Source organism: Tachysurus fulvidraco, chromosome 16, assembly GCF_022655615.1.
Source record: "Tachysurus fulvidraco isolate hzauxx_2018 chromosome 16, HZAU_PFXX_2.0, whole genome shotgun sequence".
NCBI lineage: Eukaryota > Metazoa > Chordata > Actinopteri > Siluriformes > Bagridae > Tachysurus > Tachysurus fulvidraco.
In genome coordinates, this window is record NC_062533.1 from 14875583 (window position 1) to 15019761 (window position 144179).

The 144179-nt window shown below is 36.8% G+C and overlaps 7 protein-coding genes across 10 annotated transcripts; 1 reads left to right on the plus strand and 6 right to left on the minus strand.

Annotated features, from left to right (window-relative positions):
* Positions 1-7180: 7180 nt before the first annotated feature.
* On the minus strand, positions 7181-28545 carry clvs2 (clavesin 2). The gene is made up of 5 exons (XM_027155348.2): positions 27360-28545; positions 25146-25320; positions 13302-13412; positions 12935-13155; positions 7181-7367 (listed from the first exon to the last, which is right to left on the minus strand). Exons 1-5 carry the CDS (start codon positions 27746-27748, stop codon positions 7274-7276), a joined length of 990 nt encoding a protein of 329 aa, XP_027011149.1. The 5' UTR covers positions 27749-28545; the 3' UTR covers positions 7181-7273.
* A 9142-nt stretch (positions 28546-37687) lies between these two features.
* Positions 37688-45742, minus strand: smpdl3a (sphingomyelin phosphodiesterase acid like 3A). Its single transcript, XM_027155476.2, has 8 exons — positions 45562-45742; positions 43975-44188; positions 43576-43720; positions 42038-42134; positions 41614-41777; positions 41212-41392; positions 39639-39763; positions 37688-38894 (listed from the first exon to the last, which is right to left on the minus strand). Exons 1-8 carry the CDS (start codon positions 45662-45664, stop codon positions 38586-38588), a joined length of 1338 nt encoding a protein of 445 aa, XP_027011277.2. The 5' UTR covers positions 45665-45742; the 3' UTR covers positions 37688-38585.
* A 4453-nt stretch (positions 45743-50195) lies between these two features.
* Positions 50196-51401, minus strand: LOC113648217 (fatty acid-binding protein, heart-like). The gene is made up of 4 exons (XM_027155324.1): positions 51332-51401; positions 51053-51225; positions 50348-50449; positions 50196-50246 (listed from the first exon to the last, which is right to left on the minus strand). The coding sequence occupies exons 1-4, from the start codon at positions 51399-51401 to the stop codon at positions 50196-50198; spliced, it is 396 nt and encodes a 131-aa protein (XP_027011125.1).
* An 11095-nt stretch (positions 51402-62496) lies between these two features.
* LOC113648249 (fatty acid-binding protein, brain-like) lies at positions 62497-63946 on the minus strand. Its single transcript, XM_047801318.1, has 4 exons — positions 63664-63946; positions 63373-63545; positions 62641-62742; positions 62497-62547 (listed from the first exon to the last, which is right to left on the minus strand). The coding sequence occupies exons 1-4, from the start codon at positions 63731-63733 to the stop codon at positions 62497-62499; spliced, it is 396 nt and encodes a 131-aa protein (XP_047657274.1). The 5' UTR covers positions 63734-63946.
* Positions 63947-64626: 680 nt separating this feature from the next.
* On the minus strand, positions 64627-89626 carry pkib (protein kinase (cAMP-dependent, catalytic) inhibitor beta). Its single transcript, XM_027155330.2, has 3 exons — positions 89410-89626; positions 67003-67174; positions 64627-65478 (listed from the first exon to the last, which is right to left on the minus strand). The coding sequence occupies exons 2-3, from the start codon at positions 67145-67147 to the stop codon at positions 65390-65392; spliced, it is 234 nt and encodes a 77-aa protein (XP_027011131.1). The 5' UTR covers positions 67148-67174; positions 89410-89626; the 3' UTR covers positions 64627-65389.
* A 6246-nt stretch (positions 89627-95872) lies between these two features.
* serinc1 (serine incorporator 1) lies at positions 95873-102385 on the plus strand. Of its 2 annotated transcripts, none has more exons than XM_027155454.2 (10): positions 95873-96035; positions 98347-98508; positions 98645-98838; positions 98931-99010; positions 99111-99248; positions 99597-99766; positions 100370-100460; positions 100555-100696; positions 100782-101006; positions 101370-102385. In XM_027155454.2, exons 1-10 carry the CDS (start codon positions 95997-95999, stop codon positions 101506-101508), a joined length of 1380 nt encoding a protein of 459 aa, XP_027011255.1. In that variant the 5' UTR covers positions 95873-95996; the 3' UTR covers positions 101509-102385. The 2 variants fall into 2 exon arrangements, with proteins under 2 accessions (XP_027011255.1, XP_027011256.1); XM_027155455.2 differs by having other exon boundaries at positions 95903-96026.
* Positions 102386-105197: 2812 nt separating this feature from the next.
* hsf2 (heat shock transcription factor 2) lies at positions 105198-113998 on the minus strand. 3 transcript variants are annotated; one of them, XM_027155460.2, is made up of 12 exons: positions 113756-113995; positions 111243-111351; positions 111007-111134; positions 110378-110502; positions 110124-110199; positions 109955-110016; positions 109758-109836; positions 109479-109591; positions 108687-108944; positions 107011-107113; positions 106763-106829; positions 105198-105923 (listed from the first exon to the last, which is right to left on the minus strand). In XM_027155460.2, exons 1-12 carry the CDS (start codon positions 113846-113848, stop codon positions 105625-105627), a joined length of 1512 nt encoding a protein of 503 aa, XP_027011261.2. In that variant the 5' UTR covers positions 113849-113995; the 3' UTR covers positions 105198-105624. The 3 variants fall into 3 exon arrangements, with proteins under 3 accessions (XP_027011261.2, XP_027011262.2, XP_047657808.1); XM_027155461.2 differs by lacking the exon at positions 108687-108944 and having other exon boundaries at positions 113756-113996; XM_047801852.1 differs by lacking the exons at positions 105198-105923; positions 106763-106829; positions 107011-107113 and adding an exon at positions 108470-108542 and having other exon boundaries at positions 113756-113998.
* Between the last annotated feature and the right edge of the window lie 30181 nt (positions 113999-144179).

The following is a 144179-nucleotide window of genomic DNA, read 5'->3' on the forward strand; positions in this document are numbered from 1 at the left end:
TTCAGTGACATAAAACACGATGATATGAATATAAAATGACTGTATTGAGTAACTGTTCATCTGTTCAAGTGCATATGCATTAACATTCGTTTAATAGTTTATGAAGGCATTATCATCGCTGCTATGAACTTATTGAAACAAATTCTATAATGACTTATTATTTATATATGATGCCATATTTGAGCCACACATCAGATCTATTGTTAAAAATACCTCCACAATATAGCTTGTTCACACTTTTGTTTTTGTCCAATGCACTGTTTATTGGAATATGATCCAAGGTCAGAACCAGACTACAATACATGCAAAACAGCTTCTTTATATAAAGAACAGGTTCTTTATTTCTACAGTACTTTTTTCCAAATAATTGATATAATTATATCATTCTGGTTTTGATTGTTTTGTTTAATGTCTGTTGTTTATTTATTTATAATTTTTTTATTTATTCAAAATTAATCTGTATTATTATTATTATTATTATTATTATTATTATTATTATTATTGTTGTTGTTGTTGTTGTTGTTGTTGTTGTAATAATACATATTAATTTATAATAAAGAAACAATAATAAATAAATAAACAACAGACATTAAACAAAGCAGAAACTAAAACAGATCAGCTAATCAATAACAAAAAATGTAATCCTTTATAGAGACTATTATTAAACCTTTATAATAATAATAATGTTTTATTCTAAAAGCAGTAAATTTCACTAAAGCTTCTTGCTATTATGAAAGCTAAAAAAATGTAAAAAAAAAAATAATAAAAACCTCAGTATTCTTTTTGAGAAAATTATTCCGTTATACAAATATTATTTGTTACAACTTGCTCATAAAAAAAGCAAGAACAGCAAAAAAAATGTGTCAAAGCCAATAGTAAAGAAAGGTTCAGCATTCTGTCTTGCAGGATGAGCTCTGTGTGAAATACAGAAAATCTACATGCTAATGGTCATTATTTGAGTTTGTTATGAGTTTATTGGTTATCGGTATTTTAAGTGACGTGACGTGACGTGACGTGACGTGACGTGACGTGACGTGACGTGACGTGACATACGGCTAAGTACGGTGACCCGTACTCAGAATTTGTTCTCTGCATTTTAACCCATCCGAAGTGCACACACACACAGCAGTGAACACACACACACCGTGAACACACACCCGGAGCAGTGGGCAGCCATTTATTCTGTGGCGCCCGGGGAGCAGTTGGGGGGTTTGGTGCTTTGCTCAAGGGCACCTCATCTTCACATGATGTCAATATTGGTGTTCAGAAGCTGTTCATGAGAGATAGTTGGACATTTGGCATCTCCACTCTCCAAAAACTCATTAAAGATGGTTAATATTCACAAACCAGGGCAACCATTACTGCCCTGTGTACAGTCGATAGTTCAAACCCCAAACCTTCGTCTGATTAGTGTGTAGTATAGAAAAGGCATTAGAAAACTCGGATTCCAGATAACTTCTGGCCAAATATGGTAGTTTAGGCATAGAGTTTAGTTATGGCAAGTGTATTGTGGGCCGAAAGTGCACCATTTGAGAGAGTGATGTTTATAGCTTTAAATGGCATTTGGAATCCCAAAAATGGCCAAATGCGTCCAGTGTTTGTGCAGTGTTTCAGTATCACGGCATTCAGAGTACACATCAGATTGCCATATGTGGGCTAGATGACATAGTAAGTAGGTCATTTCCCATGTAGGAGCGGACAAATACTGAGAAGTAAGAGTATAGGTAGTATCTAAATGTTAATTAAAAGTTATTGTCTGTTGTCCCTTGGCTGCTCCCTGTTTGGGGTCGTGCCAACAGATTATCCAATCTGGATATTTTATTTTGGCACAGGTTTTACACTGAATGCCCTTCCTAACACAACCCTCACATTTTATCTGGGCTTGGGACCAACACTAAGTGATAACCCTTCGGTAGCTGGGTTGGATTCCGTTCCAGAAACTGAGCCCTTACCATGGTGTTGAGAGTGTGGGATCCTGCCGCTGGACCATCAGGAACTTTAATTAACTATGAAGTCTATCTTCTTGTCTTTAAGTCAGAAGGTATCAATACATAAAATCCTTATTGGAAACCCTCTAATATTCTGGACACATCTTCATTTTGGTTAAGACAGATTAGATAAAAAAAATCTTTCTATTGTGAGTATTTGAATACAAATATATGTATGGTATGAATATATATATAATAATATGAGTTTTTGGTAAACAGTGTGAAGGTGTGAGGATTACCAGAAATCTTTTTAAAAAGAGAATAAAAACAAAAACCAAAGAATGACGTGTCATGGCATTTGAGATTTGAAATACACTGGTACTTCACAATGTCAAAAGGTAAGGGAATGTTATTTCTTGTAAATTTATGTTGAGAAAAAGCTTTCTTCAACTGCTCTGCTCGAGAGACACCGCAGCAGATGACGTGATCAGCATATTTAATTTAGAAGTTTTTACCCCAGATGCCCTTACTGATGCAACCCTTACTGATAAGACTGGTACTGAGAGTTAAACCCCACACCCACCCACCCCTAGGTTGGCTCCCTGTCTATGATTCGAACCCAAGCCATAAAGTCCCAATCTACCAAGATGTTAACGTACATTAATGAAGAACAGTTAACAGAATTTCAAAAACTGTTATTTCATGGTTTATAACTACTAAAAAAAACCATCAAGCATCACATACAGATCTATGAATAAAAAAACATGAGTTTAAATAAGATGTGTCAATATTTATTGGTTGTTCTGTTCGTACTTCTGTTTCAGTTACATAACTTATTTCAGCATTTTGTTTGTAACAACATGTACACTTATTTAACAACCTGTTTTACACTTCCCTTTAAAACACAAGTGGTTTCCTTTCTAATACCATCCACACACTCTATGGGGTCTTTTATTAATACTAATAATAATAATAATAATAATAATAATAATAATAATAATAATATATATATATATATATATATATATATATATATATATATATATATATATATATATATATATATATATATATAAACATTCAAGGAGTTATGCAAGTTAAATTGGCAATTTAAAAAAAAAAAAAAAGCTGAGTACACAAGAAATACTGAAATATTCCTACAGCAAAGTGTGTTTAGAAAAGCAGGGAACTATTCTTTGTCTCGGTGAGTGGGTTAGCTTTGGTTGTAGTGATAATACATTTTACTCACGTGAGTGCTTATAAAAAACAAGGCTCGAAATGGAGAAGATTTAAGAAACATTCCCAGTGCTTAAAAATATTTATATAAAAAAAAAAGAACCCAGACAAGCCAGGTGCACGAGTTAATGAATAAATAACAATTTTGTTAAACCACTGGTTCTGACAGGTATCAACTGAACCTGGATCACTTCAGCATATGAGAAGCTATATCAAGTTTACTTTCTGGGCACAAATATTCCGCATTTTAACAGAAAATAAAACAGGAAATAATACTGCCTGGTTAGAGATTAGTATACAAAAGAGCAACAATACATTTATCAGGTACAATTTTATGTCAGTTTTCCAGGATATGCCGTGTAATATTCTAGTCAACAAAAATGACATGCAAATTTATAAACCTTCCTACATTTACTTAAAATGAACTCAAATTTTTTTTCTTTGTCAAATCTGCTGCATTTAACCCGAGTCAAAGTCTTACCTCTGACTTATCGTTTTTATCTAGAAAGGGAATAAAAATACAATGAATTTACAGCATTTAAAAAAAAAAAAAGACTAACCATTCAAACTATTGACTGGGGTTATTTCTATAATTTTTATGTGATACTGCTGTAAATGTAGCCATCTCTCTATGCAAAATTTGCCAGCCAAACAAACCCCAGCTTAATACATCATAACACCCAAAGTCTACAACTGCCAAGAAATGTTGAGGTCTTAATGAACATTTTGCAATCTTTTCAATTTACAAATGTTGGAGGGATTAACAACTGAAAGCAAACAACAATACAACAAGCTGTTTTTCAGAAGATAACAGAATCTGGTTTTACAAATTGATCACATTTTGAAAATGCATGAAACACGCAGGTAAAGCCAAAACTCTCTCAAGCTATCGTTCTTCATTGTTTTTCTTATTGTATCGTATGCAGTATTAAATACTTTACAATTCTGTACCTGGATTCCTCCTACGCCACAAAGTTTAATGTTTTCCTTGATGTGTCTTAATGAAATTCCTAGACCTAATTTTCATTTCTGAGTTTCAATGTACAACATCTATAAAGACTCATCTAAGAAACACAGCCTTAAACCATCTTCAATGGAAATACTGAACTCCGTGGTCAGGACTATTCTACATAAAGATACAGTGCATAAATTCAAATTTAATTAACACCAAATTCAATTAGAAGTGGAGAAAGCCAAAATGAGAACTATGTTGACGAAAGCAAAGGCTAAGACTGCTCAAAGCAAATGTACTGCCAAAGAACTTACTCGATTATGTGTGTCCAAACCAAGAGACTTCTGCAAAAATGGGAACGTATTTAGTATCCATGTCCAATCTTATCTGGAAAGTTCCGGTATGGGCACAGGTTTTCATTCCAACCAAACAGAAGCCACACCTGAGTCTAATGAAAGCCAAGATCAACTGATTAATCTGGTTGGAATTAAATGTATTGACTGGAAGGAAAACCTTCATCCACGCCGGCCCTTTGCAAATAGGATAGAGACACCACTATGTTACATGGACAGTCCAAACATATCACATATCATTATGGTGAAATGTAAAACCTATCAAAAATTATGCAAAATTTATTTCACATGCTTGAGAAGAGTGCACTTAAGCCTACAGACTGACAAAATAAGATCTCCTTTATGGTTCTTTAAAAGTGTAATGACAAGAGCGTGCTTAAAAGGTTCTACGTAGAACCTTTCCATAAAAAGGAACCCATTAACTGGAGAGTTTTATGAAGAAGAAGACAAAACCAAAGAACCATTTAATAATGTGGTTCTCCAAGTAGAATCAAAGAAGCATAGGCAGGGTCTATAATTTAGTAGCAGTGATAGAAATCATAACAAACCATTTTTATGATAATAATATTTATAATTGACTTTTTTTTATTAGATATTTGCCTGTGTTGTATCAACATAAAGCTCTGTAGCTCCAGTAAATAATGGAACTAATACTGTACATCGTTAAATAATGTTCCTGAAACAAATTTGTACTTAGGAGGGTCTGTGGAAATATTTTTAGAGTTAAAAAATTAATCTTTCTAAAGCTGTTAGAAACTAGGTTTCCTCAAGGTATCGTTAGATGATTGAATGTAGCTACTTACTTATAACCTACTCTGATAGAGAAACCCTTTGTTGTTGACTTTAGATTTGTTTCCCCAAAGGGACAAATCAAAGAACCCTTTAGTGCATTCAAATGATTTTTTTTGCTCAGTTTGTTTTTTCTTAAAAGCCCTAATTGGATTTGATTAGATTAACAGGGGACATACATTGTCTTTACATGTCTCCTCGGTGTAAAAAATCACATTCAGGCAATAAATAAAGACCTCAGAAGAAGCAAGACATGGTCATATGATCACAATCCTTTCACAACATGGCCTCCAAGCCCTCAGAGAGCCACTGGTGTAGAGAAAAGATGCTCTTAATTCAGTTTGGGGTAAACCAAAATTCTAGCAACAATTTAAAAAAACAATAATCACAAAGTCTTTTTTAATTCTATTTTAAGTGTTTAAAATATTGTAAGTTACTGAGACATGCTACTATTCTGAATACAGCAAAAAGCAATAGTCAAATTGTTTTTTCACCAATGGTCTATATAGAAAATTATATATATAGAAGACTACTGTATATAGAAAAAAAAAAGAAAAAAAAAAGGAAGAAACGAAAAAATGGTGTTATAATTTGTGCCTGCAATTTCTGTTTAGGATAGAGAAAAACATGGACATGGCTGATCACAGAGGACTTTACCCAGGACAAGACTTTACACTTCAGGGTTCACGATAGAGTTCTTCTAGAGGCCTTTTGAAAAGAGTTCTATTCATAATAGAAAAATCCATTTGGCACTGCAAATGATAAAGTTAGACACTTTGTTATATGATTTTATATAGAGCTTTCAACAGGATTAGACAGAACTAGCATCTTGAATGCATTTCTCAGTCTAACTTGAGAGAAATAGCGACGAATCGAATAATGCGATGAAAGAACCTAAACGATAGTAAGACCGTGCTGAAAATCCAGTATCCATCAGTATCCTGTCCTTGGTTTGAGAATTCGCTTCTTAAGTGTCACATTAATATTTTTGTTTAATCTAATTTTAACAAATCTAATCAACAGAAACGATGATTCATCGCTGTCAGGTGAACACAATACACTACATACTGTATAATAAAGCTGGCGTATTACAACGGTGCCATTACTTATCTTTTTCATTTATTTATATAGTTCCGGAAAAAACATGAACTAGCCATTATTATATCTAGCTAAAAATGAAGGTTTTGTAGGCATATGAGTCTTTAATTAAGCATCCTGTCTGGAATAAAGATATGAAAAATATCTTTAATATTTTATCACTATAAGTAAATAATAAAAAAAAGATATCACCAAACCTTCTAAACTATATGCAGACTCCGCTTACTCTAATGGCAAAAGTCAGGCTGTGCTGAACTAATGTTTCTGGAAAAAAAAAAAAAAACATTCTGCCTTGCTGCAGTGTAAAGGGGTATTTGCAAAGTCAAAAGACTAAAACCTGAACACCGGATGTTTAATTCTAATGAAAGCGCTATGTATTTGTATGACACGGTGAATAGCCACAGGCCGTTCTTTTTTTTTCCCCGTTCCATTCATGACCATAAATCCTGAGCTTTGCACTTGTTGATTTGGAAAACCGAAATATGAAAAGCCATCAGTGCCCTACAACACCGCTCTCACTACATAAAGCACATACAGAATATTCACAGCTGTCTTTACATTTGTATTCATGTCACAATTAATTCCCGATTTCCTACTCTAACAGCTGAAGTGTATTTACAGGTTTAAATTGGCACTTAACAATTACATATGGATCTTCCATTAGCTGTTTGTTTCAAAAATATCCCTTAAAACGCTGTCTCAGGTGTTGCGTCTTACATCTCTTACAACATTTCTTGGACATACTATACTATATATATATATATATATATATATATATATATATATATATATATATATATATATATATATATATATACACACACACACACACACACTCCAGTTGTGGGAACTGGGTGATATTTCTCCCCAGTGTTCAGGCCTTGATGTTTGCTCATTGCTAAGAAAAAAAAAGCATTTTAGTCCAGCGAAAGAAGTGGCTGCATGTTCTCCTCTTCGCTTTTGATCTTTTCTGGCCGTTTAAGAACTCCAGGCTCCACAACAGACTGGGACCTGCAAATATGAATAAAACATGATCATTATCAGAATGACAAGTTTCATGGCTTACATGTTTTTTTGTTGTTGATGGTAGTGGTGGTTTTGATTATTGCCTGAGGTTATGAGTAGCACTGAATTCCAAGTTATGAAAGAAATGTTAAATTCATTCATTCATTCATCCATTCATTCATTCATTCATTCATTCATTTTCTACCGATTATCCAAACTTCTCAGGTCATGAGGAGCCTGTGCCTATCTCGGGCGTCATTGGGCATCAAGGCAGGATACACCCTGGACGGAGTGCCAACCCATCGCAGGGCACACACACTCTCATTCACTCACGCAATCACACACTACGGACAATTTTCCAGAGATGCCAATCAACCTACCATGCATGTCTTTGGACCGGGAGAGGAAACCAGAGTACCCGGAGGAAACCTCTGAGGCACAGGGAGAACATGCAAACTCCACACACACAAGGTGGAGGCGAGAACCAAACCCCCAACCCTGGAGGTGTGAGGCAAACGTGCTAACCAATAAGCCACCGTGTCCCCTTGAAATGTTAAATTGTAATGCCATTATTTTTGACCTGTATCAGAGCACTGTTCAAATCAGAAGGCGGTCATTAATTTTCCTTAGAAGCACAGCTTTCACAATAAATGACAGATTTATATTACATTTGTATCTGTCTGTTGTATCTGCTGCAATCTAAGACTTCTTATAAATAGATTAAAAATACGTGTAATTAATTTCCATAAACAACAAAAAAGTAGGGTATACTGTAGGTTTTCTTCCATCAGAGTCTTTGAACTTTTCTTTTTTCCATTTTTAGCATGACATTTTTAACTATCACTTCACCAATCACTGGGGTATAAAATACTCAGCATGCGATATTGTGTCAACATCAATAATCATGTAGCTTGAAAGATTGAGATAATACCTAGAAATAAATATAATTTCAAGTAAATATGTAGAAAAAATTAATTTAGAGAAAGTTTTGAAAATGAGATATGCCAAAATAGTAGCATATTTAAAAAAAAAAATGACACTGTTTTCCCTAAAAGATATAAACTCTATTTAAATTAATAAAATACTATCTTGAAATAATGAGATAACAACTAGAAATAAATATAATTGCAAGTTAATATGTCAAATTAATGAGTTAAAACGAGATATTTATAGAATATCTTGAAAATAAATAAAATAGTGGCATACTCAAAAATACTGAAATATTTAAACATTATATATATTATATAAAGATAAATATATTGTTCAAATAAAGAAAATAAAATTGTGAGATACTAAGACAAACTTTTATATTTTATATGTTTGTAATACAGTATATGAAATATAATGCTAATAGATATCAGTTATATTTTATACATAAGATTTATACGTGAGTTTTTACCTGGAAAGTTCATTTTAAATAATGTCTCCACTGGCCATAACCCTGCCCTAGTTGGATTTATTCTTCTAAAGCAGAAACATAAGCAGCTTTCGAGACACAATATGAACAATCATCACGCACAAATCTGGGGCAGGTCACTGGGAAAAATGCAGTTAAATGTGATTCTGGCTGCTACACATAATGATGATAATCTAAGCAAAGCACAGATGCACATTATTTTAGGGGCTTGATGAAGTTTCTAGTGTAGTATATGTTTGGCTCTGTCTTTAACTACACCTGAAACAAGGAATAAAATACTAGAAATGTTTATATACATATATATATATTTTTTCTTTATTTTTTTTTTGTCAAAATAGTCACATAATTTTAAAATAATGAGAAATTCTATATTGTTTTATTCCATTATTTTATTCTTTTCTCTACTATTGGCTTTTTTTATTTAAATCAAGGACAGTCGTACAAATCATTTCACTAAATGTCATACAATGTGTGATTGTGAATGTGACAAATAAAGTTTTAATCTGAATTCAAATTTGAATTAAGAAACCTTTTTCTCACTACTGAGACAAATGCTTTAAAAATATTGTGTTTCTGTATTTTTTTTTGCTCAGTAGATACAATAGGAAAGCACAGAGTCTTCTAATCATAGTCATGTTGGAGAAGCAACACCAAAAATTAAAAAGGTAAACTTCTACTGTTAAGCTTTAATGGACGCAAGCTGTTGTTTTCTAAGACTTGAGATCTCACTGAGCCTCCGGCTGTAGGCTTCTCTTTCAGACGGATTACGCTCACCAAGCAACAGCAGAGTCAGAAGTCAGATCAGTTCTAAAGGGAAAGCTTCATCGCATGTATTCATGCTCCAGAGAGCAGCTTGCAGCAGCAGTGTATCACTCACTGAAGGAGGCACACAACAGCGTCTTTTTGTCTTAACCTGTTTTCATGGACCAGAAACTCGAAAAACCCCTGAAGGCAATCGGTAAGAGAGTGAACTGGAACTCCTAGACTTGTAAATGTGTCCTAATCTAGCAGTTTATTACAACATAATGGAAAAGACAGACATATAATGTATGATATTAGGATTGCAGGAAACAAGTGCCCTCGTTCAATCTTCCAAATGCAAATAAATCGTGCGTTTCTCCACTCAGATATCAAATGAGCCGATTTAATTAGCGTTTTGCCTTAATGTCGATCAAATAGATTTTAGATTCAGTTAATTTAAGTCTTTTTTTAAGGCAAAATGCTGCCTCTGTTATAACTTGTATTTCTTTAGATAACCTCACTATACACACACATACACACACACATCAAATGATCTCATCTCTATTTAACTCACTGTAATTCAATTGGAGAAACACTAAAGAAATTACATAACAACCTGGAAAATATAATAATGTTACTCTTAGTCCAATCCTTGTGTATAGCTGTAGGTCTATGGAATAAGCAGGTCATTGGCATAGGCAGCCTGGACATCGTCTAAAAGTAGGACACTACTTTATCATCCTTCAGTTGCATCTCCGAGCCATCTGGTAAAACAGTGTCATTAAATTGCTTTACATATCCATTAATACAATGACCCATAAGAGTAATACACTAATCCTGTGTCCGTGCCAGATTTGTGCTGATTTTTTTTTTATGTTGAATTCCTTTTCACTCTCATTCTGATTCTGAGTTGGATTAAAAAAATCAGCCTTAAATGTGTTGACACATTTTTCAAAAATTATAATTAAATGATCAGATAATAATCAGATTAGAAATACAATACATTTCAGAATGACTGGAATTACCACCAGGAGATTACGACCATACCCATGGAGTGTGTAGCAAAATAACAAACCCAAACGTACACCGGAAATGTGTAAAGGGGCACAAAATCAATTGGTACAGACTTAAACCTGTGTCTGAATTGAAAAGGAACTTAGCATACCCAAAAATGACGATTGTACACTGTTCTGTAAGTGTTTCTAAGCATGCTGGACATTACAGGAGAGGTTTCACCAGGGCAAGGTTCATCACCTGTTAAATTTAAAGGTGCCAAAATTTTTGAAAGCAGTTAAGACTGTTACAAATTTAACTGCACACTGTTTTTATTTTTTTTTTCTGCCCCATTTGCATGCAGTGTACCAATAATCCTGGAGGTCAATATGATTTATTAATAATTGCTAAAATTGCAAATTGCTAAAATAAAAAAATTAAAAAATCATAAATGCGATCCATTTTTAAACTACTATTGATTGCACTATGAAAATAATGTACCTATATGTTTATTGAACAGCAAAAAGGAGTTCGAAGCACTTTGAAACAAGAAGAAATATCTGAATAGAATAAGAAAAAATGAATGTTCTATGTGAGCTCGCTGTTGATCGGCTCAAAAACAGCGCCTGGGGTAAAGCTACATATTGATTAGTGTCTGTTCTTCCTACAGCTACCCTGCTCCTCCACACATAACTTAGTTTTATTTCACTTATCTTTTAACCTATCTATGCATGGATTGTATTTTTTGCCTCACTTCTAAATCTTTTGTGATAGCAAATTAATAAATGTAGTGGTTTACAGTAAGGTTTAACTATTATTTACTAAAATCTTTAAAAAGCCAAAAAAATTATTGCCATAATAACCATAAAAATATTAATTAATGTTTAAATACCACATATTTATTATTGCTTTATAATTATGCTGTCTTAATTTAAGCTCTCCATAATTAACATTAGTGATTTAATTAACAAACCATGAGAAGCATTAAGTAAGTGATTAACATCTAGAATTATTTGTTTATAGGAAAATAATCAACAACTGGGTGATGTGTTAAGTCTGAAAACAGCCTGAAGTGTTTTCTTCTTCTTTTTCCATACTAATTTCCAAAATAATTCTATTTTTTATTCGTTTAAAAAAGACATCACATGTTTATTGGATTATAGTAACATTTAATGTTGGGAAACATCTGCAAAACAAGTACATCCCTGTCATTACCTGTAAAGTAGGAGCTATAAACAGTCCAAAAAATAGCAGTTAATCTATTTCTGTCATTTGAAAAAGAAAAAAACAGCTTTAACTCTGACCGATATCCATGAAGACTCTTTCCATAATTTTTAAACATCTCTACCCAGAAAATGTCATTATATTAACGATTACAGACTTTTTATATACAAACTGTTCACGTGTTCTATCCAGCATACAAGCCTTGGTGAATGATCCGTTGCTATAGAAACTATAACATATCTCAATGACTGCATGAACATAAACCTGTGATTCGTTTGCTGTAATAGAAAATTAACCACTTTCTGAAAGTCAGAATTTATCATGCAACAACGTGTTGCAACTGTTAACATTTAACAGAATAAACCATTCATTCTTCACTCGAATAATTACATTTCATTGTAGCTACTGAATGTAATGCTCTAAGATGAATAAATGAACAATAAATAAAGGGTTTAAATGGGCCAGTAAATAATTGTGGTTTTTAATGATCGTCTCTCTAAAACTCAAGAAATTATTATAAGGCAATATCTCAGACATTCAAAGAGAAGTTGCCAACTCCATGTGGTCTTTAAGGACAACAGCCTCCTAATCAATACACAACTATCGGACTTTATCTGACTGTAAAAAGAACATTATTCATAATAACACTCTGAGGTGTTTATAACAGTTTATAATCACACCCTCCAGTGTCACCAAAATGAGGATGAGGTTGACTTTTGAGTCTGGTTCCTCTTAAAGTTTCTTCCTCTTCCATCTAAGGGAGTTTTTCCTCACCTCAGTCACCTCGGTCACCTCAGGCTTGTTCATTAGGGATAAATACAAACACATTTAAATAGAAGTCTAACATTAATCTTGAACATTTTTTACTATATTTCTTATGTTCTTAAAAGCTGCTTGAGACAATGTCCATTGTTAAAAAATGCTCTACAAATAAATTGAATTGAAAGCACCATTTTAAGGTCACACTCTGTCTATATACTGTACAATCCTGGTTGATGACCGCAAATATGTCAATAAAAACGTTAACACAGGGTTCAGTAATGTACAATGTGATATTTGAGATCATGAATAGTCCAAGATTAATTGTTAACCCCAGATAAAGTATGAGTGAAATGTGTAATGTAAACCTAACCCAGGGTTTATTATTTCAAGCCCTAAGGAGTGTTAAATGAACGTGTTACCAGAGGAACACACTGACCGTTTCATGCTTTTCGGGGACAGATCTTTCTCCAGGTCTTTAACAGAAAGGGTATAGGACTCAGGGCAGTAGTCAGTCTCCTCATCATAAGCGTGGTCAAGCAGAGTCCTGGCCCATGTGCCCATGTCATAGGGGGGCATCATGCCACCCAACTCAGAGGGCAGAATCTCTGGCACGATCAGTTGGTGCAGACTATTCAGATTGTTCCCATGCATAAAGATCTGGAAAGTCAATACAATCAGGAAAACAAAGAGTTAATACCAATCTGCTTATCTTAGCCAATTCTAGCCTCCTATTGATGTGTGCTAATCTGATTGGCTAATCTTTTCCTCTCCATTATATCCTTTTCACTCACCCTTTCACTCACCCTTTTTCTTGTTTTGTCCTTCAGGAAGGGTCGAATGACCGTGTACAGAGCGTGGATGTACCATGGCTGGTTGACAAAATGGATGCCTCCGAACCTGGCTGGGAAGCTGTCCTGTACAGAGCAGAATATAGAAATAATTCTTTAATTTTGCCATCCAAAGCAGATTTAAAACACACAATGAAAGAAAGACACGAATAGTTTAAAGATATAAATCACAAATGAGGATTTGCACGTGTACCATGAGCACAACAGTTGTTATGTAAAGCACTGGGCTACTATACACTTGCCTAGTTCATTTCAGATTATTCCAACAGAAGGAAATCAACAACACAGGACAGAAATCAATTCATTCATTCATCATTAATCCACTCATCTTCACTAAACGTTTATTTACCGCATTTATATGACAGTGCTGTTGAATTCTCACAGTTGATTGGTCTGAAGGTTGTAAATTTATTTTCAGCAGCTTTTTCGATTCTGGTAACAATTGTTACCAGCTTGTTAACCCTTTTTTTAACCACTACACAGGCGTATTTATTTTTTTGCTAACTAAATTCTAAAAAAAGACGTTATTAAGGTAACTCTCTTGTTTCATGTACATCCTACAATATTAAAAGCACCATATCGCAAATGTACCCCTCCTTCAAAACTATTGGTACAGCAAAGCTAAAATTTTGTTTGTGCTATGTACTGAAGGTGTTTGGGCTTAAGTTCGACATGAATCTAAACAATAGAACAGATTTGTAAAAATGAAGTTTAACAAATAAGTTTCATTTTAAAAACAATTAAAAATGTGACTTTTGTTTGAACCAACCTATTCAAAAATATTGGAACACATCAGTTTCTTGTTGCCCAATAGACCTTTGTTGTTTAAATAAAATTCAGACCAGAAAGCTGGCTATGTAGAAATAGAAGCTGAGAAAGATGGAATGACCTGTTATGGGTAAATAACCCTAATTCGGATTCATTCCAGGTCACATCACACCTCTTTGTCACTGATTATTTTCCTATAACAGCAGACACCAAATATATTTATTTCTTGATTCTACATTTGCTTCTATACTAAGTACTAATACTAGTTCTTTCTAGTCTCACATTTCAGTTGATTGATGTTTTGCACAATACTTTACAATGCATTATGTAACTGCTGCTATAACACTAATGTGTTCATTCCAGTATTTCTGCACATGCAATATTGATTGGACATACACTGTTTACACTGCACTGTCTTTTTGTCTTGTCCTGCACTGTTTGCACCAAGTTGCACAGATGCACTTCATGTGGCTAGGACTAACTTACTTAAGTCCTTAGCTCTGTCTACGTATGTTTTATGTAGCACCATGGTCCTGGAGAAACGTTGTCTCATTTCACTGTGTACTGCAACAGCTATGTATGGTTGAAATGACAATAAAAGCTTCTTGACTTGACTTCGTGACTTGACTACTAAATTATCTCTCTTTTCATTTTCACCCAAGGAGCAACATGTAATAGAATTTCTCTTGTTGAAATATCATAGAACCTAAATAAATACAAATTAATGTTGAATCTGGAGTTCTGAAGGTTTCCTTTGTTTGTCCCTTAAGGTTTCCCATTATAGAGAATGGGATTCTTTTTTTAAATGTTTTAAGCACTACCTTTCTGAGACCTAGGAAACTTTTTAAGACCCAGTTCAGTACTGGGTTCAGTACTTCAGTACTAAATGTGACACAGCACTTATTTTTTACATTTTTAATTTACAACCCAATAAACCCACTGTGAAATATATTATGTCATAAAACTCCCCTTTTAAGTCGTTTTAGTCTTAAACAATTATGTGGTCATGTGCAATATTAGGAAAATATCTGCTGCCATGATCTGTTGCTGTTTGGTGACTGTTGTGTTAATCTTTGTGTTTCTTGCTTCCTTGACAACTGTTCTCTATATAACTATACACAAAACTGAGTAACCTGATTACTGGACTGAAAGCCAGATATCTTAAAATCTAATAATAGATTTAATCCAATCTGAGATATCGAAAGTATGACCATATGAAAAATTTTGTAAGTTGTGATGCAGGAATCGTATAATTATTACTGCACGTGTAAAATGTAGCTTCTTGCATTCATATTCCTTGTTTTGATTTAACTTAAAATAAAATCAACTGCCTATTTTAATTTTAGTAAAATAAAGGAAAGGTTTTATTCTCTGTGAAAGACAAGTTGTTTATTTTAAGGTTTTTGTGACCTGTGAGCTTTATGAGCATTGTGAGCATTGTGTTGCTGTTGCTGGAGAACAGATGTGCGGATTAGGATTTGACGCTGAAGGCTGAAAATCCCTTTGGCACCAACTTCCACATGAGAGAGAACAGAAAGTCCAGACAGAACTCCAGAGGACAGCCACAAAGCATTACCCAACACATTTCCAGCCCTACTAGATTTCCCTTCTGAGGCACAGAAGTGCTTTTAGAGCTGAAGATAAATATTGCTGAAATACATCATGTGTCTCTGTTCCTCAGAGAAGTGATTGAGTATATTACAAAAATATTAAATGGAAAAAGAAAGGACTGAATTGCAAGAGTTCATAACAACCACTGGAGTTAAACTTGGAAATAAACCTGTTAATATGTAAAAGTAATTAAATAAAACGGTTCAAATGTCTACAATTAAACATGTGCGGATGCTTGTTTTCCTTTACACGTGAAAGGAATAAAAATGAAAATTTTTGATGTGCTCATCAAACTTGACCATTATTTTCAATAACAACTTATAATAAGCTACATTTAATAATACAGAATGCCCAAGAGTAAAGTTAGTTCCTGTTATCTGTTATTTTAAAGCAGCTGTAAACTGTAAACTGGTGTTACCTCTCTTTTATTCTTTCCTCACTCTCTTGAAGTTAATAAGACAAATGCTGACTTGCAAATACTATAAATCACAAAGCCCTCTGCCCTAAAGCCTTTCACACTGTAAAAAAAACATTGACGATGTTAAATTATTAATTTGTTACAGAAATCTTCTGATTAAATAAAAATGCATTTTTAATTTTCTGATTTGCCTTGTAGACAACACTGTGTCATTTTCCAGAATGCTGCTGATGAACAATGAACAAATGAACAATAGCATTCTGACCAATCAGATTCAAGAACAGTATTGTAAATAAATTAAAAAAAACTCACCATATACTGTATGGTAAAATTGATGTTTCTCTTATGTTCAGGCATATAGACAATTAATTTAATTATTACCACATTTATATAACAACATTTATAGCCATTAATATATACTTTCTCGAGTTGTTTGAGTTAAAATCATTGTGTTGAATTTTTATATAGTAGACTTATTTAGCACATATTCATCCCAGTTTCCTATTTTGCTAACAGTTCCAGGGTTTTCTGTTATTAGAAAGATTTAAACTATATCCTGCTACTATGGAACAACAACTATATCCTTGCAAAATTAAATTTTTCATGAACCCTAAATGAACTAAATAATTATATGAGGCACACATTCAACTGAACTACTTGTTGGTAAATACTAACATTCAATCAAGTAGTGATTTGAAGATGAAACGGATTTAAATGGTAAATATATCGAATGTATATTTGTTAGATGCGCTTATAATACACGCATTCATGCCACTTTAAGAGAACCAATCACGATTAACAATATGACACACTGTTCCTAGTCAGATTTACTATCGTTTATATCTCATGAGTACAACTTTTAGGAGTGAAACGCTTCTTTTTAGCCTTATGGGATTTTTATGAGGCATAAGTAAATTTCTAAAGAACTGACCTCTTTTTTTATTAATAGCAACAACCACACAATAGAGTATGAGGCTAGAGGGCAACTTCCATAGATCAGTGAATGAACTGAATTTGGCCAAATGGAAAGATGATGGATAGAAAGTGCTTTCACAAAAAGAACATATCAAAGCCAAGAAACACTAATTTACCCTGTTTTACTTTCTACAATGGCTCCACTATTTATTTTACCATTTTGTATGTATAAGTGACTATATGTCTGAAAATGATCAAAATGATGATAGGGGGATATAATCCATTCATTCATCTCTAAGTATGCACTGTACAGTATCATGGTTAGAATGGAGGTAGATCTGGAGCCATTTCCTGAAACACAGAATGTGAAGCAGGAATACACCCTGGAAGGTGTTTTTCTAACACACACGCTTATACAGACCCAGTAACAATTTATAGAGGAAAGTTTCAATGTACCAAGTAGGAAGAAATGTACATCAACATAGGGCACACATGCAAAACTCTACACAGACAGTTACCCAATTCTGATGAGTCACCAAGCTGATAGAAACCCAAACGAAAGTGAAGAGAATATGCAAAGCTTTACACAGAAAGTAACCCGAGCTCAGGATAAAGCCCCTTGAGATATAATAGAGCTATCAGCCTGGGGATCTAATGTTTTACCCAAAGCAGACATGCTAATAGGAACATCAGAACACCAACACAAGCAGTATTTCATGAAAATAACTGAAGCACTGCAGGTGTTTTAGGTGCACTTGGCAGATTCGGCCCGTTAAGATAAACGGAGCTGCACAGCAAAGCGAAAGACAAACATAACCTGAATTTAGCACCTCCATTTTCACCCAGTAAAATAATTACTTTACCTCCAGCCTCTTAGTCCCAGTTATGTCATGTGCCATTTCTTCTGCATTCTGCTGTTCTGGTGGCAGACTGAACATTGTCATGTCATTACTGAGACAGTCTTGAGTCAAAAAAACTGCTGCAAGTTTTAAAACATCTCTGTCTTCTTTACTGTCTCCTTTTGTGTTTGCTAGAAGAAAATGACCACTGACCCAGTAAATACTGCGTATAACCCGTTCCCATTCCCCCTGCAAAGATATGCAAAGAAATGTTATGAACTTAATTGACTTGTTTGATGCCAGTCGCTTTGTAGGGCTCAATTAGACAGCACCAGAGTTATTACGCCTTTATTCCTTTGAAAATAAATACAAACGATTACCAGATCATGGACCACAATGTAACAGCGTGGCTGAGGATTAAACTCGGTCTTTTATATACTGTAACTTCAAATGATAAAATCAATAAGTAATGCTTTTTGCATATTTACACATACTAACAGTCTCTTTCTAGACGTCTCTTTCCACTCATAAAGTTACGTGTGAAGTTTAGATCTCAAAGGCTTGCATGTTTGTTTCTACTTGTGTTATGTCTAGATCCTTTCACAGTTGTGTCTAGAGCAACATTTTAAAATCAATCATGTGCAGTTAAAGCCAAAACGACTTACTAATAGGTAATAAATCAAATAAAGCAGATCAGTTGAGATATGCAGTCAGTTGTCCAACAACAAGGTGGAATAAAGGCAAGAAATCATTTTAAATACAGATGACAAAAATTCAAATACATTTTTAATTGTAGAATATTGTAATATAGCTGTGATCTTTGGAAATCAATCATAAGTTAATAATCTAACTCTAGGTTCTAGGTTTTAACCACAGCCATTATAATAGCACCACAATGTCAATAATAATAATAATAATAATAATAATAATAATAATAATAATAATAATAATAATAATAATAATAATAAATAAACCTACTGTAGGAAACCTGAAGATCATTATATTTTCCTCAATTCACAAGAGGAAAAACTATTACAACAAAACTGAGGAAGATCCATTTGATGACATATTTCAAAATGCTATTTATGTATGTGACATTGCCTTTATAAGGTGCATATAAGGTACCATTATATAGACATGTAATACCAATAACACTAAACAATAAAAGGCTGAAATATTGTGTTTACACTTAGCACTGAACTTACTGACTATTACCAATGATATTATGAAGTATGGAGAATTATTAGGATTAATGAATCTATTTTTTAAGGAAATTAATCTGTTGTAGATGTACATGACCAAAATGCAATATTACATTGATGTCTTTGAAAGGCAGGATTATCCTGGCTTCTGCATTAATAATCGCTACCCTTTCTATAAGCAGAAGTCAGTAGAAGTTAGTAGATAATTAAGATCTACTCACTCAATCACTTATCAGTAATCGCTTCATCCTGATCAGAGTAAGATCTGAATATTGATGTGCAATTTTGCCATTAGCAAAATAACACTAGCTGCAACTCTGAACAAAGCTCTTTGTTGCTCTCATCTCTTAATGGTGCACAGATTAGATAATCACCATAATGCAGGAGGCTGGATGAGATATTTTTGGAATCACCATCAAAAGCCTGGTCCATCTGTCCATCTGAGTTGATCTATAAGATCATACAGATTTTTGATGGATTATAATAGTCGTAGTCAAAGCTAAAACCCTGTTTGATGCTATTCATTTATTATTTATTCTTTATGAAGAACCTTACTTCAAAACTACACCATTTGTTGCTTTGCCGCAGCCATTTTCTACACCTTTAGGGTCGAAACTCGGAGGCAGTTTCTTTTAGATGTCCTTTTAACATCTGAACATTTGCATTCTGTCCTTTTCACTAGTTGAACATCTAAAAATTCATTAAAAAAAGAATCAATGATTTGTTTCATCTGGGTACTCAGGTAGTAGATTCTAATATAGTCCTGTTAGACATATGACATTCTCTAAACACACACACACACACACACACACACACACACACACACACACACACACACACACACACACACACACACACACACACACACACAAAATCCAGACCTTATCAGTCTTTGGTGGTTGAGTGACATGACTGTGTTTCTTTCACCGAACACAGCCCATCTGGAGGGTGCATAGCATGGCGGTTAGACAGGTTGCCAGGGAAACTCGGCATGGGGTGGGATGAGGAAGATCGGTCAGCTCTGATTGGCTGCCAAACATGGTTTATTTCTCAGGACTAAGAGAGACAAAAGGCAAGTCCAAGACAGTGAAAGACACAACAGAAGCCTGTAGGAACAAAAGAGGTGCTCTATGAGAAACAGCCTCATGCTCTCTCTTTACTCCATTCGTCTGACGAGGATTCGTCGGCTTATTGCTTTTGCTAAAAACAACCATTTTCTCCACCTGGAGCGTATGCTCCTTTTAGTATCTCATTTGGCAATACACTGTAAACTTCAGCAGTTTTCCCATGGGCTCCTTTTGAAACATCATTCTTGGTTTATTTTGCCAATTTAAACTATTTTCTTTCCAGATTTATACATTTTCATCATGGATGTAAATACATAGCTCAAAAGCATTCAAAATAATTTCAGCATTCATTTCATTCATAATGCAGATGTCATTTCTTTACATAGCCTACGTATTTCCAACAGCCCTGCTCTCTCTGAGGTAAATTTAGACTGGAAAAAAAGCACAGAAAGCCCAAGCGCAAAGCCGTGCTGTGGTTGGTGGATGATTGATCATGCGTTAGATTCAGACGTGGGCGTGCTCCTGGAAGAGCCCTGTGACTGAAATCACGTATGTGCTCCAGCTTCCAAACAAATCTAAAACTATGACATAATTCAATGACACAAACATGTCTACTTCAACATAACATGTGAAGGAAAGCAGCTTTATTTTGAAATGCTTTGCAAAGAGATATAATAGATAAAGTCCATCTGCTTGTAGACGGCTGGAAAGACGACATGTGATTGGGGAAAATTATGAAATATCGTCTTGTGATAAAACTATTTCAACTGCTTAATAATTTACGAAAATAAAAGATATAATGCAATATATTTGTATCCATTATATCAGTGATTCCACTATCAGATTTTTGATATTATGCTGATTTACAAATATGTACAATAAAACATTTAAAGCAGTCCAGCCTTCAGCCAGTTTTACACTTTACCTTGAAATATAATCATTAATATACTTCATAAATCCTAATATTTTTGCTTAAATGTGTGAATCCATTTAATATCTCTTGCTTAAAGCATTCTTTCCCACGAGATATTCAATATTCACTAGACTGACCCAAACCTGTTACATGAACACATTCACGTTCAACAGGAGGTTGCATAATCCGAATTAACTAAAGATCATTTGAAGAAGAAAAGTAAGTTCTCTCCATATTTTTTCTTTATTTTCATGATATTGTGGTAATAGCTGATCTTTATCGATCTATAAGCACAGATCGAAGCTTATTACAAAATTTACAGCTTGAGAGAAAACTTTTGACTTTTAAAAAATCATTCAAATATCCTACTTCTAAAATACTTTGCACAGTATATTGAATATTTGCTAATTCCATGGTAAATAAATAAATAAATAAATAAATAAACCTCTTTACTTGTTAAATGGCAAAATCCAGCCAAGTAGGCTTGTAAAAAAATAAATATAGTTGTCTAAGTTTGATAAATAACAATAACAACAACAACAACAACAACAACAACAATAATAATAATAATAATAATAATAATAATAATAATAATAATGCTTCATTTTTGAGAATTGCTGCCGCTAAATGTCACCCCTGTCATGGAGTCAGTCCGGTATTAAAGCTAACAGGAAGTACATACGCCTTTTATCTTGTTCCTCCCTATTCAGTAATACTAACATATATAAACACAGACATGCATGTTTTTGTTCACAGCAGGAACGCCACATGACACATGACAGAGCTGACATTGTTACTTAAGGCTGATCTGTGTAATGCGTATATGCTAGAAATGAGCACAACCAGATTTGTCGCATTTCATCAAATCGTATCAAACCCAGCAAAATACTTGCTTTTGTGTGCTGTACCAGTGTCACATGACCTTCCATCTTCTTCCAAACTAACAAAATCTGACAAACTTAATAGAGCATTACAGATGCTGACATGTACAGGAGAACTTCACCATCATTTCTGCGCATTGCCTTTGTTTTCCTTTCAAATGACTACAAAAGCACCGTCCCACTCATTGGGTGAATGACGCATTCTGGAGGCAAGATGCTAATGGCAACGATCAATTATTCACCAGCTAATCTGTCTGAAGAGGCGCTGGAATGTGGAATGGGCTCATCATGGGCCGGCATTAAAATTCAGTCAACAAGCTTCACTTGAGGCTGTCTGCATGGCAAGTCAGATCTCAGTCTCTTTGAGGGGGAAAAAACAATATGCTTACAAAAATAATCAACAATATAATTATTGTGTAAACAAAGTGTGATAAAAAATCGATGAAAAATCACCTGAAAATCATGTATGAACAACAAAACTACATGCCAAACATCCTTAAATCACGTATGAAAATCAGAATTTCTAAGATACAGATATCCGTATCAGGTCCAATACTCAAAATAAAGTACTACGGCATCTTCGTACAACATCTCAAACATGTAGCTAAAGCTGGCTAGGTAAGAAGAAAATGTCCATACAAGGTCAAAACAAGGGCAATTTTAAAAAAAAATCACACAAGCAGATTTCTAAAGTTGAACAAAACTCTTTTCTTCGACAACCCTACTCGATCTGATGTAACGGATATAGCTTGCTAATGAACTTCCTTTAAAATTGCCTAACTTACAATATAAAGAATGAGACTAGCAGTGTATGTGTGAGTCTCTGACATGTAAGTATTCACTACACTCACAAAGCTGCTGGGAATGATATACAATATAAAAAAAAGAAAGCTTAACCTCAGCCTTAAGGCTTTTAACCGTTTCCCGTGTTATTGCTTTTTTTTAATTAATTTAAGCTTTTAAAAATGTAAAAGATGCTATAACATGCCAAATTGTGGGATGGCAATGTGAATGGAGCATTATTACTTTATTCCAGCCTGTTTTAGATACTGTTTCTTTATATCAGCTCCAGTGCAACAAGTAATCATATGGGTTTCCTCTGGGTTCTTTGGTTTCCTCCCACACACTACATGACTGGATGTATGGTGCCCTGTGATGGATCCAACCAGTTTGTACTCTCATCTCACACTCAGTGTTCTCAAGGTAGACTTTGGATACTCCATGACATGACCATACCGCCTTAAACTACTTCCTGAAGCCTCCTGAAAACACCTTAATGCAAAATATTTTTACAGTGATGAGTAATTCGTCTGAAAAACGCTGCTTCCTTTGCCGAGTTTGTGCTAATATTTACAGCATGCAAAGCTGACATGATAAAAATACTCTTGATTAAAAAATAAAGAATCATTAAGGCTTATTTTTCCTCTCACTATAAACATCCATGTCTGTTTTCTCTCACAATCAGCAATGAACGTGTGAATATAAAATGAACCCCTCTCTTTGATGATTGGAAATAAAGCTTTGTTTCTGTTGCGTGTTAACTTTTGTTTTGAGCTAATCAGTACCATCAAAACTTTGATTATTATTATTATTATTATTATTATTATTATTATTATTATTATTATTATACAGTATAAAACTCTTGTATAAATTTAATTTACACACAAGGCTTTGCACCATTTACAAGTGCAGCCTATGAACTCTGCACTCTAGTCTAGTCCAAAAAAAATACCACAGTTGTACCAAGTGTGTGCACTAATTTCGAACCCTTTTAACTTTGTAATAATAGCAACTGTAACAGGTGTAAGATTGTGCCAGAAGCCAAAATGCTACCCTGCTATGATAAGTAACCACAACGGCACAATTGACGTCCCTAATTGCTATGCAGACAACGTTTGCAAGCCTCAGAACATAAGGCCAACTCCTGTTCGTGTACCTCACACAGAGAATAGCTAATGCCCTTTACCAGACTGACTTCCTCCGACTCAAGCGCCTGCTTGAGACACAACATTACTCTGCGATTCAAAGGCTGATTAGGATTATGCAATTCATTAGGTTGTTAGCTATTCAGAACGGCCAAGAAAAGACGTACAGGTGATCTCTCATGATTGATGGAAATATCCAACTTGAGCGACGGGCAGAGAAAGAGAAAGTTTATGCAGTACAAAGCTGAGGTGTTTACATTTTATCGCATAATCATTATCAATACATTGGGATTAAATCAATTAATAATAGAAAAGAAGGCTTTATTTTGTCACATTGCAGCATACTGTAGTGAACTTCTTTCTTTGCATATTCCAACTTTCAAGGTTGGTATCAGAGCACAGGATCAGCCGTAATACAATGCCCCTGGAGCAGAGAGGGCTTACTTAACCCCTTTAGCCCTTGTCATCTTGTCTATTGTTGCATTCTCAAATCAGATCAGAATTTACAAAGAATTTATAGAAATATCAAGAACATATATACAGAATAATATTTGCACAGGGCTTGATCCACAATCCTCCAATCAACAACACAAAGCCTTAACCACATGAGCCATCACTGCTTCGCAAAGACGTCTTAGGAATACCATAAGTTCTCTTATAATAAATCTAACATCTTGTCCTTTGTTACATTCTCAAATGAGATCATAATATATGAAGAATTTGTAGATATGTCAAGAATATATATACGAAGAATCACATATGCATGATAAATAAATGTATTTGTATTACATCACAGCTCTGGTGCGTCATTGTGTCCATTGTGTGATTTCATGTTTTTTCCTAACTACTTAAAGGGTCCACAGTGGCAGGTGGGATAAATAATCCTTGATGCTACAGCAACATATAAAAGTTGATTATTTTCATGGACTTATTTGTACAAATCCACTATAACAGCTTGAATCTTTCTAAACATAAGCACAAACAAACCCCAGGATGAGGCTAGGAGTACAACAGATAGTAATAATAACAAAGGGAACAAGTTACTTTATAAAGTATTATCCAATAACAATCCATGATAAAGTTTTACAGCAAACAGACAAAGTCAAAACTGCTGTACTAGAAATTGAATCAAAATCATCTGACCAAACCGACTTGATATTTCAACAGCACTGTATTATAAGCTGAACTTTCCTGTCCCATTAAATGTTGAAAATCGAATTATCTTCATGAATGGTGCAAATGAGATGTCTGTACTGTTACCTGTAATCCCTCGATGGCCAATCTCAGCATGCTTGGAGTGAGTTTAGAAGCTTGCTTAAATGTGAAATTACTCCAGTCGATGATCAACACAAATCCATTCACTTGGAGCTCTGGGTCTTCAATCATGGCCTCCAGCGACAACAAAATGGCTCGCAGTATATCCACAAAGGTGTACCTGAGGTGTAACATATCAGATTTTAGATTTAAAAAGCAAAAACATTATTACTTCATGTGAAAAACAAAGAAAGGCATATTTTTGTAGATTTTTTCCACCAAACTTTTTGATTACATTGTCCAGAACCTATCGTCTTTGTTCAGCATCCTGAGGCACGACAACATATCAGTAAAATATGCTGTATTTGTCTGGCAAAGAAAATAAACAAGAATGAAAAGGAAAGAATGAAGACAATATCACTTTTTAGCGGCACTCAAACCAGTTAGGCTAATTGAGGCCCATCTGAACCCACTTTGTACTTGTTTTTGAAAAGGATGCAGACTTCGCTACTCTCTGAAGCAATGTTGTGACAAGTTTGGATTCAAAAGCCCTTTAAGCTCAAGTGAGGCACTGTGTGCACTTCTGAGTCTAATGAGCCAGGATTCATTAGATTCTTTTATATCCTTTCGCTACAAAAGTCCACTTTTTTATTCAAGTCAACAGAGTAGACATTGGTAATTAAGTTAATAAAATATAAATGCTAATTAGGACTTTTATGATTGTCCTTTTTTTGTGTGCTATTTTTAGACAGGGTTTTATGGCACGCCGATATTGACTTGGAAATGGACTAAAAACAGGCTTGCATTTAACTTTTTTCATTTCTCTAATTAAACCATGATTTACCAAAGAACAAATAAAAACTTACTTGGAAACTCTAAATGTTCAATCTCTTCCTATCCCTCTGGCCAGGATGTTTACAGAACATAATAAAGCTTATTGGTGTGGCTTATATTACTGTATAAAGTGCTCATTTATACAGTGAACTGCAGGGTTCTGTAATACCAACAATGCAAACACAAATGTTGCAATAATAATTAAAGTTATGCAATTTTACTGGCCAGCTCCAGTAAGTGAAAGCCAATTCCCTGTACAGTTTACATTTTTTTTTCTGCTCATGATAAACCTGAACCAGATCATAAACAACGATCAAATCTGTTCAGTTAAATTAGAAGGGTTATTGCAGGTAAAACTAGATATTGTACAGAACAAGATGGAATGTGAGAACATCTGTACCATCACAAATAAAATGAAAACTATAGAATAATAATATGTCTTGCTGAAGGAAAACTGTCAAGCACATTCATGGTAACAATTTTTAAATATGTGTGTCTCTACAGTCTACTTAATAAACTTACATAATTTATATTTTCTTATATTATATTTGTATATACTGTATATATATATATATACTGTATATATATATATATATATATATATATATATATATATATATATATATATATATATATATATTTTTTTTTTTTTTTAACCATAATACCCAGTCCTAATGTACATAATAATAACATGTACATTTATGTTAGGTTAAATTAAACATTTTAGACCCACAGAACATTTTACTTCACTTACTACAGCAGATCTTTGTTCTCAGTGCTGAAAAGTGTGTAGTGTAATGTAGTAGTGCTGAAGGACAGCTCAAATGCTTCAGGCCTTTCCACACCATTAGCCTCATTATGGTTTACAGATTCCAAGTGACTGCTACAGTTAACACGGTGTAAAACTTGCAAATTGGTAGCCATCCACACAACTGAATTTACAGTAAATTAAAGATTAGGGTCAGTGTTTATGTTGTTTCTTGTCAGTTCACTTGTATATAAATCAAATAAAACAATCCGGTTATTTTCTCCTGAGATTACAAGCTTTTTTCTTTTTTTATTAATCTTGAGAAATATAGTTTGTCAGTTTGTCAGCTGCCAAAACACAACCCAAGCTGGTCAAACCTCAAGACCTTGTCTTTAACAGCTAGAAAATTGTTTAATTCATGTTTGTGATTTTCTTATTCACTTATTGTTGGGATGTTTTGTATTTAAACCTAGCTATGTGTGTAATTGTGTATAATATATGGTAGAAGATAGCAGCTGATAAAGATGGTCGACCAGCTTGACAAGCTCAGCCTGTGCTTTGGTAGCTTTGGTCAGACCAGCTGGATTTTTCAGCACATTGGAAATAATCTGGCAACCCGCCCCAAATCCCAGCATCACCTGCTCTGATCCCAGTTGGCAGCGAAGAGGACCAGAATCTTCCTGCCGTGTCGATCCAGGTTAGACAGCACCCCAGGGAAACCGTCCTTGAGGGCCTGTTTGATACCAGGCTCTGTGGCCTTCAGGTTTTTGAACATGTCCAGGTTCTGCTGCCGGTATTCGAAGTACTGGGCGAGCAGACGGAACGCCTCGAAGTGGTTGAACTTGCGAGCGCGCAGGAAACGCAGAATAAAGGCGTCGTCCGTGCGCAAGAAGCCGATGTCGGGCCGCGTAATGATCATGTCCCGCACCTCCTGGATGTCCTGGTGCAAGGTGTCAGGGTTCTCCTTCAGCTCCGCCTTGGCCTTCTCCAGCGTCTCGGCGGATAAACCCGCCTGTAAATGAGTCATCACGCCAGCACACTTACCGACAAGAAGGGGGGAAAAAGTGATATCCTACAATTTGTGGCTGCGTCCTAAATAAAACACCACTTTAGTGACGAACCCGTCCTGAGATCCCACACACACACGCACACACACACACACACACACACACACACACACACACACACACGCACTCTCTTCGTGTAGGTTACTTCTCCCAAACCTCACTGTCACTGGTAAAGAGGATGCCTTTGTGGTTTAAGAAAGAAAAAAGAAGAAAAAGAAAAAGCACGAATTTGCTGTACGTTCATCCGGTCATTTTTATCGATCGTGGTCCAAAACGCATACTGTATCTACCCTAAAGGATCTGTATTCGTATCCGACTTCAGACAAAAAGCCCTTCGCTCTTGGACAGCCACTTAAAAGATAGGGGGGAAAAGATCAGCGATCACCATTAAAACGCGACATTAATCTACACTACACTGTCGTACCGCTAAAGAAGCGGCCAGGCAATGCGGCACCCTGCAGCATTAACTCCGCTCCCAAGTCTCCGTTTGCTGTGCATCTCAGATACAACATGTGAAGATGGAAGTCATCGGGAATCAGCGCCCATGGAGCATCCCGGTGTTTTCCGCCTCCACTCACAGATTTCCACCATGTGTTTAGAGTCAGGAAGATGGTTTGCGTCAGCGTTAATCTGGCTGCTTTTGTTGCCGCTGCTGATGCTGCTGCTGCTGGTGCTGCTGGTGATGATGATGATGTTGGTGACGATGACGATGATGATGATTGTGAGTGTGAGACTGAGAACGAAAAAAAAATACCCATACGGCTCCGGTCACACAGTCCATCTATCCATCCATCCAACCATCCAGCACATGGGGGCGGGGCAGGAGGTGTGAGGAGAAGAAGAAGAGGAGGAGGAACAGGAGGAGGAGAGGAAGAATTGTCTTCTTATCCATAATCCATAGCATGAAGCTTTTAAAGCGTCTACTCAGAGGCAGTGCTTTTACACTGTAATATATTGCTTACCTTTTTTCTCACCGTTACCGATATTTACTTTTAAGTGAAGCCTGTGTGTGCGTGTGTGTGTGTGTGTGTGTGTGTGTGTGTGTGTGTGTGTGTGTGTGTGTGTGTGTGTGTGTCAGAAAGAGAGAGAGAGAGGGAGACAGAGACAGAGACAGAGAGAGCTGAGCTGCTGCTGGTTTTTTGACCAGTCCATAATGACTCAAACATGCTTTGTCGTTAAACCCCTAAGCAGAAACCCAAACTGGAGCTACACATACAGTATCATCAGATATGTGAATGAACACAGAATAAGGTTGTCATATTCTAAAAGACAGCAAGTATTCACATCATTCAGAGCGGTGCACTGTTTTGTTCCATCATGGACATATGATCTGTCAAAATGTCTGTCAAAAGAAATATTTACAATAACAAATGCAAAAGGTAGGGGGAATCCACCATTATTAATTACAGTCTGAAAAAAAGTTATTTCTAAGGGTTCTTTTAAGGTTTGTAATATTGCAATATTCAAATAGTAACAGTGGCATTAAGTCTGATAGTAATGGATATTATGTGCTGGTGAACTACTACTGCTACTACTACCACTACTACTACTACTGCTACTACTACTACTACTACTACTACTACTACTACTACTACTACTACTACTACTAATAATAATAATAATAATAATAATAATAATAATAATAATAATAATAATAATAATAATAATAATAATAATAATAATAATGGGGGGCACGGTGGCTTAGTAGGTAGCACGTTCGCCTCACACCTCCAGGGTCGGGGTTCGATTCCCGCCTCCGCCTTGTGTGTGCGGAGTTTGCATGTTCTCCCCGTGCCTCGGGGGTTTCCTCCGGGTACTCCGGTTTCCTCCCCCAGTCCAAAGACATGCATGGTAGGTTAATTGGCATCTCTGGAAAATTGTCCGTAGTGTGTGAATGCGTGAGTGAATGAGAGTGTGTGTGTGCCCTGCGATGGGTTGGCACTCCGTCCAGGGTGTATCCTGCCTTGATGCCCGATGACGCCTGAGATAGGCACAGGCTCCCCGTGACCCGAGAAGTTCGGATAAAGCGGTAGAAAATGAATGAATGAATGAATGAATGAATAATAATAATAATAATAATAATAATAGCTTTTGTTACTGTTATATCCTTGGTCAGATGATTAGGATAGTGATGGAGCTGGAGCCTATCCTGGGAGCAGATGGAAATGCCAGTCACCATGTACACACCTACTGTAGGGGTACATTAGTAAAGCCAGTCAACCTATCTGTTTTTAGGTGCCTAGAGGAAACTGAATAAAAGTAGGCTCAAGTTGATATCTTACCTTCTATTTTTTTATTCTATCATCATCATTATTTTTTTTATTATTGTTATTATTATTATTATTATTATTAGTAGTAGTAGTAGTAGTAGTAGTAGTAGTAGTAGTAGTGTTAGTAGTAGTAGTTCAGCAGCAGCTGTCTTTTACCGTCAGATTTAATGTTACTCTTACGATTTGAATATTGAGGTTGAAGTTTACAGGTTCTCCCTGTGTCTCGGCTTAGTGGATTCCTCTGGGTGCTCTGGTTTCCTTCCTCTAGTCCAAAGAATATTGCCCGTAGTGTGTGTGCGTGTGTGTGTGTGTGTGTGTTTGTGTGTGTATCTTTGTGTGTATTTATGTGTGCCCTTCAATAATCTGGCATCCTGTCCAGAGTATGCACTGCCTTGTGCCTTGAGTAGCCTGGGATCTCAAGGGCCCAGCAGTGGCAGCTTGGTGGACCTGGGATTCGAACTGGTCAGGAGTTCGAATCCCAGGTCCACCAAGCTGCCACTGCTGGGCCCCTGAGAAAGGCCCTTAATCCTCAATTGCTGTGGTATAAACTGAAATAAATTGTAAGTCACTCTGGATAAGGGTGTATGTAAAATGTTGTAAATTTAGTTAATAAATGTACCTTAAAACCACTAGTTTTTTTTTTTTATATATAAAGTTACACCACTTGTAGCTTAGAGAGAAATAAATACATCAAACTTATATTCTCAAAGGGGTGCAAGCAAAGCAACTTTGATAACTAGACTAACCTTTTTCCAGACCAGTTCACTCCATGCAGGGTATTGTGTATTCCTTTGTATCCACTTCAACAGGACCTGCTCAGAATTTGAGGCAATGTTGCTTTCTTTCTTTAGGGAATGCAAATGTGATTATTGTGTACTGTTTAACTCAAGCTGGACAATATGGAGACTGAAAGGAAAAGGTTTGCTTTATTATTATATATGTCTCTATGTGTAAGGTTTGGAACACACATACACACACCTACAAACTGGTGATTATAAACTACCATGCATTAAACATATGTGCACACACACAAACACACAAAACACACACACACACGCACGTTGAGACACACACATACACATACACCAGGGCCCTGAAAACACACAGAGGCACTTGACAAAATGCAGTCATTGCTCTGAAGCACCATCTGTGATGAGGAAGCTGCTCTCAGTATTCAGTAGCCATGGTTTCATATCCATAATGAACCTGGTGGCATTGCACTCTGATGATGATTTCAGGGAAAGGCCTGCAATGACCATTTGTTAATATCTCTCTCTCTCTCTCTCTCTCTCTCTCTCTCTCTCTCTCTCTCTCTCTCTCTCTCTCTCTCTCTCTCTCTTTTCTCTCTCTCTCTGTCTCTCTCTCACTCTGTGTGTGTCTCTCTCTCTCTCTGTCTCCCTCTCTCTCTTTCTTATAATAATAATAATAATAATAATAATAATAATAATAATAATAATAATAATAATAATAATAATAATAATTTTCATCACACCTCCAAGGTTGAGGGTTCGATTCCCTTCCTTTGCCCTTTGTGTGCAATTTTCATGTGCTGGAGGCTGACTGCCATCTCACAATTGTCCATTTGGGTTTGTGTGTTTGATGTCTTGGGTGTTTCCTGATTTGTGCCCCATTTTACCCCATGCTACAGCTTCCCTGGGTAGGATAAGCAATACAGAAAATGTGTGGCTGGATGATGATGATGATGATGATAATAATAATAATAATAATAATAATAATAATAATAATAATAATAATAAGAAGAAGAAGAAGAAGAAGAAGAAGAAGAAGAAGAAGATGAAGAAGAGAGAAGAAAAAATCTATATACATTTTAATTCTCCATATGTTATATTCTGTGGTGTCCTGTAAGTCTAGCATTAGAGGAGGCTGACGGTGCTTCCTGAGATTGTATAAACCATACAGCTGACTTAAACAAGTGTTAGGATGTGGGGGCTGATATGTGGGGCATTAAGGATAAGGCCAAATGTAAATGGGGAGGTGCAGAGGGCACGAGGACACACAGCTGAATCGTTTGGAAGAGAAGGGAGGGGCTCCCCTGGGATAGCGGGATGGAGGAACGATAATTATATTCGCTAAGGCTACTCAGGGAGATGCAAAGGAAATCCAATAAGTGGTGCTTTGTGCATTCAGAATTGCCTTTGTTGCAGAAGAGCAGCTGTCACTTTAAACTGGGTCAGTCAACCATTTTGGCTTCTATTTTGAAGGTTTTGGTCCTTGGGCTTTTAAGGAAAGATAAGGTTGATAACTTGGCAGGCAAGTCACTTAAGGGTTTTCATTTCAGTACAGTGATCGGGCTGATAGCGTGAAAGGAAATGTCAATCATCAAATGCCAACTCATTATACTATGCACATTATTATTATTATTATTATTATTATTATTATTATTCCTGATTTCTTTTTCCTTTACAGTATATTTAAAGATATTTTTTTTACAAGTTTTTATATATATTTATTTATTTATCATTATGAGGCTATTATATAACAAATGTTAACAAAGACTATTTAACTCAAATAGTGAAACTCGTGTATTATATAAATTCAGTCCACACAGTCTGAAGTAGTTTAAGTCTTTGGTACTTTTAATTGTGATGATTTTGGCTCACATTTAACAAAAACCTACCAATTCATTAGCTCAAAAAATTAGAATATGATGACATGTCAATCAGCTAATCAACTCAAAACACCTGCAAAGATTTCCTGAGCTCTAAAAATGGTTTCAGAATTTGGTTCACTAGGCTACACAATCATGGGGAAGACTGCTGATCGGACAGTTGTCCAGAAGACAATCGTCGGCACCCTTCACAAGGAGAGTAAGCCACACATATTCATTTCCAAAGAAGCTGGCTGTTCAGAGTGCTGTATCCAAGCATGTTAACAGAAAGTTGAGTAGAAGGAAACAAGTGTGAAAGAAAAAGATGCACAATCAACCGAAAAAAATGCAGCCTTGAGAGGTTTTTCAAGCAAAATCAATTCAAGAATTTGAGTGATCTTTCCTGAGGCTGAGGCTTTGGTCAAGGCATCAAGAGCTACCACACACAGACGTGTCAAGGAATTTAGCTAAAGTTATAGTATTCCTCTTGTTAAGTCACTACTGAACCACAAACAATGTCAGAGGCGTCTTAGCTGGGCTAAGGAGAAGAAGAACTGGATTGTTGCCCAGTGGTCCAAAGTCCTATTTTCAGATGAGAGCAAGTTTTGCATTTCATTTGGAAACCAATGTAATAGAGTCTGGAGGAAGGGTGAAGTAGCTCATAGTCCAGTGTTTAGTTTCCATAGTCTGTGATGATTTGGGGTGCAATGTCATCTGCTGTTGTTGGTCCACTGCGTATTTTGAAAGCAAAGTCACTGCACCTGTTTACCAAGAAATTTTAGAGCACTTCATACTTCCTTCTGCTGAAAGGCTTTTTAAAGATGCTGATTTCACATTCCAGCAGGATTTGGCATCTGCCCACATTGTTTGTGAGAAATGAGAAAAAAAGAGACCAAAAAATGCAGATAAATACCTGAAGGCCACTGTCAAAGAAACCTGGGCTTCCATGCCACCTCAGCAGTGCCACAGACTGATCACCTTTATGCCACACAGTAATTAAAGCAAAAGGAGCCCCTACCAAGTACATATACAGTAAATGAACATACTTTCCAGAAGGCCAACAATTCACTAAAAATGTACTGAATTTATATAATACAAGGGTTTCACGATTTGGCTTTTCCACAACATTCTAATTTATTGAGATGCAATAAATTGTTTGTATCTTTAAAGTAAATGATGATATCAAACGAATTTCTGCTCTCTGAGACGAAGTGTTTGTTCATAAACATCTAAAATTAAAATGAGGTAATTATATTAATAAAAAGCATTAGATTCAACTGGCTAAATTCTGTGTAAGGTTATCTAACAGAGAGAAAGTGACACCTGTGTACTAGCCTACAGTAAAACACTGTAGAGCTGAAACCATAATGATTAATTGATTGATTGATTGATTGATTGATTGATTGATTGATGAATTAATTAATTAATGGACCATTAAGCAATTTCATGACATACTTGAAACTGTGTGTTAGTGCACTTATCATCATAACTGATGTGCACCAACACCAACTTAACAAATTACACAAAAGCCTCAAAGGTCCAAATCTCAATTCAAACATAGCTGATTCTGATTTTAATGTGTTAAAACAACTGCCGGGGGGCACGGTGGCCTAGTGGTCGCTTCACACCTCCAGGGTTGGGGGTTCGATTCTCGCCTCCGCCTTGTGTGTGTGGAGTTTGCATGTTCTCCCCGTGCCTCAGGGGTTTCCTCCCTCGGTCCAAAGACATGCATGGTAGGTTGATTGGCATCTCTGGAAAATTGTCTGTAGTGTGTGAGTGAATGAGAGTGTGTGTGTGCCCTGTGATGGGTTGGCACTCCGTCCAGGGTGTATCCTGTCTTGATGCCCGATGACGCCTGAGATCCCCGTGTTCCACCAAGAATCCTCTAAAGAACATGATGGTAAGAGCAGCCTCCTTCCAATGGGCACAAAAACACTTTGCTGTTTTTCTCTCTAGTCTGGTCATGGACAATTCCTGAAATGCAAGATCAATCGGTACATAACTCAGTGGTTTTGGTTTATTGGCTTGTCGAACATGGTCACTTTATATGTACACAGGCAGTGAGTTAATCAATGCCTCAACCTGTCATTCAGATTGATTCAGTATTGCTTTTTATTTTGCCACAAGGTGTCGCTCTGAAACAGGTTTGAGTTCCAATGAGCTATTTGCACTGCCATAAACTATATACGTCTTAGGACGTCTCCCCTAACATGCACATACATTTTAATGACATTCCATTCTAGGGACTGATGTTGGATGAGAAGGCATGGCTCACAGTCTAATTCATCCAAAAGGTGTTCTATCAGGCTGAGGAAAGGACTCAGGACTCAGTCAAGTTCCTCCACACCAAACGTGCTCATCCATGTCTCTATAGACCTTGCTTTGTACACTAACATGTTGGAACAGGAAGGCGACATCAACAAATTGATGAAATTGTCCAAAATGTCTTGGTATGCTAAAGCATTAAGGTGAACCTATCACAGTACCATGCTTGAATTCACTGAGCTCTTGAGAACAACCCATTATTTTACACATGTTTGTAGAAGTCTGTATGCCTAGGTGCTTGGTTTTATACACCTATGGCCATGGAGGTGATTACAACTCTTAATCTCACTGATTTGGCTGGGTTTCCCAAGAATTTTGGCAATATAGTGTATATATTCAGTTCAATTAATTTCAAATTTATTTGTATAGTACTTTTAACAATGGACATTGTCTCAAAGCAGCTTCACAGAACATAAGAAGTACAATACAAAAAGTTTAATGCTATACAAACAAATATACGAATATTATATATACATGTATGTGACATGACAGGATCGTGACATGAATCAAATTTAAATGTACATTTTATTTTATTTGTCACAATTATACACAGTATGACATTTAGTGCTTTTATATATCGTTATGGAGGTACATGAAGTACACTCCTTCGTGGAAACAGTATTCCCTAACAGCAGTGGCTTATTTCAGCAGAATAAATTTCTATGCAACGCTGTTGAAATTTTTAGGACTAGTTGGAGGAAACTGGAGATCAAGGTGTTGACCTGACAAACAAGTCTTAACCATGGAGGCTCAACCTTACAACTTACAGGAGTTAAAGGATCAACTGCAAAAATCTATGAAATGCACTTTCCTGGAGCTTTTTGCTGGAGCTCAGCATAAGATCTCAGATATGAAGAAGACATTGAAAGCTGAACATTCACAATTACTGTCTGATCTCACATTTAAGCTGAAGCCATCATCCATTTCTTCCCCCTGCCCAGGTGTGGATTCTGCTCCCCCTATTGAATTTGCCCTGCCGTAGTCATACTTTCCATAGTGTACCAGGCTCTTTTGGCACTTCAGGAGCCACGAGTGTCCAGTCAAGATTCTGGACTTGTTATTTTATTATATTGTTCACTCATGTTGTTTTTTTATCCATCTGCATCTCTTATTGCTGTCACCTGTGTTTCATTTAAAATTTCGTTCCAATTCCCGTGTTCAGTTGTCCTGTTTTTTCTTCCACTTTAGATTAAAAATCTGTTTCTTTTGACATTTTTAAAGAGAATCTACACATTTAGACAAGTTTGTATTTTTATTTTATTTTTTTATTTTTTTAGTTATTTTTTATTAACTTAAAACTTAAAAATATATCGTTATTCAGGGGCGTTTCTACAGTTGAATCACTACAAGAGCACAGGCCCAAAGAATTTTAGAAATTGTCAAGTGAAAATTTACTTTTACGTTAGTGGCAAGATGCCAAATAAGAAGAGAAAAGCAAGCATTCTTTACCAAACCATACGAACTAAGATGGGTGTAATTTAACAAACTACACATTGACACTGGGATAAGCTTCACCTTAGTAGTTATCGCTTTTCTCAGTTCCAATTTCCTAGGTAAAAAAAAATAGAAGGGGGCGTGGAACAGCGAGGGGGCGTGGCACAGCGAGGGCCGACACCATCTTTATCCACCATCACTGTGGGTCCTGCATCTGTGACATAATTAAATATTACAGTAATCCACATGTCCATTGCCTACATATATACAGTAAGATTTGCTTGTCTGTAGTGTTTCACTGCACTTCAGTGTCCACTCACCCGATGACATTTCTTTTCCTAAAGAAATGCCTAAAAACATTCTCTTTCCTGGAGTCATTAATGTCCTGTCCAATTCAATTCAATTCAATTCAAGTTTATTTGTATAGCGCTTTTTACAATAGACATTGTCTCAAAGCAGCTTTACAGAACATAAACTTAGAGCAGAAGGAAGACATAATTAATGATAAAGGAAATAACGAATAATAAAAGAAATAAGAATTTACAGAATAAAAATTCTAGGTTATTATTAGATATATATAGTTCACAGTGTGTATGTATTTATTCCCCTATGAGCAAGTCTGAGGTGACTCAGGCAGCAGTGGCAAGGAAAAACTCCCTTAAATTGGTAAAGGAAGAAACCTTGAGAGGAACCGGACTCAAGGGGGAACCCATCCTCATATGCAGACACATCTGTAGGAAGACTCCTGTTCCTCTGAGTGCTCAGAAATATTGTCCAAATAGCAACACAAATAAAATCGCATTTTTGGCTCTTTCAGCATCTTGAGACAGAATAACCAGAACTTTCTGTCTTTCAGTATTTATACGCTGGCCTGTTAGAGTCATTCTAGAATTCTGCATTATGTTCGTTCTACTTTGGGTTCTGTTCCCAGAAGGAAAACAAACCAACCCTTTCATCAAATAGTGTGTTCAAAGGACAAAAATATTGGCACCCCCCGCTTTTGGTAGTTTGCACAGGCTTTGTACTGTACTGTTTTACACTCCTTCATACAAGTGACAGACAAAAATTACAGATGAAACTTTTTCTCTGTTTTCTGTGCACAGTGAGCATGTATAATATATAGCTTTTTTTCTGAAACTATTCCATCTCTTATCCGAACTACTCAGATAAGCGGTAGAAAATGAATGAATAAATATTCCATCTCTGTTCATCTTGGACAATATTTTAAAAACCTAATACATCTTTTTAGACTTTGATTCTCCTTATGCTTTACATCGTATTTTATTTTAAACGTCTTAACACATTTTAAAACAGTGGTACATTGGGGTTTTTTTCACTCTTATGCACAGGCACAAATTAACTTACAATTCAGGTACACAAGAAAGCAAAACAGAACAAACCCAGCAAGGTTATCTTTAACAGTCATTTCCTATTGAACAGTGAGGAACTTTTTATACAGAAAAATCCCCATAAAATTAATCAATTGTTTCACTAATGTCCACAAAATAATGCCTTGAAAAAATAAAAGCAGCCTCAATATACGGTAAGTTATGTAAAAATATTATGCAATTTTTAACTTTAAACAATGCAAATCCCTTTACAAAATAATCAAAAGATATGTTTTTGTATCATTTTTGGTTTCAAATATTTGATTTGTAACATTAACATTGCAGATAGTACAGTACAATTTTATGTTCTGGGATGATTTTGTGTTCCAGCTGTGTTGACAATCATACAGATTTAGGTACATCAAGTACATCATACAAGAAATGAAAAGTATATTTGTTAATGCAATGATAAGTGATGACATTTTTTTTGGATGATGCTAATTATTTAAAAAAAAAAAAAAACAACCAACAACAAAAATAAATAAATAAATCAGACTATGCACTTATTCCCAGAGTAATTAAAAAAAGTAAATATTTAAAAGAACATATCCAGTCATATATGGTTTGGTTCAAGTCATTTTCATTCGAAGGTCATCATAATAACATAACATGTAGTACATGTGGAACACTTGGAAATTGTGTATATTCTCTTTGTCTTAAAAGAATAACTGTAAACTAAAAGATCATCAGAAAGGCTAAGATTTATTCCCTTTATTGCAAATTAATCAAGATGGCTAAATAATTATACTAATAAGGCTTTTGGTATTAAAATTCACAGCCTTTGCCCTTTTCCCACACACTCTGAATATGTATCATGGTCCAAAAAGTGTATAGAACACACCTGTACTGTTTTACACTCCTCTGTACAAGTCACAGTGTCATTGAAACTGACCATGAAATGAGTGAAGTACTTCTGGAATTCTTTGCTGTCTGGTTCCTCGAACTTCAGTGCGAGTTCATGTAGGCTTTCTGGCTGAATGTCCTTGATACCAAAAGCTTTGGTCATGATGTATTCAAGTCTCCAATTGGGCTTTTCTTCTTGATTTGCTTTGGTAAGATTCAAGTAGAACTGCCAAAGATCCTGTAGACAAAAGGCGAGAAAATGTTTAAAAAGAACAAAAGGGGAAAATAGTGCGATGTAAGATTTGATTGTTAAAAATGAAGACAGAGTGCTTCACCTTAACATTCACACGAGTACTCGTTTTTTTTCTTATGAGAAATGGACGTATTGACATATAACTTCTAAAGCAAACAAATTAAAGATACAGCACAAATCTGCATGAAAATGAATTGCTTGTTACATGCTAGGTTTATGTCCGGTTTTATAGAATAAGATAGAAACCTTTATTTTGTCACGTATACATTACAGAACAGTAAAATTATTACTTCACATATCCCATCTTTGGAAGTTGGGGTCAGAGCACAGGGTCAGCTATGATACAGCACCACTGGAGCAGATAGGGTTCAGGGCCTTGCTCAAGGGCCCAACAGTGGCAGATTGGGAGTGCTTTTGGGGCTTGAATCCTGATTCTCAGATCAACAACCCAGAGCCGTAACTGCTTGAGCTACCACCGCCCATTATAAAGAACTTTGCTGTATTCGTTACATGCATTCAGTGGCAACAATAACCTCTGTTCAAAGTTTCACTTTTCTTCCTAACAGAAAACAGGAAGTAATTGCAAGCAGGAATTAAAGCTGCAAGTAGGAACCATACTGTAGGTGTAGATTTAGCTCATTTAACTCGTCATGCCTACTGTATGCTATATGCTGCTGCTGAAATCGCAGCCCCGTAGTGTGAAAAAAAAAAGAGAAAAGAATGTAATACCTGTAAGCCATAGTCCTGGGAGTTGTACAGATACATACGGACGCCAGGGTTATTCGAATATTGCTCTAGAAAGCTTCTGTATGGCGTCACAGCCGGAGTCACAAAGATGGAGTTAACAGGCTTCCCTGTAAATGATGGAAGAAAGAAAAACATTCAGACATAATTAACAATTCTAATACTATGAGGAGATGGGACTTATGATATGATTTGGTAGACAGCTACGCTTTCTGATATTAGACAAATATTCTGATATTAAGCAAAACCCTTTATAGTCCAATAAAGACAACACTATTTTATGGCAGGTTTTTTGTTACAGTGATAAAAATTACAACCCACTAAGTTGTTAATGAGTCCTTATTGTTATAATTATAATTATTTTTTTTTTATAATTTATTCAGTCGTATGATTATTATCCATGTCCATGAAAGTTTCTTTCCCCTAACAGATAAAAGGGTCCATAGTGCAAAAGAAAAAAGTTAAGGGTTTTTTTTTTAAATTGTGCAATTATTTAAATAATGTGTAAATTTATATATAAGATCTTCAAGTGTCCATTTTCTGTGAGCCTGTTCACACTATAGCCTCAAATTCCTCACTTCTAATCCCTGAATAACATTAAAACCAATTAATTTATCACTAATCACATTCCAGTATATTCATTTATCTTTTTTGTTTGTTTGTTTGTTTTCTGATAGCTATGGATCCAAGTATCATCTCTGGTGTAGATGATAAAGGTTTTCTTTTGTTCGGTGCTACATTATGATATTTTTGTTCAATTACAGAGCCGAAGCCAATTCATAGTGCTAATAAAGACACATTGGAAAAATGTTTCATTTCATTTTTCAAGTGCAATAAAGTTTGTCAGCTTTACAGAAAAGTGGATGTAAATTTTGACCCATATTGTACAAGCCAGAGGCAACTCCCATGTGACCGCACGAGGAAGAAACCTCGACTTAAAAGGGAACTCGGGTTCTTCCGAGTGAAATCGTGTCAGCCGGCAATCAAGAAAAACCGTGTACGCTGTGCTGTGCTGTGCACAAATGTATTTATACTACATACAAATGTATGTAGACTCTGCAATACTAAAGAGGAGATGTGAACTCCATCTTTTGTATCTATACAACATTTGTTTGACTGTATATTTATAATCACACACTCCAGTGTCACCCTTATGAGGATGAGGTTCCCCTCTGAGTCTGGTTCCTCTCAAGGTTTCGTCCTTTACCATATAAGGGAGTAAGTTTTTCCTCGCCACTGCTGCCTGAGTCACCTCAGACTTGCTCATAGGGGATTAATACATACACATTGTGAACTAAATCTATCTAATATTAATCCTGAATTTTGTATTCTATTAATCTTTATATTACTCTTCATAATAACATTTTGTTCTATGTTTATGTTCTGTAAAGCTGCTTTGAGACAATGTCAGTTGTAAAAAGCGCTATACAAATAAACGTAAATTGAACTGAATTGAATTTTATCTCTCTCTGCTTTGAATGTTCCTGATAGAGTGATCATGGGACTATATTTTTTTTTAATAAACTGAACAGTCTTCTATTTAGAGGAAACATGTTACCTTTACGATCCAGAAGAACCATCATACTGTCTCGATGAGTGTGACCGTAAAATTGTCCCTGAATAACGTCGCTGTAGTTGCGAAATATATTCACGAGTTTTTCGTTGTCACCTTCCCTCATAGCTGTGGTGCTTTTAGCGTAGGGCAGGTAACCAATCGGGACATGAGCAATCACGTAGACCTGCGAATATACAGAAAGTGATCAACGTTTTAAAAGCATGCGAGCCTGTATTAGCACAAAAAAGAAATATCACCGAAGATTCTAGAGCTATTTTAACAAGTCTACAGTAGTTTAACTGGGGAAATAATTACATAGGACTAAAAGGAATATCAAAAATACAAAGTATTTCAGTTCATCTTAATAACAACAGTATTAAATAGAAATAAATGAACTGTTTTTACCCTCTCCATGTTCTGTTTGGAAAGCTCCAGCGTGTCCTGCAGCCACTGGAACTGGCCAGCTGGATCAGACATGTTCACCGTTACCTTATTGGGGCTGTAGTAAAGGTTTGTGTTCAGACTCACCAGCCGAAGTCCAGGCCTAATCAGCTGAGAGTAAAATCCCCCTGTTGTGGAAGATAAGAGAGACATATGTTTGTTTGTTTTTGTATACTTAAGGAGCTGCTACTCAAAGAGTATCTCAAGCCTAATTAATTGTGTTTGTAATCAGACACCCGATGTCATACTATCTATCATCGCCTCAGTCAGAATAAAATGCAATTTTATTGCTTTTCACTTTTGGAGGTATCCAGATTTTTTATACAGTCAAAAAAAAATTCCATTTGAGGAAAGCTCAGGAAAACTTTCAGTATCATTCAGAATGTACCTTTACGTAGAGTAACAAGGGCTTCTGGTTGTAGCCATGGGGACCAAAGTTTAGCTGCAGCCTGATAAATGTCATTTTCATTCTCTGGAAGTTGATCCTGAAAGATATAGAGATGAAAATCAGTCTACAGCTAACATACGTGTTTATTTTATTTTTTTGGGGGGGGATCAGTGTCATTCCATGGCCCAATGATAAACCTTCTGTCTTTTCCCAGTTAACTTTGGCTGAGGAAGTTTTTTTGTACTGTTGTATGCATTCTCAATTGTAACATCATTCTGCTCTGAAATAAATATTGTCACATCAGCATATGCCGAAAGGTAAAGCACTGTTTCTAGCACCTTGCATTAGAACCTTCCTCAACTTGCTCAGAAAAGGTTTTATAGCTCGACTGTACAGCTGCCCTGACAGAGGACATCCCGGCCTGATCCCTCTTGAGGCCTGTATGGGGACACGTAGCCTTCCACCCACTTTGACCATCACTGAAATATTATTATACAGCAACTGACAAGAGAAATAAAAGAATCACCAAAGCCAAAGCTTTAAAAACATTAAAAAGGTAGCTATGGTCTACCCTGTCAAACGCTTTCTCTTGGTCTAATGAGAAAACATCCAAGTTAGAATCATTCATTCATTCATTCATCTTCTACCGCTTATCCAAACTTCTCGGGTCACGGAGAGCCTGTGCCTATCTCAGGCGTCATCGGGCATCGAGGCAGGATACACCATGGACGGAGTGCCAACCCATCGCAGGGCACACACACACTCTCTCATTCACTCACACACTCACACACTACGGACAATTTTCCAGAGATGCCAATCAACCTACCATGCATGTCTTTGGACCGGGGGAGGAAAGCGAAGTACCCGGAGGAAACCCCCAAGGCACGGGGAGAACATGCAAACTCCACACACACAAGGCAGAGGCGGGAATCGAACCCCCAACACTGAAGGTGTGAGGCGCACGTGCTGACCACTAAGCCACCGTGCCCAGTTAGAATCATTTGTATGGCTAAACTCTATGACATCACATTAAAAAAAGGATTGTCCATAATTGACCTTTGTTTGGTCTTTCTGAATAAGTAAAGTTAAATGGTCTTTTAATATGTACAGAGAGAGAGAGAGAGAGAGAGAGAGAGAGAGAGAGAGAGAGAGAGAGAGAGAGAGAGAGAGAGAGAGAGAGATGGATACAGATAGTTAGAAAGAGAAAATGAGAGAGACAGAGAGTAAGAAAGTAAGGGAGGGAGATAGAGAGAGAGAGAGAGAGAGAGAGAGAAAGAGAGAGATGGATACAGATAGTTAGAAAGAGAAAATGAGAAAGAGAGTAAGAAAGTAAGGGATGGAGAGATAAAGAAAGAGAGAGAGAGGGAGGGAGAGAGAGGGAGAGAGAGAGAGAGAGAGAGAGAGATGGATACAGATAGTTAGAAAGAGAAAATGAGAAAGAGAGTAAGAAAGTAAGGGAGGGAGAGAGGGGGGGGTGAGTGTGTGAGAGAGAAAAGGAGAGAGGGACAGATACCGGTCTGGGCTCAGAGGTGAAATACCTGTGGCCAGTAGTCGTGGTTGCCCAGGGCAGGATACACCGGCAGCTGAGGGAAGAACTGGCGTATGGTTTGTGTCATATTGCTGATCATATTTATCACAATGTCTGTGGACAGCTTATCTGCTGGAACATGAGGAGGGCTGTCTCTACACAGAAGAGATAGAATTTAACACAAGTTCTGCCCTGAACTCAGGTGTATATGTTTGTTATCATCATCACACTCGTCATTTATATGAATATAAAGGAAAAAGTACTCAAATGAGAACTACACGCAACATTTAAGGACGTATTGAGAAAATACACATTTAAAAATAAAACGTATAGAAATATGTAGAAATGAAATGACCTCATATGTGTGATCTTTTGTCTGTTATTTGGCAAAAGGAAAGAAATTTCTTACCCAGTCCAGATCATAAATTCAGGCTCAAGGTCCACGTTTTTCATATAACTGAAGGCAGACAGAATGAGCTGGTAAGGAGAGTCGCACATGAAATCGCCAAAGATTCCTGGGTCGGATGCAGGGAAGCCCTTCGAGGAGTAACACACTTTGGTGCGATCTTCTGTGACGTGGTAGGTGGGATCGATGTGCAGGTCAGAGATATGCCAGAATTTACCTGGAATTAGAAAGAATATGAACATAAATAACTACAATTTTCTTCATTCTCACTCTTAAACATTTTTAAAAAGGCCGCAGATTTTCTATAGATTTTTTTCTGCAAAAAAGGCACACAATTTTTTTGGCTGCAACCATTTAAAATGTATTGTTGATATTACACCAGGAGTAATCAGGCTAAATTCTGGAAACTGAGAAAAAAGCATTTCAGTTTAATGCAAAAGAACTACCTTAAGAAATGAATTTCAATGGCATGCCACGATAGGAAAAAACAGAACATTTTTCTCTATAAACAGAAATCACGTTAATGTCAGAAACTGACTCACACTTTCTGACTCACTCATTGAATCATTTACTCACTCACTGACTCACAATGTGGTAGCCTAGGGGTTAAAGCATTGGCCTACTGTTTGAATCCCAGGTCCACTAGGGAGCCACTGCTGGGCCCCTGAGCAAGGCCCTTAATCCATAATTTCTCAGTTGTATAAATTGAAATAAAATGGTAGAAAAAATATAATGATATAAAACACTCTCTCTCAAATGAACACCATTTTAATCCTTTTGAATTTATTTTACACATTTCTTTATTAAACTGTTGCACTTTGCACAAACATTTCAGCCATTACGCACATACTATACAATATTTCAGTCGTTTGCTGTTTTTTTGCACAATTCTATATATTATCTCAAGGACCTGCTGCTAAGAAACTGTGTTTATTCTAATGTTACTGCACGAAATATTGTTTGAACATTCAGTATTCACATACAGTATTTATACTGGTCGGTCGGCACTGTTTCTGTTTACTGTTTATTGTCTTTTTTGTCTTTTGTCCTGCACTGTTTGCACCAGGTTGCACAGTTGCACTTTATGTGGCTAAGACTACTTACAAGTCCTTAGCCCTGTCTTTGTTTTATGTAACACCATGATCCTGGAGAAACGTTGTCTCACTTCACTGTGTACTGCAACAGCTAAATATGGTTGAAATGACAATAAAAGCTTTATGACTTGACTTGACTTGGACTGCAGATGATACAAAAATATTTTGCAATGATGACTACGAACAGTTTTTCACACGAGTGATTTGTCGGGCAAACAGTTACAAAAGGGAAATGATTTCATAATCACACATTGCAGTGTCACCCAGATGAGTTCCCTTTTAAATCTGGTTAAATGCTTCCTCATATTTTCCCAGGGCAATATTCCTATAATAATATTTTCTGAATCTGCCTTGTTTTTAATGTCAATTATTGAAAGTGTTCAACAAATAAAACTGCATTTAATTGGTACATGATATTCTAAGGATTTGTATTGTTTGTAAACTATAAAACAAAACTAGACTGGGCATTAGGTGAAGCAGAAAATGTTATACTTACTGATATCCAGCAGGGGTCTCTCTTTAAAGCCCTCATTTGTTGGAGCAGCACAAATCTGTTGGTACAAAAGAAAAGCAACCCAGCAAAACAAAATCAGCGCCATTACTTGTCTTAATACCGCTCAGTTCTGTCCCTACTGCTACAAACGACAAAGTCGAAAACCCCAACCGGAAGTAAACAGAGATCACGTGCTTTCACAGAATCCCTGGAAGAGACCGGTTTTTTTTTTACAGGACAAACGAGTTTTGTTTTCATTCAGCCGCTAGAGGGCAGTGTACATTATAATTTATCTTCGATTAGATTAGATAAATGATTAGACTTTTGCCAGGAATTGCTTTGTATAATTACAGAAACAAATCTGGAAACGAAATAAGATAGAAATAGAATAGAAACAAAATAGTGCTGGTTAATATTATGTACAGCAGCTATGTTAATTTCACTCCACTTGCTTCAGTGAGAAGATACAAACTCCATGTGGTCTTAACAATCTCAACAACCTCCTAATCGATACACAATTATGGGATCATATCTGACTGTAGAAAGGACATTAGTCATAACAACTCTCTGGTGTTTAGAACAGTTTATAATCACACCCTTTTGTGTCACCCAAATGAGGATGAGGTTCCCTTTTGAGTCTGGTTCCTCTTAAGGTTTCTTCCTCTTCCATCTAAGGGAGTTTTTCCTCACCACCTTCACCTCAGTCACCTCAGGCTTGTTCATTAGGGATAAATACAAACACATTTAAATAGAAGTCTAATATTAATCTAGATCCTTTGTATGATATCAATATTTGTTTATAAAAGTTTTTGTGTAATATTTCTTATGTTCTGCTTTGAGACAATGTCCACTGTAAAACGTGCTATACAAAGAAAATTGAATTTAAAATTAATTAATATATATACAGGAGGACACGGTGGCTTAGTGGTTAGCACGTTTGCCTCACACCTGTTCTCCCTGTGCCCCGGGGGTTCCTCCAGGTACTCCGGTTTCCTCCCCGGTCCAAAGACATGCATGGTAGGTTGATTGGCACCTCTGGAAAATTGTCCATAGTGTGTGAGTGTGTGCGTGAATGAGAGTGTGTGTGTGCCCTGCGATGGGTTGGCACTCCGTCCAGGGTGTATCCTGCCTTGATGCCCGATGAAGCCTGAGATAGGCACAGGCTCCCCGTGACCCGAGAAGTTCGGATAAGCGGTAGAAAATGAATGAATGAATGAATGAATGAATGAATGAATGAATGAATAATATATATACTCATAATACACTCATCACAGAACATAATCTCACATATATTCACACACCATGCATGTCAATAGACTGGTAGAGGAGCACTAGAAAGAACCTAGAGCACTGAAAGAACACTGAAGAGCACTGAAAGAACATCCAGACTCCACACACACATTGTGGTGGTGGGAATCCAACCCCCAACCCTGAAGCTGTGAGGCAAATAAAGTGCACATGGCACGATTTAGAATTCTTCTTTCTTCCGATACATCTGATTCAACAAATGAGCTAATTAATGTTGTTCTGCCTCATCAAATTGTATAGTCAAAAGCTATTGATGCTATAGTTTTTAGTATATTCTATGTAGGACAATTACACCTGCACTTCTGTTCTAATGTGTGAGAATCATGGTCATCAATGTCTGTGCACTTTTCCCCAACTTCCAACCGTAATAACTATGGATCTAAGCACAGAGGTCATTTTAATCATTGTTGATATTGAAACACAGCCTTGCGAAGTGTGTTTGTGACTGAAGCTACTGCCATGTTTGCACCAATAACAAACTCAAGGGTTAAAATCAAGGGTATCCTTTACTTTATTTAGTTTACTAACTACAAAAATATATTCACATAATTTAATGTTTGCTAAATACTGATTCATATCAGTTCTCCAGGTATATGTACTATTCAGGCTTGCTTAGAAATGTAGCTTAGAAATGTAGCTACTACATCACCATGAATGTATTATTTCTGGTATTGGAAAAATATCTGGAGCTATTTTTACACACAGATGGAAAACAAATGTGTAGCTGTAGCATATGTTGCTTATTTGGTCACATATTGCTTGATTTACTTGTAGTTATTAGTTATTAATTCTTAAGACAATCGTTTTAGATGATTAAGGAAAAAGTTTTGTTTTCTAATACTAAGGTTCAAACCTGATGTGGGTCAGAACCACAGAGTCAAACCCTGTCCTGATTTTGTATGTAGTTTGTAGCTTTAGATCGCAGTACTTCTTGGATTTTACACCATGCAATGTTTTTATACATCCATTGGTCTGTTTTAACCCTGAAGCAAAGTCATGAGAGAACCAGAAGCCGATGCATTTTTATTTGCAGTGTCTTATTAATAACCTGATTCTTGCTTATTAAGAACAGATCTAAAAGGCTCTCTTAACATGTTCTGAGCATCAGTCACAGTGGAGACCAAAAATGTGTTTTAAATGTAGTCTGTTTTTTTTGTTATTTTTGTTTTTATTAAGGCTACAAAACAATCAATAAAAAATACACCATGATAATATATATACTGTATGTACTTTGTAAATGTTATGTCACAGACTTTAACTCACGGCATCCTCCAGCACTCCCATGATCATGGTCACAATTCTTTTGATTACATTCACCTAAGTTTAATTGTGTATGTTTGATCCCCACTCCTTCTAAGCAGCCTGGATTCAGTTCCTGTGGTCTGAGAAGTCTGTTTATAAATGGTGCTGAATTTCTGATTTTTGACTTTGCTTAGCATATACAGTGCTCAGCGTAAATGAGTACACCCCCTTTAAAAAGTAGGGTGCATGGTGCCTACAGTGAAACATGGTGGTGGCAGTATCCTTATGTGGGGCTGCATGAGTGCTGCTGGTGTCGGGGAGCTGCATTTCATTGATGGCATCATGAATTCTCAGATGTACTGCTCTATACTGAAAGAGAAGCTGCTACCATCACTCCGTTCCCTTGGTCATCGTGCACTTTTCCAACATGACAATGATCCTTAACACACATCTAAGGCCACTGTTGGATTTCTGAAGAAGAACAGGGTAAAAGTGATTCAGTATGTCTCCTGATCTGAACCCAATTGAACACCGACGGGGAATTCTAAAGAGAAAAGTTGAGGATCACTCTCCATCCAGCATACAATCTCTAAAAGAGGTCATTCTTGAAGAATGGAAAAAAGATAGATGTTGCAAAATGTCACCAGCTTGTCCATTCCATGCCTAGAAGACTCGGTGCTGTCATTAACAATAATGGAGGCCATACAAAATACTAGATGTAGTCTACTTGTTGAGGGGTGTACTCATTTTTGCATCACCCTAATCGAGTTAAACTGAAAAATGTGTATTTTAAATTAAATGATTAACTTTACTTTCATGTTATAAGTTCATTCAGCCGCTAGAGGGCAGTGTACATTAAATTTATCTTCGATTAGATTAGATAAATGATTAGACTTTTGCCAGGAATTGCTTTGTCCATTCCATGCACCCTAATTGAGTTAAACTGAAAAATGTGTATTTTAAATTAAATGATTAACTTTACTTTCATGTTATAAGTTAAACAGATGTTACATTAAACTTAGTCTTGTCAACATTTTGGACAGCTGTTTTATGTTCATTGAGATATTGTTTAAAATGTTACTTTTTAAAGGGGGTGTACTAATTTACACTGAGCACTGTATGTATTTGTTCACGTCTGCTGACCTGTGCCTCTTCTGACCTGAGTATTGCCTGGTGATTGAATGGTATTCTGTCCCGTTCGGATATGGTATTTTCCTAATTTTTGCCTGTTCTGAATACTTTTTGTGAATAAACACCCTTCACTTGCTGCCTGCCTTCTGTGTCTACATCATGACGATAAACCATATACACCAGAGCAGCTTAATTAGCATCGGGATCATGTCTGGTATGAGTCAAGTCAAGTCAAGTCACTTTTTTTTGTCACATCACCACAGCACAATGTACCTTGGTGAGTGAAATTCTTAGGAGCAAACTCCAGAAATTGCAGAACAGTTATAAAGATAAAGATATAGATAAAAGATATAATCAAGAATCAACTGATTAGTTATTGTCTCAGGTGGTATAAGAATTTCTATAGTTACCAGACATGGTTGGGTAAAACTATTTAAACATGCTGTTTAGAAGCTATAATTTAAACTGTTTGCATGGAATTGATTTTTGCTAGAACATCTGAGTTAAAAAAAAAACTTTAAAGCTGAGACCACTTTAAAACCCTTAGACAATGTCTTCCAGAAATAGTGTTATAAAGATGAGACTAAATAACATCAATGTTTCGATGTTGACCACTAAGACCTTGTGCTTAAAACTTTAACCCATATTTTACACACTTCCATTTTAAGTATTAGGTTTCCCAGCATCAGTGAGAGGGCCAGGGTGGAGAAAACAATATCAGAGAGCATAAGCAATGAAACAAAAGAACTGATAAAACAAATGTGATTTAATTATGATTTCAGAGTGAATTGTAGTCATTTGTTATTACATAGAATCAGCCACACATTTTAACAATCTGATTTGGCATTTATTTCTAAATTCTTTTGGGGGGGCCTGAAATAGAATGAAGTTTAATTCTAATACCTCTCAGATATTTGCATTAAAACATGCTTTTAGACTGGAATGTGGTCCATCTTTTATACCTTCTTATAACTTTGGGTGGAAACCGTGTTCTCATAGGTCAATGTCTGCAAAAATAAAAAAAAACAATATATTAAAAAATGTCATTGAACAGCTTATTACACTACACAAAGACAGTTTCACAAACGTGAATTTGACCCATTCTTACCGTGATCATGTTTTCACCGTTGACCTCCCGAACAATCGTGGTTTGTTTATCATCCCACTTCTGCACCTGTACAAGTTTGTTTCCATCCAGGGTTACGACGTTCTAGAAAATAGACTTGTGTGAGTGATTTAAAGCAATGATTATTTTACTATACAATGCCTTGGTTATGTATTGATCTCTTTTGTCATGTATTAAACCACATTTTGTGTAGTTAGAACAAGGCTTAACCTAAAATCAGCTTATTTGAGTGTCATTAATCTAAAGCTACTTTTCTGCTTTTCTGATTAATAACCTCTTTACTCATTTACTGACTTTTGATAGACAATTTTTTTGCTTTCTTTATAACTGATACCCAGACTTGCTTTGGTGAGCCAGTGAACCAGGATTTAAACTTGCAACCTTTCGGTCAGTTACGGTAGCTTTGACTGCCCAAGTCAAGGGAAGTATTTCTAAAGTTACATCTATTACATTTACTTTTTTTTTAATAATTAGGCTAATAATTATGCCAATTTATTTTGACAATGCATGATGGAAATTCCAGGAGAACACCAAACTAGAAAATAAAACACTAGAAAATCTGGAAAAGAATATATACTGTATGCATGACAATGTTCAACGATTTAATAAAAGATCAATGACGTTTAAAGTTTAAATTTAAACTCTCCCAAATTCTCTTATGAATACCAAATGAATTGAATGTTTTACCATGCATCGTCTGCCATCCTTGGTTACTTCAAAATACTCTTCACCCAACCTAAACCAGACTTCTCCAGTAAGAATGCTGGTCTCTGTTTTAACAACTATGAATTCCGCATCTTCGTAAAAGGTTACAATTGGTTGAACTATTAGAGCAATGTTTATCTGTTCCTCTCCAACACCTGTGAAATCATGAAGAAATATTTTACAAAAAGGAATTTGCATAAATATCATAGATGCAAAAAACATTTGAGAAGTTAAAAAATATTGCAATTTAAAGATGCTTACCGATGGCTGCCAAGTATTCACTGTAATTCTCTTTCTTGACAAGTTTCCAACTTCCAAAGAACGCATCCATATTTCTAATAAATGGTTTTCCTGTTTTTATTTAGTCTTTGTTATAAAAGCGGCTCAGAAATTGTGTGATTCTCTCAGTCACAGCCTTCAGTAATAGTGTATTTATACAGTATGCAGTGGGCGGAAACGGTTCCTTTAATGGCTGTTAGATTATTCCCAGACACTTTATTTGCTTATGAAATTGCGTTAATTCTGTCGGTAGTTACAGTTTGGTAAAAAATAAAGGGTGTGAACACACACTGCTGACCAATGGAAAAAATAATTTAGAGTTTTAAAAAAATGAACGCAAAATGATAGTATCAACATGCTACTATCTTCCGTGCTCTTGACTTCTGGAAGTTTCTGGAAGAATATCAACGTCCACTAAAGTCAGTAGAGCGTTTTTGTATTTAGCTCCCGAACATTGGAATAGTTTTTCTGACAGTGCTCGGGACTCAGACACACTATCTCAGTTTAAATGTAGAGTAAAGACATCTCTTTATTCAGGCGTACAAATAACCTTGTGCTCCAGTATATCTGATCAAATGCACATTATTATCAAGTGCTGGTTAATATTATGAACAACTGCTATGCTCATTTATCTCGAATTGCTTCTCTTTTTCTACTACAGAGCTTGTTCCAGCTTCAGTTGTGTTCCGCATCATGAAGATTTCAGACCTTCCTTGAGAAGAGGCCAACCGTGCAAGGATCCTGAGGCATCTAGAGATGTACCAGCTCCAGTTGTGTTTCACTTCATGTGTATTCGGACAGTCAAAGAGAAGATGCCAACTCTATGTGGTCCTTGGGGACAACAACCTCCTGATCGATATACAATTGTCAGACTGTATCTGACTGTAGAAAGGACATTAGTCATAATAACACTCTCCGGTGTTTCTAACAGTTTATAATCACACCATCCAGTGTCACCTAAACGAGGATGAGGATTACTTTTGAGTCTGGTTCCTCTCAAGGTTTCCTCACCTCAGTCACCTCAGGTTTGTATATTAGGGATAACTACAAACACATGAACATTTTGTACTATATTTATTATGTTCTGTAAAAATGCTTTGAGACAAAGTCCATTGTTTAAAACTGTATAGAAATTTTACTTGATTTTACTTGAATATTTGCTTAAGATGGTATACAGCACAACTGTACATTCACAGATTATATTACACATGGATCTAATATGGCATAATGCTATTGTTGTAAGCAAGCAATGCTATCAAATGTGTTGAAACCAAGCAATGCCATCACCTCTGTTTTAGATAAGTTGCAGATTCTACAGTAAAAATGAATCAAATTCACATCAACCTTTAAGATAATCATTAAGTGAATCATTAAGTTTTCTTTAGTCTTGTTAAACTTTCCAATCAGAAAAAAAAGAATGGATGATGTTTGAAATCCCTAGCAAAGAATGCTGATACTGGTTCATGAGATCACAAGTAAAGAATATAATACATAATATAGTAAGACAAGCACACAGACAACAGATTTATTTATTTGTTTGTTTGTTTGTTTGTTTGTTTGTGTATTTATTTATGTATGTATGTATGTATGTATGTATGTATGTATGTATGTATGTATGTATGTATGTATGTATGTATGTATGTATGTATGTATTTATGTGCTAATTTAAGTATTTCAAAAAGATGTAGGTCTTTGGATGTCCTTTGAAGACAGCCAGAGACTCAACATTTTGGACATCTGTGAGAAATTCATTTCACCACATACAGTAGATGCCAAGAAGAGTCTTGATGCATACTGTCCTTGTACCCTGCATGGTGGTGGGACCTGTCAGGCAGTGTTGAAGGATTGGACGGAGCACAGTACAGAACACGGGGGTGTGATTTTTGCTTTTCATTATTTATATTAATAAATACTTTGCAAATAGCAGGTTGTGGTTTCTACAAAAAGCTAAATTAGAAACCCATGGCCCCAGACACCACTTTGAGATTGTGGGATTAAATAAGCGATGACAAATTTTTGTTTGAAATGGCAAAATCTTCTCAGCTGACTGGATTTCTAATCCTTTCCAAATCCAAAAACAGGTTGAAAAATTCCATAATAAAAAATAATAGCTTCATGGTCAACACTCTGAACATTTCACCGCTATTATCTTAATACAGGCAGCATTTTACAGATACTGACTGTTAGGAAATACTGAGAAAATAGACAGTAGGAAAGTGCTGTAAGTTGTGGAATGATTTAGCATGGATTTGCAGATGTTTGATGGACCACTTGGACAAGCGGAGTCTGCTTTATGGCCGTATTACATTATTCATATTCAAGTAGCTCACAAGTCAGACTCGTCATGGTGTTTTTTTTTCTTCCTGTGGTGCTTATGGCCTTGGCATAATCAGACAGTTAAGTATAATGTTTTGCAAACCAAATATCCGTGGCGCTTTCTATGTGAATTACTTCTTCTTTGTAAAGATGTCTCAAAGCTGTCAATGCCAACCATAGATTTACAACAAATAATACTGAAAATGCTGCTAATTCGTGAAGTTTAAATACCTTTGTTGTGTTTTTCTTTATGTGCTACTAATAGCATTACAAGCTTTATATATATTTTTTTGTATCTTTGCCCATATCAGATTTGAACCTTAACTTTTTCAGGACTGAACAACAGAAAATAAAAATTAAAAACAGAAAAATGGAATTTATATATATATATATATATATATATATATATATATATATATATATATATATATATATATATATATATATATATATATATATATATTACAGACATATAAACATATATTAAATTATGGTAGTCTATGAGGAATGTTATGAGTATAAATGAAATGCAGTAGATGCAGTGTGCAAACTGCTTTGTGTATATGTATGAAGTAAGTAGCTACCTAAAGCTAGTCTAGTCAATAATAAAAAATATATAAAATATATAGCTTTCAATAATTCTTATTTTAACATCATATATATCTTCTTATTACATTAATTGCTTAGGTGCCTTTACAGTGTGGTCATTCTGATAAGTTTGTACATGATATGCGGGTCTATGTATATTTGAAAAATAGGGACCTCTGGTGTTCACTTAAAGCACTAAATAATGAATTATTCCATCTGATCAGCTGATAAGCACACTGATTAATAAAATGTATGATATTGCTATATTTCATAACTTTTTTATTTACCATATAAAACCAAGTATATCATATTTCATGTATTTTGGGTATTTCGGCCCTTTATCATCATCCTTGTCATCATCATCATCATCATCAAATACTTTTCTGAAAAACCTGTTGTAATTAATTACGCCTTCATTTTCTGACACCTAGTGGATTATCTGCGTTCTGTAAGAAGTAGAAGGTCTTAAATCTGCTCTCCATTCTGGACAACTCCCACTACCATACACACACAGCATATTCACCAGGTAGAGGAGTGTTCAGTTCAGTCATTCTCCACTGCCAGACTGAGGAGCTCTTTTGTAACCCTGGACATTAGACTGTACAACATCTCTCATGGTGAAAACATACCAACTGTAACCAAAATTACAAATTTTTTCATCTGTATTTACTTGTCATTTGTAATTACTTACTAGACTTACTTATGTGTGTGTGTGTGTGTGTGTGTGTGTGTGTGTGTGTGTGTGTGTGTGTGTGTGTGTGTGTGTGTGTGTGTGTGTGTGTGTGTGTGTGTGTGTGTGTGTGTGTGTTACTGTGATTGTGACCATTTTATTTATCTGTATGTTGCTTACTGTGATTGTGACCATTTTATTTATCTGTATGTTGCTACTGGATGCTTGAATTTCTTCAATAAAGTATCTATCTATCTATCTATCTATCTATCTATCTATCTATCTATCTATCTATCTATCTATCTATCTATCTATCTGTCTATCTGTCTGTCTGTCTGTCTGTCTGTCTGTCTGTCTGTCTGTCTGTCTGTCTGTTGTGATGGAAATTTTACTAAGAAGATGTTTGTAATGGTCTGACCTTCCATGTGTGTGACTAGAAGTTGTTTGTGACTAGATATTGTTATTACCAGAGACTGTTTGTGTGAAATATTAGAGGGTCAGAAGGAGCTGGAGACGAGCTGGTGAGACTCATGCTCATAAACAACTTAGGCAGACCTTGGTAAGGGTAATATTAGACTGATGAGGTGTTGTGCATCTAGACAGTTTTTAAGGATATTTCCCTTTCTTCTGCTTCTGTGTTTGAATCATGCTTATAAAATCTCAGTGTAATGAATGGTCGATGCCCTTTAACTCTCATGCTATATGAGGAGCGTTGGGTCCTGTTGGGCAGCAGCCTATCTCCAATACCTTTATGTTGATGTGATGCACCATTTGTAACTCCATTTGCTAATTTTAAAAAAGTAACAGTAGGAATTATATTTTTATTGTCGCTCATATTTCAAAAAGAATAATTAATTGATTGATGGTGTATCTTTATAAAGCACCAAGGTACTGGAGGAACATTGTTTTATGTCACTGTGTACTGCATCAGCAACATATGGTCAAAATAACAATTAAAGCCTCTTGAATATTAACTATTGACTACTGTTGTTTATTTTGTTAGTTTTGGTTGTATTTGTGTTTAAATGTTAAGTCTAAATTGATATCCAGCAGTTATAATTCAACAACTTAGTTGACATAGCATTATAGTGAAAGCATTACGAGTCTTTGTTAAGTTAAATTAATTCTGTAGTTGTAACATAATAGATCATCTTAGCATTTATATGCATCACATTTTTTAATGAGTTTTCAGTTTCCATTATGTTCTGATAATAAGTCCTGTACTTTGTTTTTATGGTACGTGTAAATACTCACCATGCCATAATGCAGACATATTGTCATGGCACAGATACTGAGATCGATGCAAAAGCAAGTAAATCAGCAATATATCATGTGTATAGACTTTTGTATAGCACTCAATATTGTGTAGTACAAAACATTACTTTTACTTTCAACAATGTGGCTATACACAGCTGAACTTTTGCCATATATTACAATCTCTACTTTCACCACACTGGAAGTATTTCAGTTTTATTTTCCGTCAATAATACTGTAAAATATAAAATAATAAACTGTAAAATACTTTAATTATTAACAAGTAAAAATTCAAGTAAAAATTCATACAAGCACTCTTGGAAAACTCTTTTTTTTCCACCTTTTATTGCAAAAGCTATGATTTTAATACAATTGCTTATGTGAGAATTTCATGCTGCTATGGAGATTATGCTAAATGAAGAGAATTGTAGGTACTATTTTGCGTGTTTTGTGGTATTTTTAAGTGTGGTTTATAATTACACAATGAGTGAGAAACAGGAGCTTTAGCTTACAGGTTTTGTTCATGGTAGGGTTTCTACCTTCAATACAAAAAAATAAGGGACGCCTCCTGCAGCGGGGGCCAAACCCTTCGGGCCCACGATGACCACAGTCCCGATGGTGTGCCAGTGGTGATATATTATAACTTGACACATGTATTCATAAAAATATTAAGATTGATACCAATGGACATTGAAATCAGTGTGAACAGATGCACTCAGTCTCTCACTATCACAACTTAAGTGGTCATATTGAATACACAGCTATGACAATAATAAATCTACACCAACAAAGTGTGACTGAGAACACAAAAAATAAGCTTTTGGAGGAACTTGTGAGATGTGAACCATATTTTATTAACTTATTATTAAATTAACAGATCCATAACTTAGTAATTATAACTTGCAAAAGATCTTCCATGAACATCATGAACATAATAACATCAGTGGATGTATATCAGTGTATCAGATGCTATCGTTTCATATGGATTTTCTGTCACTCTGACTGTCAAAAGAACCGGCGAGGCGACGTCCCGCCCTCCTCTGACTCTGAATGGCCGTGATTCACGGCCCGTAACTCTAAAACAAACCAATCAAACCAACGATGGCAACGAGTATTACCCAATGAGGGGAAGAATAGGACGCGTCTCCACACAATGCGGGTGGGGTGATTTGCATGGGATGCTGTATAATGTGGACCTATGTAAAATACTGGACAAATCGTGTCACTCTGTGGTGTAACTTTAAAAGAGTAAAAAAAAAAAACTATCTAAGTGTAAGTTTTACCTTGATCAGTTGCCCATCCTTGATCTGGTAGACACAGCATGACTCCGACTCATCTGACTTTGACACCTCGATAAGGCTGTCTCCATCTAAAATCAGTCACCTAGCAAACGGGCTTCTGGTTATCTCATGATATTATTTAATGCCAAAAGATTTCTTCAGATAAATGGCTGGGTAAATGGCATATAATTTGTTATTATCCAGTTACTAAATGTGCTGAACATTTTCATCACACCAGGATTTGTAAGGGTACAAATTGTACACTTAGGCACATAAGGTTAGCTAATTAATAACCCTCTTTGTAATGAATTCTAGGTACTTACTTTGCAGTCTGTGCCAGCCGTTGTCTTTGCTTGGAACTCCTCACCCAGTTTGAAAGAGTATTTCTGTTTACTAGCAAGGCTAGTGATCAAAGACCACTGTGTCACCTTCTTGGAAAATGGTCAGTTTTGGTTTAATAACACGTGCAACCTCTCTCAATTCATCAGCAATTCCTGTGATAGTATAAACATTTGTCAGGAGAAATCAATTTGAATCATATGCATACTGTAAGTGCCATCACTTGGTAGAACTTACCGAAAGCCTGCATGTACTCATCAAAATTCTCTGTAGAAACAAGCTTCCAAGTGCCAATAAAATTATTTATTTTTATGATTATTTCTATATGCAAGTCACAAAAATGTACTTGATCCTGAAGTCTTCTTGTCTCTTATGTGGACCTTGAATAAGGTTATTTATACACTATGTGAGGGGAGTTGATTTGCTATGAAGCAAGATCCAAGAAAAACTTAATTTGTTTGTTAGATTTGTAAATATTACTATATAAAGTTACTGTAGTAATTTTAGTAATAAAATCCTAAATGAATGCCTAAAAATGCCTAAATTGCACTTTTATGATTTTGGCCCTTTACAAGCTTTAATTCATGAATTTATTGTCGGTAGAAATGTTTCTGTTTAACACAACGAGAGAAACTTTCTTGATTTTTTTCACTCACCTGGATGTATTTTTTTTGTGTGTTTCATGCTTACTCCATCCTTTTTTGATTTGAACAGGCTAAATATAATTAAGATTAAATGTAATTTTACAGAATATATAATCTTACCACAATATAAGATTTATTACCTGTTTGTTCATAAAAAAGTGAGTTGCAGCCGTGGATTGAGGTGATTTTTATTATTTTTAATTGCTTAAATTAAACCAAAATGCATCAACCCTCACTGGATAGACAATAATATAAAGCATAATGGTCAAAGGCCAGAAAAGAAGAATACTTTTGACTGTCCTCTTGAGTCATGTCTAGTGAGCTATACTAAGTTACAACATAGAATTTTAAGACCGTGTTTTAATCACAATGGGTGGAAGAAGCTGTTTGCTAGACTGTTGTCCTTTATAATATTTGCCATCCTTAGACCACTTCTCTATCAAATTTTTTTTTTTATTAGATTGAAAATTAGATTGAATATTGAAAATCAATAGCTGTAGTATCAGTGATGGCTCTCGAAGGTTTTAATCACCCACAAAAGATTGAGTGAGTGTCGTTTGAAGTCACGACACATGGAAATTTGATTTTTCCTAAGCTTATAATTTTGTATTCTTACCCATTTCTTCTCATCTGTAACTGCTGAGGCTAATACAAGTTGGCATTATATCACATGCAGTGACTAATGGCACCCAAATGCTCTTGGAACCAGGGGAAACTAAACTTACTTGGGGCAAGTGTTGATTGCCAAACTAAATGTAATTTAGCTTTACTGATGGGGTTTAGTTACCAGTCTCAGGTACAATTTAGGCTAGATTTGCACACACCCCTATAGGGTTGATTCAGACAAACATGACCAGCTGTTGTACCACACAAAGAACAATGATTTTACAATTTACCTTTTTTTGGGGGTTAGGGTTAATGTAGGGTTAGGATTGGCGTTGGAGTAGGAGTTAGGTTTTTGGAATGTACAATGACTCCCCCATCAAAAACCGAAGCCTGTGTGGTTGTATAAGGAGACAAGAATAGGGCATTGGCCAATGTATGTTATTGCACTGCCATCACGCTTGGGTTCCCAAAGCGTAAGTTCTGGGTTAGGATTTTGGTTAACGATTATGATTGTAAATTAATAAGTTTATTCACCTTTTATACATTTATCTTGTATAAACCCTTATTTTATATGTAATACATCTAAATCTACTAGATATCGAATATCATATTACGGTGGCTGATCTGATGATAGTTAATAAAAATGCACTAATAATAAAAATATATACATCAGCACACTCAAAAAACTGTGTTGGAAAAAATCTGTCTGTTTTGGATGTAGCAGTTGGGTGGTGCCCATTTTGTGATATTAGTGCACTTCACTTTGATATTACATCCTTGAATTTGGTCTTGACACATTTATATTTTAAACATATTCTGTGTTGTCTGTTTGATTTGCTACTGTATTGCACTACTGTGTTATTAATCAACAGCATGTTACAGAACTGCTTAGATACGAACTGTATTTAAACCCTAATATTAAACACACAAGGCAGTCATTGCTTGCATAAAATATAGCCCCAAGTGGCTATCATTGGTGTCCAAGCATCACTGATTCATGTTGAGAAAGGCAGCACCATTTGTAATGTACACTGATTACGATTAAATACATACAGCTACTGATTTCAAAACCAAAAAAAAAAATCTGTTATAAATCAATGCATTTTATTTGGCACAGTTATCATAATTTCCTTTAATGCTCCTCATCTCATGCTAATTTTTTTTTTTTGGCAGGTTTTAGCAATACTACAGTCTAACTAACAGCATCCCATGTTTGGGTTGTAATGTTCATAAATGTACATTATTTTATTATTGCCTTGAAAAAAAGGAATGTTTAAAGTTTTTTTTTTTTCTTAATGTGTGTGTAAAGACTCGGAGGCGGAAGGCATATAATGCATGTATGGATTTATTAAAGAATCAACACAATCCAAAACGCAGGGCAAGAGAAGCATTGTGAAACAAAGGCGGAGCTCATACACAGTGTAGGTAATCTGACAGGCAACAAATCCAATAGAAGGTAATCCAAAAAGCAAAAAACAAAGCAAAGGGTCAAATACACACTGGCAAACACAGGTATTACAGGTAACCTGATGATTCTTTGCATACACAATAGTGTGAAAATGGCTTTTAAAGTCTGTAAACCGAGAAGTGACTGTGGCAGAGCGTGTGGTTCAATACACGAAAGATGGTTCCTTCTGGCGGTTTGGAGATGGAGGTTAAGATGGCACCATTACAGGATGCTTGCATATGTCTGATGTTTCAAATTCAGAAATCTGAATTTATTCACTGATTACCGAAGGTTTTACTTGTTCCTTCTAGCTTTTTGAATGTGGCTTTGTAAGAAATGTGAAGCATTAGAACATAGTAGGTACGAACTGTAAAAACTTTATAACGGATTAAGCGTAGTGCGGGACAACACGCGTGATACACAAAAACAAAAGCACATGGCACACCTGCCAGAATCTCCCCCTAGTGTCCAGGAAGGGAATAGTCTAAGCCATTCCCAACACTTCCTGATACTCTGCATGATATCTTTGGTGTTGTGCCGTTAAAGCTGGCTTATTGCCTCTCTGTATTGATTTCACATAAAAAGATTTCACTACATTTCCTGAATCCGTTGATTCTGAACTTTCTATACAAGTTTGGTGACAATTCAAACAAGCCACATATCATACAACTCACGGTCTCAACCAAGAAATCCGTAGGTGGCAATGCCTATAAAAATGTAAATTTACTGAAGCTGTTGCCATTTATGATTAGTTCACTAGTGTCAGATGATGAACCTGCTTGGTTGTTGATCTTGAAAATGGTAGCTACGGTGCATTCAGCCGTTTTGCACATACTATACAATATTTCAGTCATTTGCTGTTTTTGCACAATTCTATATATTATCTTAAGGACTTAGCTAAGAAACAGTTTATTCTGATGTTACTGCCCGAAATATTGTTTGAACATTCAGTATTCACATACAGTATTTATACTGGTTGGTCGGCGCTGTTGTTGTTTACTGTTTATTGTCCTTTGTGTATTGTATTTTTTGTACTTTTTGTATTTTCTTGTAACTTTTTGTCTGCACTGTCCTTGTCTTGCACTGTCTTTTGTCCTGCACTGTCTTGTCTGTATTGTTGTCTTTTGTCCTGCACTGTTTGCACCAGGTTGCACAGTTGCACTTTATTTGGCTAAGACTACTTACAAGTCCTTAGCCCTTTCTTTGTTTTATGTAACACCATGATCCTGGAGAAACGTTGTCTCATTTCACTGTGTACTGCAACAGCTATATGTGGTTGAAATGACAATAAAAGCTTCTTGACTTGACTTGACTTGTCGTAGTTGGTCCTGGAAATATAATGTTGGATCTTATTCTAAGGTCTTATTCCAAGACTGGGGTGTGAAATTGCAGTGCAATGTGATGCACAAACTAGTGTTTTGTTTTTCCCCTCTTGAAATTGATTTGTCAATTCTGCACTGACACTGACATTTTATGCCATTGTATATGTCAGTATACTCAATAATGGTTTTTGAATGATTGTTTATTTGTTTGCTTTTGGTTTTCCCAGAAGTGAATGGTCTTCATAAATAAAGCAATAAAGCAAGACTTCAGACATTCACTTTGAGAGTGTCATTTATTTCTCTTAAATAAATGACACTCTCAAGTGAATGTGTGTCATAATTATATTAATTTTGACCAATGATGTGTTATTTTTGTTATTTTCTTTGTTTTGTATTATTCTTTAGATTTTCAATTATAATGTACAATCCAACTCCATCACAGTGTACTGGTAGGTGGATGTTTTTATAGCATTTGCTCTGTAACTCTGTAACATTGTGAACTATTGAATACCACGAGACAAACATATTTTACATAATTCTTTATTAAGTATGGTTTCCAGTGGACACATAAAGTGCAAGATATTGATGGTGTTTCCTCTATGGTGTTTTCCTCTATTCCTCTAGCCAGTTGGCAGGTGATTAAAGAAAATAAAGTAAAATTGATGGCAGGATGTCCAACATCTACACCCTCTCAAAGGTTTGCACTGCTGTGATGTCTTTAAATGTTATTGTCTGTAAGGTTTAACGGAAATATATATTATCATCATTCAAATATCTGATCATGTACAACTTTTATTTACAAAATAAAATTCAGCCAGCTCTCACCTTGATCATTTTCCCATCCTTGATCTCAATGACAGATACAGCTTCTTTACTATCCCACTTTTCCACCTGTATGAGTTGGTCTTCTTTGAGATCTACTTCAACCTAGCAAACAAACTTGTGGTTAATCTTTAAAAAGATTTGAAAAACACGAGTTCCATATTTACAGCGGAAAAAAATCTAAATAAGGATCAAAACATTTAGCGGTTATAGAAAATGATTAATTTCTACCAATGAATAATAGATATTTTTATCCATTTATAGTTATCTTTGTCATGAAACGCTCATGGAATATTTCAGTTCTTGTTATCACTTACATTATAGCAACAGTAAAGAGTTGACACCCTTTCCGATCTTTTTTTTTTTCTGACTTAATATCAGAGGAAAGCTTAAAGGTTTAATGTAAACTTTGGTTTTGTTTTTTTTTTGTTTGTTTGTTTGACAAAGAGCTCACACTGGAGACTCCTCAAAAATGTTGAAAAACGTACATCGCAACATAGAAACCTTCACGCATTAGTGATTATATTTATAATTAATAATAAAAGAAAATTCATACAATAATACCAAGTGAGATGAATGCCTTTTGGTTTTGAATATGCTTCATATCATATTCTATCATTCATTCATATATTTATTCATCTATACTAACTGCTTTATCCTAGTCGGGGTTATGATGGAACTGAGGCATAGTAAAATAAAAGAAGTTAAAAAATTTATCGATTTATAGTTTCTTACTTTGCAATGTCTCCCATCCTTTTTGTTCAGATGAAACTCTTTACCCAGTCTGAAGGAGCTTTCTTCAGTTCCGAGGCCGCTCTTTACTGTAATGCTCACAATGTCATCGTCTTGGGAAATTGTGACAACTGGTTTGAGTACTTTTGAAATAGCAATCACTTCCTCCACAGCACCTGTGACAGTATACAATCGGTGTATTAAAAGTATTTGTAAAGAATTAAAAAATACAATTATTTCAAATGACACGAATATGTGACGACAGGGTAAAGGAAACAAACAAAAATAACGTACCAGTTGCTCTCAGGTACTGATCATAGCCTTCACCTTCGATAAATTTCCAAGTGCCGATAAAAGCCTCCATATTTTTTTTTTAATTATTAAGCTATTTTCTTCTAAAGGGAACAGAAATGGGAAAGCAGACTTAATTTGTTTGACCTGTGCAGCTGTGCACCATTATTTATACGCTGTCTTGAGGGAGGAGATTTTTACAGACAATTCTCAGATATCTGATTTGTTTGTATGATTGTGTGGTTAGCTTTAAATAAAAAAAAACTGAAAATTTGAATCACAATGTGAGTACACCAATAACTCTAGGACAGGGGTTGGCAACCCGCGGCTCCAGAGCCGAAGGTGCCTGTTCATCCCTCTGCTGCGGCTCCAAGTAGTTTTGGAAAATAAACATTTAATTTAAATTTATTTTATTTTAGTTAGTTAGTTTTGTTAAAAATGAAATTCTAAGATCATGATGCTCTTGTAACATTAAAATAAACCAGTTTGATTTTTTTTGTCGCTCAAAATATGCGTCATAACTGCGAAATCCGACACACAGAAGCAGACGCACTTTTAGTTTGCTGCAGCCAGCAAATTAAAATGTTGCTGTCATGAATACGAAGAGCACTCATTTAGACATTGGACATTTTATTTGAAAGTAACCTTCAACCCAGCATCTTTTTTGTTAAGGTTAGTTCAAACTGTTCAAAATATTTTTGTTTGCCTGCAGAAATAAAATTTTGTTTACTCGGTAATAGTTCATTGAATTCATACAACTCACTAGTTTTTTCTATACTTTCCATAAAGGTAAAAAACAATATATGCAGTGTTCTCTTCATTTTAGATGTCAAATGGGTTTTGTGGCTCCCTGTTTTTTTTTTTGTTTTTTTTTCTGTTGGAAACAGGTCCAAATGGCTCTTTGAGTGTTTAAGGTTGCTGATCCCTGGTCTAGGATGAATGAAGCAAAAGCTTTTCGAGAAACAATCACAAAAACTAAGTACAGAGTTTATTTTACAGAATACCAGCATTTGGTACATTAGTGCAACAGACAACAATAGGGTTGAAATCATACACTTGATTTTGCAAAGAATAATCAGAGATAAAGATTAAATCAAACGTATCATCTTTGAGGAAAAATATAAAGAAAAGTCATGATACCACATAATCAATGAAAAGTGACGGTACATCAAGCGTAACGTTCAACAACAGTTAATAAGGACAATGACAAGCCAAGCTACATAAACATAAGATCCATATTTACTCATGTTGACTTTGACAAAAAAAAGCCTCAGAAAATGTATATGTATATCCATAGAAAAGAAAAATCACAAAATAGATGATCTACCACATTCTTAATGTTTGAACTGTACTTACATAACCATTTGGAATGCTATTATTTTAGTTTACTGACAAAAAATAAATCAAATGGTGCCTTTTAAATCTAGGAAAATAATGTTATGGTTCTCTCTAAGACATATAGACACACACACTTTTATTCTTTGTGCCAGTTGACCATCAGTCAGTAAGGGATTTTTTATTGATTTGATTAAACCGAAGAAGAGAAGATGGTCATGCTCATCCATCAGCCTACATCAGAATAATATCCTCCAGTGACACTGAACTTGCATAGCACACACTGCAACCATAACAGTAGTTTGGTCATGGAGGCGAAAGGCGAGATAGTTTGTGGTGCTGTCTCTGTTGTGTTTGATGATCACTTTAGTCCAGTTTAGTTCAAGCTGCATGGTTATGTTCCTTCTGCCTGGTCCTTTCCTCCTACAGGGTTGCTGGTCGGGTCACTCGAGGATGAACCTTCTCCTCCATGCTCAGCATCATCTGTTAAAAGTATATCATGGATTGATAAGAACACTATAACAAAACGGCAACATTCATTCATTCATTCATTCATTCATTCATTCATTCATTCATTCATTCATTCATTCATTCATTCATTCATTTTCTACCGCTTAACTGAACTTCTCGGGTCACGGGGAGCCTGTGCCTATCTCAGGCGTCATCGGGCATCAAGGCACGGACGGAGTGCCAACCCATCACAGGGCACACACACTCTCATTCACTCACACACTACGGACAATTTTCCAGAGACGCCAATCAACCTACCATGCATGTCTTTGGACTGGGGGAGGAAACCGGAGTACCCGGAGGAAACCCCCGAGGCACGGGGAGAACATGTAAACTCCACACACACAAGGCGGAGGCGGGAATCGAACCCCCAACCCTGGAGGTGTGAAGCAAACGTGCTAACCACTAAGCCACCGTGCCCCCCCTAAAACTGCATGTCCTTCAAAAAGAAATCAAAAACACCACCCCTACCTAGCAGGCCAGTGGGTATGTTTAAGGACTCACTTCTCCAGTGCCAGCTGTTTTTTATAATAGTCAGTCAATTTTCCACCACAGGAAAGTCTTCAGGACAAAGGATTTTATGTCTTTGTTGCATCAAGTCTCTTTATACTTATGCTTCATTCCTCTTATGCAAGCAATTCCTACAATTCCTATCACTGCAAGCAATTTGCCAATGTTTCCTTTTTTTTTTTTTTTTTTTTACAATTTATTAATAGGCAGCACATATTATAAACTCCCAGAGTTTCCCAGAATACACACCGGCATACAAAGATGGCCGCGGAAAGGCAGCTTAACTTCTTAACTTCTTCAATACTGAACACATCATTTTATAATCAGATCCCAAACCTTCATATAGATGTACAGTAGTATCACTCAGTGTTCATAGCCTTTTCTGAGCTTCATATTCTGGTTTAATCTTTGTTTCTGGTTACACAACTCTACATTTTCACTATATACACTGTCTGTTTGTTGATCACAGTACAATGTTTTTTCCCCAACGTTTTGCCTCATGCTTTGGATTTGTTTGACCGTCTGCTTTAAATGAAGCATATACGTCTGCAACTGCATCCACACCTGACAGTTACATGTAAGTTAGTCCTTAAATGTAATTTATGCTGTAACCGCTACAAAGTCCGACCTCACCAGCTTTGTTTAGTCTGCCTGAAGGTTAATAAGACAAACATAAATAAATATAAACATATAAAAAAATATAAAAAACAAAAATAAATATTGAGACAAAATAAAGAAATCATGCACTTTCCTGTGGTAAAAACTACCGCCTGTTAATGGAACCTTCACCATATCAATGACGTGCACTTTTCTTTGTAATTAACAATTCAGATGGGGCTAATTATAATTAATTAATAATTACATTTATAATAAACAATAATTCGAGAAAACTCCACTTTAAAAAAAAACCTGTGCAAATGGCATCCCTGAAATCATTAACTCTATTTATCTTCCTAACTTTCAGAAACTCGGGTGAGACATCAGTACCTCCAACAGCTAGATCAGCCAATTTGTTAGGAAGGTCTGCTGCTTCGGCTCCTGCATTGGAACCTAAAATATCTGGCATGGCGTTTCGTCGGCCGGTCCTTCCCGTGGCAGCGAAGTCAGTGACAACAGTCTCCACATCAGTCATCTCTGCTCTTGCTTTTCACATTATCATCTGCAAGACATAAGACAGTTTTTCATTCATTCTGATATTAATTTATTCTGGCAGTAATATACATTACAAGAAAATATTTTCCAGTCAGTATTGCATCAGAGGTGCCAGCATCTATATTTTTGACTCTTTCTGACAGTGTTCTGGTCTCTGTGTTGGTCAAATTGTGGTGCTCAGAACCAATGTGGATTCATTTTGCCTGCCAAAAAAACGTTTTTATAGTGAAAAGACAATTTAGCTTTTAATAATGGCTACATTTTGCTTTTTGTGCCCACTTTATCTAGATTATCTTTAACCTGAACCACTGTCTTGTAAGCCAGTTGAAACAAAGTGGATGATTAAGTAGCAGACACACTGGATAATTGCCTCAATGTTTTCTGAATGTTTATTGTCTCACATCTGAAAAAACCATATTGTTATATGCTAGGACTTGCTTCATCTCTCCGCTTCCTAGGACTTTTGTTTCAGTGTAGGTATATCTGATTAGCAGTGCTGTAGTCATAAAATATTTAATTCCAAGTAGAAACCATTACTAGCTTAGGTCAAGACAGGTGTCAAATCCAGTTCTACTAATAAAACTTATAATATTATTACTATCTAACTACTGTTAAAAATACAGTATATTGACAGCCCTAAAAAATATTTTAAACAATTATTCTTTGATAAAAGAATAATCTCTCTAAGATTAAAGCAATGTAAGGTGAATATAAAACATCTGTCATTCTGTTACAGTATGTACATTTTACATCTTACATCCCTATCTAAAGTTATGTTCTGAATGTTCTATTGCATGTATGTATGGTCAATATACAGTATTGTACCGTTGTAGTACAGTATAAAGCTTTATTTAATCCATGTTTTCTTGTATACAGCTTTTAATTTTAACTAAGAAAGCCAGAGGTGACACTGGTGGAGAAAAACACCCTGAGATGGCTTGAGGAAAAAACTTTAAGAGGAACCAGACTCAAAATGGTACCCAACCTCTTCTAGTTGACACTGCAAACCTAATCAGTACAAATTATGAAGCAGGTAATATTTTCCTGAGATTATTTTTTTTGGTGGTATGGAATCTGAAGCATCCATCCATCCAGAGTCCATAAAAACACTAAGCAGAGAATATCTCCTAGAAGGGACACAGGTCTGTTACACACCACTACCTATTCTTGTGAACATGTGAAAGGCCACACAGGCAATAACCTGAGCTCAGGATTCAAATCAAACCAAAGAATTTGACTCACTTACACAGGAATGCGACCCAATGTGCCACCATGCTGAAAACCAGATGCCTTTTTATTGACTGTAAAATGTGTCTCCTGAAAGCGTTTTTTGGTCAGCAAGGACTTAGCAATAAGTCAGATGAAGGCTATTTGACTGAAGGTGATTTTGAGAGATACAGTAGATACATACATGAACAGATCAAGAGACAGTTTGCTGTTTTTTTTTTTTTAATGCAGTGGGAAACCTGATGTGGGAAAAAGTTCCACAGACTTCCATGTTTCCCACAGGCATTTTTATAATCAAATACTTTTAGATTTAAATATATTTGTTTGGCAGACAATTTATACCAATTTGTGGCATAATTCACTCCAATTGGTAAACCGATTACTATTAAGCATTCTTCTCCATTTCCATTTCAAGACAGCACCAAGTCACACCTCAGATCAAGAAGCCCAATTATATTGTACTGTAAATACAGACCTGTTTCCCTTCATCTGTTTATTCCCAACTGGATTCAAGGTGAGAGTTTTACAGATACTACTGCAGTCACTAAGGCACCAGTCTAAAAATTGTCTTTACTTGTTTTGACCTGCTAGCTGCCTTTGGAACTGTGAATCCTTAGACAATTGGTTGTGACACTGAGAGGTTTGCACTCGTCAGTTTCCACTATGTATTCAGTTCAACTCACTTTCTTTGCCCTTATCCAGAGTGACTTTTTTATACAGCTGAACATTTGAGGGTTTCCTCAGGGGCCCAGCAGTGGCAGCTTGTTGAATCTTTCAATCAGTAGTCCAACACCTTATCCACTAGGCTACCACAGAAGACAGTCACAAAGAAGCTTTATAGATATCTGGATATACTTAGATACCCAGGAAACAAGCCAAAGGAAACAGTGGTATACTGTAGGAAACTCCAGAAACCAGAACCAAAGGAAACTCATCAAGAATGTCACAAGAAAGTGAGATTTTTCATTTCTACCGCTTATCCGAACTTCTCGGGTCACGGGGAGCCTGTGCCTATTTCAGGCGTCATCTGGCATCAAGGCAGGATACACCCTGGATGGAGTGCCAACCCATCGCAGGGCACACACACTCTCATTCACTCACACACTCAAGGCAATTTTCCAGAGATGCCAATCAACCTACCATGCATGTCTTTGGACTGGGGGAAGAAACCCCCGAGGCACGGGGAGAACATGCAAACTCCACACACACAAGGCAGAAGTGGGAATCGAACCCCCAACCCTGGAGGTGTGAGGCGAATGTGCTAACCACTAAGCCACCGTGCCCCCGAGAGTGAGATTATTAAAGATAAATCATTATTCTTCCACAAAGGTATATCTGTATATCTATTGTTTAGCTTAGGAAAGCTCAGTTACATCAGATTGCATTACTCACTACCTGCATTTCCCAGGGGTTAGTTACTGGTCCACTCCTGTTCTTCGTTCAAGAAAGCACTGAGTAATCAAACTAAATAGCCATCTTACAACTGATATGTTCATATCATACATTTTTTATCCACAAGCCTCTATGCTTTATGGTGAAATTAGAACAAGATAAACCTGATCTGGTTCTCTCAAGTTCCACCGCTAATCAAAATAATTTAAATTCTCTATTGACTTCTGAACTTGTTCAAATACTCATACAGGCTCGATTTATCCCCAGACATCGTGACTGCACCTCTCCATTTCTTTTCCTTTGTCTGCTCAAAGATAAGATTTAGTGTGATTTTCTCATTGTTTTTTCTTCTTTTGTAATGATCATTTAATTGTCCTTCTTTAAAAAAAAAAAACCTTTTGCTGCAAAATCTTAAACTTGTCTTTGCAAATGCTTAAAAACTCTATTCTTTTCTTTTCTTTTCTTTTGGTCACATAGTATGTGCTTCTGCTCATAAAGAATAAACTCAAAGGTTTTACTGTTTGGGGTCCTGAATGTCCCGATGTCTCCCTTCCTAATAAATAGGCCAAAAGACCTATCTCTTCATATAATGTACATTTCTATACACCGGCCTATTTTTTTTATTTTGAGTCCTATTCTACACTGGAGGTGTTGTGTATATGTCTCAGATTGATTTTATTTGCATAATATATAATATGCTTTTATATATTTTTTTCTTTCATTGTAATTCTTTTAAGTTAAATTTTAAGGCAAATGTATACCTGTATTTAAATAAGTACAATTTCAAGGACTGATTCCATTATTCATTCTGCCTTGAATTAAGACGATTTGACTGACAGATTATTTCTTTGGGATATAGTTCTTTTTCTAGTAGAAGATATTAGTGTATTTGTTCTACAACCCATTACATGTTTTAGAGGATTGTTGTTGTAAGTCTTCACTTCCTTGGTCTCATTTATCAAGAACCACCAGTGCACAAAAAATTGAGTTTCTAAACAGATGTTCACAGACACACTCATTTGCATAAAAACCCCATGTATGTTAAACAACTTCTCTTTAAAAGCCAAGCAATCAGCTCATGGCACTGATAGTTACATTGGAGCACACAACATGGAGCATGCAAAAGGTTTAAGATGAACTTCACAATCAAGCAATGCTAATGTGATACAAAGCAGAACCCAGTTCTAAAAATTACACAAAGTATTTTAAAATATTATTTAAAAAAAGAGAGAGAAAAAATAAAATTATATATATATATATATATATATATATATATATATATATATATATATATATATATATATATATATATATATATAAATGGCATTTACAAAAATGAGTCTTTCAAAATACACTTTTCTACTGCTGTTTTTGGAAACGCAATAAATAAAATGAAGGTAAGACATTATCTATCTCAGGAAATGCCAGACCTCCAATTTCTGTAATAAACATACCTATGGCACTAGAGTAGAGTTAAAAGTAAACTGCACTGGACAAACGCTATTACACTCTTTTACCACTAGGGGTTCCTGTACGAACATTGGTTAAACGTCAAGCGTCAGGCATCCTTATGCACAAGCAAAATTAGACTCGAGACATCCTGTGCAGTTAACATGCATATTGAACTCAAGTTTAAAATAATATTCCAATGGCTTTACCCCTTGTGAGTTGAAGCAAGCTGAGTCTGAAATGTTGTACAGTGTTGTAGTGGAAGTAGCAGTAACAGTTGTAAGAGTAGTGATTATAACGGGTAATAAAACATCTGAATACGGAGCTGACATATGTTAACATTTTTATAGATTGAAACTGGAGCTGGTCTTCTATACTGCCCTGAAAGCCCTGAAATGGGACAGACCAATGCAACATCGGAAAACAAATAAATATGCCTGTGTAAATGTTTATTTCTGGTGTAATACAAGGCAGTTTACTACACCACCACCCGACTGTAATAGAAGGCAGTTTACTACACCACCACCAGACTGTAATACATTCATATGCAACATCTCTGTCTACAGCAGTACTGGTGTGAGTTTCATTAGCATTAATATCTAATAATAGTAATAATTTATGTGGAAGTGACTCCTTGTTAATCATTCAACAGATGCTTCTTCATCCCGAGCATATAATCACCTCCTGGAAGCAGAAAAATCTGGAATTCAATCAAATCCCATCAGTAAAGCAGAGATATTTCGAGAGAGCCGGATTTAATTCTGAAATAGACCTCCACTAAATGCATGAGTTAATTGTGTAGGTATTATGCACCGCTCAAGGTTTAACTCTGAGCCCCTGCATGGATCACATGGCATTGGAATCAACGTATATCCTAATTGAGAATGACTTAACAAAGTCTACTGGTGTGTCTCTAAGCCGTGAAACACTATCGCGTAACAAATCTCCTGAAACTAATCGATCCTGACACATCTCAGCCTCTTGTGTTCCTCTGAGCTAAAAGAGAGCTCTTTAATGGATCAGCATTAGCTTTCATTGAAGGCACCCTTCATTGTTTTTCAGGGAGACTCATCGTACCAGCCTCATCGTCATTCATTACCTGCAGGTCCACCAATTTCTCTCTCTCCATCTGTGAGTGTAACCCAAAGACATGTCAAAAACAGGAAGCCTGCACAGTCATCATTTAATACATTTAGAAACCACAATAAAATCTCAGACACAAATTCTGAGCTGATTTAGGTTTCTAAAGTGCGTTTATCCTACAGTACTGTTGCCGAACCTGACGATCTTTACTCAAGACCAAACAACAGACCATAATGTAGATAGACTGTGGATAAAATGTGACTTGAATATCTATTAACATTATTCAGACCGATAGATCAAAACAGAATAGTTTAACGGCCCTTAACGCTGTTTGAGAAAACAATATTTATGCTAATTTACCTAATAAAGCACCACTTCAAGACCATAAGTGCTCACTAAATGTATATTAAAAGGGATATTTTGCTAACATCATGACATGTTTTATGGAAACAAAGATGAAAATTAGGCTTATGCTTTTTGAGCTTTTCTGTAGACAAAAGGATAAAAGAAGGAGTGCTCATCGAATCCTCCCCACTATGTGGACCAAGTACAAAAAACTTTCAGTCAATAAATACCAAAGAAATCATTCGAGAAGCTCTGCCACCCTTTAAAATCTAATCTTGCACATGGTATGCCTCTTTTATGCTTCGCTGCCCTTAAAGTTATAGAGAAAACAACCTTGGGTCTTCTTTAAGAGCACCTCAATATCGCATGATAAAGCTGCTTATAAATAAGTAGCCATCAAAATAGCACAAAGAGTCATGTCTATTTTTTCCTTTCTTTTCATTTCATTTCGTTTTAAGTTCAAAAGGAAGGTTTAAGCCATGATGCTGTGTAAATGTCACCTGTACACAAAGAACCTGAGAACAGAGCTGTTTAAATCACCGGTCTCATTCGTGCAGACCGTGAGGCACACTGAGGCATTGCTTCTTGTCTGTTTTGATTAATGTCCCAGAAAGTCATTAATTAAAGCAGACTATTGAAAGTGTGAGCGTAATCTACAATATATATGAAGATATTCTTCGAAGCATAATCAGTCTGTTTAGATCTGATATTTATAAATCCGTCACATGGACTATTCATATATATATTTACCCGGAGTACTTATTTTGTTTGCAATTTACTCCATTAGGCTTATAGGCTCAAAGGCTACCAATTTAAGTAATTGCTAATTCCTAATCCTCCACTACCAAAGAACAGATACTATTCAGTGATAGAAAAGGCTAACACATGCTTCCTCTGAGACATGTCAAGGCAGAACTGTTGCTCAAGCAAATCACATGGTGACTAAACACATCTGAAGTACAATTTAACATCTTCTGTGAATGACTGGATAAATCTAATTCTTTTTACTTCTGCACATTGACTACAGGGGGGCACTGTGGCTTAGTGGTTAGCACGTTTGCCTCACACCTCCAGGGTTGGGGGTTCGATTCCCGCCTCCACCTTGTGTGTGTGGAGTTTGCATGTTCCCCCCGTGCCAACCCAGAAAGTGAGCTTGGGAATAAGCTATTGCTAATAAACCTTCAATCTAGAGGACTTTTTTAATGAATAGGAAAACATTGTAATTCCTGTCAAACTTCAGAGTCCAGAATTAATCCATCAGCAATGCAATGCAAGTCTTTCTTCATGTAGTCCATGCTGTCATTAACAGACAAAAACAGAGACCAACGGTGCATTTCAGAATCTGCTAGACGTGATGTGACATGAAGCTGTGAACCATGGGGTGTATTCACAGATCTTAAATATAAGATAAAATAAGAAATGTATTAATCCTAAAGGAAAGCTCTACTTTAAAGGGAATTTACAGGTCAGGGTGTTTTTAAATGGGGTCAGTGGTTTCAGTCCAACCGAGCCTTTTCGGCTTACCCGGTAAAAGTGAGGTGATTGGGTAGGCCACTGTTGAGTTGGTGCTGGAGTAGGTGGGTGTGGACAGTGCTCACATAATGAACATGGTCTTCTAGGGTGGCTGAGTAGATGAGAATATCTCATCTCTGTTGAGCAGGTCTTTGAATATTTCATTAACATAAGCTTGAAATACAACGAGCGTGTTAGTTAGCTCGAGCGGCATAACTAAATATTCATAGTGCCCACTAGTGGTGGGGAAGGTGGTTTTCCAGTCTTCTCTCTCCTTTATGTGGATACGGTTGCATTCACTTTGTAAATCAAGTTTTGTGAAGACGAGTGCTTCCCCAAGTTGTTCTAAGTCTGCGGGGACCAGGTGGACTATGAAAGGATAGTGTACAGTGATAGAGTTCAGGCCTCAATAATCTATACAGGGTTCGAAGCCTGTTTCAATATCAGCCACTATACAGTAATTCGTAGCATGCTTGTGGTCACTGTTGTATTATTTTTTGTATTATTATTTTGCACCACCCATTTTTCTTACATCCTAGTTCCCAGATGAATAGTTACATCTCTGGGGAAATGAAGAGACTAAAACAGAAAGATAGCAGGAATGGTTTTTAATCTTTTTGGCAGTTTTGCTGATGTGGCTTGTGTTTTGTTTTTGTTTTTTTGTTTTTTTGTTTTGTTTGTTTGTTTTTTTAAGATGCCATCACACCATGCTGTGTGTTTTTTTTTGTTTGTTTGTTTTTTTGACAAGGCTTTGCCTTTAAGAGCTACAGCTTCTTTACAGTTGCCATCAGACTATCATCATGTGTTCTAATCAAAATTCTTCTTGCTTGGTTTTTTGGGGATATGCTAATTTTGAATTTTTTTCAAACCTTAGTTTCCTCCTCTTTAAAAAATATCCACACTTGATGGCTGACTGGATCATTTGATACATTACTTCTGTAAAGGGTGGAAAATGAAAAGTCAGTCAGTTACAATTTGGGCTATTAGTCCCGATTTGAGCATTTTCCATATTTTTGTTTATTTCATTATGCAGTGGGCAGAACTCAAACTCTAAATCTATCAATTTAGATAAACCGATACCAATCCAAAAGTTAATATAAGTATACCTAACATCCACTTTTCTGAAAGACCTTTAGATGTCAAGCATACAACCTCTCTGCTCCAGGGATGCCAGGTTATCACAGATCCTGTGGTCTGACCCCAATTTCCTAGCAAAAAGCTGGTATTTGCGTTCTCCAGAGAGCTCTGGTTTGCTTCTCTTGATCTGAGATCATCCTGTTCACTCACAATTTTCTCACTAAACCACTGTTCTGCTTGGCCTTTCTAGTCCCCCATGGGAATCTTTTTCTTCTCTGCTGACTCACTCTCTGTTTGTTTTCTCAGCATGCCATTTGCACGCCTCTGACTAAAACCATCTTCAGCAAGCAATTTTTCATTGTGAATATCCTTTCTCCGCCAACACAGCAATTTACAAAACAATTTTCTCATGATTTTCTAAAATTATTCTTAGTCTTTGACCTATTTTGTCACTTCTGCTCAGCACCAAATCAATGTGAATACCGCTTTCACATTGAAAAAGAAAAACTAACAGCTCTATGTATGCAGTTTAATGAGTACAATTTCACTCAGTGATCATGAAATCATTTTATGGTTATTAATCATAGAGTGTATTCGTCCAGTGCAACCTATAAAAAGACCATGGCAAAAAACTACTTGACATCAAACTCACAATCACACAACACTCTTAGAAATAAACATAAAATGGTATCAATTACTGTGTTTTTCTTCTTCAAGGCTACATAATCCAGTGTCATTTTCTGTTTTCTGATTTTTCATCATATGTGGTCCTACGACAGATGTACAGTATATGAGACATGTGGGAATCAACATTCTCTTTTCTGAGGGATATATGACATGGATGAGAACTGCCAGATAGGAATTCATGTGTCTTTTTCCATCTCTAATGAACATATCTCTGTGGTTGCCAGCATCCAGTATAAGAAGTGTGGCAAAACAACGAGAGACAACAGTGGTGACGTCAGTAATATTGTTGGTTTACTTGTTATTTGAGGAATCGATACATGGAAAATTGGAACCTATTGAAACTAAGTAAATCTCAAAAATTATTCAGGGACAAGATGATTCAAGGGACCTGTGCATTCAGATTAAAAATAGATAAGGGTCACTTGCAGCTTTGAATGTCAAGAAGCTTATTCTAATCCATCTCCCACAGTTCTTAGGCTGGTTCTAGGACCCATAATGTAAAGTTAAGTGTCCAAAAGCACCGCAAGATAAGGAAAAACAGATTATGTAGTGCTACAAGTTTAAGAAGGAGGAAACCAAGCACCCAACATCTCAACCTTAGTGGTTCAGCTCTAAGGTGGAGCAACAATAAATCATTCTCCATATTATACTCCATGGGTCAGTGGGCCAAGACAGCAGACCGTGCTATGAAATTCCTGTTACTTAGAGTTGAAATTAATATGAAAGTAATTACTCAGCTCTCTTTCTCTTCCAAGTAGAAGCTTGGATACTTCATGAACAGCAAAAAAAAACTATCCCAGGGGACCTACAGCACAAAGCAGGGAACACCATTGACAGGGTGCCAACAATTTAGAGATGCCATTCAGCCTACAACAAATGTCTTTGTACTGGGGAAGGAAACTAGTACCCAGGGGAAAGCCCAGAAGCACAGGGAAAACATAACAAAAAAAAAAAAAAATTGGACCAGTTACTGAGCCTTGAGGAATGCCTTAAGGGAATCCTTGTGTGACAATTAGGGTAGCACATTTATATTTATCAAAAGATTCCGTGAAATGGATTTTCTCAGAGAGAGAATGAAGAAGAGACCAGCTTCAGACTGCAATTAGGTCCAACAGACTAAGAATCCTTGGCACCAGTGTAAATCAAAAGAGAATAATGAGTAACCCTTTCAAATCTCAGTGGTGTGTAGAAGGACTCAAAAAACAAAGATGACAGAAAAATAATTCTGTATAAATAAAAAAATCCTTTCTATAGAAATGGTTTAAGTAGAGCAGTTTTAAGGAGTACAAGAACATAATCAGAATTTAAGGGGATGGTGATGAAGTAGGAGATGGGGCATGAGATAACAGACCTTGATGAGGAAGGTATTAGGTATGAGGAAGGGAATTTAAAAATAAGTACAGGGTTTGTTCCGGTGGGTATATTGTGAGTCAAGAAAGATTCAAAGGAAAACAAGAAATTGAGAGGACAGAGGACAAATGTTGGAAAAAAAATGACAATTTCTTTAACTGAAGAAACTAAGGTAAGCTTGAAATGGATTCACAGATTTAAAAGCAATTCTAACAGATTGCTTAAGAATTTTGGTTGTCATTTATTTCTTATCTGTGTTGGTCACAGTCACAATTGGACAGTGGTTCTTATTCAAGAAATGAAAGTACATGAAATTTCCCAAGAAGTGCTGTGAGTGGACTGGACTATTCATATTTTAGGATGTATGAACAATTGTAAGTGCTAGAGTAATTAAAGGATGTCTACAGGGGCTTTGTAGGGTTGAAAGGGATGAAGGGCTTAGCCCCTGAGACTATGACTCGCCAACAGTTGCTTTGTTATTACGTCACCAACTCTTCCAATTAATGACTGAAAGAAGGAATGATGACTGTCCAAAGGCCGTATACCTACAACAGTGCCACCTGCTGACCGGTATAGTTACTGTTCTCTTTAACAGCTCGACACAACTGTGTATACCGGAATGCAAATAACAGCTCAACACATAAGTTTTAAAACTGTGTATAGCGGTGTAAAATAAGCGTTAACAGACAGATGGGTTTCCTGCCCTGTTGAGTCTTATACTTTATTTGCAGTGTAAAATGTTTTCAGACTTTAAAACACCATAGCGTTTTTCATATGTTGGTTTATTTAATCATATAGTGAGCAGAACACTAACTCTTTAGGCAAACTACAGCTTTTTAAAGGTACGCTAGAGCAAATGTGTATTTGTGCATGGCAATCAGGACCAATTAGCTTAGCATTTAGGTCATAGTTATTTCCATAATTAGGTGAAAGTGGTACACGGCAGTGGCACTATAAAAATATCTGGACACTTAGTACATACACAGAAAAGGAGAAACAAACTTACTAATAGAGTGGGAAATTAGGTTGAACCACACGTTGGCCAGAAAAACAAACTCTTTAATATTTTGCCCATTTATTGCGGTTGCTAATAGCTTACTATACATGCAGGTTAAGTATATAATGCACAGTTTATATATGGTTTGCTGTTGAGTCTTTTTAGACAGATTTTATCATTCAGTTATATTTTTCATTTCCATGATATTAGTGAGGATAACTTAAAATCATTGTTTACATAGATTTTGAGTAGACTGTTTGCACAGTATGGCAATCGTGATGCAGGGATAAAACCACAAAAGCAGTGTTAACTCTGCTTTAAATAATGAAAGGTAAAAAAGTGTGAAACATTCCTCTACCTGGGATTAAAATCAGGGTTTGGAACGAAGATTAACCAGGGTTAAGTGCAGTGTGAGAAGATCTAAAGCACTGAGAATATAGAGCTAGTAATGATAGAAATAAAAAACAGTAAATATCTAGTATAAAATCATTTGTGTATCAATTGTATAGCTACATAACTGAGATAAATGTAAGTAGCTCTTGATAATGGTGTCTGCCAAGTGCCGTAAATAAACCGAATTGCTGTGTTCTCACCATGATAAAGGGTTAAATTCCTTATTGCACTGTTGAAACTTCAAATGAAATCCCTCTGTCAGGTACGATAGCCACCAAGCTGACAAAAGCGATTCTGAAGATGCTTTACAGACTTCATTAAGATCAACGCAACCATATTATACATTTTTCATATTTTCATTAATTCCCAAAGCATTAAAGATCAGAGCCTCCGTTACAACATGAATATTAAACATTACATGCTGAAGGCGACACACGTTCCATTACACATTATAGACTGAAGGCGAAAATGACGTCATGATGTTCCTGATCAGTATCCACAGCAATGACATTGACACATTGGAGACATTTGTAAAGTGATAATGAATGTGAAAAGTTTACTTATACATTTTGCTACGCTACATGTAAACTAGAATCAAGAGACTAGAAGGGCATTGAAGAATTGAAGATTGAAGAGCCAGCTGAATATGAATAACAAGCTCAACACATATGCTTGGCCAGTCATCAGACACCGAACACAGAAGTTCAAGAACCAAGACTGCCATGAGAGGAGCTTTCTAGAGGAACCCACAGCTGAAAACATTTCAATTTAATGGGAAAAAAACCCTGAGGGATTCTCACTGGAATCGCATTGAATCTTCTGGATGACAGTACAGTATTCTGACCCTGAGATGTATGCTTATAAGCGTGAGTGCAGTAGTAACCTGATGGATCATGTCACGTTTTGTTTGTGAAATCAACACACAGGTCTCAGGAAGTCTACATAAATGTGCTTCTATTGCTGGAACTACAATCTAAAGTGTGAATGGCTCTGTTTCATATGGCACATCATTAGCATGCTAACGGAAATTTATTCTTAGAAAACTATTAGGACATGAAGTATTAAAGTACCTGAAGCAATGATTGCATACTTTCTTTTTTATTTGTGTTTTGTTTTATTTTATATGGACATTAAAAGACTCATCTGGAATCTGGAGCCAAGTGCATTACAAGCAAAAAATTTCGTCACACAAGTGCTTCACAAAATCCACACGTCAAGAAAAGCTCCACCTTCAGGTTAAATATGTTTATCCAGAAATGTTTGTGATGTGCTCAGGAATTCCTGTGCCAGTTTGTTGGCTGTTACAGTTTTTTCATTATTCGATTGAGAAATTATTAACTAGCTGTCACAGCAGGGCAATGCTAGCATAATAACAGTTTAGTTTATTAACTAAAAACATCAGGGTCAGTGATAACAGTTTATTCGTTTTTGCTGACCATGTTTTGTTTTGTCTCTATTAAAACTTGTAATTTACATATTTAAATAAAACATAAAGTAGTTCGAATAAGCGGTAGAAAATGAATGAGTGAGTGAGTAGCATTAATCCCACCATACAAAAATCAGCTGGTAGGCATACGAAGGTCCATAATAAAGTTAACTCTGATGTTCAATACACAATAATTAATCTGAAGATCATGTTCGTGATAAAGATTCAAATTCAAAGTTTATTTACCATATGCACATGTAGTGGAAAAATGCAAATGCTGTAGGCTATAAATGATGTAGTGAGAAAGAATGTAGACTTGTTACAGCATGGTCAAAACAGAGGGTGCAGCTAACCAAGGTCAAGTATGATTAGCTGAAAAAAATTAAAGTACCTATTCCTAAATCTCTGGTATCGATGTCGAAAAACTCGATTGAGGGTCGAGGCCCTTTTTCTTTGAGATTAGAGAGATTGAGATTGGGAGAGTGGTGAGGTCTGTTGTACAGCAATATTAATAAAATTGCAACCATCTCTTGCCTACCAGTGTGCTATTTTCTCAAGACTTCATCTACACGCAACCAGACACAGTACAACATGTAGTAAATATCTTTCGACTGACTGTCTGATAAAAAGTGGAATAAAAATAGTTACAATACAAATAGCAGCATTAGAATTCTCTTCATATGGATCGCTGTCAAAACAGTATGACTACTCACTCACTCACTCACTCATTTTCTACTGCTTATCCGAACAGTATGACTAGTGTGATTTAATATGCAGACGTGTGCAATTTTAATGCAATATATGTAATATCTGCCATGCAATAATCTGGCTGAAGTATTAGTTAGGTGTTTGACAGGGAGAGAAATATATATATATATATATATATATATATATATATATATATATATATATATATATATATATATATATATATATATAAAATCCAGTGAGAGAAATATATATATATATATATATATATATATATATATATATATATATATATATATATATATATATATATATATATATGGATAGATAGATAGATAGATAGATAGATAGATAGATAGATAGATAGATAGATAGATAGATAGATAGATAGATAGATAGTTCCTTTCACATCATTCAACAGTAATTCCTTTCACATGTTCAACTCAACAATATATAGATCAATATATCTAAAAGAGAAACATCTCACCATACATTAAGGGCAGAGGTGGCTCAAGTGGTTATGACTCTGGGTTGTTGATCAGAAGGTCTTAAGGTCTTAGGGTCTTGGGTTTAAACTCCAGCACTGCAAAGCTACCACCATTGGACCCTTGAGCAAAGCCCTTAACCCTCCATGCTCTATGTAGGCTGTTTCGTAGAATAAAATCTTCTATTTCAATTTCATACTTCCAGCTTTAGTTCACCTTACAGTTCCTCTGAAAGGTAACGATCCATTTGTCATTACTACTACAACACCATCTAAAAAAAAGTGTAGGTGATCTACATTTCCAAAGCATCTCTGGGATACCTCCTACCTCAATTTCCACCAAAGGCCATAATGAATTATTCAGCCCTTTAGCCTGAGTGAACTCCAGGATCAGATCGATGGTGAGCTTTCTGTCAGCACCGCACCTACCCGTTTACTGCTCCATCCATCCTGTCACACGACAGTTATAAATGTAAACAGAGGTATTATTGAACACAAACTGAGTGATGTACAACGTCGCTGTTCCCTTTTGTTTACTTAAGGTCTGTGTCGATGTGGACCTAGACAATAAATGATGGCATGCTGTGTCATGGGTCAGTCCTTGTACAAAATGTCTTATTGACAGAATCACGTTTATTTTTAGCTTCATTGAGGGACCCCGTCAGATCTGGAGTTTTATGACGGCATGGGAGGTTGCTTGGCACTGTCAGAGACTTCAGATCTCGGATCTCCAACACATCATTCTTAATAAATGTGATATGGTAGCATATGATCTGGTTTTATCCTTTTTGTACTGTGTGGTCTGTAACACAACCATGTTCAGAAAGAAATCAGAACTGTGCAAAATGGTGAGAACTATAAAAACACTGTATATTATTCAGTATGACCCTCTGCATAAAACAGCTGCCAGCTGGTAGGTCCAGATGGTGTAAACAATAAAATTACACATGATATGCCCTCATAGAAAGATAAGGCTAGATTTAGACACGTACAGTACAGATTACAGTGGATAAGGATGATGTCGTGTTGGGGTTTCTTAGGCCATTCGTATTTTTGCCTCTGTCAAGTTTGGTATGCAGTATGAGCAGTGTGAGTTGCACAAGCGTGTGAAAGTACCATTCTGCTGGATCAGATAAAGGCTGAATGGAATGGAGATGAGATATACTTCTGGAGCTACCAGCACAGAACTCATGCAACATTCAAGTCAAGTCAAGTCAAGTCAAGTCGAAAAGCTTTTATTGTCATTTCAACCATTATATAGCTGATGCAGTACATTGTAAAATGAGACATTTCTTCAGGACTGTGGTGCTACATAGAACAATATAGAGCTAAATGAAACGACAGACCAAGACAAATGGCAGTGCAAACAGTCAATACAAACCACTACATGACAAATACACAAAATAGCCCTGACCAGTGTCCAGTCTATATATATTATACAGAACAATGTGTAAAAATCGAGGATTCTGAACAAAGAGTGTTCTTGCAAACATCTATACACATTTTATAGCAGCAGTTAGATGAGGTATTGAAATGTGGTGTGCAAAAACAGAGGTACCATTCAGTACCACATCATCAGGTTTTGAGATGTTACTCGAGAAAAGATCAGAATAAGCATATTAAAACAAACGTCTTGTCACGTTTTTAGAGAAACATTGCTAATCAGACCCAAATGCAGGATAACAAACCTTAATTGTATTCACATAGAACACAATATACAGAAGCCTGATCACAATACAATTTAAACACAATATAAATACCCGGTAACAAAACAGGACACGCAAATACAACGACTTGACAAAGACGGATACAAAAGGGCAGGTATAAACAGAGCAAGACATTAGGTATAATGAAAAAAACACATGATATGCTGTAACTACATAATGTTAAACAAACTTTAGCAAGAAAGAACCTGCCAGCACTCAAACTGATGGTCTGGCAGGGAATTGTCCCAAACAAATTACAAGTGACATGATTGGCTGGCTGAAAAAAGCAAAGTTGTTCAATTTAATTCAATGGGCAATGGAAAAAAAATGTTATTCCGGAAAATTCTGTTTAAAATGATAAAGCCAGAGGACATGAAAGGAACCAGCTTCAACAAGGAATCCTTTCTCAACTGGGTGACACTAGAGAGTGTAATTGTCAATCATTTCCTGTCTATAACTTCAACTATATACTCATATGCAATTGTTGAATACATACATAGTTGCAATTGCAATTACTTCATCAATCCTGGCACCCAATGCCTGGTTGGAGCCTCATTGCATGGCGTACAGAGTGTGGGGCTGGGGATAGATCTGAGTAAGCACGGGATGCTTGTGGATGGGGCAAGAGACTGTCACGCTGTCCTCGAGCTACAGTTATGCGGTTGGCTTTGTGGTCAGGTCTTCACCAGTGACCATTTGAAGACATCAGCAGGAAGGAATTAGTGTTAAGTCTGTATTGAACTCTGTAATGAAATTGTGCTGACCTGTTAGTTGCACAGGAGCTCTTGGTTGCTTAATTGTAAAAAGGACATTAATTACATTTACATTATTTACTGTCCAGTGTTACCCAAATGATGATAGGTTACCTTTCTCATATCTCATATCTTAGGGAGTTTTTCCTTGCCAGCTTCACCTCAGGCTTGCTAATTAGAATCGCTTTCTGTTTCTATACCTCTGTAAAGCTGCTTTGAGACGTCATGAAAAACAACCTACTTCCCCTGTTGGGAAACATTCCTCTAGATCATCATATCACATGCTGCAATTTCGGTCACGTCACTGATGTATGGAATACAGGAGGGCTGAAAAACTGTGCATAGCAACACAGGTGCTCCGGTCAGTAACTTTGGACCAAGAGAAAGAGAACTATATGGCAGGTTTGCCTCATTAACCATCCACAGAGTGTATAATAACACTGTGTAAAGATCACAGTCGTAGTAGCTGAAGTGAACTTTGCACTTCTGCTTGTTAAAACGTTTTCACCAGAACCATAAAAGAAACATCATGAGCCGCTGATGGCATCGGGAACAAGTTAATGTGTTATGCAAAAAAATGATTTTTGGAATATAATGAGCTTGGACACCAACTGTGCAGAGAAATATTGCACATTGCTAATGAGTATGTGGATTATATGTAAATGCAAGAAGAGTAAATTTGAGACTTTTGTTACCGTTTAGCCCCTTTGGGAATAATTAGAGTTTCTAGCAGGTGCACATGGTTTCTGTGATAATCAACAAGAGCAATTAAAACTGACTTCCACTGGAAGCAGTAGAAGTGGCACTGCAAAGACAAACCAATGACGTGGCCACCATTCTCAGGGTATGTGTTTTATTAATATGGGCTGGACAACACGACAATATAACATCATTATCATTATACATTGTATGACAGTTTTTCTCATTTTTGTTTTTGTCATTTTTTTTAATCTTAAATATGATGTGTATGGCATTTTTAATTAAAGGGATTTTTTCCCCTCCCTTTAAGCGAGCTGTATTTTTGTGAGGCATGTTGTGTGTACTATAGAAATGCCTTCAAGAACCATTCGATGATATTTTTGTACACATTGTGCTTAATGGCTCATATGAAAGTAGACACTCAGGGCTTTAAGAATTTTTATATTATCATACGAATTTCTGGTTTTAACCTAGAATGCTACAAGCAATTCATTCATAGAAAAGTTCCAAAAAACAAATGTTGCTATCTCCAAAGTGTAAGGTTATCAATAGAGGGACAAATACTCATCTCACACTGAAAGCCAACAATATCTAGACTCATTTTAGATAAGATTTGTGGCCATAAAATAATTCACTTTACACTTATACTATACTTTAAACTCATTTATACTGATTGAGAATGCCCAGTAATTTGATTTCTACTTTTTCCCAATCAGATATTAGTTAAATTGTTATTATACAATAGAATGATATTAATGTGTGACGAGTGATCAGTATCACCACTGCTACATATGACTGTGGTTCATTCAGTTAATTAGCAAGAAATGCAAAAAATAAAAATTTCAAATAAAAAAAAAATTAAAAATTTCATTAAAATAAAAATAAATATTTTTATTTTAATGAAATTTTTTATTATTATCTTTTTTATTTGAAATTTCATTAAAATAAAAATAAATATTTTTATTTCTCCACAAAATATATCAAAACTCTTTTGAAAAGAAAGTGATTTTAAGAGAAGTGAAAAGCCAGTTATTCATCGGTGTGTGTTCATATAAACACTGCAAAAATCTATATATATTTGCTATTTAAGCATTTTCAGGACCATCCATTACTGAGGTAAAATTACAGGTGTCAGTGAATGTGGGGATAAAAGTAAATAATAAATAAATAAATACAAATAAATACAAACCGAATTTTTATTAACATAACACAAAAAAATAAATATAGGAAACAGGAACCGAAATACAGAAGTCGACAAAAAATGAGGACTTTGACTTATGGAGGAAATAAATACACATAATAATTAAACCAATTACAACCAGGTGAGTATTACAAGACACGTGACAGAAAACATAATGCCGGAACGCCCCCTAATGAAGTCCTGACAAAAGGAAGTTATATTTTAAAATGCCTCTTCACTGACATTAAAAAAAAAATCTCTAATTAGGGTTGAAATATTTAAGTTTAAAAAAGGGTAAAAAATAAATTTTAGGGTAAAATTTTTTTTAGGGTTGATGAATCAATAATGACTAGAAGTAAATGATTTTTATTTACCAAAAAAAAAAAAGGAAAATCAATACCCCGGAGAAAGGCCAGGGCAATTTGTGTATTTGTGTACAAGTGTTCCCAGAGAAAACGGTTGCTAATACATATGCTGTCTTCCTGTTTTCTGTTTATATTACCATCTCAAATGCTATTTCCTGATGTGTAAATAATGTGCACAGACATTTCTGCTTAAACACTGTAATCCACAACAAGCCTCACAAGGCGATCTAACGAAGAAGTGCAATAATAGTGTTTCGATCGTGAACAAATTGTTCTTGTTCACTTTTGATTACTGATTAATATTTTTCTAATCAGTTCAATTCAATTTTATTTGTGTAGAGCTTTTAACAACGGACATTGTCTCAAAGACGCTTTACAGAACATAGTTCTGTAGTTCGAGATTAATATTAGACTTACAGTATATATAAATGTATTTGTATTTATCCCTAATGAACGAGTCTGAGGTGACTGAGGTGACTGTGGTGAGGAAAAACTCCTTAGACGGAAGAGGAAGAAACCTTGAGAGGAACCAGACTCAAAAGGGAACCTCATCCTCATTTGGGTGACACTGGAGGGTGTGATTATAAACTGTTATAAACACCTCAGAGTGTTATTATAAATAATGTCCTTTCTACAGATATGGTCCCATAACTGTGTATTCATTAAGCGGCTGTTGTCCTCAAAGACCGCATGTAGTATCTTCTATTGAAATCTTTTTAAAATTAAAATGTTTTTTCTTTCATTTAAGTCCTGCCCGTGTAAACCATGTGACCGCTATGGCAGATATTTCCTTTTTAAAGGCTGTGAAGGAGCATGACATGGGTTGGACATTTTAACAACTAAACCTCTTACTGATTGGGACTTGGTGATGAGTCTGAATGAGAGCGGTACTCGTTTTATACAAACTGGGATATGTGGTTCCTGCATGGTTCAACAACAGGAGATGGGGCAGAGCCATGCTATGCAAAACTTGAGCACTGGGGAAGTTTTATAGCTGTACACGAAGCATGATCTCAGTTTATGAATAACGACTGATGATGAACATACAACAAAAAATGACAGACTTTCAGAGTTGAATACTGCAAATGTCCTGCTTATATATATATATATATATATATATATATATATATATATATATATATATATATATATATATATATTTCTTATCAGCAGTATACTGGAAAATATAATAACTCTGCTGTGGGTCATTTGAGTTGAACATATTTATTAAAAGCAATTTCCAAGCCTACATTTGTTGTACAATGGTTGTTTTATAACAACGACAAGGATCGTTGAACAAATCAGTGAACAAATCTGAATGAATCATTTTGGTGAAAATAATCAAAAGATTCCAGTCACTGGGATGAATCAGAACTACCGCCGCTAAAAATTGCAATGTTTAACACACTGTGTACACAAACATTGTACATAATTTTAATCTGTAACATTAAAAAACACTTCATTAAAGTACAATCATAAGGTGATACAGGGACACAGTGAAAGCACACTCATCTCCTGCTATTCAAAGTAGAACTGCATGATAGAAAATCATGATCTCTATTCATTAATGTGGCAAATGAGCATACACTTGGTGTCACATGACCTGCCCCATGCCTCTAAAGCAATTTTAAATTGCCCCAAATGCCTGGTTGTAGAGAGAAAGAGCAACATTGTCCTATACAAATGTCTAGTATTATGAACTGACTGATAAATTCAGTGTTACTACACAAAATGATGATTAAACAGATGAAATTAAAGAATAAGGAGAGTGAGTCACGGCTGTAGTCATATCTCACTCAACATTAGCCAGTGACACATTATGCATTGAGAAAATAAGGTTAAAGGTTAAGGTTAAAGGGGAAGTTATGAACAACAGGATTCGGGTTATGTGCATGCTTAAATCAATTACCTGGTTGTGTCATTAAGACATTTTCATTAAGCAGAAACGTCTGTGATGGCATTTTCAATAGCATATACTGTAGATCACTGCCTTAAAGAAATAAAAGCACTTGCACTCAAAATCAGGGATAGAAAATGCGGACTGAAGATGTAAATGTTATCAATAGTCTCTCAAGGAAATAACGACCCACTAGTGAAGAGAATGTAATGCTAAAAAAAAAGAAGATGTTCTTGACAATCACAAGGGTGTGTTTAGAGTATATACAGTACATATTGGTCCTGACAAAACTGGTGAGAAATGAGAATCGTGATCTCAGGTATGTCAAATGACTTATCAGCTAGTTCCATGGCAAGAGTCACATTGGAGTATTTTTAGTACCTACTGTATTTAAACTTACTCCACAAACTTATTTCAACTTAATATTTCACTATGTAAACTTAATAATGCATAATTTATCAATAAAAGTCATTTATTAAATATAAGCAATGACTACAAACTTGCCATACATTGCTGTAGAGGAATTTGTTGATATTCACTTAAATGCTTTTAAGGTTTGGACTGCTGATGGAATTTCCATAATGTTCACCTCGCTCTTCGTTACGGCCATGTGCATTTACAAAGATAAAACAAATAAATGACACCAGATATAATTGATCACAGCACAGAAATGTCTGCCTCGGTACAGTTTGCACCATGGGGCTGAGTAATTATGCATAGCAACAGATAAATGCAAAATGCACGTGCACACTAGGTGAGAATAAATCCTATTGCTATGAGACAATCCATATTTTTTTCCCCCTTGTGAATTGGATTAATATGCAAACACTAATCTTGATCAGATTTATGCACTGATTTGTTACAAGAGCCCAGTGCTATGGTGCGTTATTAACTGATTTGTACTGATTTGTACTATCCAGATCAAATAGGTCTGAAACCATATGTTTACAGCGCACAACAGCCCAAGGTCAATAGGATGCACTATGGTTTTTTTTTCTCCCTGCCACAAATAGAATGTAGGTTACATCCATTAAGCACATTATGTCTATTTATAGATGAGGTCAAGCTTGGCTTTTTGTACTGACAAAATAACAATCTAGGATCAAACGTACAATGTGTATTATTTTTGTTATGCATGTCCATAAAACATGCATAAATCAGCTGTGTCGAAACACCTTTCACTTAAATGTTGATCTAATAAAAAAAAAACATTGTTCTTCTTTCTTCCCTGTGTGTTTAACGCACGTGACGTGCCGTAGTTCTGCATCCGAAATGAACGGGCAAGGCGCGCGCAACGGAATGGAACAATGCCGCTAATACTGCGCGTGAAAATCTGGGACGCGTGGAAACTTATGAAACGTGTGAGACGTGTCTAAAGCATGTCTCTATTAATGTGCAGGGTCATCGTGGACATTTTGTCTCTATTCTATTGTGTTGCCAACAACAATAACCGTCGCTAAACGAGGAACTTTACACAAAGACGCAGATGAGAGAAATGTCTGAGAGAACTTACCGAGCAAGCTATGCGAAACGTTTTTTCCATCACAATAGGGGAAAGTCCTTGTATTCAGAGCATCCTTCCTGCTCGGGATTGTCTCTCGGACAGTTCACGTTAATTCCAGTCCGCGTGCGCTGGCGCGACGTCACGCGCTCGCGTTTCATTAGAAACGGTAACCAGGAAACACCAGGATTCTTATTTTCCGACCCGATACCCAGCGATACTCGGCCTTGCATCCCGATAACGATACCGCATAATGAGACTGGGGTCATTTGTAACAGAGACACTCAGTGCGCACGTGATCAGTGCTATTGGGCTATTAATTTGGTCCTAAATTGCATAATTACGCACTATGTTCTTAACCCATGCACTATGTAAGTTTCCATATACTGTAGTGTATGAATTTTAGAACATATCCAGATCCACTTACATTTTTATTATTTTAAACAACAGCAATTGAGGGTTAAGGGCCTTGCTCAGGGGCCCAGCTGTGGAAGCATGGTGGACCTGGGATTCGAACTCATAACCTGAGTGCTACTTGGCCATTAATTGGGTCCTAAATTGCATATTACGCACTATGTAAGTCTCTGTATAGTGTATGAATTTTAGAACATATCCACTTACATTTTTATCTCATTTTATACAACTGAGTAATTGAGGGTTAAGGGCCTTGCTTAGGTGGCAGCTTGGTGGACCTGGGATTCTCACAACCTTCCGATTGGTAGCCCGACACCTTTAGACTTTAGAAACCTTTTAGAAGGTTTCGACCTTTAGAAACCACTAGACTCCCACATTCCCAGTAGTATCACTGCAAATGGAACACTAATTGTATTTTAATAACTAGAAATATAAACAAAAAAAATTATCCAGCATTAGCACCGGGTAGCCTTGCCCGTCTTCTGCAATAAACAACGCTCCAACGTTGAGTGTATTAAGTGTCCAATATTCCAAACTTAATTTTTCAGTTCAGGTACATAATCCAGGTACTTCTTCTACACCAAATGCACTACTTCTTGTTAGAATTTTCAGTTTGTACACATTACTTACAATATTTGTACTACACACCACATTTCGATACCTCATCCATCTGCTGCTGTTACAACAAATGTATATAGGTTTCCAAGAACCCTCTTTGTTCAGATTCCTATATTTTTGCACATTGTTCTGTAGAATATACAGACTGCACACTGGTTGGTACTATTCGGTACTATCTGGTTGGTGCTGTAGTGTTTTGTATTGTCTGTTTGTTCTATCTTGTGACTCGCACTGTTTGCACTAGGTTACACACGATGCACTTTATGTGGCTAGGATGACTTTCTAAGTCCTTAGCTTAACGGCATACATTTTTTTCTCATTTTATACAACTGAGCAATTGAGGGGTAAGGGACTTGCTCAGTGGCAGCTTGGTGGGGTTTGGGCAGCTTGGTGGATTTGGGAACTCACACCTTTACAACCTGTAGTCCAACACCTTAGCCACTGGGCTAACATGTCACACCCATATACATGTGTGTGCATGTACACACCATATCACACACACACACACCATATCACACACACACACACACACCATATCACACACACACACACCCCCCCCACACACACCATATCACACACACACCCCCCCCCCACACACACACACACCCAGAGAGAGAGAGAGAGAGAGAGAGAGAGAGAGAGAGAGAGAGAGAGAGACACTTTAAGGAGCATTGCACTTTAAACATTTGGCTAGAAAACATGCATCAAAAAAGATGGATATAAACATAAGCACAAAGCAAGACCATCTAAATGACTGGAGAGCTATCCTTAAATAGACCCAGGCACAGGTGGAACTGATGGCCCTGATTATTTAATTAAAACCATGCTCTCTGGCTCCATCTGGTAGCAGGAGATGCCTGGCCAGTATTTCTGGTTCTTCTCTGCCTCCCTCTTATGATGGAACAAAAAATAACCTTTTTCTGACAATGTGTTTAATGTTCAATTTAAGTGTCTGCTAAATGAATAAATGTAAATGCACTTCAGGCTGCACTGTTATAGGTAAATAATATCATTTTTGATGGCAAAAGTAACAATGCTAATTATTTCCTTAACACAGTATACCCAGTAGTGTCTTATTTCTTACATATCTACTTTTATTTCAGTGATTTAAGTAGAATCAAGATTTCACAGATATTAGAAATTCACTCTCAAATGTATTCAGTTGCTTGGTAAATTATCTGAAACAGTTATTGGTCTCTTGCTGTGCATAAAATAGAAGCAAGCCATGCTATTTTAAAACCTGTTTTGGGGTCACAGTTTATAATATAGCTGTCTCAGTAGGTATTTTTCAGCTTCTTACGTGTTTGGCGTGAGTGTTTTGTTTGTCGGTGGATGTTCCTGCTGTGTTTCTTTCCTAATAGCAGAAAAGAACATGCTTTACATATGTTAGAGTTCTATTTTATTTTTAAGATTTGTTTTGCTCTGACATGTACGTTTTTAGACCTATTATGTCTCCCTCTCCAGCTTTTAGTTGCTCTTAAAGTGCCAGCAGACTTGTTTTCTTGTCTATTACACACAGGGAAACCATGGCAAGCAGAAGGGTTAAGTTTGAGCACTAAAAATATCAGAGAAACCTGTGAAAGCACCTAGTAGGGATGAATGTTTTTCTTTTAAATGGTGTTCGTGTTTTGGGCAGACAGGGCTTCAGGGCTTCATCTTGAGATGATGAGACAGGGAGTGAGAGAGTGGAAAATCTGACATCTGTAATTTTGTTGAGTTTTGTAAGTTGAGATTTTTCGGTTGTTGTTTTTTTTTTTGGCCCTGGGGTTTTTAATGTTAGCTAAAGATTTCACAATAAGCACACTTAGCTGCTTTTTGTACAGTTTGTCCCAAAGACCAAACAAGTGGATAAAGCAAATAGTCATCATCCAGCGGTCATGAAAAGCTTAACTTTGCACTAAATGTGCTTTCAGAAAGATAAAAAAAAACAAAACATTAGAAGACCTCTCATGATCCCAAGACCTGAAAGGGAAGTCCAACATAAACTCCATTCTCAAAAAGCCCCAGCAGAGGATGTACTTTCTATGCCAATTAAGGAAGTATGGTCTGCCACAGGAGCTGTTGATGCTGTTCTTCACTGCAGTCACTGAATCTGTCCTGTGCACATCCATCACCATCTGGCTTGGATCAGCAACAAAACGGGACAAGAACAGACTGCAACACACAGTTAAAACAGCAGAAAAAATAATTGGTGCGCCCCTGCCCACTCCCCAGGACTTATGCCATACAAGAACCAGAAACCGGGCTGGAAAAATCAGTACAACCCTTCGCACCGTTTACACAACCTCTTTCAGCTCGTCCCTTCTGGCAGGTGGTAGAAAACTTTGTTTACCAAAACTGCCAGACACAGGAACATTTTCTTTCCACAGACAATTACCCTGATTAAAAACTCACCGTAATTATATTCCCTGCTTCATAGCATAAGTACTGCATTATCAGAACTGTCAGTCATCACATCATCGGTATATATTACACACACTACTACTGCTGCTGTATATTGTACAAAAGTTTTAAAGTATATGTATAGTACAGTTGATGTAAATCTTGATTTTTACAGAACACTTCTTGTCAAGTTCTTCTCAGATGTGACTTCTGCCAAGACTTCCTTCTACAAGGAAAAGCTTGAAGCTTCCTCACATGACCCTCGGAAATTCCACAACATCATCTCTTCTCTGCTCAACCCCCCGGCTCCACCTTTTTCATCCTCCCTGACTGCAGAAGACTTTGCTTCTTTCTACCAGGAGAAGATTGAGGAAATCTGCCAGACCTTCACTTCAGCCCCGACTGCACTTACATCTCAGAGTATGGATTCCCCTACACCTTTGTTGTCACATTTTTCAACTGTGGCAGCAGAAGAGATTTTACAACTCATCCAGTCCTGCAATCCTACCACCTGCCTATTGGATCCACTCCCTACCACTATGCTCCAGACCATCTCACAAGACCTCTTGCCCTTCATTTCCACTATCATCAATAGATCCATAGCATCTGGTCAGGTACCAACTACTTTCAAGAGAGCAAGGGTTATTCCCATCCTAAAGAAACCTGCTCTGGATCCATCAGACATCAGTAACTACAGACCGGTATCACTTCTCTCATTTCTTTCAAAAATTCTTGAACGCATTGTCTATAATCAACTGTCTGTCTATCTCTCACAGAACAACCTCCAAGATCCCAAACAGTCTGGCTTTAAAGCAGCTCACTCTACAGAGACAGCCCTTTTGGATGTCTCTGAGAAGCTACATACTGCTAGATCAGCCAAACTGTCATCCGTCCTTATCCTCCTTGACCTTTCAGCAGCGTTTGATACGGTCAACCACAAGACTCTCTTATCCTCCCTCAAGAGTCTTGGGATTTGCGGATCAGCTTGGGAATGGTTTGCCTCCTACCATATCAAGTAACATGGAGGGGAGTGACATCTGCTCCACGCAGACTCTCCACTGGCGTCCCACAGGGCTCAGTACTTGGTCCTCTTCTTTTCTCCTTGTATACTCACTCTCTTGGTGAAGTTATTTCATCACATGGGTTCTCTTACCACTGCTATGCTGATGATACACAACTTATCTTCTCTTTCCCACCCTCAGATGCCACAGCTTCTGACCGGATCTCAGCATGTCTGGCAGAAATTTCATCATGGATGACTGCTCATCAGTTAAAGCTCAATCCTAGCAAAACTGAACTGCTGTTCATCCCAGGTGATTCATCCCCAGGTCACGATCTTGCTATATCCTTGCACAACGATCTGATCTCCCCTTCAGCCACAGCTCGCAACCTTGGGGTAACCATGGACAATCAACTGTCCTTTTCCTCTCATGTTGCAAATGTGACTCGCTCATGTCGGTTTCTTCTCTACAACATTAGAAGGATTCAGCGATTTTTGTCCACACAGACTGCCCAGGTACTTGTTCAGTCTCTTGTCATTTCTAGACTGGATTACTGCAATGCACTGCTGGCAGGTCTACCTATGAACGCAATCCGTCCTCTGCAAATGATCCAAAATGCAGCTGCCCGACTTGTTTTCAACCTGCCAAAGTTCTCGCATACCACCCCGCTGCTGCGATCCCTCCACTGGCTTCCAGTAGCTGCACGCATCCGGTTCAAAACACTGATGCTGGCCTACAAAGCCAAAAATGGACCAGCTCCCTCTTACCTCAAAGCCCTCATCATTCCTCGCACTGCACCCCGTAACCTCCGATCTACCAGCACTGCTCGACTGGTTCCACCATCTCTCAGGGTAAGAGGCAAGTATACTACAAGACTCTTCTCTGTTCTGGCACCAAGGTGGTGGAATGAACTTCCCCTAGAAGTCCGGACAGCCGAGTCACTGGCTATTTTCAAGCGGCGGTTGAAGACCTACTTATTCAGGAAGCACTTCAACTAGCACTTCTTTCCTTATCCTTTGCATTTAAAAAAAAAACAACCTTTGACACTTTTTCATTGTAACTTTGAACAAATGTTTTAAACTCATGGTATCTTAAGTATGTAACCTAGTGAACCAGCATTAATGTATTCAGTGTTAGAGATTTAAGCACTTATGTACGTCGCTCTGGATAAGGGCGTCTGCCAAATGTTGTAAATGTATAGTGTATATGTGTATAGTGTTGTCTGTACTCTTTAGAGTCACCAACAGCTGGAACCAAATTCCTTGTGTGTGTCAACACACTTAGCCAATAAACCTGATTCTGATTCTGAACAATTACAATGAACAAATTCCAATCTATAGCATAGAACCATAACTGCTAGACTTGTAGAAAGCAAGATTTCACATTCTGAATTAAATAAATGCTGAATCAGATGATTTGACAGATTTGAACAAATGAAATTGCAAATGAACAGGACATACAAACACGTTTAGAGTTAGCTAGCTTCACAATATATTGGCTGAATCAGCAGTGTTTGGGTTTCATAGCTTTCTTGTAATATTCGATATGTATAAAATCGACAAAAGCTACAGAATAAAATAGAGTGGAATGAAAAATTAAAACAGTGCACTATGCTTTATTTAGATAGTAAGGTGGGACAGACTTCCAATTAGTGTTCGGGTCTCAGACAAAGTCTCAGTATTTACGTAAGTCTAGGCTAAAAACACATTTGTTTAGTCTAGCTTTTTTTTTTTTATGAATAGCTTTTCTTAGGTAAAGGAGTAGATCTGGAGGGTTCATGGGCATAGAGTGTTTGGTTGCCATACGTTGCCAAATACAGCCTGAATTTGAGTAATTAAAAAAAAATGCACATTAACAGATCAATATCTCCCAGACGTTTAATTGACTTGATGTTGCTATACTCTGATTAAAAAGGTTTCATTTATTTATTTATTTTGTTAATCCTTGAAACACTCAGATGCTTAATTATGAAATTTATTTATTTACTTTTTTTTCATACAGATATTTTTGCTTTTGCAAGATTTTTAGAATACACTAAAATACACAAAGCAGATGTCAACATTTGGACTTTTACAGTGAATTGAGGGCGCTGTACCGCTGCTTCTGATTCTGATTCTGCTTCTGCTTCTGTAAACACACCGCAGCCATCTTCAGTATTTTGCCGTCAGACTCCGCAGTGAAAACATGGGGGGTGTTCTTGGCCTTTGTTCTATGGCAAGTTGGGTACGTTATTTATTATTATTTATTTAAATCTATATTCACAACATCCAGAAAATAAGGATGTATAACATTAAGCAATCTTTACCGCTGTAAACAAATGCGCCTTACACCGAATATAAAAACAACCTGCGGTATGAAATGGTGACCCGTTCATCGTGACTTGCATTTAAACTACTTTTGTACGCTTTTTAAACATTACGAGACGTCTTGGGATTTAGAAATGATGTTAAATTAATGTATTCTTTTCAGTTTTTCGAGATTTTCTTCAAAATAATCGGCTGTCGATCTCGTTATGTGTCAGCTTTATATGTTTGCTGGGTGTTTCCTGTGGCCTATGGACGTTAATAGTATTGTTAACTGGACAGATAATGTTTTTAACCTTTTTAATTGTCATAATTTAATACAAACCGCAAGCTAACATTTGAATATCGGATATTTTCTTTATATTCATATTAAATCGTATGATCACGCAGAGGAAGCACGGTTAACCCGAAGTAGCCTGTGTTGTTATTGTGATTACGCCACTCTTAGCTTAGCTTAGCTTAGCTTAGCGTAGTCAAGCCCAAGCCTAGCATAGCATAGCATAGCATAGCTCATTTTTAGCATGTTTAGCAAATGTCGGATTGTTTTTCTCCGAAATGTTGCGCCACAGCAAGCAAAACAGATATCATGTGTCGACTGTAAATAAGACACAGATATCTTCACAATTAAAGAGAGCAAGATTTGTTTATATTTTATATATGGTAAATATTTTATCCAGTTTTGGTGAATGCGACATTTCCTGGATTTGTAGCATGACGTCGTGTATTTAGCGGCGTTAAGTGTAATATTTTCCCAAAACTTTGGTTGTTTTAGTAAGGATTAAATGTCTAATATACATTAGTAACCAGATTAAAGGAAACGTCTGCTTGCTGTGTCATATTTATGGCTCTATGGTGTGATATCGTTTCAGTGTCTCAATATTTTTTGCCATGAAGAGACATGAAGCAAACCGCAGTTATTTATTTATTTATTTAGACATGAAGCAAATCGCAGTTTTTTTTACATGCTGCTTTGCTAGACAACTTGATACCCACCATGTGTCATGAATATTGATGTACTGATGTCATGAACACCAGCAGTATACCAGGCTTAATGCTCTGGATCGATATCAGTTTTGATAGTCGGTATATAAATAGGATGATGTCACGTGTTCATAATTAATTTCAGCATTATGTCATTATTCATTTTATTCTAAATCCTGACTAAAAATAATTTTGATCAATAAATGATCTATCCATCCATCCCTCCATCCCTCACTCATATTTGGGTATGGGGTGCTTCGGTGACAATTACATTGATATATCAGAACCAGAATCAGGATTATTGGGCAAGTGTGTCGACACACACAAGGAATTTAGTTCCAGCTGTTTGTAACTCTCAAAAGTACAGACATAAATAACACTATACTATATAAACTATACAAGACAGAATGAGTATATCCAAAGTTGTTATTAAGCTTTATAATACTCACCAGTCACTTTAATAAGAGCAGCTATCGGCATTGGATTTCACCTCACAAAACTCTCTCTCGCTCGGCATATATATATATTTTTTTGCACCATTCTGTGTGAAATGAAAGCGATCGGTCGTTTCTAAATTACTCGGATCAGCTGAACTGATTGCACCAAAATCCATGCCATGATCGTGGTCACTTAGATAATACAGTTCCCTCCTGATTGGCTGAGTAGACTAGAATCAGGTTTATTGGCCAATTACGTAAAGATTTTGGTTCCGCTGTTGGTGACCCTCGAAAGTACGGACCAATAAAGACGGTATACATTTAGTTCACAGACAGTGCTATACAGTGTCTGAGTGCAATATACAGTACAAGATGTGTGAGTAGTGCAAGTAGCAATAGTGCATGTAATATATGGGGAGGAAGTGATGAGTGGCTGGTCTTACAGTTCAGTATACAGATCACTGCACTGGTGTTTCTAACAAAGTGGACGGTGAGACTATATTAACAATTCCGATTTAGTGTAAAGCGTGCAGAAGGGAATTGTGTCCTGGTAAACAGGGAGATGTTGCAGAACCTGGTGGCAGTTGGTAGAAATGACCCCTTTAGTGATTTGTAGACCACTGCAGTGGGGGTAGAACTGTTCATGGTGACAGTCTCCAGTTTTTGCTTCCATCTGTTTTCCACTAATTGGATATAATAATACGACGGAGTCTGTGATTGTGATCAGCTTCTGGAGGTGTTTGGCATCTCCTGCATTGATGCCTCTCCCCTAGAAGACTATTTATTTACTATCAAACTTTTTTTTTTCTGTAGCTCCCCTGCCTTTGTGGCAGTGCTCCTTGCCTGTTGTGTAAATGTTGCCCCAGTGGAAACAACTCCACGGTCACACGGCTCATCTATTCCTTCTTCCTGCTTCTGGGAGTCGGCGTCGCCTGCATCATGCTGATGCCTGGCATGGAGGGGCAGCTCAAGAAGGTAGGTTTTTTTTTTTTTTCCTGTTCGATATATTCATCAAAAATCCTTTGCATCTGTTTTAACAATACTGTCCACTGAGGAAAAAGAGCTCATTAATAAATGTATAATATTGAGGATGTGTTGTGTGTGACTGCAGATTCCAGGCTTTTGTGAGGGAGGAATGGGGACCTCGATCCCAGGAGTAAAGGGTCACGTGAACTGCGATGTGCTGGTGGGCTACAAGGCTGTGTACCGTGTGTGCTTTGGCATGGCTATGTTCTTCCTCCTGTTCTCTGTCCTCATGATCAAGGTTAAGAGCAGCCAAGATCCACGAGCTTCTGTACACAACGGGTATGTGAACATTCATACTCGAACTTCAGCTCCAACATACTGTTCAAATATAAACCAGATATCTGATCTTTTTTTTTTTCAATTCCTCGTAGGTTTTGGTTCTTCAAGTTTGCTGCCGCCACTGCTATCACCGTGGGAGCTTTCTTTATACCCGAGGGTCCATTTACAACAGGTAAAGAGCATTGCAGTCATGAGGTCCAACATTAGATGAAACATTGAGATAAAAAAAGACCCTTTTCACACTCACATTGTCTCTTGCACTCATCCTTTAGTGTGGTTCTACGTTGGCATGGCTGGCGCTTTCTGTTTCATTCTGATTCAGCTGGTGCTTCTGATCGACTTTGCTCACTCCTGGAATGAGTCCTGGGTGGAGAAGATGGAGGAAGGGAACTCTCGCTGCTGGTATGCAGGTAAGCAGGAGAAGGAATCCATGTATTTTCCACAGGTATATTAAGGGCGGGCGGACAGACAAGCAGAAGAGAATGAGAACTTATCGATATGCTGTGAGTCGCTGAACCTCCTTTTTCCCTGTCTCTGAGTAACAGGGACGTATATAATGCTGAAAGAGGAAATGAAAACATCAGGTCTTAAACATTCAGATAATTCTAACACACGGGTTTATAACCCAAGGTTCCGATGTAAGGATTTATTACTGTGTAAAACATGATTAAAAATCGAGTCGCGATGTCTGACGGCAGTTTAAAAAGCAAAACAGAACTAGCTAGTTGTGCTCAGTTATGTGTTTCTGCGCCCTCCAGCTCTTCTGAGCGCCACAGCCTTGAACTACGCCCTGTCCCTGGTGTCTCTGGTGATGTTCTACGTGTACTACACCCACACCGAAGGCTGCACCGAGAACAAGGCCTTCATCAGTGTCAACATGCTGCTGTGTGTGGGAGCCTCCGTCATGTCTATCCTGCCCAAAATTCAGGTAACCGACTCACATTTAACAAACACAAGAATCATTTAGTCGCGCAGTAGATTCATTGCCGCCTATTCGGAAGGTCGGCAGACTGAGAACCGCGACGTTCACTTAGGAAGTAGGAGTTCAGTGATGTTGGTACATTTACAACACAGATATTTTCAGAATCTGCTTATAGTCGAAACCTTCTACCATTTCCCCCCTAACCCCCCCCCCCTACACACACACACACACTTTTCCTTGCTGTTTAGTTCCTCCTTCCGAGCTTGCAAGGAAATTAAACAAAGAGGAACCAAAAAACAAAGATGATCTCAGTGAAGAGTCGCTCGAAAAAGATTTTTTGTTCTGTTTTGTGCCACGTTTCTATTTTTCTGTTGATTATACATTGAAAAGCGGTTTATATCACATGATAAAGATCTGGTTATCCAGAAGCTTCCCGTCTGCTCTTTGAACATCTTTAGTTCATTATAAGATTTGACGCGTCCGAAAGAACGCGTCCAGACTTTTATTTATTTCCGGGATACAAGCTGAAGTATAAGGACTCAGGATGTTAGTACTGTTCCAACAGATCTTTTGGGAACACTTCAATCTAATTGTGTCTATTTTCTTTAGGAGTCACAGCCCAGGTCTGGTCTCCTGCAGTCGTCTGTCGTCACCCTCTACACTATGTATCTGACCTGGTCTGCTATGACCAACGAGCCTGGTAATGTTCTTGAGATGTTTTAAAGAAAAAAGCACTTAATACTTGTTTAAAACAACAACAACAACAACAAAAACATGGCTTGCTTTGTTTTTAGATCGCAAATGCAACCCGAGTCTTCTGGGCATTATTGGCCTGAATAGCACCACCCCAGCAGGCCAAGGTCCTGTGGTTCAGTGGTGGGATGCCCAGGGCATTGTGGGATTGATCCTGTTCCTGATGTGTGTCCTGTATTCCAGGTAAGTCTCTGTTTCTTTCTAGCACCCGAAGCCACTGTCACGTTCATTAAATTCGTCACGTTTATCTGAGTCTTTTATTATTCAGCATCCGCAATTCAAGCAACGCTCAAGTGAACAAGTTGACGCTGACCAGCGACGAGTCTGCCCTGATCGAGGATGGCCCGGCGCCGGAGAACTTCGACGAGGGAGACGGTTCAAACCGGGCCGTCGACAACGAGAAGGACTGCGTCACATACAGCTACTCTTTCTTCCACTTCATGCTCTTCCTGGCCTCTCTTTACATCATGATGACTTTGACCAATTGGTACAGGTAACGACCAGAGCTGGAACCTAACCAAGTCCTTCAAACCCCCATTTTAAGCATTAGGCTTCGTTCTAGTCGTTGATTATAAACATTGTTCTGGAGGTATTAGTTAATATTGTTCAAAGCTTTCTAACATTCCACCATGGAAAAAAAGTATTTCACAGTCCTTCTTAAACATTACAAACAAATTATAATAGTATTATATCATCCTGAATGTAAAACAATGTTTATAGTGTGGTGTCAATAGATAACAAAATAGATTTTTAGTGCATCCGTGTCACTGTGTATAATCTTGCTCTCAGCTGCTGTGTTTATTTCCATTTCCACATGTTGACCATCGGTTTAAATTCGATCTGCTAATCTTTTCAGCCCCGACTCCAACTACGAGGCAATGACCAGCAAGTGGCCGTCGGTATGGGTGAAGATCTCGTCCACCTGGATCTGTATCTCGCTATACGTGTGGACCCTGGTGGCTCCGCTCGTCCTTACCAACCGCGACTTCGACTGACCACGAAGAAAGAAAGCTAGCTTCACGCAAACCTCGCCCTTCATCATTGTGAATATCCGCCCGTATACGCAGGGCAGGTCGGCTCATACTTGTAAATAGCTGAAGCTGGTGCATTCCCCCGTGGTTAGTCAGTTTTGGTAGAACTGTTGCATGTAACGTACGTTGTGATATTTATTTGTGTTGTCGTAAGAGGTCAAAACAATTAGCCAGGCTCGAGTTTTGTAAAAGAGCACAGGATTATTATTTACGTGTCCATCCTAAAGAAAGATAAGAAACGATTCTTGGAAAACATTGTAAAATTTCGGATGTAAGTAACTTGGACTGTTTAAACCTTTGACATAATCAATTCATGAAGCTTAGGAACATTTCCTGTAGAACGAACAGAAGTCGAGTATTGGAGATTTTAAATATCATTGCTAAGTAGGTGTTTTTTTTTGTTTTGTTTTTTTCCCATTCCTAACAATTTTGTATCATTTAGATCATTTCCGAAACATAGCTCATGTGAAATACTGTTCTATTAACATCAGTGTCGGTGCATGTTAATGAATTTCCAGGCTTTTAGTTAGGACTGTAAGATGCTACAGTGCTAATACTTTTGCAACTTGCACAGGTTAGTCGAGTTTTGACGTTTTTATTGTGTTTGAAATGCTTTTTTTGCACTGATTCCTTGCTTTACAAACTCATGTCGAGATGATAGTTTATGCATGGACTTTGCTTCTATGCCATGTAGATGTCTTACCAGCCTGCTGGAGCTAATATTCTAGTAGCTGCTGTTCTGTAACATTACAGGTGTTGATGCCTTAGTGGGTTTTTTTTGTCCTTTTGACATGTGCATTGTAATTGATCATCTTGATTCATTAAAGGTTTAAAGCCCCAACACTGCTTTCAGATTATCTCTGTTTTGTTCTCCCACACATACAGTTGAGGCCAAAATATTAGCCCCCCAGGAATTTTGGAACATTTTCCTAAAGATCGTTCCAATGTTTGCAGCATTGATAAAACTTGATATAATCAAACGTTCACCAGTGCTATTTAGTAGCTTTTGGTACATTTTGGAATATAAAATACATTTTTAGGCTTGCTTTATATCAAATATAGTGAAAATGGGGTGGTCAAAAATATTAGCCCCACGTGAATTTTCGCTTTCAAAACACACCTTAATTAATCAGTCAGCTTTCAAAATACACCTCTGTAGTCAATTGGCTTCCTAACAACACCTGGGCATTCAATCAGAATAAAAGGACTCCGAGCAGGGCACTTGATCACATTATTGGGCGAGACTACTTTTACTCACCATGCCAAACACAGAAAGACAAAGGAAATCAGTCTTGAGCTCAGAAAGAAGATAATGGAGGCTCATGATAACAGGGAAGGCTATACTGCCATTTCAGTGTCTAAAACCGCTGTACGTTGCATCATTGCCAAGTACAAGGAGACAAATTCTGTAAAAAACAAAACTGGGTGTGGTCGTAAGCACAAGATTTCAAGAACTCTGGAGAGGGAAATAGTGAGAGATATCAGCAAGATGCCCCAGACATCTGCCAAGATGATTGTTTCTGACCTGGCCTCTTCTGGAGTTGATGTTTCAAGGAATACAGTTGCGAGGGCTCTTCATCGTGGTGGGCTTCAGGGCCATCGTCCCGGAAGAACCCCTTCACTCAAAAAGCGGCACATCACAGCCAGACTGAGGTTTGCCCGTGAACATATGAAAGGTAAAGATGAGTTTTGGGAGTCTGTGCTTTGGTCTGATGAGACTAAACTGGAACTGTTTGGGCACATGGATGTTGCTTATGTTTGGCTAAGAAAGGGTGAGGGCTTCAACCCAAAGAACACAGTTCCCAGAGTTAAACATGGTGGTGGGAGCATCATGCTGTGGGGCTGTTTTGCAGCTTCAGGCACAGTGAGCCTTGTTCGAGTGCATGGCATCATCAAAAATGAAAATTATGTTGACATTTTGAGGGATAATATGCAGAAATCTGCTCGCAGTCTAGCCTTATGTCGTCACTGGGCCTTTCAACAAGACAATGATCCAAAGCATACATCGTAATTGGTCAAACAGTTCCCGAAGGATACCAAAACCAAGGGTCCTGGAGTGGTCCACACAGATCCCAGACCTCAATCCTATTGAGAATCTGGCGAGTGCTCAAAGTGAATGTCCATGCTCGGAAACCACGCAATTTGGACCAGCTGGAGCAATCTGCAATGAAAGAATAGGCTAAAATCACTCAGGAGACCTGTGCCAACCTAGTAAAGAACTACTCTAAGAGGTTGTCAGTTGTGGCTCAGAAATGGTACACTATTGACTATTAATGACCAGGGGGCTAATAATTTTGGACGTTTCATTTTTGCCCTTTGTTTCAACTCACTATTTCAATTAAATATCCTAATCAAACTTAGTGGACATTTTGTCTTTGTTATTTTAGAAACAAATACACTATAAAACACCTGTTGTTAATGGTCATTTCCATGGAGAAATCAAGAGTTTAGTCTAATTTCATAAGGGGGCTAATAATTTTGGCCTCAACTGTACATACGTAACCCAGGCAACTAATGGAAAGAAATGTGTCTTTATCATAGCTGAAAGGAAGAATAATACGATTGCAGATAAACAAACAAGCAAAAATGACACACAAGCATAATCATGTAAAGGACAAAGGCATATATTAGTTCTGTGTAACAAAGCAAAACCAACGTTACTCACCTATCGAGAAGTAAAAAAGTGCCTCGGCATCGTAAGTAAAGTCGGCCACATATTCACAGATTGGAGTTTCCCCGAGTCAATAACTCCTGAGCTTGTGTACTGAAAATTTCGTTGAATAAATAGACCGTCATTCTGATGAATATGTACAATAATAAGGTCCTGAGCTAAACACTGTTACTACACAAATAACACCTCTTTTCTATCGTAGTAATGTAGAGAGGCAGCTACAACCCAATTTTCCTCAAAATACACAAGTCTCTATGTGCAGATGACAGATACAGATACCAAGGGACCATCTGCAAAGTGCAAAACACAAAAAGTGAATATTACAAAAACAGTCAATAACCTCACTGTAATACACTGTACTGTCACCAAATTCACCTCATACACCGCTGATGTCCTGATAATTATACTACAACACTTATTTGGGGAAAATGTCTTTTTTATACATGCGGCCAACTTTACTTAAATCCCTCGGCGTCCCATCTCATGCCTTCCAGGTCCGTCCTTCAGTTCTCTCCAGCGCTGGAAAGCTGATCCTATATGAACACGTCCTACTTCTTGCCTTATCGTAAGCCTTTCTTCGCTTTCTTTGTTTTTATCCTCCATAGCAATGTTAAAACCGCTTTCTGCTAATGTCACACATGCGCACTGAACACTCGCTCCGCCCATATCGACAAGACACGCCCCTTTCTGCTCATTGGCTACACGTTAGTTTTGTTTTTGTTTGGCGGCCCAACGCAGTTTTCTGAACCACTTCTCAAACGACAGAGACCCCACCTTTAAGAGTATACATCACTACTGAAACCCCACCCTGTGTCTCTTACTTCCTCTTTCAGTAAATAATACAAGCCATTTTCAGATTTAGACTATACATTTACAGCATTTGGCAGACTCATTTGTCCAGAGCGAAGCAAACTCACAACCTTCTGATTGGTAGCCCAACACCTTAACCACTAGACTGCACATGAACAACAAAAGGCTCGAATTCCTTGCAACGTCTTTATTATTGGGATATTGACAAAGCATAAGGAGAAAGGCGAAATCACTGTACTTTCAGGACATTATTGAACTAACAAGAGTACTGTTATGTACAGAGAATCTGAACGCAGGCACTTCTATACCATGTCACGTGACTAAGCCAAAGACGCAATCACAGAATTCAGTATTTTAAAAAAAAACAAAATTAGGACGCAACAGAAGGAAACACAAAATAAGAAAATCTACAAACTGGTGTAACAAACTTGCTGCACTGTAACCCTCGTTTATCCACGACAACGGTGAACAAGATCAAAAAGCTGACGTGATATGATGGAATGTCATAATTTGATGCGTGGAAAAAAAAAAGTACCGAAAATTTCGTTGAATAAATAGACCGTCATTCTGAAGAATATGTACAGTAAAAAGGTCTGTCGTTAAATGTCCAGTTGTGGGGGATCGGCTGGAGGCAGGTCCGAGTTCAGTTCACACAGATAGAAGAGTGAGGCTTCGCTGGCCTCTGCCTCGGTGAGTGGCTCGAGGCGGATCATTGAGCTGCGTGGAGCTGCGTCTGGCTGCAGGGAGGACTGCAGGAGGTCCACGGCGTCTTCTGCATTCTGCCTCACTGAAGCTTGGCTTAGATCTTCAGGCTGTGGTTCGATAACCGTGGGGAGAGGACTGCAACCGTCCAGGAAAGACAGCAAGGGACAGCTGGTGTACTGAATCAACTGTTTATCTGAAACAGGACCGAATACACAAAATAAGGATCTGTTCGGAACAGGTTATGAGTTCAAATTCCAGGATTGCCTGAAGATCACCTTTGGCCATTAAAGTGACACTTTAGCCAAAAGTAAAATGTATGTATTTTCTTAAAAAAAACAAACAAAAAAAAAAAAAACACGTTCAGAAGCCTCAGACGTCACACCCAGCACCCTTTGGCTGAACGCCTGATGCACGCGTCTCACAAATCTGGAAACATCCGACTGGTTGAATTCTACAGGGTTTCACTGAGACATGTTTAACAGTTCTCCTGGAAACAAAGCCTTCGCTCTACTTTTGTTTATACATCTGTGAGAAGAGGCGTTTATGAGGATCAGTTAAACGCTGGATTTTCCAAATAAGGTGGAGTTTTTTTTTTTTCTGTTCAGCATCAAGTTTAGTGCCATCAAAAACAGACCGGTGTGCAATATACCAATTAATAAAATCGTGCAAATGAATGAATGAGTCTACACAACAAACTTCACCTTATTCGGAAATCTTTCTTCACAGTTTACGGCTATGATTGCTGTGTGCAAAATGTTGAAGCTGATCGAGTAGAGGGACGTTAGTTAGTCTTCTTATACTATATATTTGGAAAATAAGGTTCCTTTATATATCAGTCGGACGTCCCTTTGAGCCAATCCTTTTCCAATAAAATCTGTTATGGAGTCCAGACCTTCTGCAGCCAGTCTGAAGCTCTGGCTACGTGGTGATGATAATTTTGTGCACCGTTTGCATCAAACGTTCAGGCGAAGGTTCATGGGCCCGATTTCTAGAATCTAGAAGACTGAGACTAAGAATTTGTTTAACGATTACCTGTGGAGTAATTCTCGGTCTCGGTCGTAGCAGAAACGTCTTCGCCTCTTAAGTGTGAGCCGGTTTCCTGTGGCAAAGTTTCCAAGCAGATGACAAGGATGAATAAGTTAAGTCATAACACCTGAAGCACGAGGTGACTTGTCATTGGTCACTCGTGAGATCTGTACATAGTATGAGACAGAGTGGTGCTTCTGACGGATGGAAAACAGAAGAGATACCGGTTTGTGTGCACCGTCACAGACACGAACCTCTAGAATGTTGGAGTCTATGGAGAACTGTTTTCCATACAGCATGGCCTGAAAGTCTTCCAAGCTGCAGTCAATACTGTCCAAGTAGTCCATCAGCTCCACTCTGTTGAAGAGATCGGATTATTATATAAACAACACCTCAGCATTTGGATTCAAGCCTGAAGTAAACGCTTTTTCTCTTATCTGGATGTACTGGTTAAGAAAAAAAAAGCACCTTAACCTGCACCAGTGCAAGAATCGATGAAGGCAGGTTCTTTTGTCTAAACTAACGTCTAATCCAGCAAAGCAACCGGCTCCTTTTCTATTGGAGGACTGGATTTATAAATCTTGCTGCCCGATTTATATTCATTTTTTACAGGGAATAGTTTTCACTCATAACGAGCTTCAATTTATGTAAACGTATGCGTGTTTAAACCGAACTAAAATTTTCCACCGTATGCTGTCCTTCATTCTCACGTGTGTATACTGATCGCCTAGACCAGGGGTCGGCAACCTTAAACACCCAAAGAGCCATTTGGACACGTTTCCCACAGAAAAAACAAAACACAGGGAGCCACAAAACCCATTTGACATCTAAAATGAAGAGAACACTGCATATATCGTGTTTTACCTTTATGGAAAGTATAGAAAAAAAACTGTAGTGTGTTGTATTTATGAAATCAATGAACTATTACCGAGTAAACAAAATTTTATTTCTGCAGGCAAACAAAAATATTTTGAACAGTTTGAACTAACTAACAAAAAAGATGCTGGGTTGAAGGTTACTTCCAAATAAAATGTTCAGTGTCTGATCGAGTCCTCTTCGTATTCATGACAGCAAAATTTTAACTCGCCGGCTGCAGAAAACCAAAAACGGGTCTGCTTCTATGTCGGATTTCACAGGTCGGCGGTTATGACGCGTATTTTGAGCGACGAATAAATTAAACACGGTTTATTTTAATGTTACAAGAGCATCATGATCTTAGGATTTAGAATTACATTTAAAAAAAAAAAAAACTAACTACAATAATATAAATTTTAATTAAATATTTACTTTACAAATCTACTGGGAGCCGCAGCGGAGGGATGAAAGGGCCACACGGTTCTGGAGCCGCGGGTTGCCGACCCCTGGTCTAGAAAGTGCGGCATGTGTTCAGCACCCTCAAAACGCCATAAAAGCGCTCAGACACCCGGCAGCACAAAACGAACACGATTAGGTTAAAGCAGTTTTTTTTTTGACTCACTTCTATACAATATATATATATATATAAGGTATAATATTAATTGTAAACACAACCACAGAATCTTTCTTTACATCTTACGCCTATGATTGCCGTGTACAAAATGTTGAAGCTGATAGAGTAAAGGGATGTTACTTAGTCTTATGCATAAATCTACACCCCCTTGGGAAAACGAAGGTTTTACAGAATTCGAGATGATTATTATTTGTTTGATATAAATCCGTGTAGGCTCGACTTACTTCCCGATTCTTTCGTGTCTAGCTTGATAAACGAGGCCCGTCGTGTCCGGTGTGCTTTATAATACTCTCTTATCTGATTGTGTGGGGGTCAAAAATGATGAGACCATACCGTTAAACAGGTTTACTAGTTTTCTGAACAATCCTTATGTCAGAGAATGCACAAAGAGAAGAAATGTATAAAGCTATCTGGAATAGATGATGTCCATTCCTGACTTACTTGCCCAGGAGGTTAATGTTCTGAGAAATGGTGCCGCTCTCATTGAGGATGGAGTCCATCATCTTCACGGGATCCTCCAGGCTCAGGGCTGAACTATGGTTTAACTGCAAGGCGCTGCACGTTGGCTGGATGCTTTCGGAGCTTCTGGATGTTTCTCCTTCGGCTTGCGGCGTGACGTCTGTTGGTATCGGTCCGCTCGTGCTCCTGTTTTCTGTGGTCTCGCTGTTGTCGCAGTCAACCTCAATGATTTCTACATCACTGCAGTGAGTCCAGCGTAAAAAAAAAGGGATGACCCGCGTTTATTTAATGCAGAAAGCAAGTTACCGTGTGTTGTCGTGTTACCATGTTGAGATCTTTTTTTTTTTTACAAGGGTATGACTGAGCAGTAGCTTCATTTCTAACCTCCCATTCATCATTACCAAGAGCAACGTCCAAGGCTTGAAGCTCTGTAGTGTAAATGAAGCATAGAGATGTACTTATTTACTTTCCCTTCATCATACCCTGGCTATATTTACTCTCCAACAGGAATTGGCTGTAGCTTGTTGATATTCCTAGACCCTGACCCTGGTAGCTCAGTGGTTAAGGCATTGATCAGAAGGTTGCTGGTTCAAATCCCAGGTCACTGCAGGGCCCTTGAGCAAGGGCCTTAACCCTGAATTGCTCAGCTGTGATGCGATAAAGCGAGCTACGATACAAGCGGCTCTTTGGTGTCTTCCAAATGCCGTAAATGTAAAAAGATAAAGAAAGACCTGCACCGTGATTAGGAAAAAACTCAAAGCAGACACAGCTTACCCTTCATCTACCAGTGTCGTGGTGTCCAGTGTGACTTCTGCGTCTTCGTTCGTGATGTCGCAGACGACGACTTCGTCGGCGACGTCTGTGTTCTTTGGATCGCTGACTGCAGACTGACAGAATAAGACAGAAACAAAGGTTTGCAGCCATGTTAATATTACACATGAATCTCCTGAAAGCAAAAAGAAGAAGAAAAATTATAAATAATAATAAAATCATCAAAGCTTGTGGCACTTTCACCTAAAACAGGGTATAGAAGAGTTTGGTTCAGATACATACACTGCTTTGGTCCACTGGTTCCTCATAGATCTGGGAAATGAATTTTGACTTCTTTCCATTGCTGCTCAGTAGCAGAGGCCTGGTTGCGAAAGTGAGAGAAAAAAAAGTCTAGACGCAGTACACTTTAAAAAAAACATGTAACTTTCTGTATCTACAAAAAAGATACAAAACTAAAAGGATATAAAAACTTAAGCTACCTCTTGCGTTTCAGGTTCAGCACACGGTTATTCTGGACCAGCGTGATGATGAACTGCACCAGCTACAATGAAAGGAAAAGAAAAACATGACAGTCTGGACATCGTGCACATCGTCGAATCGAACATTCCGCGCCGGTATTCCGACAACTTTGGGTGTATATGACGATACCTCTTTTATAGCACGTTGCTGTTGCACGTGCTTCTGCCTGAGATCGGACATCTCCCTCCACAGAGCCTCGTTTTCACTGAACAAATCACCGACAAAAATAAATAAATCAATAAAATACAATGTAATGGGAGAAAGCCATGTTTATATTATTAATACATGAACCCAGGCATGTGCCATAATACACAGCATTGTGTGGAGAGATTCAATATTACTCGGGGGAAAAGAAAAGAAAAAAACAAAACAAACGTATTTACCGTTTCAAAGTGGCAAGTCTGGCGTCCATGTCTTCCTGTTTGTCATGGACAGTTTGAACACTAGACAGAATTTTGGACAGATCCTCTTGCCTCAGTTTGCTGTCTTCCGGTCTACTACTGGATACCTAATACATGAAGAAATGTCGGGGACGTGGATTAAATGCACGGTAAAACGTACACTATGCTACACTGTCCTCGTCCTCGATGCTAACGACGATGAATTATCTTCTTCAAACGGTACGACAGCCCGGGGAGAGAGAATCTATGGCTGAGAAAAACATTTTGGGAATATCGTCATTTATGGAAGGAGTCTCCAGTATCAGGGAATGTAAACGAGTTCCGGATTGACAACAGAAAATGACGGAGTATGAGCCATTACTTTACAGAAAGTTAAATGACATGCTGTTCTTTCATAACTGATGGCAAAACTCTGTTATATAACGAATAAAACAATATGCTATTTTAGGAAAAATGATCGACTGTAATGAAGGTCTACGTGACGGCTTTCACGTTAATGTTATCCTTTTTTAATAATAAAAATGATATGATATTAAATAATATATTATTTATATTGTTTAACTCTATTAAACCTCAAGCATTCCAACTCCATGCGAACGCTCCTAACCGACCTTTCTCTTTATGTTCTCCAGTAAATCGTCTCGGCCATTCTGAAAGTAAGGATGCTGGAATTCGACTGGTCCGTCTCGCTCTTGCTTCACTATGCCGCTGTCAACGTGCATCACCTTGCGGAAGCCGTCTGTAAAAAGAAATCAAACATTTTCTTTTTTATTTGAATTTTGTTTCGAACAACAGACATCACAAACGAATGACGTATTTATGACACACACTAAGAGAATTCCCGTACACATGTTCAGCTGTCGGACAAAACTGGCCATATTATTGTGCTTAAAAAACTTCGGTAGGATTTCTTTCGCGAACCGTTGCTCATCCAGGACAAGGAAACTGTTTCCCTCCTGTAAAAAAAAAAAAGAAAGATCAGGTCAGTTACTAACAACATGTCAAACAAATCAACATAACCTGGTCATCACTTTTTACAATTACACTTGAAATGGAACAAAATCACACGTGAAAATAACGCGATTTCTACAAAATTTAAATTCTTCCAGTAAAAAAAAAAAACATAATATAAGGCTTGTTCATTTGGACTTAGGACTCAACTATACTGTCCTTTAACACTTTTTTTTGTTTAAACATCAACCTTTTGGAGGATATTTTTCCACAAACTGCGCTCACACAAAGTAGTATTGCTGCCTAAACGTTCCATCAGCTGCCTTCGAGTGCACTAGCAATAACATGCTCAAAAGCTTCTTTTAGCCACACAGCAACTCTTAGACTACTAATTATCTACGAGAGCCGGCGACTCCCAGCTACAGACCAGATGTGGACGTGTCCAGTGGTGTGACAAAATGTAGAAAAGTTTAACTTTATTCAAATACGAGGTGATTTAATGCAGTGATGATGATTTAATTTGTACATTAGAATTGGCCTAGAGAACAAAAATGAAGAAAGGTGAACTTAATGTTCTACAAAACCACTACACAGGGTACAAAGTCAACAAAAGGAAAAAGGCTGTAATGAGTAATTAAGTTCGTGTTACTCATTAATAATGAGAATTAGAAATGTTACTGAGTTACTCAGGGTAGAAATCGAAGTATTAAAGTGTCGTATTTCTCTTGGTTGATAAATCTGGAAAACAGTAAATATCCATAAACAAGCCATTATTATTATTATTATTATTATTATTATTATTATTATTAATTATTGTAATTATTGTAATTATTATTGTAATTATTATTTTATTTCCGGATGTGTTTATAACTATAATATTTTAATGTTTTCCGGATAACCCCCCCCCATAATAATTTCCATTTTGATTAAAACAAATATTAATCAATAAAAAAAAAGATTTATTTCCACGTGTCTTCATGGAACATAATCCGATATGCAAATGAATCGATGAATATGTAAATGAGTTTCTTACGCAACTAGTTTGTTAGCTAGATAGAACTAGTTTTTGTTAGATATTTCATTTCCCTATCTTGAAAAAAAAAACTATCTTGGTTAGCTTTTTGTCTGCAAAGTAAATTTAACACTGAAGAAATAAAAAAAAAATAGGAATCATCATTAGGATACTTTGTGTGTTTACCGTTAGCTAGTTAGCCTATTAGCTAGCGCAATACAAACAACCACCGTGTGAACAACCGTTACGAGCTAACAGTAAGGAAAAATAAACATGCATTAGATGCGTTATCTGTAGATAACTGAAGATAAGAAGGTAAATATGTCGCATTGCTCTGCAGCTACCATCCCTGCAGCTAGCATCTCTGTAGCTAACATCTCTGTAGCTAGCATCTCTGTAGCTAGCATCCCTGTAGCTAGCATCTCTGTAGCTAACATCCCTGTAGCTAGCAGCTCCGTAGCTAGCAGCTCTGTAGCTAACATTCTCTGTACTTAGCATCCCTGTAGCTAGCAGCTCTGTAGCTAACATCCCTGTAGCTAACATCCCTGTAGCTAACATCTCTGTAGCTAACATCTCTGTAGCTAACATCCCTGTAGCTAGCAGCTCTGTAGCTAGCAGTTCTGTAGCTAACATCTCTGTAGCTAACATCCCTGTAGCTAACATCCCTGTAGCTAGCAGCTCTGTAGCTAACATCTCTGTAGCTAACATCTCTGCAGCTAACATCTCTGCAGCTAACATCTCTGCAGCTAACATCTCTGTAGCTAACATCTCTGTAGCTAACATCCCTGTAGCTAGCAGCTCTGTAGCTAGCAGTTCTGTAGCTAACATCTCTGTAGCTAACATCCCTGTAGCTAACATCCCTGTAGCTAGCAGCTCTGTAGCTAACATCTCTGTAGCTAACATCTCTGTAGCTAACATCTCTGTAGCTAACATCTCTGTAGCTAACATCTCTGTAGCTAACATCTCTGTAGCTAACATCTCTGTAGCTAACATCTCTGTAGCTAACATCTCTGTAGCTAACATCTCTGCAGCTAACATCTCTGTAGCTAACATCCCTGTAGCTAACATCCCTGTAGCTAGCAGCTCTGTAGCTAACATCTCTGTAGCTAACATCTCTGTAGCTAACATCTCTGTAGCTAACATCTCTGCAGCTAACATCCCTGCAGCTAACATCTCTGTAGCTAACATCCCTGTAGCTAACATCCCTGTAGCTAACATCCCTGTAGCTAACATCCCTGTAGCTAACATCCCTGTAGCTAGCAGCTCTGTAGCTAACATCTCTGTAGCTAACATCTCTGTAGCTAACATCCCTGTAGCTAACACCTCTGTAGCTAACATCTCTGTAGCTAACATCTCTGTAGCTAACGGTTAAGTCCTTAAACACTTTTTAATCTAACCTGACTCCAGCAAATGAATCCATTAGTGTCCGAATCTTCCACCAGAGTCCACAGCTTGGTGAGAAACGCAGGAACATTTGAGTTGTGCTTCATTTTGTTCTTTAAACAGGTAAATATATAAAAAAAGTAGCTCTTTTGTTGTTGTTTTTTTAGACACAAATACACAAGCAGCAGTGAAAACAACGACGCACACGTTCACACCACTTCCGGTACACATTCGGAGGCGATGTGATTGGTTATCCGTGGAGTGACGTCAGAGGTGCGTGTAGTTCACACGTGTAGGTTGTGCAACGTGTCTTGACACGACACGAGTGACTGTGCAGTTTACAGCAAATCAAAAAAATCCAAAAAAAAACCCAAAAAAAAAACAACTACTTTGTCATAAAAATTAAATATTTAATATTTTTTAATTTAAAGATTACATTTGACCATGTTTAAGCCCTTACAGTTTGCTTGCTTATTTATTTATTTATTTCTAAAAACTACAGAATTCTTTTTTTTTGCATGTATCACAATCAAAAGAAAAGTTTAAGTTTGCAGTAGAAAACAAGTCCCGATTCGATGGTCAACATCCACATCAGTCTCAAATTCAGCCAAATCTCTTTTACTGGCTCAGTCTCTGTTCGTGCTATAACCAGTGGTGAAAAACAAATCTCAGTCATTCAATTGTTTGTTTTGTGTTTGCTGAATGTTTGTTAAACCACAATCATTTTCAAAGTTTGTCCGCATTCATCCGTACTGATTCCATACGTTTAACAGTTTTGTTTATTATAGTTATGTTTACAGAATCATCTGATCATCAGGGAAGAATTTCTGAAAGGTTTGGACCTAAAGCAACTTTGTGTAGTTCACAGACTCTTTTGTAAAAATTTGGACAATAGGCATGATGGAGCTGATTTTTTGTCTACTTGGCCACCGTGTTGTAAATCATAGATTAGCAGAAATGGTCACATGCTTGCTTTGCATATGAGATTTATCAGGATTGAAATTTCCCACTGGGATGAAAAAAGTCTAATCTTAACTATATAACAACTTGTTTAAAACATGAAGTTTGCTGTGATTTCTTTTCACAGACTGACTAATTTATTGGTGTATTGGCTATGGTGTGTGTCTTGTCTCAGCGACATAACTTGTTTGCTTTTTCCCAGCCGCTGTAACATCACTTTAAATTACTGGTGGCTTTATTTATCCATCAATTTATGATTTTCATACTGTGTTGTTTTTGAATAAGTCCAGTGTTACTTCTGTCTATCTATCTATCTATCTATCTATCTATCTATCTATCTATCTATCTATCTATCTATCTATCTATCTATCTATCTATCTATCTATCTGTCTGTCTGTCTGTCTGTCTGTCTGTCTGTCTGTCTGTCTAATCACTGAATCATCTTAACGATGCATTACATATATATTATTGAACCGGTTTTAAATCTGTCTATCTTCTGTACCTACACAGGGTCACAGGGAGCCTGAGGCGATCCCAGGGGACACCTTGGGATACCCATCACAGGCCAAAAACGAATACACAGACACACTACGAACAATTTACAAATGCCAATCCAGCTACAAGTACTGAGAGAGGAAAGGATGAAACCTGAAGCAAGAGGAGAACTCAAATTTCACACATGCAAAGCAGAGAAACATAACCTCCAACATTGTTGGTGTGAAGCCATGCTACCACCTGAAATAATCATAAAACTAACCATATTATGAGGCATTAGATGGTAACACTAACTCGGCACTCTCAGGCCTTGATGGATCCTTGTTTAATACTGAGCTCAGGACCCAAACATGTTTAAGTGGCTAGTAAAGTTTAAGTTGATTCACACTGCAAGCTGTGCCACACATTTTGAACGGATGCTTAGATTAATTTAATGTTTATAGCTCTTACTACATCGGAGTGTCCAAGCTTATTTGTGGGTGCAGGTTTTCATTCCAACTGAATAGCAGACACACCTGAGTCTATTAAAAGCCGAGGTTAACTGATTTAACAAACAAAATCAGGTGTGGCTTCTGCGTGATTGGAGAAAAACACTGCATTTACACACTGTATGTTTTGAAGGAGAAAAAAATATTGCATTTAGGCCCCTGAAACTGCACCATCTTCTTCAATGAAACTGTCATTACATCAAGGAAACAGTAGAGGGCAGCATCGGATAATAAACATACTCATTATGCAAACGTATTTTGTTTATGAACTTATTTAATTTTGGATGTTAAAGACTTACAACTACTGATTATCTGCTATTTCTCTGCCTTTGATACTGAGTAAATTTACCTTAATTGTTACTTTAAAAATGCTTTAAATGCAAAACATAGAAATTGTTAGTTTTATAAACTTATTGTCATTTAGAAAATGTATTTTCTGTGGAAAAATGTGATAAAACATTAAAAAACATTAAATAACATAAAAAAGTCCATTAGTAAAAATTCAGAGCATTTATTTTACTTTAAGTCACTGATTTAATCATCCACAGGGAGTGATTTATCCTGGTCAGGGTTGCAGTGGAGCAGGAGCCAGAGCAATAGAAAGGGAAAATAGATAAGAATTGGGACTTTTCTGGGCACCGTGCACGGATTCATGAGGACATTTTCACCTAACATTCATCTAGCAGTATGTTTTTGGGAGGTAAAGGAACAACACTTCAGTCAGTGATCCTGGAGCTGTGAAGCAACAGTGCTACCAGCTGTGCCGTGGCACTGAACACTTTATTTTGAACAGCCAGTAAATCTTTGACACGTAATCCTATGGGAAGTTGAAACAAACCCCAAAGATTAAAAAAGCTTACTGAGATTTTCTCCCAACTAATCAGTTTGCCAGCCGGAGGCCATGCAAGATAAACCCTTAGAAAAATCACAGGTTTCTGGCAAACAGTTGCAGTTAACCTCTGGCAATGTTGGAGCAGATTTACAGCAAGTTCATATTTTTATTTCAAATTAGGTTTGTGATGAATTTCTGCTAAGGAAAATTTTAGCTTTCCTTACAATCAAAAATATAAACAGATACACGGAGGGCAAAGTGCCAGTGAAAAGATTATAGTTGGTGAGCAAATATGAGGCAATTTATGACATCAGAATTGAACTAGAAAATATTTCAATGCCAGTATTACAACAAAGAAAGAAAGAAAGAAAGAAAGAAAGAATGAAAGGAATGGAGGAAGGGAGGAAGAATGAAGGAATAAAAGAAAGAAAGAAAGAAAGAAAGAAAGAATGAAAGAAAGGAAGGAAGGAAGAATGAAGGAATGAAATAAAGAACTAAAGAAAGAAAGAAAGAAAAAAAGAAAGAAAGAAAGAAAGAATGAAGGAAAGAAAAAAGAAAGAAAGAAAGAAAGAAAGAAAGAAAGAAAGAAAGGAAGGAAGAATGATGGAATGAAATAAAGAACTAAAGAAAGAAAGAAAAATAAAGAAAGAAAGATTATTTTGTTGTGACTAACCCCTTCCCAGAACGTGGTATCCACATTTTATTTAACTCACTATTTATCTGAGTTAATAAAGCTTAAAGAAGAGAACTGTGAGGCCATTAGGCACTATGCATGTCTGTACAGTTTAACTGTGCACAAGAGGAGAACAAGGTTGACAGGTGCACAAAGGTGCACAGCTAATCAGGACAGACGGTAATATTACATCAAAAGATGTCACCGATTCCTTTTTAATTGGCTATAATTAGGATGATTCTCAGGCAGAAAGATTATGGATGTGAGGATTGTAGTGATTTAGGATAGAGAGAGAGAGAGGGAGATTTCTAGGTAAAAAGAAAGGTGTTATTCTTCAGCTGACTATTTAAACTGGTCTCTATGTCAGTGGATAAGAAAACGTTTTAGTTTTCTAACAATTAACAGAAAGGCCCTTTGTTGCTGAAAAGTGCAAGTGACACTGCAAAGCATTTGTTTCATCTGACTCAAAGATTCTTATTGATTCACTGATTTACTCCTCACTCACTCACTCACTCACTCACTCACTCACTCACTCACTCACTCACTCACTCACTCACTCACTCACTCACTCACTCACTCACTCACTCACTCTAATTATTTACCCACTGACTCACTCATTCACTCTGATTTAGTCAGCGACTCATTCAATGAATCAATGAGTTACTGATACGCTAACTCACTGACTCACTGACTCAGATGTTGACTCACTCACTCACTCACTCACTCACTCACTCACTCACTCACTCACTCACTCACTCACTCACTCACTCACTCACTCACTCACTCACTCACTCACTCAGACACTCACTCACTCACTCACTCACCTAAATACTCACAAACTCACTCACTCACTCACTTACCCAAGGTGATACTTACAATCAGTAAGTTCAATTAGTGAGTTGTTCACTCACTCACTCACTCACTCACTCACTCACTCACTCACTCACTCACTCACTCACTCACTCACTCACTCAATTACCTAAGGAGTGATTCACTGACTCACTCACTGAATCAGTGAGTTTGTGATTCACTCACTCACTCACTCACTCACTCACTCACTCACTCACTCACTCACTCACTCACTCACTCACTCACTCAATTACCTAAGGAGTGATTCACTGACTCACTCACTGAATCAGTGAGTTTGTGATTCACTCACTCACTCACTCACTCACTCACTCACTCACTCACTCACTCACTCACTCACTCACTCACTCACTCACTCAGTTACCTAAGGAGTGATTCACTGACTCACTCATGGAATCAGTGAGTTGTTGATTCACTCACTCACTCACTCACTCACTCACTCACTCACTCACTCACTCACTCACTCACTCACTCACTCACTCACTCACTCACTCATTCACTCACTCACTCACTGGGTCGAAGTCTTTGAGAGTAAAACTCACTAAACTATGCTGACCATCTGGCACCAGGAAATGCTGACTCCTGCTTTAATCACTTCAAACCCCTGATTCCTCTCACTGCTGCTGTAAACAATTCTCGGTTACTTCCTCTAGCCATTTCCATTAGAAAAGAGAATATACAGTATTTACTTGCTTATCATTGAGTGAATTACAGAAATAGATCTTTTTTAATGTATTTCTTTTAGTACCTCACTGGAGTCTGCACTCACAACTCACTATGTTTCAGTGGTTAGAACATGTTCACAAGCACGCAAACAGAACGTGGACTGAGATGATTCACTAATATGTGTAAAATAAGTTGCACTGTAGACTGATCTTTGTATCTTTGAAGCAATAAAGCTTTTATTGAAACATTCTCTAATAATGCCTGCTTGTTGGAAAAGCCCCAGCGTGTTTAGGTATTGGATTTAGAGCTGCATACTCATTTTCTGTGAGGAAAAAAAAGGGGAAAAAAAGGCTGGAATGAATCGATATTTTCCATTGGATGCAGAACTTGGACACTACTTTTAGTGTTGTTGTTCTCTCTCATTATTTGATTAATCTTAAAATTTGAAAACCATGACTGGATACAAATACTAAAAAAAAGTATTATTATTATTATTATTATTATTATTATTATTATTATTATTATTATTATTATTATTATTATTATTATTATTATTATTATTATTAAATATCTCAGGTGGAGTAAAACTGAAGAAACTCAGTGAACCTGAACATTTCTATATTATTAATAAAAAAAAATAATCTATCCAAAGAAGAATTTGTAGCACAGTCAGATTTGGATGCAAGACACAAATATTCAAATGTTTTTGTTTCCTCTAGTTCGAGGAAATTCTTTTTTTTTTTTTTTTTTAGTGAGCATAAATCCACTTTTTCTCCTTCAGCTCGGTGAGACTTGGAAACAACTAGAGACAACACACAAGCCAAAAACTATAAAAGATGTGTGTGCACATTTACGCTCACGTTAAAGAGCCTGAGAAAACCGAGTTGCCATGTGAACGAGCGCCCGAGATCGGATTCTGGGGATGTAGAAGCATAAGGATAAGGTCAGGGCAATGGGGTCATTCATTCCTTTTTGCATAAATGAATACATAAGAAATGAATAAACTCACAGTTGTCTGATTATTAAGCCTGAAGATGAAGTAATGCTGCTCACTATTTGTTTATGTATTTTGTAATTAATACCACATTTGCTTAGTTCTTAATTCTGATTGGTCAGAAGCTTCTGTTTTTTATGAACATGACAAGCTGTGTTTATTTGTCTTATTAACTTTAGGAGAAAAAAAACAAAACAAAATATGAGAGTCTAGTGAAGGAACAAGTGTTTATAGCTCTGAGTGATCACAGGAACTGACTTTGTTGAGTAGAAGGTCAAGGATTCAAGCCCCAGAACTGCCGAGCTGCCACCGTTGGGGCCTTGAGCAAGGCTCTTAACCCTCTGTGCTCCAGGGTGCTGCATCATGGCTGATCCTGAACTCTGACTTCTGTATAAACTTGGATGTGTGAAGAAAAGTATTTCACTCTGTTGTAATGTGTGTATATGGGACAAATAAAGGCTTCATTCTTTCTTAAAATGGCTGGACTATAAGAGGAAGAAAACAGTTTGGAACTTAGTGTTATAAGAAAAAATCCACCTCAGGAACTCACCACCTTGCCGGTGTTTACTTTTCTATAATAGCAGAATCCTAAGTGTTTTACTCTTTACTCATGGAAAACATCATGAAAATATAATTTCTGGCCAATCTTATGTCAGCTATAAAGGCCTTAGTGTTTAGTTGGTTTGTTTCACACCTCCAGGGTTGGGGGTTCGATTCCCACCTCTGCCTTGTGTGTGTGGAGTTTGCATGTTCTCCCCGTGCCTCGGGGGTTTCCTCCGAGTACTCCGGTTTCCTCCCTCGGTCCAAAGACATGCACGATAGGTGGATAAGTATCACTGGAAAATTGTCCGTAGTGTGTGAGTGTGTGAGTGAATGAGAGTGTGTGTGTGCCCTGCGATGGGTTGGCACTCCGTCCAGGGTGTATCCTGCCTCGATGCCCGATCACGCCTGAGATAGGCACAGGCTCCCTGTGACCCGAGAAGTTCGGATAAGCGGTAGAAAATGAATGAATGAATGGATAAATGAAAGTTTTGGCCCGAAATGCAAATGTTTGCCTTCTCCCAGTCTCTCAGTGGTAGCTCAAGTGGTTAAGGCACTTAGATGATTAGGATTCAAGGCCCAGAACTGCCAAGTTGCCATCGTTAGGTCCCTGAGCAAGGCCGTCATCACTGTCTACTCCTGGGGCACTTCATCATGTACCCTGACCTGAATCTCTAAAACGGGGACAAATTAGCCTAGAAGCCTAACATTTCAAATGTTACACAGTTTACATCTAAATCTCTGATTTGCTTTAGTGTTTATTTCATCCAGGATACTGTAGATTGTTATCTGCTGCTATAATCATAAAGACTGTCTGGTTCACATCCCAGGACTGTTCAGGATTTGTCCTTACTCTTTACACCAAATCTATCATCCCTCAATAATTCCAACTAGAACAGTTTGAATCTGTTTCCTTTCACTGGAGATAAGGGTTAAGAGTGCAGTCGTGTTAGTCTTGCTTTCACACTGAACTTTTTTCCCCAGCATCTGTTCACACCATGGCTTCAGCTCATCTATGTAGCAAAATGTTAAATAGGGAAGTTACTGAATCCACCGGGCCTCATTAAAAAAAAGTTCAAAATGTTTATATCACAGCCAAAGAGCTTTATATCAAATTCGAATCTGTAAACATGCAACAAATAATGGTTATAATATAAACACGAGTCCCAAATTGCTTACAGGTGCTAGGTGATTGTGCACGACTTGGCTTGCTAGTTTAAGTGTTGGTAGTTATTGCAGTTTGCTAATGAGCATAGAGTGTTCTTCTTTAATAGGATCTATCCTATTAAGGGTTTATGATTTCTATCAAAAATGGCATTTGTTTGTAGAACTGAGATAGACACGGATACAGATTAACATCTGGATTGTATTTAGGTTATTATCAAGTCTGTTCCTCGGGGGGGTGGGGGGGGGTGGTATCTGGGTTCTTTCCTAATGTGTGATGCCAAAATGATGTTTTGTTTTCGATGACACCGGAAAATCTGCTATCCCGAGATGCTGTATCTTGTAACACCTGCTCTGGATCTCTGATGCCACGTTAAGGCATAACCCAGGATCATGAAGTGATATTCACGTGGAACAGTTTTGGTTCCAGATGAGCGAAGAACCGCGTCGTGTTTAGGATCAATACCTCTGGAAATTCTCCAAAGCCTCTTGTTGCATATTTGTCACACATTTCTTCCCTTCAGCGACTAAGCAAAGAGGCAAATCAGCCTGCTTGTACTTTGCTCGGTCCACAGTAAGGCCTGCATCCCAGCATGCCAAGTATAATAAAAGTAAATAAAGAAATAATGCAGCCAGGCTTTTAATGCAGCACCACCTGGGAATATATGTTAATGTGCTCTTGGATCATTTTTTTTCCTTGTGTTTTATGGCTTAAAAAAACATTTAGCTGTGTCACTAGGCCATTGGGACAGGCTGCTTAACCCTGTTACATGACTCTGGTGCAATAGAAATGGGGGGAAGAAGAAAAAGGAAAAGAAAAATAAGGTAATTTTTTTTGCTACATGCCTTTCTGCCGATAAAAATTCCATGCAAAAATAAACGGTTTTGGAAGGATGAAGACACACACACACACACACACACACACACACACACACACACACACACACACACACACACACACACACACACACACACACACACACACACACAAAAGAAGAAGTGGAGAACAGAGTTACAAGGCTTTACCTTTGCCAGGTGGTTCTCATTGCGGTTATAGGCAAGTAATATGCATCTCCGCTCCATTCAAAGATGTAGTACAAAGAGAGGATTCAGAAGCAGGCGTTCGGTGATGCCAGGTTTAAGACTCCCGTTGTGTCTTGATGCAAATTCAGCACTTAGCCATAAACACAAGGGTTGTAAATACAGGAACGGCCAACCAGAGTACAGGCTATAACCACGAAAACATCTCTGGCAGACCGCAAGCCCAGGGCCGTGTGCGCTGAGCATGGCATTAAGTATTTGTGCAGGTTGCTGAGAAGAATCTTCCAGACTTCTTATTAAACTTTCTATTCTATTTTGCACAGTTTGCATTGTTTGATATGGGAGATATATATGATTTTTTCCCCCCTATGTGTGTTAGCTTGGATGAATTTGGATGAATTTTTTTGACTTATCTATTGTTCACAGAGATTGGACAGGAATCAAGGGAAGATAGAAAACCTCACTCAGAGGGCTTGTATTTTTGCTTCTAAACTTTTATACTATGGTTTATTTATTTATTTATTTATTTATTTATTTATTTATTTATTTATTTATTTATTTCTCAGCCATGGGTCTCTGTAACAAGACTCAACCTTTTTTTCCTTCATTTATAAGTAAGATCATCTTTCACATTGCTGCTGTTATTATATAACAATATAATAATTATAACAGGGTATAACTGTTTATCTCAAATGTTCATTTATCTGTGTATGAAATCCACACCTCTTTTTGATTATTTGCAGAGAAACTTGAGATTCTATATATTTAATTATTTTTTTGGCTTGATATGTTAAACATTATAGTGGTCATATGGTGCTTGGCCCCCTTAATTGCTCCTCATACCAGCTATTACACCTTTAGTCCACCAGTCACTCAGAGCTGCAGGCCCTGGAGTGCTCAGAGAAGAAGAGACTCAGACTTTCACATCATTTCACTCATTCTAACATATCAAGCTCATCTCCAGCTCACATGGACAGCAGAGTTTACTTGAACTTGAGTTAATTACCACAAATGCAAAATCTAACATATTTGAAGGACTGAAATATACTGACTTGACTCAACTGTCGCGTCTGTTCAGTGGCAAAGTGTGAAGTAGTAGCAAGCCCTTGATTTGTGTTCTATAGCAAGCTGATTTAAACCAGTCTTTCTGACATCCAGCTCCCTAAGGGTGTTCTGCTTTCTCCAATAAAATCCGGTTTTAGGTGCTCACATCCACTTGGGTGACCTCCAGCTTTAGAGGAGGAAACTCAGCCACTGTTGAGCATCAGGATATAAAACTGTCCACACAGTTTTACACACCAGAACCATACATCTGAGAGCAAAGAGTGTTATAAAGCAGCATCAAAAGGAACTCTTTTCTTTAAATAAAACATCTCCAGTCATGTTCATTCAACATCACATGATGCTGTAAAGGTCACATTATTTTATTTCGTCCTTGAACTCTAAAGTGGGCTTCATAATTATAATTCAAGCTCAATACCATCACAATCAGTATCGATTTATAAAAAAACAAATTGTTTATAGCTAAAATCGAGGCCGTTCTTGCAATACTACTGCTCCACATCGTTCTCTTGCGTATAACCTGCTAATTTATTTAACCAGTAACTACATGATGAGATACAGTAATTACTGTAATTACACGTGTGACAAAATTAGTCAAGTTTATTTATAATTGTGTTTTGTATAAAAGAGCAGACGTTCTAAGACGAGCTCGAATCGGACAAGCTCTAAGCGGAAAAACAAAAACGTCTGCAAATTAAAAGGACGAAAAGGACACTGAACCCCAAATGAAATACTTCACAAGCACCACTTACAATAAAAGATGGGACACTATAAAAGCCCCAAAAAATAACCCAAAGCACAATAAAAGACTGTACAGGAATAAAAGAAACGAGTCAATAAGACAATGCACCGCAAAAGACATGTATTTATATGCCTCCAGGCGTGATGTAGAATAAAACGAGACAGAAGGCAGGGTTTAAAAGTGTCAATTGAATGGCCAGAATAAACAATTCGACAGCTTTTGGCTATAGTGAAAAAAAAAATCAAAAAGAAAAAAGACAATTGTAATTTTACTACGAGACTGGAAAAGTGATGAGGAACTGTTTTTATGCCCAAAGAGGCATAAAGAGTTATAATAATACAATTATTAGCATGTTTTCACCACAATGTTAACCATTATGTTGATCATATGGTGCTTGGCCCCCTTAATCGCTCCTCATATTAGCCATTACATTTACGGCATTTAGCAGACACCCTTATCCAGAGTGACTTACAACTGTGCGTTAAGGGCCTTGCTCAGGGGCCCAGCAGTGGCAGCTTGGTGGACCTGGGGTTCAAACCCATGACCTTCCGATCAGTAGCCCAACACCTTAGCCACTGAGCTACCACATCCTTTACAGATTAAAGATTACACCTTTAATCTACCAGTCACTCAGGCGTGCACAGAACAGAAGAGACTCAGACTTTCACATCATTTCACTCATTCTAACATATCAAGCTCACCTCCAGATGTTGACAAGTCTTGATCTTTGTGTCTAATGGGAATATTAATAAATATTCTATGTTATTGCATGCAGTGACTCATATACAGGAAATTTAGACATAGAGTTATATATTATATTAGTGTAATTTATACCTTTTGGAATTAACAACAGTCTCAAAATGGAAATGCGTAAGAAATGAATTTTACACACAAGACCAAAACCTGAAAAATGTCCTGATATAAAACATTTGAACAAAGTCTTGCAAATGGTCGTATATCTGTGTTACAACCAGAATAATTGACTTGAGTTATTATAAAAACTGTCATGGTCACATTATAACCTTGACTGTGAATTATTTTCCTAATAATAAATAAATTCATATTGTCTCAAAGCATGATTTTTGCACTGTGGCAATACAATACAATACAATACAATACAATACAATACAATACAATACAATACAATACAATACAATAGAATTGAGCCCTTCTATAAACATCTGTTCATGATTAGTCCAATCTTATACTAAAACCCACTTCTTACTCTAAAAGTCTTTAGTTTATGGTTTGCATGTTTGGAGCTTGTGTGTTTCTGAAAGCTTAAGTCTCGTCCCTCTGGTGTGAGGATTTTCGTAATTACACGTGCCCATATCCCCAAAATAATAACAACGCATTTTGTTAATTTTATATCGGTCAAGTTTCTGCTTGCTGAAGATTTTTCTTTGCCTCTTTATTTCGGGAAAGATACAGTGACAGAGAGCTTTTCATAGTGTGGCCTCGAGCTTGTCTCTCTTGCATAGATAAAAAAAGAGAATTAGCAGTTCTTGCAGCGGTGCACCCGCCATAATGATAGCATGTTATCAGTTTCAAGGTTTGGAGAGACTTATCAGCAAACCCTTAGCTTCTGCTTCCAGACTTCTGCCATTGTACAAATAATGTATGTATATACATATAATATACAGATGTACATATATAGAGTGTGTCGTTGGCACATAAGCTGTACAGATCAGTCACACAAAACTACATCTCTCTCTCTCTCTCTCTCTCTCTCTCTCTCTCTCTCTCTCTCTCTCTCTCTCTCTCTCTCTCTTACAGTTACAGAGATGACCAAATTACATATATACATTATTATATATATAATTATATATACATATTTATTTGTTTATTTGTTTGTTTGTTTGTTTGTTTTTTCATAATTTACACATGACCTTCCAGTCAGTAGTCCAACACCTTAACCACTGAGCACATCCCATCCCACCCACCAGTTGATCATACATCATTTCAAGCTCTATGCATAGAGTAAGAATTACACTGTCATCGTGAAAATAAATATTATTCAATTTAAATTTCAGTGGTGTTATACCAATACAAACAATCCTTCATAACTCAGTGCCATCACATGTATGTGGTAGTCTAGTGGTAAAGATGTTGGCCTACCACTTCTGAGTTTGAATCCCAGGTCCACCAAGCTGCCACTCCTGGGCCTCTAATCAAGGCCCTTAAATCTCAATTGCTCAGTTGTATAAAATGTAAGTCACACTGGATAAGAGTGACTGCCAAATGCTGTAAATATATTGCCATAATTATCAAGCTACATAACTGTAAATACTACAAAATATCTAAACTTGACATTTTAAGGTAATAATATAATGGTCTAAGGAATGCCAGTAGAGCATGTTAATAAGAGAAAGAGCTTAAGTGGCTGTAAATCCTATGCTTTATCCTATGTTTCCTAGGCATGTGTAAAGAAATGTAGAAAAGTAAATTAGCCAGCAAACGAAACAAAATAGTATTTTTTCTACACTTAAAAACTATTACAACTATAAAAAATTATAAAAACTAACTGGTTAAACTGTTGGACTACTGATCAGAAGGGCATGGGTTCAGATCCCTTGATCGAACATGACCCTTAAACCCCATTTGCTTTGTAGGTTTGTCTGAAAGTTACAATAAAGAATATAAAAGTTGCAATAATTATTTAAGTCTCGGATGTTAAAGCATCATGTTATGATGCACTTGTTTATGGCAGCCATAATGCTTTCAGTAGAGTGTTAATCTTTCCTACATTCTCTCATATACATTCTCATGTGTCTCAGACCACATTTAAGCCACCTCTGGAACGATTCTTGAGCATGGAGAGAAATGCGTAAGAGTGGAAGTGCAGGGATCTGAAAAACTATGAGTAAGTACATGTTTCTAGCAAAAGTGGCACTGAAATGATGTTTAACCTTGTGTGTGGTAGGAAAAGTGGTTTGCTTGTTTTATAACAACCAGCACATACGCAGAACGGCCTTTAACTCTGTAAACACTGGTGAGCGGGTCTGTGTATTCATGTGGCGAGACTGTGGGTGAATTTATACTGGTTTACAAGTGGCCTGTGCTACAGCGAACAGTGATTTGTAAAAAGTTTGTTGTGAGCAGCCATTTTTTTGCCATTGATCTATGCATGCATAATATCTATATTTAAATGTGCCTTGATTTATTCACATGAAAAATGCTGTCGCTGTGCATTTTTGCCTACACTGCAAGTACTTCCTGTTTAATGCTTAGATATCACATGCTAGAGATTACGCTAAATCGTATCAACAGTTTCACAAATCCTGTTGCATGTTGTAATGAATTGTGCATCGATTGCTCTTCTTGCACAGCATATCATGTGTCAGTATCGTCTATGGTTAGTAAAGGCATTGTTTGTGAACATCATGAGAGAGAGAGAGAGAGAATACCTGTCTATCCAGTGGCTTAAAGAGATTTCTTTATTAGTAGTTATGCTACAGTATAATAAGCAGCTTCCTAGGAAAACTGCTGAGTTCAATAATTGACAGTAAACAAACCAGGGAATGTTAATTACGCAGTAGCGTCTTGCTTAAAGCACAAAATGTATTTGACTTGTAATTTTGAACGGTGGCAAAAGCCCACACACGGTTGCATGTAACCGAGCTAAATTTCAGGTTTCACAGTAAAAGAATAAAGGACTAAACTGTAAATGACTGTTTTAGTCTTCTCTTGTTTACCTATCCACAAAGGTATACTTTCGCAGAGCGTGATGTTAGCTTTTTGGCAAACTGGATAGTCCTCTGAGATTGTAATGACAGTAATTCTTGTTAAATACAGTTTCAGAATCGAGTATCTCTTTGCTGTCTCTCGCACAGACGTACACACACCAATGATTACAGTAACCGTAGTGCTGAAGGCAGCTATGGGGATTGTGCAGGAAGTCAAAGAGATGACTGCAAAAAAAAAACATTACAGTGCTGTGAAGAATTTTCTGGAAAACAGTGGTATCAGTCAGGGGACCACCAAGAGTTATTTATTTATTTATTTATTTATTTGATGTAGCTACAGTGTTGGAAATCCCAACCCAGTATTATCAGATACAGTATATGTCTTTGTCATGTCACATCCCACTACACAGTGTTGGTTAATATGAAGCCCGCATGAAAATAGGCACTCAGGGATTTAAGACTTTGTAGTGTTTCATCTGTATTTCATTTTTTTTTCCTAGCTCACAATATATTATTCCTATATTCATAGGAAAGTTCCACATAAATGATTCTATTTTCAAAGTAAATAGTGATATCAAACCCATTTCTGCTCCAAGATGCTTGTTCATAAGTGTTATCTTCAACCACTAAACTTCAACATAAGGTTATCAACAGAAGAAAAAAACAAAACAAAACAGACTTGCGGACATTAAATAATTCATCCGTTTATATTAATTGAAAATGTCCGCTAAGTCGATTTCCATTATGCGAGTAGACTGAACACCACTGAACTGGTAAAATGGGTAAAAGTTACCGTTGAAGTAAATTTGCAAGATGTTCATCCAAAAGATGTTCATATTTGTCGCCTCCTATTTCCTTAACAGGGCTTGATCATAGCAGCTTCTTCATCTTCAGAAATGGAGAAAAAGAGGAGGGACTACTGAGATGAAAAACAGTCCAAACATGTTTTCAGAATATTATGAACATATTTATATATCAAAATAAGAGCAATGTGGCTTTAATTACATTATATAATATATCAGTAAATTGAACTAAGCTGTTGCTGCAAATCCACTTGAAGTCAGTTCAATAACAGATTTGCCGTCCAGTGTTTGTGTCAGGGTAAGGCTTTTACTTCACAACAAAATCTGTGAAAAAAAAAATAAAAAATTCATTTTGTGTATCTGAGGTCAGTCGTAATAGACATTGTTTGATTTGTGTACAAATCAGAATTGTACAAAGAGACAATAACGAAAATCTGCTAAAATACGCTGAGAAAATTACGATTCACAGGTGTGATAAATATAACACAAACCAAATCTGTGATTTATTTAGTTCTTTTTTTTTTCAGAAAGAAATTAGTAGAATTATTCCAAAACCTGTACTATACTGTATCGTATATTGTACTTACTTTACTTTACTTTAAGGTTAATATTCCATTTCAAGTGCTCATAAAACGAAAAAAGAGCAGCATTTTTTTTGTATTTCTTGTTTTATGTGAATAGCTGAAAGTTTTAAGACTGAAAGCTGTTAAATATTAACGTTATGAACTGTTTGCTTCACCTTGTTTGTGTTTCTCGGTCAGATGTATCGTGTGTGTGAAGGATTTATTGAAGTGCTGTTTCATTTTGGATGCATTTGAGGTTTGTGGTAATTAACTGGTAATGACATGAAAATATCAGCACTGAAATATAGAAATTAATATATTTTAATGGTGATATTTACAAATTCAAAGCAACGCGGTCTTAATGAACATTTGATATTTAATCACATGAATGCTTCCAGCAGATGTCCTTCTTTAGCAATTTTTTTATAGTAGTGTCTTGATGGCACTTTTAGGTCACTACAAACTCACAAACTCAGGCTTATACACATCTTATCTGTCTGAACATTACCTTTTCTGATGATTTTCCATGTGTGAGGAGAAAAGCACATTCTCATCTTCTCTGTCTTCATGTATAGTCATACTACAAAAAAAAAAAACAACAACAAAAACCCCACAGTGTTGTGCTACGCTGGACATCTGTGTGACTGAAGTCTGAGGATGTGTGTTGATGAATGAATTAAATAAAATTGGCAGAATAGAAGCCCTTATTATCACCACATGTACAATACAATACACCACACGATGTATGGGCCTTGATCAATTGCCCAAAATTAGGGGGCTTGAACCCCGACTTTCCAATCAACAACCCAGAGCTTTAACCGCTTGAGCAACCCCTTCCCATATCATCATGTTGTATTATACCTTAATTCTGTGTAAAAAAAAAAAAACAACCCACAATGCCACTGAGGTCATCTTGCTCTGTATAGAGAGGCTATTTTTTTTCTAAAACCTCTGCACCTGTTGATATGCTATCAACTGAAGCTGCTGTCAGCATCTGCCTACGGAAGGCCTCCAGACCTTCTGAGAGTCATTTGGATTTGGAAAGAATGAATTATTAAACATGTTTTGTTTAATTCAGATCCAAAGACTTGTAGCTCTGATGCAACGGTTCATTGAAGGTTATCGCGTCCCAGCACCTTATGTTTTTAATGACCAACTAAGAATTAAGGCTATAGTGTGTATATTTGTCCAGACCTTATGTTAAAATAAGTATTGGGGAAGTTTTATTTCTTTCTGTTAATTTAATTATGGGTTTTGTTCAAATTGTATAAAATATCAGTTGTTTATTATATCTATGATTAGCATAGTCCAAGACCTTGGTTAATCTTTTTAATATTAATTGTCCAAAACACTGCTTTAATACTTTAATATCCTTTATTCAATATGTCCAGGAAACAATATATAATGTTCTTGAAAACATTTAACCACAACATCAGTCTTTAAAACCCCCCTGAAAGTTCTTATTTGCTGTACTGTAATCCCTGTTGTTTTTCCTCTTAGGTTAAACCCCTACCCCTATCCCCTACTGTCCACCGGATGGGACTTTGACTCGAGTTTGTCCCCCTGTGTCCCCTTGTCCAAGTTCATTAAAGAGCTCTTTTGTCCAGCGTTATATAATTCAACATCCGTATAAAATGCAAGGACATTTCCAGCACCTTCTGTTCTACATGTTTAATTCATTAAAAAAGTTCCTAACTGGTATAATTTTTTACAGGGGACAAAGCAGTTGCTAAGCTCAGGCCTTGACTAGTGAAGAAATGCATCAGCTTTCCTCTAGGCTTCTCAACATGCATGAGAGCAGCTCCGGGCTTCGTGGCTTTGAGCCGGTGTTTTGGCCGTTCTCTAGAAAGCCTGTGTTGTGCAGTTTGGGGACTAAAGCTTCTGTGGAGCATAGATAAAAGGGGAGGAAAAGCTCAGGGAGTGGGTTGGGGCATAAACCCATAGTGTGCCCTCTCTGGTGAACCAGGGTGACCTGTACTGGCACAGATAGTTCAGTGTGTCATGGAGACAAAGGACCATTCACATGGAACTTATTCTGATCTCACACAGGCACATGTGAACATTCTGGACGCTTCCACGTGAGCGTCCTCGGTGGCCATGACGTACCCAGGTAGCCGCGGTCATGTAATGGAAGCAGACAGTTTATCACATTTGTCCCTGTTTCAGCATGGATTGTTTCTGTTTTACCCCATTAGCGAATACATATAAGCAAGACGCTTGGGTACGTTCAGCTCCATTTCAGCTGAGCAGTCTGGAAAAATGACGCATTGCTTAGTGACGTCTACAACAATGTAGTAAACAGCTAATGGAGACAAAATATTAAAAAAACACAGCTGTTAATGTTCAGGACACAACTGATGCACAGCTTCCCCTCAGACAGGGAAATATAGTTACTTGTATAAGGTACATTTTCATTATTAATTCATGCACAAGTATTATTTCAAAGTTTCTCAAAGTATTATTTCTCATCCTTGATGTATTAAGAACAAATGTAAAGGCATTTGTGACCTATAAATGCTTTAAATGTTGTTCATACACCAAAGAGAAAATATGCAACCGTTTCATTCCATCCAAAAACGCTACTCTTACGTTCCTGTCATCTTTCCTTTTGTGTAATCTGACACTTTTAATAAATAATTTTTATTAATCATGCTGTATATTTAAAATGTCCATTCAGCCAGTAGTAGCTAGGTATTTAAGCCAATTTCTCATTGCAGCTAAATGTAGCAAGCTGTGTTCACTCATGTATAGTTCTCTCTCTCTCTCTCTCTCTCTCTCTCTCTCTCTCTCTCTCTCTCTCTCTCTCTCTCTCTCTCTCTCTTTCACTCACTCACTCACTCACTCACTCACTCACTCACTCACTCACTCACTCACTCACTCACTCACTCACTCACTCACTCACTCATTTTCTACCACTTTATCCGAACTACCTCAGGTCACGGGGAGCCTGTGCCTATCTCAGGCGCCATCGGGCATCAAGGCAGGATACACCCTGGACGGAGTGCCAACCCATCGCAGGGCACACACACTCTCATTCACTCACACACTAAGGACAATTTTCCAGAGATGCCAATCAACCTACCATGCATGTCTTTGGACCGGGGGAGGAAACCGGAGTACCTGGTGGAAAGAGGCGTGAAGCAAACGTGCTAACCACTAATCCACCGTGCCCCCCTCATGTATAGTTAGTGATAAAAAAATTAAATCCTTAGAAAATGACAATGCAGATTGAGATTGGTGCTTTTGTCTATCTGTGACAAATCTGAGCTTATTTTTATAGAACAGGGAAATAAATGGGCTGGAAATTATTTAGTTACTCAGACTTGCTAACAAAGCTAATGTTTAGGATGAGCAAAGCTTTGAATGGTTTAATTACAGCTAAATTAATGAAAATGACTATTCATGTCTCCATGCTTGCTGGTTTATATTGAGCTGTCTATCCAGATGCTAAGTTGCTGAATGATATTATACTATTTATGATGAAGGAAGGTATGATTAATGTCATATGGATTTTGTTACTGAAGTGAAAAGAAAGATGTTAAAATTTTTTGAGACCATTTCATTCAGTTTCCTGGTCCCAGAAAAGCAGTATTTTTTCACCTAGTATCGTGTAGCATTGGACAAAGTTGTGCATGAGGTAAAGTTTCTCAGATGACATAACTGCAATATACACACTCATCACCCTGACACGTTAATGAAAGCTTTTCATACAGCAAATAAAGTAGATACTTGAAGATTTGTGGCTGTCTGCCACAATGGTAGCTTTTCAGAAAGAGTATTAGGCCATTTCTATTTTGGGGGACCAAGGATTGGATAATCATTTGTGAACATAAAAGTGCAGCTTGCTTTATGTATTTTTACGTTCCAGTTTCAGTGACAGATTACGGATGGTAGGGTATTTTTGCTAAATTAAGGAAAGAAGGGGAAGAGTGTAGTCAGGGACTGAACCAGCACCATGAAAAATGAAAGGAATTACAGCAATACATTAATATCTCGATGATTAATGAGAAATAAAACTACAGAATTCATATCTACGTGTACGTTGGATATGTCCCACTTCAGCACATGTGCCTGCGGTTGTGACCAAATCTGTTTTAAGTGACATTGTGCGACTTGACCTATATCTGAGATCAATAAATCACATAATTTGAAATGTCAGTTATTGCTTTAAAAAAATCTTCAAAAAGCTCCAAGATCTTGGATTTAATAGACAAAGCAGTCTGGCAATGTGTGAGTTTGTGCCAGGAGAAAGAAAATATCATCAAAAACAGATAGAAACAATGCTGAAGAATCTATGATCAGCACACAAGGAGCAACACAGTTATGGTTCAGATCAGGAGGCTAGAGAGTTGTGGAAAAGTTTCAGGGATGGTCTATTCATCTCTTGTAAATTTGCGAAGCACAATATCCAGTTACTTTTACAGAAAAAACTGACAACGTGGTCTGTGTAGTCTTGCCAAGCATCTCTGCTTTTCCCCAATAGCTGGCAACAGCACCATAGCTTACCTTGGCAGTTGTTTTTGGAAAGCTTTGCCCCAGGAATAGAGATGATTACTAAAGAGGCGTAGATGTATATATGGAGTTTACTCGGATTTGAAATCAGCTTAAGAATTCATATCGCTTGATTAAATGTTTCTATTTCTATGAGAACAGTAGGTTTTGTTTTCATTCCATTTACAGCCTGTCATCAGGATTCATCTTATTAGTCCGGTTCAGTGCTAAAACACAGTAGACGCTGATAACACACAGCTAACACACAGTGTAGAACGTAGGGTCATTGAATTTAGGAACAACATGCAGAATCCTCTCGTTGGCCAACACACATTGGTCAGACGTCATAGACGTCACAGCGGCACATTGATTTTGTCAAGCCAAACTGTTTGAACAACGAATGCCATTTATTTACATCCTGACAGTGAATAATCAGTAAAGTATCTACAGCATGTGAATGCAAATCACAGTTTATTTTTTATTTTTTTATTTTTTTTGCAATTTGCAGCTTACATTTATTCATTTGTCAGACATTTTGAACCAAATTAACCTACAATTGAGCTAAGCTGATTACATTACTTCCAATAAGTAGGCTACAGCTTTAATAGATGTTCTCAGAGGTAAGCTTAGTGTGTACGTTTAGCTTACGTTATGCCTAATGAGAGAGAGAGAGTGAGAGAGAGAGAGAGAGAGAGAGAGAGAGAGAGAGAGAGAGAGAGAGAGAGAATTCAATCAAGGTGATATGTCCATCACTTACATTTACATTGCACTAGTTAGATAGATGGATAGATAATACTGATATCAGACTCTCACTGTTCTTGTACTGTATATTCTCCCACTACAACACTTTTGGACTATGTTTACATTGCTTATAGAATATTATTATATCATTAATATGATTTTACTTGCTTTCTTGAGCTATTTTTAAATAGCTACTTATCCTATTTGAACTGCCTACAAAAAGTACTGTACAGTTCCATGGTGGTCGAGCACCTAAATATCATGCGGTCACAAATGTGTTTGATTTCTGGGCAGGGAACCAACCCAAGCCACTGAGGGGTTAAGTTTCATTGCCGGTTCTAAGTCTGGATAAAATGGGAGGGCATCAGGAAGGGTGTAAAACCTGTGACTGTGCCAAAATAAAATATTCAGATCGGACGGTCTGTCATGGCGACCCTGAACAGCTGAAGGACAACAACAAAAAATAGCACACAACTGTTGCACAAAAATCCCATTGTATATAGATGCTTTTGCACAGGACTTGAAATAAATGTGGACTCTAGTAGTTGCAGGAATTGTCCACCGGGGGTGCAAAGGACAAATGAAAAAATATTAACTGAATTAAAAAAAGAATGTATCTTGAACAGACGTATATTTCAACAGTAATCGGTGCACAATCCGAAATAACTGATAGTAGGATGTCATTTAAAGTATTATCACATACAAGAGTAATGAGCATAACATTGATGGAGTAAGACTAAATTCTTCTGCTGATAAATGTTTTTGTCTATATCATCTGGCAAAGATGTTTTCATTCAAGCAAAAAACAAATGTACAAATGCACAAATACAAATTCACCCCTTTTTTAGAGCCTGTGAGAATAAAGAATAGAGCATTGGCTCAAGATGGAAGGGATTGCTAAGATAAACCTGCTTGTGTAGAAGTGCTTGGACCCCGACAATCACCACTCGCTGCTGTAGTCCTTGCATTTGCCTACTGTAAAATGTGTTTATGTTTAAGTTTATATTTAAAGTCACATATTGGTTAGCACTGCATTTACCTGTAGAATTATCCATTTTATTTATACACTTCTTTAATAATATTTTAATGGTTTAATTTGTTTTAATCTAAAAAGTAATGTATTTGATCTGAAAAGGACATTACGACAAAAAAACTGATAACCAGCTTGCTTTTAATGTTAAGTCATTCAGAATCAGTTAAAAAAGGATATTTTACCTTTATCTAATCTCAAAGTTGTTTAAATCAGCAACGTGAAAGAGCGCTAAAAGTAAATACCTCCTATTTTTGTTGCTCTGTTCTTTTGCCAATGTAAAAATACTTACTGCTTTAGAATTTCTACAGGATCATAATAAATTTAGATCATTTCTAAATATCACTGAATGCTTTATTTTTCTTGAAATTGAAATCATCAAAATGCGGAATACAGCAAATGTAAAATCTCTTGTGTTCTAAAGGCATCAAAGTTCATTCTAAAACTACAAACCATTGATACTGAACAAAAAAGACGGCCTGGAATCTACTGGCAATAGTGTAAGCTCATGTACAATTAAAACAAATTGCTTCCAGAGATATTCACATCCAATGCCAATATTAGTCATTCACAGATTCGACTTTACCCTGAAGCTTCAAGAGCAAGTGGTGGATGTGGATCTGACATAGTGGTCATCTGGACAGGCCAGTATTTTCCACCGGACAAGTCCACACAGGTGAAGAAAATCAGCGATTTCATTCTGAATGGAAAATGCAGGCAAGTGTTTTCTGCAAATTGATACCTACAGATTTTTTTCTATCTGATTGGGGATATCATTGTGATGGTATTGGGCCACAAACGCAGTGAACTCCATGCCCTGGAAAAGGCAGTGGAAAACACAAGGTATTTATTAGTATGGATTCCAGATGATTAGCAGGAACAGTGCTAGAGAGGAAGGCTTAGGAGAAGGAGGAGAGGATGGGCATCAATCTGCACTCGCTTTGAGACCTGCTTTCTCTTCTCCCCAAGGGCTCCTGCGGCAGGTGGTTCACATTTAATCCGGTGTACAATCAAATTATAATGCTAGCACAAATTCGGTATGAAATGGAAAAAGTTATCTCGAATTTATATACTTAAAGCAAACTTGCCAAAGCAACCTGAATGATTCCACTTAGTAAAACTGACTACATCAAGTGAGGATTGGAATGAAAGGGCTTGTGGGTAATAAATCCAGACTCTATCTCACCACTGCTACAGTGGAATGTTGCTCTGTTTGTAGAGAGTGGCATCGACTCAGTGAAGGTGCTGTCTGAATTTCTTAAAGGTCTCTTGAACCCGGGTTTAACGTCAAATTGTGCAGATCAGTATTCAAACCTTAGGCGTAACTCCTGAGCACAATCCAGACTGTTTTTTTTTTTTTGGCATATTAAGTCCAGTTCACTGTTTGACCTAACTACAATATTTGTGGTTTTGGAATCCATTTAAATCCCATATTAACCCTTGTGTCATGTTCATTCTTCAAATTTTTTCTTTGCAGTTCTGGTCAAATTGACTGAGGACGTTATTGTGGCTTTAAAAGCACTACAGAAATAAAAAATGCATAAAAATCCTTTACACGTATTGACTTTATCTCAATATGAAGCAGTATAGATAACGTCTACGATTAATAACACTAGTAATGTTTGCAGTTGCGCATTAGGAAACATATAACAATTGTTTGCGATAAAGTTTTGATTTGTGGAACAAAATATACAATATTAAATTATACGAAGCTGGTTGCATAAATATAGAAATAAATGGATTGAAATGGAACAATGTTTCAATAAATGCTTATTATTTTGGACCCATTCATCCAGTACAGGTGATGAACAACAACAGCAGCACGAGAAACAAAAGATTATTGGAGTCACTGGCTGTGAAATACACCTCTCAAAAACGATGACTTTTGGCAGACGTCAAAGGTAACAAAGGTAGATATCAAAACACAATTATTTTTACACCAATTTTATTCCATTAATTGTGTTGCCATAATAAAGTATACATTTTTTTTTACATTTTTTTTTAATTTTTTTTTTTTATGGAGGACATCTGAGGAGACAGCATGGTAATTATCTTGGCATGGTAAAAGACAGTCATTATCTTAAGGACAGAATAATTAATGAAATTAATTAACTTATAGTGAACTGTGAGTGTATCAAATGAAAGCTCACTTCCTTTATAGAGTGGGAACATTTTCTTTTCAATTCTTTATAATATGTTATGATTTTATAGTCCTTCAGTCAGCACGTTCTATCCCTGAATAAAAAAAAAAAACATTGTTCTGGGTCAAAACTCTAGGAGGATGAACCACGTGCTTGTGATTTGTATGGTAATAATTTGCATAACCAGATTCTGAATGCGTGTAACTTTCCCAGTGTGGATATTGCTATAATTTTTAGACTTAGTGTCCAAAAAGTTCCCAATTTGCTCAATTCTCAATTCATAGTATTTCATGGTAATGTACTCCCTGTAATCACTGTGATCATTTGCATTAAAAAAAATAAGAATAACAATGCTTTGTTTCTCAGCCACATGCAAAAAGGCTTTTTTTTTACTATGCAAATATAAACTGTTCACTTTCCAAACGTGGTATTTTTGGCCTTAAATAAAACAGGTAAGGATCCAATAAAAGTACCCAATGTTCCCTGTAAAATTGTGAATAGCTCAGTAATTAATCAATCTTTATTACATCAACTGCACTTTATAGCTCAGAGTTGTCCTGTATTTGCAGATACTGGAAACCCATGTGACGGAGCCAGAATGACCTACCGGTTGCTTCAAAGCGATGCCTCGATTCAGAGCTGCAAATATTCAACAATAGATTAACATTGTTAATGAGCCTATTAAAGCTGCATGCATCCTGGGAATGAAAACAGTGAAATGGCACTGTGGGTTTTATCAATCCATGTTGAAATAAAAACCTTCTGGATGGTTGAGTCAAATTAATCTCATTTGTGAAGCACATGGATGATTTAACTGGATAATTTAACTGGATAATTTCATCATATTTTTATAGTGCACCAACACTGTTATGTTGATTATGTTGGATTTTTTCAGATTTTACAAAGTGGATGCACATTCTGTTTTTTTTTTTTTCTACAAATAACAGTCGATGCTAATTTACTTGCCACCATTTTTGTTTTGCCATCATTTCCTCATTAACCAGAAGATGAGCTAGACTTGTGTATCTTTCATCATCCTTTCAAACTACAACACACATTCTCAAGCAAAGCTAAGCTTTTGAATTGTCTTTGTTTAAGACTAAAAATAGGAACGACTGGAAAAGGTAATTATATTTTCCGAAAAGATCATGTGTCTACATCCTTAGGCACTAATACAAATAAAGGAAATGCACTTTGTAAATGCATTTAATAGAAAGTGAAACGAATAACTGGTGACTTCAAAGACTGTGGATGTTGTAGACAAAAATAAATTAATTGATAAATAATATAAAACAAAAATAAAGAAAGAAAGAAAACAGAAAATATTTTTATTTCTGGTAATAATTATATTCTAGAATCAATGTTACAACTTTCTCTACCCATCCTGAGGCATCTAGAGAGTTATGTTCCACTTCATGAAGATTTTTGGACCTTCGGTGAGAAGATGCGGTTCTACAGAACATGTGGTCTTTGAGAACAACAACGTCCTAATCAATAAACAATTGTCAGAATGTATCTGACTGTAGAAAGAACATTATTTATAATAACTCTCTAGTGTTTATAACAGTTTATAATCACACCCTCCAGTGTCACCCAAATGAGGATGAGGATCACTTTTGAGTCTGGTTCCTCACAAAGTTTCTTCCTCTTCCATCTAAGGGAGTTTTTCCTCACCACAGTCACCAAAGTCACCTCAGGCTAGTTCATTAGGAATAAACACAAACACATTTAAATAGAAGTCTAATATTAACCATGAACTTTTTGTACTATATTTTTTATTTTCTGTAAAGCTGCTTTGGGACAATGTCCACTGTTAAAAGTGCTCTACAAATACAATTGAATTGAATTGAATTGATATTGAATATTAACATTCATTAATTTGTCCAGGATAATTAGCCATGTACAGTAAGTACTGTTATAGTATCAATACTAGAAATAGTAAGACTTTCTACGTTCAGTGACAGACTCATCCAACCACGATTCACCACAGAATGCCATCAAACTACATAATTCCTCTGAGTGTTAGACACTTGGTCCACGATATTGTTATAGATTTTCATGCCACATTTATCACATAATTTATGTGCAAGAATTTTTCTATGCAATTGATTGTTACATGTAAAATAACTTGTATCATTACAGTCTGCCGTTTGATGTTACGTATTTTGAACAATATAGATGGAAACTCATCCATTGTACAGAACCTATACTTTTAACTTAATATGTATATTCATTTTTAATGCTTATATTTTACTTACTTTAGATTGTACTGTGAGCAACTGCAACTTAACAATTTCCCAGAGGGGATCAATTAAATATTCTGATTCTGATTAGTTGTAAAAAATATTTTATTTTTTAGGCCAAATAAATAATGTGCCTGAACCTGACTATTTTGTACGTTAGTAGCCTCTAAAAGTTAGTAAATAGCCACTTAACTGCAGCTAAATTATTATTTTTTTTAGTATTCGGTCAGTTTGTATAACAGAGACTCACAAAACAATGGGTAGGCTCTTAAGCAGTGTCTTGGCTAGCATTTTCTCTTTTAGCCTAGCTAATAAAACAATTTAGCAATAACCAAACTATCAGGAAGTGATGTGGCCTCATAGCTCCAAGGTCATCCTGAGCTCAGATTATTGTCTGTGCTGAGTTTTGCATGTTCCTCTGGGTTTTTTCTCCGTTTCCTCAGACCCCCAAAAAACATGCCATTTGGTGGGTTGGCTGCTTTAAACTGCCTCTAGAGAAATGAATGAGAATGAGCATGCTAGGGTTTTCCAGGGAAATGCAGCTTATGGCATTTATGACACTTGCCATTTAATGTGAATAGGAGTGGTGAGGCTTAGCTTGGAAATGCTGGCTTTTTAATACTGTTCCACAGCACATGGAGAATGAACATAACAAACTTAGATGTTTACCCGCCAGCCCATGTTTGTTCCTCTTTTCTGGGTAATAAATACTTTTGGTTGTAAATTTCACCTCATAAGGCTGCTTTCACACTTGGCGTTTATTGTCTCAACCACCGGTGCACGTTTTACATGTGATTCTATTGGAAGCGGCTGGAAAGTGGACATTTTTAAATGTCGTGCCACCAGATTTTTTTGGTTTTTAAGTTGAAAAAAGTTATAAAAACACCAAGCAGTTTTTTTTTTACTTCCTGACTGTCTGTAATATTCCAAGGTGAAAAAAAAACCCATTGCAGCTAAGTATTTATCAATACATGATGTGCCCCATTTTAACTGGGGCTACAAACAGTCAAGTCACACAAACAGCTGAAATTATTTTGATTTTCTTTCTGCAAAGACAAACAGTTTCTTGAGAGTTAATCTTGATAATTATCAAGTTATAGCTAGGCAAGTTAGTTGGTCAATACTAGATAAGACTCTTCTCACTTTTGGCACCAGTTTGGATGAATGAAATTCTCCTTCATTAGATGTCAGAACAGCTCATTCAATGACTGTCTTTAATCTATATCTAAACACCTGAAGTACTTAGAACCAGCATTGTAATTTTTGATTGATTTTAACGTTGTTTGTTAGCTGTTTATGCTATATTTAGTCACATAAGGGTTTAAAGAATAATGCTATTCTTCGTCCGTGTCCTAGTCTTATCGCTCTGGATAAGGACGTCTGCCAAACACCATCCATGTAAATATAATTGTGATAAAACTGAAAGTGTTTCTATGGTTACAATATTCTCATATTGATTTCTGTCTATTGTCTTGTGCTTTATTAAATTTTTTTCAGATGACAGTATAAAGCTTGCATTTCTATGGACGTCCCTGACAGTATGGTTCCCCACTACATTTAAACGCTTTTGTAGATTGGCTCATCAATAAGCAGTGTGTTCGGAGTCAGCCATGAAATACTATAAAAATCCATGCGGTTTCTGGTGTAGGAGGAATATTACAGCCATGTAGCAGTTAGCCGAGACATTAAAGAGTCTGAGTGGTCCAACGTGGCCGAGTGGCAGAGTGAAAAGCAGCTCTGGGAATCGGTGCCCTCTGTAACACTAAGCTCGATGTGCAACTCACACCTTAACTATATGCAACAGAGCAACACCACTGCTTATGTATCTCCTTTAGTTCAACCGAATTATCATTCATAAGGACTTAAAGATCAAGGTCCTGGCTTTAAGTTCTAAAGGTCTTTCCACTACCACGAACATTTATAAGGATATAGTATTCAATGATGTTTATTTCTATCTTTATGCCATAAATTCATGTTCATTTGGGCACAAATGACTGTACAATTGGAACTTCAAAAAATAATTAAAAAGTTATAAATATGATGTTCAGAGGGTACAGATACAAATGTATGTTTATAATACTTGGTTTTAAAATTTAGGGATCTTTATGTATTGGAGTGTGTAACAGGTCAGTTAACTAGAGTTTAGTTAAGTGCAGGATTGCTGTTATATATTGGTATAATATATATACACACATACATACATACATATATATATATGTATAGTTACAGAGATTTAGTATGATTAAATTGCTGCCACAGCACTGTACATTACAGTATAAATGTTTTATCTCATCCTTCAAAGAACATATCGAATCACTCTAATGACTGTTTTTAGTAATAATCACTTATGTCTTTAACAAATAATATTCACTAATAATAATAATAATAATAATAATAATAATAATAATAATAATAATAATAATAATAATAATAATAATGCCTCTATTTTTTTTATGCAGACCTGGCATCCCTGCTGCAGAGGACTGTTTTAACATACAATGATTTATAAGGAATTAGGAAAAGGAATATTAATGAAAATAATCAGTGATGGACTAATCTACTGCAGCATCCAAATGTGTGAGAGCCAAGTGAGCACACGTCTTTTTTCAATATAAGATCGTATTAGCATTACAAATGATATTATTAGCGATAGCTATTAGCGAGTGCGAAATAGAATCTTAGAAATATTTACATGAATTTCAGAGTTTCTTAGTATTTGGCACGTTGCTTTGCACCCATTCAGTGCACTTGAGCTGGCACAGACCCCAAGGTTGTTTAAGACCTGATGATCCATATTGGAGCAAATCAAATAAACACATGCTTCAATGGAAGGGAACAATCTGAACCTGTTAACCATATCGTTGTAAATATTAATCTAGAAATTGTGTGACATGGAATAGCCAAGATGTTGTACATTTGTGTTTTTTTGGTTTTAGAATTTGTAAGACTTTTTAAATTCTGTTTATTTCCAGTTTAAAAAATCTCAGATCTCAGATATTTGGACTGCACCATATCCTTTAACTGTACAGACATTCTGGCTTGTTGTGCACTAATTCTCACAGGTCTTTCTTTATTATGCATAAAGGACCTTGGCGATAGAACTGCATGGATATGAGGGTCAGAACACAACTTTTTTATTGACAATTGGCGGAGTATTTATTAAGCAAACCTGGCAACCGTTTAATGCTGTAAAGTTGCTTGGGCTGGTCCAATAAGCAAACAGCAGTAAGCACTCAGATTTATTGAATCGCTTGAAGAACACCTGAAAACACTCATTTTATTTAATGTTTATTATTTAAAGTTTATTTAACCCCATACTGTGAGCTAATGTGCTGGGAATTAAACAGGTAGAAAATGGACAGAGATGTTAAGACTTATGGTCATGTTATTAGGGACAATAGGGTTTATTCAAGACCCTAGAAATAATTCATTCATTAATTCATTTTCTACCGCTTATCCAAACTTCTCGGGTCACGGGAGCCTGTGCCTATCTCAGGCGTCATCGGGCATCAAGGCAGGATACACCCTGGATGGAGTGCCAACCCATCACAGGGCACACACACACTCTCATTCACTCACACACACACACTACGGACAATTTTCCAGAGATGCCAATCGACCTACCATGCATGTCTTTGGACAGGGGAGGAAAATAGAGTACCTGGAGGAAACCCCCAAGGCACGGGGAGAACATGCAAACTCCACACACACAAGGCGGAGGCGGGAATCGAACCCCCAACCCTGAAGGTGTGAGGTGAACATGCTAACCACTAAGCCACCGTGTCCCCTCCTAGAAATAATTAAAATGCTTAATTTTTAAATGAAAAAAGCACTCAAATCATCCTAATCAAATGACTGGCCATAGAAATCTATAATACATGTATAGTCTAGGTTAAGTACTAGCTGTTTATTAGCATTAAGCTAGCTAGTCATATTCAAAATATATAAATGAAGACTTTCATTTTTCTGTTTTTTCCTCATTTTGATCTTGACTGTCAACTATATAACCTCAAACCAAATGATGAAGTTTTTAGGAGTTTTAAGTATTTCAAGAGTGACTAATTTATTATTTAGAGGCTAAATGTAGACATAAATTACAATAAGACGTAAAATCAATTGAGCATTACATCTTGTGACAGTCACATGCTGGATTTCCAGAAGCAGCTATATGTCTGTGTGGGTAAAAGTTAAGCAGTCTCACATGGTTGTTAAGACA

Coding starts and splice junctions, on each gene's coding strand:
- LOC113648217 (XM_027155324.1), bottom strand. CDS start 51,401: ATGGATGCGTTCTTTGGAAGTTGGAAACTTGTCAAGAAAGAGAATTAC. Junction 51,226..51,331: donor TGAATACTTGGCAGCCATCG/GTAAGCATCTTT, acceptor ATGATTTCACAG/GTGTTGGAGAGGAACAGATA. Junction 50,450..51,052: donor AGGATGGCAGACGATGCATG/GTAAAACATTCA, acceptor TCTATTTTCTAG/AACGTCGTAACCCTGGATGG.
- pkib (XM_027155330.2), bottom strand. CDS start 67,147: ATGACTGATGTGGAGACTGTTGTCACTGACTTCGCTGCCACGGGAAGG. Junction 65,479..67,002: donor GGCTGATCTAGCTGTTGGAG/GTACTGATGTCT, acceptor TACTTTTAACAG/ATGATGCTGAGCATGGAGGA.
- LOC113648249 (XM_047801318.1), bottom strand. CDS start 63,733: ATGGAGGCTTTTATCGGCACTTGGAAATTTATCGAAGGTGAAGGCTAT. Junction 63,546..63,663: donor TCAGTACCTGAGAGCAACTG/GTACGTTATTTT, acceptor ATACTGTCACAG/GTGCTGTGGAGGAAGTGATT. Junction 62,548..62,640: donor AGGATGGGAAAATGATCAAG/GTGAGAGCTGGC, acceptor TAAACCTTACAG/ACAATAACATTTAAAGACAT.
- clvs2 (XM_027155348.2), bottom strand. CDS start 27,748: ATGACTCATTTACAGGCGGGTTTATCCGCCGAGACGCTGGAGAAGGCC. Junction 25,321..27,359: donor GCCAACTGGGATCAGAGCAG/GTGATGCTGGGA, acceptor GTTACACCTCAG/GTACACCTTTGTGGATATAC. Junction 13,413..25,145: donor TGGCCATCGAGGGATTACAG/GTAACAGTACAG, acceptor TGCTCTGTACAG/GACAGCTTCCCAGCCAGGTT.
- hsf2 (XM_027155460.2), bottom strand. CDS start 113,848: ATGAAGCACAACTCAAATGTTCCTGCGTTTCTCACCAAGCTGTGGACT. Junction 110,503..111,006: donor TGGAGAACATAAAGAGAAAG/GTCGGTTAGGAG, acceptor TTCATGTATTAG/GTATCCAGTAGTAGACCGGA. Junction 109,592..109,757: donor AACCAGTGGACCAAAGCAGT/GTATGTATCTGA, acceptor TTATTCTGTCAG/TCTGCAGTCAGCGATCCAAA.
- smpdl3a (XM_027155476.2), bottom strand. CDS start 45,664: ATGGCGCTGATTTTGTTTTGCTGGGTTGCTTTTCTTTTGTACCAACAG. Junction 44,189..45,561: donor GAGACCCCTGCTGGATATCA/GTAAGTATAACA, acceptor TTCTAATTCCAG/GTAAATTCTGGCATATCTCT. Junction 39,764..41,211: donor GGTTCTTCTGGATCGTAAAG/GTAACATGTTTC, acceptor CATCATTTACAG/GGAAGCCTGTTAACTCCATC.
- serinc1 (XM_027155454.2), top strand. CDS start 95,997: ATGGGGGGTGTTCTTGGCCTTTGTTCTATGGCAAGTTGG. Junction 99,011..99,110: donor CGAGGGTCCATTTACAACAG/GTAAAGAGCATT, acceptor CTCATCCTTTAG/TGTGGTTCTACGTTGGCATG. Junction 100,461..100,554: donor TGCTATGACCAACGAGCCTG/GTAATGTTCTTG, acceptor CTTTGTTTTTAG/ATCGCAAATGCAACCCGAGT.